Source organism: Peromyscus leucopus, chromosome 5 (genome assembly GCF_004664715.2).
Source record: "Peromyscus leucopus breed LL Stock chromosome 5, UCI_PerLeu_2.1, whole genome shotgun sequence".
NCBI lineage: Eukaryota > Metazoa > Chordata > Mammalia > Rodentia > Cricetidae > Peromyscus > Peromyscus leucopus.
In genome coordinates, this window is record NC_051067.1 from 113,694,462 (window position 1) to 113,814,140 (window position 119,679).

General features: G+C 45.5%; 2 protein-coding genes across 4 annotated transcripts; one reads left to right on the plus strand and one right to left on the minus strand.

Annotated features, from left to right (window-relative positions):
* The first annotated feature begins 4,752 nt into the window (after positions 1-4,752).
* Positions 4,753-103,603, plus strand: Znrf1 (zinc and ring finger 1). Of its 3 annotated transcripts, none has more exons than XM_037206285.1 (5): positions 4,753-5,496; positions 89,947-90,042; positions 98,799-98,904; positions 99,219-99,311; positions 101,227-101,312. In XM_037206285.1, exons 1-4 carry the CDS (start codon positions 5,073-5,075, stop codon positions 99,262-99,264), a joined length of 672 nt encoding a protein of 223 aa, XP_037062180.1. In that variant the 5' UTR covers positions 4,753-5,072; the 3' UTR covers positions 99,265-99,311; positions 101,227-101,312. The 3 variants fall into 3 exon arrangements, with proteins under 3 accessions (XP_037062180.1, XP_028748608.1, XP_028748609.1); XM_028892775.2 differs by lacking the exon at positions 99,219-99,311 and adding an exon at positions 102,216-103,603 and having other exon boundaries at positions 4,766-5,496; positions 101,227-101,318; XM_028892776.2 differs by lacking the exon at positions 99,219-99,311 and adding an exon at positions 102,552-103,603 and having other exon boundaries at positions 4,766-5,496; positions 101,227-101,318.
* A 1,810-nt stretch (positions 103,604-105,413) lies between these two features.
* Positions 105,414-110,325, minus strand: Ldhd (lactate dehydrogenase D). The gene is made up of 11 exons (XM_028892774.2): positions 110,212-110,325; positions 109,923-110,035; positions 109,568-109,709; positions 109,243-109,384; positions 108,958-109,117; positions 108,511-108,710; positions 108,282-108,410; positions 108,064-108,191; positions 107,379-107,469; positions 107,169-107,280; positions 105,414-107,081 (listed from the first exon to the last, which is right to left on the minus strand). Exons 1-11 carry the CDS (start codon positions 110,281-110,283, stop codon positions 106,916-106,918), a joined length of 1,455 nt encoding a protein of 484 aa, XP_028748607.1. The 5' UTR covers positions 110,284-110,325; the 3' UTR covers positions 105,414-106,915.
* Between the last annotated feature and the right edge of the window lie 9,354 nt (positions 110,326-119,679).

Below are 119,679 nucleotides of genomic sequence, written 5' to 3' on the forward strand. Positions count from 1 at the left end.
GCCCTTCTTCTGCTCACCTGTCTGTCTTTTAATCAATGCAATGCTTTCTCTCTCATGACACATAATCATTCATACAGCAAATATTTCTGAAAGTGCATGCCAAGTACTGTTCTAGATAGATCTATATTGTATCATCAATGATAAACTTGTAATCCCAGCACATGGGAAGTACAGGCAGGAAGATCAGAAGATCAAAGTCACCCTTGTTTCATCTTTCTTCTGGGATCCCCTTCAGGAGTGCTTGGGATTGAACCCAAGCCTTGCTTATGCATGGTAGGTGTGGTGGTTTAATAAGAATGGCCCCCATAGATGCATGTGTTTGAATGCTTGGCCCCCAGGGAGTGGCACTCTTAGGAGGTGTGGCCTTGTTGGAGGAAGTGTGCCACTGTGGAGGAGGGCTTTGAGGTCTCAGCTGCTTAAGTCCAGGCTCAGTGGCACACAGTGCTTTTCTTGCTGCCTGCAGATCAAGATGTAGAACTCTCAGCTCCTTCTCCAGCACCATGTCTACCTGCATGCTGCCATGCTTTCCACCATGATAACAACATACTAAACCTCTGAATCTGTAAGCCAGCTCCAATTACATGTTTTCTTTTATAAGAGTTGCTGTGGTCATGGTGTCTCTTCACAGCAATAGAAACCTTAACTAAGACACTAGGCAAGCACTCTACCACTGATCTAGATTCCCAATCCAGATACATAGTATTATAGCAAACTTTATGTAACATAAAATTGCTCTTCACAAATATGTGATTCAATGGATGTTTTTAGTATATTCACAAGAATGTGCAACGCTAATTCCAGAACATTTTCATCACTTCAAAAAGAAACCGATTAACAGTCACTCTTCATCCTTCCTTTTGGGTCCTAGTGACCCTAATCTATCTCAATGGATTAGTCTACTCTGGATATTTCATGTAAGTAGAATCCTACAACTATACAATAATGCAGTTATTAAATGAATGAGTTCTCTCTACCATTGTGTTTTCAAGTTTCATTCATATAACCTCTATCAGCACTTTATTCCTTTTTATGACTGTTAGTTCATGTACAGAAACCATTATTGCTTTAATCTGTTGATGAATATTTGAGTTGTTTCCAGGTTTTGGTTATTTCAAATAATGCTGCAGCCTGGTGTGGTCGTATACATCTGTAATCCTAGTACTTGGAAGGTAGAGGCATGAGCATCAGAAATTCAAGGTCATTCTTGTCTACACAGGGAATAAAGAGCTAACTTAGGCTATGTAATACTTGGTCTCCAAAATATAAAACTAGGCCTGGAAAGATAGCTTAGTTAACAAAAAAGCACTTGCATACCTAGTAGGATCCCTAGCACACACCTACAAATCCAGGCACAACTGTGTGCATCTGTAATCCCAGTGCTGGGGAGGTGGAAACAGGAGGACCCCTTGGGCTTGAGTCTAGCCAATCATTGAGCTTTAGGGTTGGTAAAGAGCCTATTTCAAAAGCACAAGGCAGAGAAATGATTGTGGCAGACACCCTATATCTACCTCTGATCTCCACATGCTTGTGTATCCCCACATTCAAACAGGTACACACACACACACACACACACACACACACACACACACACACACACACCAAGTGATGAGGCTATGCATATTCCTGTATAAGTTCTTTTGTGGATGTATGTTTCATTTCCTTAATAATACACCTAAAATTCAGGTGTAGTGGTGCATACCTTTGATCCCAGCACTCAGGAAGCAGAGGCAGATGAATCTCTGAGTTCGAGAGGCCAGCCTGGTTTACAGAACTAGTTTTGGGACAGCTAGGCCTACCCTGACAATCCCTGTCTTGAAAACCAAAAAAATAAAAAATAAAATAAAATAAAAAAAGAAAGAAATATATATATATACCTAAAAATGGAATGGCTAGGTCATATTGTAGTTTTTTATTTTTATTTTTTTTGAGACAGTGTCTTATTGGGTAGCCCTGGCTGGCCTTAAACTCAGTCTCCCGCCTCTGTCTCCCAGGTGCTGGGATTAAAAATGTGTGCCCACCATACCCACCTCTAATCTTTTTGAGGATCTGCCAGGCTATTTTCCAAAGCAATCAACCGTTTAATGTTTCCAGCAGGAAGATATGAGGTTCTGATCTCTCCACTTCTCAATAGCTGTTACCACCTTTCTCTGAGGATTGTCATTCAAGTGGGTGAAAAATGGCTGTTCTGAAGTTTATGAGAAGGGGACTCCATCTGTCTTGTTCATCCTATATCCTAGAATCTAGGAGAGTACCTGGAACTTCTCAGATACTAAATATTTTATTAGGGGATTGGGTATAGCTCACTGATAGAGTACATATCCAACATACATGGAGTCCCAGCTTCAATCTCCAGCACTTAAGTTGTGGGGGGATAACTCTTATGTACACACACACACACACACATACATATATATGTGTAGTAAATAAATAAGATCAAAAGCTACTTTGTTAAGATGGTTAATATATTTAACTTCAAAAACAGATGCGTCAAGAATCTAGGTTTTTTTTCCCATGTACAGTACTGAACCACCCCTTTTCTGATACCATAGTCTTTCTTCTGAAAAGAAAATGGATGAATGCCCCCTTTTTTATAATTTATGATTTTTATTTATGTGTGTTTACAAGAGTGAGTGCTACTTATGTGTGCATGCCAGTGGAAACCAAAAAAGGTCATCAGATTCCTTGGAATTAGAGTTAGAAACCAAGCTCAGGTCCTCTGCAAGAGCAGTATACTTCCTATTCAGCCATCTCTCCAGCCTCTGTAAGGTTCTTTTTCTATTTCTTCAGATCATTCTTTTTGGTTTTAGAAGTGCATATATCTCAATGTGTTATATATATATATATATATATATATATATATATATATATATAATCTTAGATTTACTTATTTTTTTTGTGTATGAACGCCTTGCCTGCATGCATATAGTGCATCATGTGCATGCTCGTTGGGTACCCTGGATCTTGGGTTATGGATGGTTGTGAATCACCACATATGTGCTGAGAATGAACCTGGGGCCTCTGCAAGAGCAACAAGTGCTCTTAACCCCTGAGCCATCTCTCCAGCTCTGATACACACACACACACACACACACACACACACACACACACACACACACACACACATATATATTTGGTTTTTCAAAACAGGGTTTCTCCGTGTAGCCCTGGCTCTCTTGGAACTTGCTTCATAGACCAGGTTGGCTTCGAACTCAGAGACCTCCTTTTGCCTCTGCCTGGGATTAAAAGCATGGTGCCACAGCCCTGATATTTCTTGTATTAAGTTTTCTTACAAAACTCTGAACTTTCTTGTTCAGGGCTTTTTGCTCACCCCCAGATACTCTATGCTTGCAAATAGCCATCTTCTTGTGGCCTTCCAGGTTAGCCACCCTGGAAGAGGCAAGTCTAGCCCTTTTTATATCTCTCCACTCTCCATACCCATTTTTGAAAGCACCTGGCACACTTGACAAAGTGACAGAGGAAGTCAGGCTAGAGACTGGGTGATGCTCACATCCAGCGCTGAGCACTTGAAAAATTATTTGTTCAGTGAACAATCGAACGTGAATAGATAAGAAAGACTGGGACTGAACTGGAAAGGTGATTCTCTGTTGCAAAATGCAATCTGGTCAACAAATATTTATTGAGTACTGACTGTGTCCTTGCCTTGTGGCTCTATGTCAAAATACATGGTAAACAAAAACAGGAGTCGGCCTTGGACAAGGAGTTTCCAAATCCACTTCTTAGCTGCATCGTTCTATTTCCATGCTTTTATCCACCTATTGATTTTTGAAGATTACATTCTAGCCTAAGAAATCGACTCGTTTCCTTAGATTCAAATAGTTGATTCTCATCTGTCAGCAAAACCCCGATTCCTTATGTGCCCCCAGGGCCCTGTTGTATCTCCTAACAGCTAACCCCAAATGTTTGGGTCCAACCTAACTCCCCCCCAGAATGTTAAACTTCCTAATGTTGGTTGGGGTCCTTGGACGGGAACCTCCAAACGAACCGACAGCACATCCACCAGGGGGTGCTGTGAGGGCAGGTTTGTGGCGGGAGGGGAGCTCGCCCAATGACCCTCCAACACAGGTAGGCGTATTAGTTGGTTTCCTTTCTTTCTAGTTTCCTTCCCACCCACTAGAACCGTCGCCGCCCCTCCCCCACGCAAGGCTTCTTCTTGCACACAGGGATTCGACTTTCGCGGCGACTCTAGCCGTGCTTGGTTCCGGAAGAAGTCTCGCCTCGGTCGCAGACGCCCCGCGGCTGGAGCTCTCCTGCCCCCGGGACCGCCAGGGGCGCAGGCGGCGGGTGGGTGGGGACCTCCAGGGCTGCAGCGGTCCGCCGCGCCGCAGGGGCCGCGAAAGGGTTAACCCGGCGGGGGGGGAGGGGGGGCGCGGGGCCGCGCGTGCGCTCTGCCGCCCTCCATTGTCTCCACGGCGGCGAGGAGCGCCGGCGAGCGCAGCCCGGGACCGAGCGGGGCGGTGCGGCTGGCTGGAGGAGCCGGCGGCGGCTGGAGCCGGAGCGCGACGCCACGCGACCGCGGCTTCCAGAGCTCCGCCTGGCTGCCCCACCGCCGCGAGCCCTCCCGAGGCCTGGAGGAGTCCCGGCCGTCGGCCCCGGTCGTCGAGTCCTGAGACCGGGGACGCGCGCGGCGCCCCGAGCCTCCGCCGCTTCCTGCTGCGGGCGGGCGGGCAGGCGGGCGGGCGGGCGGCCTCCTCCGGCGCCTCCCTCCCTTCGCTGCGGCTCCTCAGGCTCTCGAGCCCGGGGGCGGCCTGTGGCGCGCGGCGCCCGCTCCGGACCGCGCGTCTTCGGACCTTAAGGAGAACATGCATTCGTCTTGGACTGTTTGAAATTCTTAGTTTGGGGTCCCCGCTCGCTCGCTTTTTTCCGCCCCGCGGATTTTCTGAGGGTTCCCCCCCTCTCTATCTTTTTTTTTTTTTTTTCATTTTCTCCCCTCGAGGCTCTTTTGTAAACCTCCCCCCCCCTTTATGTTCGCCCAGCCCTCCACCCGCTTCTGAGTAGTGGGGGAGGAGGGTTTAGGCCTCCAGGTTCCCGCCCCACCGGGGCCCCGGGCGAACATGGGGGGCAAGCAGAGCACGGCGGCCCGCTCTCGGGGCCCCTTCCCGGGGGTCTCTACCGATGACAGCGCCGTGCCCCCGCCGGGAGGAGCGCCCCACTTTGGGCACTACCGGACGGGCGGCGGAGCTATGGGGCTGCGCAGCCGCTCGGTCAGCTCGGTGGCGGGCATGGGCATGGACCCCAGCACGGCCGGAGGGGTGCCCTTTGGCCTCTACACCCCCGCCTCCCGCGGGACCGGCGACTCGGAGAGGGCGCCGGGCGGCGGGGGGTCCACGTCGGACTCCACCTATGCTCACGGCAATGGTTACCAGGAGACAGGCGGCGGTCACCATAGAGACGGGATGCTGTACCTGGGCTCCCGAGCCTCGCTGGCGGATGCTCTACCTCTGCACATCGCACCCAGGTGGTTCAGCTCGCACAGTGGTGAGTCCGCGGGTGACAGAGGCCTTAAAGGGTGGAGTGTAAGGGAGGGCGCGCCGGGGCGCCCCAAACCTCTGCGTGTGCTAAGCTGTGGGTATGAAGCTAACTCCTGCCTTTCCCTTGGTCCCTCCTGTGCCAGAGGGTGAATAAGATCAAGTGGTTTAACTACTGCCTAGAGAAAAAGCTGTCTACCAGGCTGCGGGGCCGGGCGTTTTAGGACTACAGGCATGTGTTCACTTGTGGATGGCAGAGTGAAACCTGCCCATTGAAGTCCCATTTATTAGCATCGTGATCCTCAGAGAAGAGGTCTTCTTGTCTGGCTTACAGTTTGGACTCTTCATTTCTGCCACAGCAGCATGGTGTCTACCTGTCTGGTTAGGGAGGTAGTGTCTCCTAAACAAAGAGTGAGAAAAGAAATAAAACTAAGGGGCAAGTGGTTCTTAGATTAGGGTTCTTACCCTTGCTAGGAAAGGGAGGTGGCTAGTTTTCCCTGCCGGCTGGGTAGCTGTATAAATTGTTTAAAATGGAGCAGGAGGCTGGCTTAGACAGGTGTGGTCTGCTATATGGAAAGCCTTCCCTCTTTGGATTTACAGGACCAGGGTTCTGGTCTCCCATGCTGCATTCAGTAGACTTGGCTCAGTGACTCTCACGTCCCTCCATCTTTTTTTCTTCTGCTCCATGATAAGTGCCTGATCTTCTCGTGAATCTGCATCTTTTTTTTTTTTTTTTTAAACAAAGCACCAGCAAGGTGGAGTATTATTGCCCTGCAGTTGGCACATGACTGGGGAGGAGGAAGATTGAAAGAATCTGGATGAATTCATTCTGTGCTCCTCTGGTGACAAGCCAGGAGAAGGCTGGAGGGGGATTTCCCAGGCTCTGGCTTGTAGGGCAGAAAAGGCCTGGCAGTCGCTTCTAGAGGAAAACAGGTCTGTCTGCTTGGCTGTCCTGAGAAGGCAAGGCAGGCTTCTGGAAAACTGGTCCAAGGGGTGTGAGACTGCTGTTTGCTAATTAGCAGTTGAAGTGAAGAAGTAACATTCAGACTCCTTTGGGTGAGTTGGGAAATTTTAGATACCGTGTAGGAGAAAGCATTCTCCTCTCCTTAGGGTACATTATGAAAGATTTACCGGTGGGATTACTCTTGTAGCTATTTCAAAACAGTAGGTTTTAGGGGGTTATCTCCTTTTTTTCTTCCTTTTGGTCAAGTCCATAATCTTAAATTTTTGATATAACTTTGGTAGGGGAATAGTGGCTAGTTTAGAGTCTCTCTGACTGTAATTAAACTGTTGGAAATCAAATACAAGGCATGTCTGCCTTCGGTACCCTTTAGGCATTTGGTTTGCGTTAGGCATCTTGGAATTAATAATCTTCCTATTTAGTTTGAGTCCAGAAGGAGTCCACTGTATTTGTGAGACTATTGTGATTACATTTGTAAATAAACTGTCATTGATACGCTTTTAAAACTGAAAATAGTGTAAATAGGTTCTCTGAAGTCACAGTAATTTTTGAGTGTGGCAAACAACTAACTTTATAAAGTCTTGTATGGAGAAGTGAGAAAATCTTACCTTTTGGACAAGATTTCTTAAATCTCTTACTAGAAACTTCTTTATCCTTGTTCCACCGCCAGGTTCCCTGATAAAGTTAGGCACTTACAACTGAATTCCAAATTTTCACACTCTTCAGCTGTGAAGCCTTAGATTTCTCCCCCACCCTCACACCCCCATTCAGGCCTACTGAGCACTACTGAACAATAGGAATACAAGAAAAGCTGGAGATATTAATCTTTTCAGTGTCTCGAAAGTATGTGTGGCAGGCTCTCGTTAACATTATAGGTAATACATTTATTTATTTATTTGTTTATTTATTTTTAGTATATAGGATCATTCTGTCCTTTTGCAAGACTTTGAGCCCATTGAATGCCCCCCCAGGGCATCCTGCAGTTCATCTCAAACTGCCTCCACAAATTCCCAGATGCCTTTTGCTGGGGTGGGTGTACCAGCCTGACCGAGGACCACTGTTTAAAGAGATTGGCTCTTTTGTACAAATAAAGTAATTAGCTTTTCCTGTGCTGTTCACTTGAGGTGAGGGCTCATTTGCATCAGTGGTTCTGTCTCCTGGAACAGGCCATGGAATTTTCTGGGGCATCCTTTTCTCTCTTGTTCATGACTACAAGAAGAGAAGCCCTTTCTACTTTGGAGCCTTTGAGTTAGGTCTGAGCATCTTTTGCTCTTGAGTGGTAAGATTCCAGCAGTAGGGCTTTCGAGCTTGATTGACCAGATGCCTGGGAACTGATACAGTGTTGTTACTTGTGTTTTCAAGGTGCTTTGGGGACTCCTCAGAGCGCAGAAAGCCGTCATTAGTGAAACAAGTCAAGGCTGTGGGCTTATGCTGTGTCTGGAAGTAGACTACTGAAGGGTTCCAGTCTTAGGTCCTCTTCTGAGTAGCTTTGACCTTGGACAAGACACAGCACCTTACTCTAGGCTGATCTTTGTTATTTTAAAAATAGATGTGGTAATCCTCAGTGGTGGCAGCTTGTAATGGTTGTTCTCCAAAACCCTATGAGAGGATATACTGCAATCACATTTGTCTTCCATGTTACTGTGCCTTCCTCATGCTGTGACCCTTGAACATCTTGAGTTCTTTATGACAGAAATGTTTGTTCTTTCATTCTTCACATAGATAGCTCCTATGGACCCCTTAGGGCTCAACAGAAATTTCTCCTCAGAGGCCACTCTTAACATCTGGCCCTACCTGTGATTGTTTTCAATCATTTGTGCTAATCTTAATGGTTTTTGTTTTTATTTTTTTAGCATGTTTTATAAGCATTTATCGGCTTACTTATTTTTTCTTGTAGTTTGATTAAGTTCTCAGCTCTGTGAGACCAGAATGACCTTTGATTACTGCTGTAAGTCTTATACTGTGCCTGGCACAGGTATTTGTTGAATGAAAAAATGTGAATGGTTTATGTCCATCATCTCTGTTATCACTGTAACTCTACTCCCAGTTTGCAGTCGAGGTGAGGAACCTAGACAGCTGGCTGGTAGGTAGCAGAGGTAGGACTGGAATGCTAGCCTGACAGCACCAGAACCCTGGCTCTTTTTATGTAGTACTTTGTTTGATTATTGTTTGTTTTGAGACAAGGTCTTAATATATGACCCTGACCAGCCTCAAACTTATATAATACAGGTTTTTTGTTTTGTTTTGTTTTGTTTTGTTTTTCGAGACAGGGTTTCTCTGTGTAGCTTTGCGCCTTTCCTGGAACTCACTTGGTAGCCCAGGCTGGCCTCAAACTCAGAGATCCGCCTGCCTCTCTCTGCCTCCCGAGTGCTGGGATTAAAGGCGTGCGCCACCACTGCCCGGCTACAGGTTGGTTTTGAACTCTTTCCTTTTGCCTTCACCTGAATTGTTTCAGTTATAAGCATATGTTGCTTATGTCCAACTGTGCTGTAAGACATCACTCTGGCCTCTCTCATCTGTAACTTAAGGAAGTAGTACCCTGGAAACTTACTAGCCAGTAAGTAGGAAGGCTAGGCTCATGATAGTGCCTGACTTAGAACCTTGAGCAGGCCAGTCAAGTAGTCCCTGATTTATCATAAGTTCATCTGTAGATATCTGTCCTCCAGCAGAGTCCTTGTTGAGGGTCTTGTGTGACAGTATACACAAAAACAAAAGCCAAAGGAAATCCAAATGGAACATGGTGGTCTCTTAGAGACAATGGTGTTGTTCTGTGCCTGCTCTGTCTCCTTAGAACTTGATGGGCGGAGAGGTCTACATGTATGGGAACATAGGCCCCGGATGGAGGCTGGTGCTGTCTGGAGTCTGACCTACATCCAGTTCTCCCATAAATACTGCTGAGGAAAACCGCCTCGGAGAAGCAGTTACAGCCCTTTCCTTTCACTGTTCAGCTGCTGGTTTTGTTCTGAGGCGATTCTACAGCTTTTGGTTTTCTGATGCTACTTTAGAGGGCTTTCTTTTTTGTAGTAGTTCTGTTAACCTTGGAATAGGGGTTTCCAGATATGGAGAGAAAACATGAAATATCCATCATGTTAGGAGATGTTGTTATTTTCTGAGTTCTGCTGGAAAATGCTGGCTATTGAGGGATTTGGTCTGGCTTCTTAGTAATGTATGTGTATATTCAAAAAATCTGAATTTGTTCTGTATTTTCACTAAACCAACAGAGGCTGAGATGGAATGACTTTGCTAAGTGTCTGAATATGCTAGCAGGGTATCTTCTAAGTTCTATTTTGCTGTCACACTAGGATTTTCAAAAGGTTTAATTTTTTTCCTATTCTTAAATAATGAGGGACAGTTGCCAACTTGGAGTGGATCAGAAAACCTTTGTGTCTCTCTGTAGGTATGCTGGAGGTAATGGGCCTTTGTGAGCTTTCTGAAGAAGCAAAAGCATTCTGTGGTCCCTAAAGAGCTAGATCCATCCCCTGCCCAGCTTTGCAAGAACATTCTAACCTTAATGAAGACTTTGTTTTTAATGCAGGATTTTTGGCTTTTTATTACCATGAGGGGCTTATTTTCCACGCTTCCTTCAGGCAAAGATAATTTCCTAAGAGTCTTAGTTAACTATTCCTCACAAGATCTGAAAGGCATTGCAAGCAACAGTGGTTAAATTCTTAACATGGTTGCTTTATGGATGTGTATATTTTTATATTAAACAGACTCATCGCCAACTATGTCACAAGGAATACTGTGAGCCAGGGCATCCTTAACCAAAGAAAGTGTGCTAGCTCCATTCTTGAGAAAGAACATGCTGTGTATTCTACAAATGTGATGATATTCCATCTGAGCTCAAGTTTTAGAATACCCAGTTATAGGCAGTAAGGTGGCTTAGCAGATAAGGGCACCTTGCCACCAAGCTGATGATCCGAGTTCAATCCCCAGAATGCACAAGGTGGAAGGAGAGAACCAACTCTCCTAAATTGTCCTCTGACCTCCACATGTTCACATACAAATGTACACACATACATGCACACAAATAAAGTAAAAACTTGTGACACTTTAATTTGGCAGGAAAGACCTCATAGGGAACCAGTGTTGACTTAGATGGGTATTGGTCCTGCTCTTAAGCCTTAAGTTAGGTTAACCACAATAGGTCTCTGAAGTTGTGGTACTCGATCAAATCTTGAAGTTAGCCCCAAACCTGAATGCTAACTTTAGTTTCTAGAATGATAGGTTATGATTTTTATACATTTTCCCCCTAAAGTTTGCTGTGGCCCGGTAGAAATCAAATGGTTGGGTCTTAGCAGTCCCTTCCCCCACTTTTGGTTTTTTCAAAACAGGGTTTCTCTGTGTATCCCTGGCTGTCCCAGGATCTCATTCTGTAGACCAGGCTGGCCTTGAACTCAGACCCACCTGCCTCTGCCTCCCAAGTGCTAGGACTAAAAGTGTGTGCCACCACTGTCTGGCAGGTTCTTAGCATCTTAACATTATAGGCTTAAGTACTAGAAGAGGCTTATCAGAGACCTAGCAGTTTGTACTTTTTAAGTTCTCATAAGAACCAGGTTTAGTGCTGTGGTGGTGCATGTCTTTAATCCCAGCACTTGGGGGGCAGAGGCCGGTGATCTGTGAGTTCAAGGCCAGCCTGGTCTATAGAGTGAGTTTCATGACGGCCAGGGCTACACAGAGAAACCAAGGTGGGGTTGGGGGAGAGAGAACCAAGTTTATCTTTGTATCCAGAGTTGGGTTCCTTTCTCTGGTGTGCTGTTTGGATAAGTAGTAAAGACCAATGATCAAGTAGGAAGTTGATAAGGAACCAAATTTCATCTTAAATCAGCAGCGGGGACAGTTTCTGAACTGATAGCAAGTTTACTTTGAGATATCCCTGGCTTGGAAGGCAAGCGAAAGGGTGAAGTCACAATATCATGTGACTCAAGGTGAGGTGAAGCATGATAAGAATTTATAGTGTACTCTCGGACATATAACAAGAATTAAACTGGGTGGTGGTGGTACACGCCTTTAATCCCAGCACTGGGAGGCAGAGGCAGGCGCATCTTTGTGAGTTCAAGGCCAGCCTGGTCTACAGAGCAAGATCCAGGAAAGGCGCAAAGCTACACAGAGAAACCCTTTTTGGAACCCCTCCCCCCCAAAAAAAAAAATTGAACAGATACATACAGGAGCTCTCCTGATAACTGTGAATGACTCCAGAGTATTCCTAAATTTGACTGGGCCTGGTGTTCTCTGTGGAGCCTCAGGACAATGCAGATGACTGGCCCCCAATCCTAGAGTTTAGTGGAGCTGAGGGGAATTTGTAACATTCTGAGAATGTAGTTAGTGTAGCATCTACTCAGCTCTGTCATGGACCTCATTTTCCTTTCTGAAACAGAAAGAACTTGGTGCTTTTTTGGGTGTGTTCATTAGCATTGTTTTTTGATATTTCTAAACTAGTTAGATATTTTCTAGACAGGATCCATACAAGTATTTTTCACCAGCAAGAGCGTTCTTCATAATTTTTTTCCCCACATGGAGCTAAGCATTTGTCTCCTACATAAAGGCCTAAGCCAGTCTGCCATGGTCTTGAGAACAGACAGTAATTAGCAGCGTCCTCCTGTGTGTGCCTCCCCCTCCTTTTCCTGTAAGGCCCAGTCGCCTTGGACTGTGGGTACCACTGAAGGGCTGGCCTACTGAGTTGTGGCCTCTCACATGCAGGCCCAGCCCGGAGCTGCAGAGGTCAAGAGCTAGGACAAATCATGACACTAAAGTGGATACATTACCCGGTTTCCACATTCCCCTCACTGTCTCAAAGCAGGAGATGCTTGCCTGTGCAGAAACTGGTTGCACTAAGACATTCATTTAGTCAATTGGTAATTACTGAGTACCTGCCGTATACCAGGAAGGTAGGTGCCGGGAACATCTTTTTTTTTTTTTGGTTTTTCAGAGACAGGGTTTCTCTGTGTAGTTTTGCGCCTTTCCTGGAACTCACTTGGTAGCCCAGGCTGGCCTCGGACTTACAGAGATCCGCCTGTCTCTGCCTCCCGAGTGCTGGGATTAAAGGCGTGCGCCGCCGCCGCCCGGCTTGCTGGGAACATCTTAAAGATTAACATTCTTTTCAAGAATCTTTGCTTTTTTACTCCCCCGCCCCACCCCCACCCACCCCCCAGACAGGGTTTCTCTGTGTAGCCCTAGGCTGTCCTGGAAATCACGCGGTAGACCAGGCTGACCTCAAACTCAGAGATCCACCTGTCTCTACATCCCTAGCGCTGGGATTAAAGCCTTTCTTCCTTTTTAAGAGTCTCTTCTCCTCAGGCTTTAGGTTTTATCTTTTTGATCAGCTCTCTGGTGTGTAAACACACTCAGGTGTGTGTGTGAGGCTGCTGTACAGGTGTTTCTTTTGAACTCTTCAGTGACTGTCCATTTTCTACTAAACCCTATTTCTGGGCTAGGCAGGTGATCTTTGTGTGTCTAGCAGACTAAGAAATGTCTCAGGTGACCTAGTACCAGGGCTCTCTGTCTTCTCAAAGAGAACATCTAAAGAAGGGCTATTTTTCAGAATTGTCATTTTATCCTTGGACTTCAGTATCTTTGTTATGCCTTTGTTTTCTGGTTACTGAACACTAGAAGCATGGTTTACCACTTTTCTATGTCTGTCTTCGTTAAGGAAAGTTCCCCTTGGTCTGGTAAGTGTAGGTTTCTGAGCTCCATGGTATCGATACTCCAGTGCCCCCTACCCCCATTGCTTTATACTGAGGTAAAATACATATAATAACATTTGCCATCTTCACCTTTTTTGGTTTTTCAATACAGGGTTTCTCTGTGTAGCCCTGACTGTCCTAGAACTCACTCTGTAGAGCAGGCTGGCCTCGAACTCACAGAGAGCCTCCTGCCTCTGTCTCCCGGTGCTGAGGTTAAAGGTGTGTGCCCTACCGCCTGGCTCATCTTGGCCATTTTTAAGTGTGCAGCTGAGTGGAGCAGTAAGACTGCAGTAAGGGATTGTCAAGTGTTTGTCTGGTGACTGTGGTTTCACTTAGCTAATGCCCGTTACCTTCAGCCACGTTGTATCTGTCAGAGTTTCCTTCCATTTCAGGGTTGAACATTATCTACCACACGTGTGTTACAAAGTGTATAATACAGAATGTATACCACATTTTGCTTGTCTGTGCATTTGTCACTGACACATGGATTGCGTCCATGTTGTTGTGGCTGATACTGTTGGGAATGTACAAATTTAGACCCTAATTTTGCACCACCACCACCGCTCCAGTGACGGGGATGTTTCTAGGCTCTAAACCACTGAGCCATATCCCCAATTTTTCCCTATATACCCAGGAGTAAAATTGCTGGATTGTATTTTCTATTTTTTTGAGATAGTGCCTCATGTAGTTCAAACTGACAAACTCACTGTGTAGCTGAGGATAAATGTGAACATCTGACCCCCTGCCTCCAGCTCGAGTGCCAGGATTACCTGCCTGGTTTGTTTGGTGCTGGTGATTGAACTTGGCGTCATACATTGAAGGCAAACACGACCAAGTGGAGCCATGTCCCCAGCCCCTCTGTTTTGGAACCATTGTCCCCTTTCTCTCCGGTCTTGGCTGTATTGCTGGGGGATGTTCTGGAATTCACTGTGTAGACCCTTCTGGCTTAAACTCAGAGATCTGCTTGCCTCTGCCTCCTGAGTGCTGGGATTATAGGCATGGAATCACTTTTTTTTTTTTTTTTGATAATAGCTAACCTAATGAGTGTGATGTTGTAGTTTACATTTCTGTCATATGATTGAGTTTTTTTCCTAGTCATTCATGCATCTTTGTAGAAATATGTGTTCCTATCATTTGCCTATGTAATTTTTTTTTTTCATTTCATGTATATGGGGGTGTTCCTCCCCCCCCCAATATCTATGCACTACATTTGTGCTTGCTACCCTTGGATTCCAGTCTCCCAGAACTGGAGTTACAGAAGGTTGTCAGCTGCCAGGTGGGTTCTGGGAATTGAACCTGGGTCCTCTGGAAGAGCAGCCAGTGCTCTTAACCACTGAGCCATCTCTCCAGCCCCTCCTCTGTCTATTTTCGAATCAGGTTAGGTTTTTGTTTTGTTTTGTTTTTTTGGTTGATTTTTCGAGACGGGGTTTCTGTGTAACAGCCCTAGCTGTCCTGTAACTAGCTCTGTAGACCAGGCTGGCCTTGAACTTGCAGAGATCTGCCTGCCTCTGCCTCCCAAGAAGAGAATTAAAGGTGTGCGCCGCCGCCGCCGCCGCCGCCGCCGCCACCACCACCGCCACCGCCACCACCACCGCTTGACTGTTTTTTCTTTTATCCTCATTTTTAATGTTGTTTTCAGTAATTTACTAAAGCCTTGTATGATAGCCAACACCAGTGACTGTTATTCCCAAGAATAACTAATAAACCTTTATTACTTTTTGCTCAAAATGAAGAATTTAAAAGGTTCATGTTGAGATGATTTTTTTCTTTTTGTTTTATTGAGAAACTATGACAACTGGCTGTTAGATAATGCCTTAATTTCTGAGAGGCTACTTGGTGAAATAAATGATGCCGTGAGCGTGTGTGCTTGTGCGCTTTACCATCTTGATCTTGTTGAATTAGACTCATAATATGGCCCCAAACTTCTTGTTTGTAGTACCCTTCCCTCTATAAAATATGATTAAAACATACTTCACAAACAGCTGTTCTAAAATTACTCACTTCCATGTTGTGTTACTGTATATCTTCTAAGGTCAAAGGTGACTTCTTAGCATGTGGGAGAAGCAGAGCTACTCAGATGATTTGGGACAGAGCTAGAAAGTCCCACGACCCCAAGCCTGTGTGGTCAATTCGCCCACAGTTCTGCGCTCTTTGGAGACATTTTTGTTTGTTTCCATCTCCAGTAACTTTTTTCCTTTAGAGAAGAGCTAGTTAGGATTCGTTTATTCTGATACTCCCCTGAGGCCAGGAAATTCTACAGGAACTTAAAGGAACCCTTGGGATTCCACACTAACAAATTAGTTTTGTGAAATACTGTTTGTTCTGTTTATTTACACCCTCAAAGATATAATACCACTTATACTAGCTAGAAGGTTTTCTAAAACACCAGTCACTGCTGTAACAACCATCCCCAAATTCCCATGCAAACCATCGATTATTGGATTGACTCAAATCTGGTCAAATAGGGCTGAAACTTCTATACCATTGTAACCAGATGCCCTGGAGAGCTGTAGGTAAGTCTTAAGATCTGTGGTGAGGGCTGGCTTGCAAGCTAACTGCCTTCCATCTTAATATCTGACAGGCCCAGTTATATGAGCCGAGTTTAATCAGTTCTACCTGTTCTCTCAATGTGAAGGCCAAATGCAGCACAAAAAGCTAAGTGAATATAAACATCTCCTGTGTTTGGGTATAGGAATCTCCAGTGAAGTGGCAGACCTATGAAAAATACTATTATGAGCTGTTCTATTTTGCTGTGGCTTTGGAAAACCTTTGGATTTCTTTACTGAAATTTGTTTAGGGAAAAAAAATCTTTTTAATGAAACAGTGTGAGTCACAAAGCAGCCACCCCTTCTTATAATAGCATTTCTCACCAGAGGAATTTTTGGTAGCTGTTGGGGGGAGGGATGTGAGTAGGTTGTGGATGATACATCCCTTGGTAGAGCACAGCCAAAGGCTGCTACATGACAGCTCTGGTGCTTTCCTTGCTGACACCAAGCTCTGAATTCAAAATGCAGGACAGCAGAACAGAACAGAGAAACTTGGGTTAGTGAATGGATAACAGCAGCATGAACAATGAGATTGGAGCCTCGACATTGTAAATCAGTTCAAATCCCATTGCAGTGTAAAAGGATCATGAAACAGGCCTGCAGTCAGAGTCCCGATCCATACAGAGCAGAATATCGGCTTTCTGGGTTAGGAGATGGCAGTGGACCTAATGATGCCCATTTGAGGATCACAGGTAGTTTCTTTCCTTCACTCTCTGCCCATTTCCAGATTGAAATTACAAGGTGGAGGCACCTTCATTCTAAGGGTGGATTTGTAGAACTCGTCTTTGCCCTTAAAACTTTTGGTTCAAAATGGGGTCGTATTAAATTAAAATGCTTCTGCATAGTAAGGAAAGTGATTACCAGGCCAGCCTGCTCTATAGAGAGAGTTTCAGGACAGCCAGGACAATGCAGAGAAACCCTATGTTGAAAAAAAAAATAGTTTATAGAATGGTAGAAAATCTGCCAGCTATTGATCCAACAAGAGATTAATATCCAGAATATATAAAATCACAGAACAAACAACAAAAAAAAAAAAACCAAACACTTAGCTGGATTGTGGTGGCCCACACCTTTAATACCAGCACTTGGGGGGTGAGGGGCAGAGTCAGCAGGATCTCTGAGTTGGAGACCAGACTGGTCTACAGAGCGAGTTCTAGGACAGCCAGGACTACACTGAGAAAGCCTGTCTCGAAAAATCAACAAAACAAAACAAAATAGAATTTAGAATAGGGCTGGAGAGGTGTCTTAATGATCAGGAGGAGCGTTTTCTGCTCTTTTAGAGGACCCAGGTTCTGTTCCTATAGCATCCTCATGCTGTCTTACAACTGTGTAACTCCCAACTCCATGGTGTTCCAATGCCCTCTTCTGGCCTGTGAGTGCTGCATGCATATGCTGCACAGATGTACATAGAATCAAAACTCACATTAAGAAGAAAATTTAGAATAAGATACCAGTATTCAAAAGCACTTGCCCTACACCTGTCTCCAAACCCAAGATTAAGTTTGAAGGTTTTTGGGGGGTTGTGTTTGTTTGGAGCTAGGGCCTCATGTATTCCAGTCTAGCCTTCCCCTTATTATATAGCTACAGTTGACTTTCAACTTCTGATTCTCCTGCCTCTGCCTCCCGACTGCTGGGATAGCAGACATGAATAACTTCTTGGGTTATGTGGCCCTGGGGATTGAACTTAAGGCTTCATGCATGCTGGCAGGCATTCTGTTTATTGAGCTAACCCCCATTACTTTTTTTAGAGACAATAAAGTCTTGCTTATACTGGCCTATAATTTTGTAACCCGTGCTGGCCTCAAACTAGCAATCCTCCTGACTCAGCTTCCTCCTGTTGGGTTTATAGATAAGAACCACCACAGCTATCTCTTGAGTCTTAGTTCTAACTGTCATCTTCTTCATTGACTCACAGTTCCACAGGCCTCATTTCCGAACCACGGCTTTATGTAAGATGTAGACACAGGAAAATCTGACAAGTTTTACAGCTCTTAAGATTTGAAAAGTCATGGCTGACTCCTTTTTGTGTTTTCCTGACTTTGTACTTTTTTTTTCCCCAATAAGCCTCATACCAGTTCTAAGTCTCCAGGGCTCAAAAGGGGGAAACAGGAAATCCATACATATTTGATGCCTGAGAACCAGCAACAACTAATAGAGAAAGGGCACCAGTCCTTGGAGGGAGAGTTCTGGGCCTGGGGTGACCTGTATCCGTTCCTATACAACTTAGGTTGTGTAGTAGAAACTCAACTTTTCTGTGATGTCATCATTATAAAGTAGCTTTCTGTCTAAGGAGCAAAACACTCAAGGAAAGGGGTGTTTTATCTAGCAGTAGGAGTCACTCTCCTATTTCTCTTACTTGGAGACTTGCTGGATGCTTATCTTAGGATCCCAGCTGCAGCCTGAAGCCCTTCCTCTTTCCTCCCCTTTCCTCTTAGTAATGAACTCTCAAGATTTTAGTCTTATGGTTGGTGAATGGGTAAGTCAGATGGTCGGCGCTGTTTCGGTTCTTGTTTTACTTGTACATTTCAGGAAATCAGATAGTGCTGTGACTGAATAGGAGCTCTTCAGTGCCTAAATGTTTTCAAACTAGGAACCATTTCAGGAATTCAAAAGATAATATACTTAATAGGCAAATGATAATTAAAACATAGACATAATTGTGTATGTCCTTTCCATTCTCATTTTATCCATTCCTCCTCAACAATAATCATTGCCCTGACTGTGGTGTTTATCCTGATACATATGTGTAAGTGTATAATATATATCATATACATATATGTCATCTATGTATGCATGTATGTGTATATATGTTATTTTTGCTGCTTACATTTGTCCAGAACTGTATTTATTGTACTTGTTAATTTTTTATACTTTGCATAGACTGCATCCTAATGTCGAAATGTGTGTGTGTGTGTGTGTGTGTGTGTGTGTGTGTATAACAAAACAGATTTGCAGTGTGTAAATTGGTTTTACTTGCTACCACAGTAGTTCACTTCCATTTCCATACTATTGGATGACTTTACATTACCATCTGTTGTTGTTCCCTTCTTAATAAATATTAAAATTGTTTTCACTTGCTTCAAGAATGTTTTCATGTTTCCTTAGCTTTTTTTTTTTTTTTTTTTAACAGTTGTTATGTATCCTAGGTAGGTCTTGAACTCACTTTGTATAGCTGGAGATGGTCTTGAACCCCTGATCCTTCTGGCTACCCCTCCCAAATGCTAGGATTCAAACATGCCGCCACCACACCTGGCCTCCTTACACTCTAATGAGTTTTTCTAGGGCACAACCTTAGTCATGAATAGCTAGGTCATGGAGGTGTGTATATGTGTATCTTTAGCTCTGAATTAAATAGTACCCAATATATGTCTGGTGTGCTTGTACCAGTTTGTACTCTCCAGATAGCATGCTTTCCTTCCTTTTTGTGTTTTTGTCTAAAAGTTTAATAGGATTGGGCCTGTGGTGGGTGTAAATGGCATATCATTATTTGTTATTGTATTTGTTATTAATACATTTGATAAAAAGTATTTACATATATGTTAACATTGTATATTTAAGCATCATTTTTCAGTTGTGAAATACTTGCTCATGTCTTTTTGTAGCACAAATTCTAATTGGTCTTAATAATAAAAACCCAGAGTTAATATAGGGGTAAATGCTGAAAGATGAGAGAGACAAAGGAACAAGCCACAGCCACTTCTTACCTCCCCTGAATTTTTAGCCTGAAAGGGGGCAACCTCCTGTCTCCTCCCACCTTTATATTCCTCTCTCTGCCCAGCCATCACTTCCTGTCTCCACCTCCCTAGTGCTGGGATCAAAGGTGTGTGCCACCACTGCCTGGCTCTGTTTCTCTTTTACACTGGATCAATCTTGCATCTCTCACTCATGTTACTATTAGGTGGCTCACCCTTCCTTTAACAGCTCTCTCTCTTTTATTTATAGCATGTATATGCACATGTATTTTTGTTCCATAGTTTTTGTGTGGAGCTTAGAGGACAGCTAGGGTTCCTGGGATTGAACTCAGGTCGTCAGGCTTGGTACCAAGCACTGTTATCCACTGAGCCATCTCTTTGGATTGGTTCTTTCTTGTTTTTGCTTTGCTGTCACTTGTAATATAGAAGTATCCTCTATTTGGGTTTATTTCTTTATTCTCTGATTTAATGTGGTTAACTCAATTTTAATATGACTGACTAGTCATATTTTCTCTCATGGCATATGCATTTTGTGTGGTAAATATTTTCTTTCCCTGAAATTTTTGGCTTTCAGGGCTGGAGAGATGGCTCAGAGGTTAAGAGCACCGGCTGCTCTTCCAGAGGTCCTGAGTTCAATTCCCAGCCACCATGTCGTGGCTCACAACCGTCTGTAGTGAGATCTGGTTCCCCTCTTCTGGTGTGCAAGGATACATGCAGACAGAACACTGTATCTATAAAAAAAAATCTTTTTTTAAAAGTTGGCTTTCATATTTAAAAACTTAATATATGGAGAATTAATTTCTTGTTTGTTGTTTTCTCAGAATTTGATATAGCTCTGGCTATACTCAAACTTGCCACATAGCCAAGGTTGGCTCCTGTCTCCACCTCCCAAGGACTGGTATTATAGGGGTATGCTGCTACTTCCAAATGTTGAGAATTAATAGATTTTTCTCTTTTCATGTGAATAACCAGCTCTCTCAACGTCCTGTTAGCAGTATCAAGGCTTTCCTCTCTGGTTTGCAGAGCCACCTCTGTCCTTTCAAGTCTTTCCAGGCATGTTTCTTACTGGCTTGTTCTGTCCCATGGATCAATTTGTCTATCCCTGTGCTGACACTGTCTTGATTACTATAGTTTTTTGTTATTTTGTTTGTTTTTGAGACAAAGTCTCTATTATGTATCTCTGGCTGTCCTTGAACTCACTCTGTAGACCAGGATGGCCTTAGACAGAGACCCACCTGCCTTTGCCTTCTGGGTGCTGGGATTAAAGGTGTGTGCACCATACCTAGCTGTGTGGCAAGGGCAAATCCTTTCCCTTACTGAATTCTTTTTCAAGACTAAGTGAAACTTTACAGGGTTCCAATAAGGGATCAAGATGGGAGCAACAAAGTGAAGCCCGAAGTTCCAGGGATTACTGTTTATAGCTGGGATTCTTAGTGGCAGGATGTGTGGTGCACCTGCCCTAATGGGCAGTTTCACATTTTTCCTCTGCTATATTGCACAAACAACAGCATCTCCCTATGTCTATATCACAGAGAGCAGTTTTGAGTGTTTCAGACAACAATAAAAACAAAAACTGCCTGACTATTTTGGGTACCTTTTGATTCCAGACAAATTTTAGGATCTGTTTTATTAATATCAGTGAGCAAAAAGAACTGAACTGTTGAGATTTATATCCTCATCACAGACTCATTTGCCATGTTTTTGTTGTTAATTTTTCACTGGCTTGTTTTTCTGTTTTTTGAGTTCCAGGTTTCCTGGACGTGTGGCAATCCTTTTACCTTAGCCAAGATTACAAGGGTGTGTCCCATGCCCACTTCATTTGCTGTCTTTATAAACGGATGAGACTGGATTTACAGATATAAGAATTGATTTTTTTTTTTTAAGATTTACTTATTGTGTGTGTGGGGGTGTTGTACCACATATGTGCCTGGTGCCCATGTAGGCTAAAAGAGGATGTCATATCTCTCAGAACTGGAGCACACACAGTTGTTAGCCACCATGTGGATGCTGGGAATTGAACCTAGATCATCTGAAATGCAGACAGTGTTCTTAACTGCTGAGCCATCTCTCCAGCCCCAAGAATATAATTTAAAAAAAAATTTTTTTACATATTTTCAATTTATTAAATTATTTTCAGGCTGGGTGGTGGTGGCGCATGCCTTTAATCCCAGCACTCAGGAGGTAGAGGCAGGAAGATCTCTTATGAGTTTGAGGCCAGCCTGGTCTACAGAGTGAGATCCAGGAAAGGCGCAAAGCTACACAGAGAAACCCTGTCTCAAAAAACCAAAAAAGAAAAAAAATATTTTCAGAACTTTTACAAACAGATTCACACACCTACTGTTAATATTCTGATCCGCCCCCTGAAATCCCACCCTTGGCTCCGCCCTCCATCTTGATGTAAAAGCCTCATTGGAAGGGAAATCTCCCCCTCCTCTCTTTCTCTTTCACTTTTCTTCCCACAAGTTGCACACCTTCCCCCTCTCCCTCCCTCCCTTTCCTTCCTCTTTCTCTTTCTGTCTCTCTTTCCTATCTCTCTCTTCATCTCTCTATTATAATAAACTCTCCATGTGGGTACAGCAGCTGAGTTGTGAGTTACTGGCCGCCATGCCCGCATGGCATGCATCTGCCCAGCCCACCGGGGCATCTGCCGAGCATGTTTCCTGGCATGCCCCGAGATACCCTCAGGGGTGCCCCCTCGCAATAATTCATAATACCTACAGCTTTAAAACTCCTTGGATATTACCAGAAAAACAAATAATTGACAAGCATTACGTTCTTGGCTCTGTAAAGCAGCTTAAGATCTTAAACTAGAATTGGCAAGTCTGAAAAGTCCACATTGACCTGCTCCTGGGAAGATGAGTATCATGTGATCTTAAAAGTGACAAGGTCTGAAGGGGTGTTAGGCCTAACACTGAGACCTACTTTAATCAGAATTTTTTGTGTGAACCAAAATAGATATAGCCTCTGCTATGTCTTGGTACTTTGATGCAGTCTGTTGAAAGGCGGCTTTTAAAAAACCCTTTTAGGGGGATGGGGTGATGCTCAGCAGTGAGGAATGCTTGGCTGCACTTGCAGAAGACCTGGGTTCAACTCCCAGTACCCACATGGTGGCTCACAAGTCTGTAGCCCTAGTTGCAGAGAATCTAATGTTCCCTTCTGGCCACTGAGGGCACCATGCATGCATGTGGTGCATAGACACACACACAGGCAAAACACATAGACACATAAAATAATTTAAAAACTTTTAAAAAATGATTTATTTATTTTTTATTTTACATGCATTGGTGTTTTGTTTGTATGCATGTCTGAGAGTATCAGATCTCCTGGAGCTGGACTTATAGACAGTTGTGAGCTTCATGTGAGTGCTGGGAATTGAACCTGGGTCCTTTGGAAGAGCAGCTAGTGCTCTTAAACGCTGAGCCGTCTCTCCAGCCCCTTAAATATTTTTGTGTGTTTTTTTTTTAATATATAATTTATTTTATGTGCACTGGTGTTTTGCCTACATGCATGATTGTGTAAAGATGTCATATCTTAGAGTTATAGACAGTTGTGAGCTGTTATGTGGGTGCTGGGATTTGAACCTGGGTCCTCTGGAAGAATATTCAGTCCTCCTAACTGCTGAGCCATCTTTCCTTACAAACTTTTTCAAAGACACTTTTTTTTTTTAAAAAAAAAGAGACAGGGTTTCTTTGTATAGTTTTGGTGCCTGTCCTGGATCTTGCTCTGTAGACCAGGTTGGCCTCGAACTCATAGAGATCCACCTGGCTCTGCCCCAGGTGCTGGGATTAAAGGCGTGCATCACTACTGCCAGCTTTAAAGACAACTTTTTATTATTCCTTTTTTTTTTTTTTTTTTGAGACAGGATCTCACTTTGTAGCTCTCGCCTAGCATTTCCTGGCACTTGCTATATATCCCAGGCTGGCCTTGAACTCAGATCCACCTGCTTCTGCCTCCTAAGTGTAGGGATCAAAAGTACCTACCACACCTAATCCCAGCACTGGGGAGGCAGAGGCAGGCAGATCTCTGTGAGTTCGAGGCTAGCTTTGTTTACCAAGCAAGTTCCAGGGAAGGCGCAAAGCTGCACAGAGAAATCCTGTCTCGAAAAACCAAAACCAAAACAAAACAAGTACCTACCACCAACCCAACCTGGCCATGTGTTTTGTTTCCTGTCTTCCATCAGATAAGCTGGGTTGTCTTTATCCTATACTTCCATCTACACCTTTCTCCATTCCCTACCATCTGGAAGCTTTCAGTTGCTCCTCTTAAATTTTTGGCCTGCATACTTCAACGAAATCTAAAGTTAAATCATTATCTCTACTCTCTTCCTAAATAAGAACCCACAGTTTGTGTTACACATTGCTTTGGTTCCGTATTATAATCCACTTTGTTTTCATAAGCTAGAATTAGTTATTGCTATTCTTATTTGATAACGTCTGCTCACTTGGATTCACCCACCTGCTTACCCTTCCTCTGCCTCCTGTTCTTTTATCTTACTTCATCCTGAGCTATATTCCCTGTCACCAGAGGTGGCCTGTACAGGTATTTTGTCATTCTACTACTGCTAAACTTTTGGGGGTTTTTGTTGTTGTTGGGTTTTTTTTTTTTTTTTTTTTTTGCCAAATACATTTTTATTTGTCATGACATTGGATAATTTATCTGGGTTTAAAAAAAAGTCTGAGTTTGTAGGTTTTTCTTTTTTTTTTCTTCTCTCAATAGTTTTACTGCTGTGTTTTGTTTAGTTCCTAAATTGTAGTGGTGAGGTCTTTTTCTAAGCTCTTTGGACTAATCTTTTGTCTGCTGCTCAATTCCCTTTGTTCTTGGTTTCCTTCAAGCTTACTATAATGTGATCCTCACTTGATTTACCTTTATTTGTCCTGTTTGTTGTTTGTACTTGAATATAAGATTTCATAGTCTTCAAAGCACTTAAGAAAGTACCTTGCATTTATATCTACAATTTTTTTTTGTTTTTGCTTTTTGTTTTTTGAGACAGGGTTTCTCTGTGTAGCCCTGGCTGGCTTGAAACTCACTCTGTAGACCAGGCTGGCCTTGAACTCAGAGATCCACCTGTCTCTGCCTCCCTAGTACTGGGATTAAAGGTGTGGACCACCACTACCCAGCTCTTTAATTTTCTCATCTCTGCCTTCCCATGACATAGATTGTTTCTTCACCCACTTTTAATTTATAGCTTTATATTTCATTGAACTACATTTTAGGTTCCTTGCAGTAGTAAAGGTTATTTACTTCTTGCCTTCAGTTGTATAAAAACAAACAGAAATGAGCAAATCACTTTTTAATGCGTTTCTTGTTTTCCCTCTTTGAGAAAGTAAGTGGGGTTAGCTGGCTGCTTTCTTTTACCTTCTCTTCCTGCTCAAAAACTCCATGAAGCCTTATCACTCTGGCATCATGCTGTTAAGCAAACAAGCACCATGAACACAGGGCAGGCAGGAAGCTCGAGCCCAGCATGGCTTTGTGCTCCACTCCCAGAGGAAGAGCAGCTCCTGAGTCATGTGGGGAAACCTTACAGCATTGTACCTCTGGGGCCTCACAGCTGTGCAGGAATCTGTTTCTATAGCAACAGAAGGCTTAACTCTTCCTCTGTTCTCAGAATATGCAGAGAAGTGACATGATAAACTTAGAGAGCATTCTGTGCTCTAGGCAGGCTAGATTCATTTTCTCCCTTCTAGACCAATTGTCCAGTACAGTGGCCAGGAGCTACGGGTGGTTATTTAAATTACAATTAATTCAATCTAAAATTCTGTTTCATGGTTTTTAGTTTGTTTTTATTTTTGAGACAACATCTTAAGAAATTGCTTTATTAGCCGGGCGGTGGTGGCGCACGCCTTTAATCCCAGCACTCGGGAGGCAGAGGCAGGCGAATCTCTGTGAGTTCGAGGCCAGCCTGGGCTACCAAGTGAGTTCCAGGAAAGGCGCAAAGCTACACAGAGAAACCCTGTCTCGAAAAACCAAAAAAAAAAAAAAAAAAAAAAAGAAATTGCTTTATTAGCCTAGACTGGACCACATTAGATAGTCCAGCTTGGCCTTGAATACAAGGCCGTCCTCTTGCCATACCCTCCCAAGTGCTGGGAATATTGTACACCACTGTGCCAGCTTCAGATTCCATTGCTGAGTCACATGAGCTACATTTCCAGGATTTAGCACCTACAGATGGCTAGGGAGTGTCACAATTGGGTGACACACATAAAGAACAGTTCCACAATTGTACAGTTCTGTAGACGGTACTGTAATAAACTCCTCCACAGCATCCTCACAGTCAACTCCTTTGTTAAATGTGTGATTTCAGTTGCCCTCCCGGTGCCTAGAGTCTGGAAGGCTCTCTTTTGAGTTACCATCTTTCTGTACCAACTGTATATTAAAAGAATCCGGAGAGGATATTGAGTCTAAAAATGGCTTGTGGTTCATTGATGATCCCAAGCCTGCTCCTTTTACCTGTAGTTTGGTATGATGCAAAGAGGAGAAACCAGGTAAGCTTTGGGGAGAGTAAAGACTAACTTCTACATTGGCTTATTGGTCTTAATCAGCTGTGATTAAGCTGAGACGGAGAGGACAAGTTTGTGAGAAAGCTAACTCATCTTAATGAAAAGTGTGTGTGTGTGTGTGTGTGTGTGTGTGTGTGTGTGTGTGTGTGTGTATTCATGAAAATATAATGGAACAAATTGTTTTACATGCTGGCTTAAATACCCGCGGGGGGGGGGGGCGCCCCCTTTTTTGAGGCAGGGTCTTACTCTGTAGCCTGACTGACCTAGACTGTGCTATGTAAGTCAAGCCAGTCTTGAACTCACAGAAATCTGCCTGCTTTAAGGTGTCAGCCACCAGACTGCCTAAAACGCTGGAGGGAGGACAGCTTAGCAGTTAAGAGGCTGCATTGCTCTTGCACAGGACCAGAGGTGCTTCCCAGAACTGCAGCTACCTGAAACCCCAGCTCCAGGATCCCAGCACCCTCTTCTGTCTTTTCTAGGCGCGCGCGCACACACACACACACACACACACACACACACACACACAAAATAAAAAATAAAATGTTAAAATCTTTGGGCACTGGCTCAGTGTATGAGGAACTTGCTGCATGTCATAGTTTGCTTCAGCTGTCAGCTTGAAACATTTGGGAAGAGGGAACCTCAGTTGTTGAGTTGCTTCCATCTGCTTAGCCTGTGGACCTGCCTCTGGGTGTTTTCTTGATTAATTCTAGGCACACAAGGGGCAGTGCCATCCCATAGGTGGGTGGTGGTCCTGGGTTATATAAGAAAGCAAGCTGAGCAAGCCAAAGAAGAGAGAAAACCAGTAATAAGATCCTACTGAAATTTGACTCGGGTTGGAAGTTCCTTATAAGGAAACCATCTTCCTCTTCATCCTTTGGAGTTGCCATCTCAATTCTCCTTTGAGTTGTTATAGAATGGTTTAGAGGAGACACACTCACCCACTCTGAATCTCATTCCCATTCACATATAACAGCATTTTACTCCAGAGAGACCAAAGTTAAGAATAGTGTAGTAGGTCACACTAGAGCTAGCCCAGGGAACGGAAGGAAGAGCCACCCTAGTTTTGGCTCGTGACAGACAATGCCAAAATTTTCTTCGCTCAATTATGGAGCTCTAATGGAGACTCAGAGTCCTTCCTAACACAGTGTTCCAGGTGCCTACCATCCATACCAACCTGTGACATTGCCATGCCTTTTGTTGCTCTCCTTTGCTAGGAATTTGAGGCTTGGGGTTTGTGTTCAGAGAAAGATTGTGTATGCTGGTAATGTAAGGCAGATGCATTTTAAAGAATGAACCATCATGGCCCAAGGCACAGAATCGGTACCTAAGTGAAGATGAAGCTAAAAAGAGTGTGATTTGGAATGTGTTTAGTTCATGACGATGGTTTTGTAGGATTGGCAGAGGTGGCTTGGGGTTGACTTTGGAAAAAAAGAATCTGAAGACAAAAAGACAGTTTGTGAGCTGAAAGGGGAGAATTCAGAAAGAATTCAGAGGCAGCATTTGTAAAGAGAAGTCATAAACGAAAAACAAAATGTCCTTCAAATGATGAGTGCTCTGTGGAAACAAAAGTTAATCGAACTTGGTGCTTTCTAAATGAGGGATTTTTTAATTGGATAAATCAAGACCCAAAAGTTCCTCCATTTTTTTGTTATCACAAAAATCACCAGTTTTAAAACATTAGAATAGAAAGTGTAAGCCTCCCTTCCAAACTTCTGTATTTCTCCAGATGTTTGCCCCTGCAGATGCACGTTTGTGGATAAAACACATGATGCTTACTTCAATTCCTCTTCATCGTTCCATGGAATTCCATGCTGTGTGAATTATATTTTTTTATTCTTGTTTCTGTTATATAATTTTCTAGAAATTTTTCTTTTCTGGAAGTTACACTGTTTATAGGAACTCTCTCTTTGACTGTTCGGCCATCGTGACTGCCTTTCCTAGAGAGATCATATCTCCCATCTCTGGAAGTTGTCTGAAGAACCCATAGGGAAAGATCATATAGCATGTCCTCTGAGCTTAGTTTGTTCTTAGGGAGTATTGAGTTATAAGCTAGAAAGTATTCAGAGCTGGGACTGGAGCGATGGCTCAGTGGTTACTGCTCTTTCAAAAGACCTGAGTTCAGTCTCCAGTACCCACCTAAGGCAGCTCACAAGCTCCTGTACTTCCAGCTTAGGGGGTCTGAAGCCTCTGACCTTGGAGTGCACATGCTCTCAGCTGCACATACCTCCCACCCTTCTACACTCATACACAATTAAAAGTAAAATCATTTATTTGTTTGTTTGTTTATTTATTTATTTCCAGGCAGGAAATGTGTAGCTCTGCCTGTCCTGGATCTCACTCTGTAGAACTCACAGAGATCCACCTGCCTCTGCCTCCTGAGTGCTGGGATTAAAGGCCTGTGCCGCCTCTGCTGCTACCACTCAGTTTAGAGCTTTTTTTTTTTTTTTTAAGTCTAGAGCTGGGCACCAACTGCAGGGAATATGTGGTAATAAATGATGCCAGCTGCGGACTCAAAGAGCCTATCTTTTCCAGCCCTCGGTTCTGGGCCTGACTTGTACACAGCTGCTTTGCATTTTTCTATCTAGAGGGATGATTGCTTCTGCCAATGACTAGACTAGGGCATAAAGGTTTTGTTTGTTTGTTTTTAAGTCTTGGATTCACAATCTGGCCAGCTCTAAAAGAAAACACTTTGCACTGGGATGTGTTTCAGGTTAGGCTGTGAGAGGATGAGCTTAGCTGGGGACTTTTGCTTCCTTGGGGTACTGCACCCTGAAACTGTCAAATGAGCGACATTCTGGCAGGGCCTGCCCTGTAGTCATTGGTTGGGGCCAGGGCTGTGACCGAAACTGGTATTGGAGCACACGGGGGTGGGGGTGGGGTGGGTCTTAAGTGAGGTAGATCCACCAGCCCCAAGGTCTGAGCAGCTGTTAGGTATCAGGCTGGCAAGTGTCCTGAGGAGTTCCTGTCTCCTAGTAACCTTTGGGATAGTGAACCGACCACTAACTCAGCATTTTATTTGAATTATAAAAGACCTCTGATATGTGTCTAGGTAGACATCTGAAATATTCCCAAGTAAGAAAAAGCATCCTTTCTAAGTGTTAGTGTTTTTGTTTGGTGCTAGGGGTTGAACCCAGGGCCTTATACATTTTAGACAAATGTTCTACAAGAGTCTCCTTATGTTTAGCTTAAACTGGCTTCAACTCCCCATCCTTCTGCTTCAGTCTGCCAAGTGCTGGGATTATAGGCATGTACTACCACATATGGTAATATGTTGGGTTTATTTTTGTTGTTGTTTTTAATATTTAAAGAGAGAGAGAGAGAGAGAGAGAGAGAGAGAGAGAACATCACAAGTATGTGGAGGTTGGAGGATAACTTGCATGAGTTAAGTTCTCTCCACCATGTGGGTTCCCAGGAACAAACTCAGGTCGTTAGGTTTGGTGGCAAGAGCCCTTAGCCACTAAGCCATCTCACTGGCCTGGTGTTGGTATTTTAGAGATGTTGCTACTTACTACATGTGACTGAGGCCTAGAACCTGGAAATAGGGCTTAGGATGAAGCTGAGCCCATTGCCCAACAGCAGGGCTATTGTTTATTGAGTTCCAGTAGATGACATGTGTCATTTCCTCCTTTCCCAGAGAAAGTAGAGAAATGAGCAGATTAGGAAAGTACTTGGGGAAATTCTGTAATGATTTGCGCTTGAGCCAGGCTTAACACTTGAATACTTGAACTTTTCCCTGCTGTGGCTCTTGCTTTTCTATAGTCTGGGTTTTGTTAGGTAATGCATCTTTTTAAAGCAGACAAGTAGAATTGTAACAAATAGTAACACATGATAACAATATTTCTGACAGCAGACGTTTATTTAATTAATGCTTACTAAAAGCCTGCCACTGTTTAAATGTGTTCAGTATATTCACTCTTTGTCTTTGCCCTGTGACATATTTGGCAGATGCAGAAACTAAGCCCCAGTACTTAGGAACTTGCCTAAATGTCACATAGCAGGAAAGTGATGTGGCTTTAATGAATGGCACCTCATATTGTTAAGTGGCCATTCAGAAATGCAATTATTAGGATCTTTTTTAGCCCTGATGGTCTTTCCTTCAATTTACAAACCTTTGTAGTTCTGTAAAATGATGAAGAAATAGCAGACATTTTCTTACCTCTGTCTTCTCTAAGAATTGCACTCTTTTATTCCTCGTTATGACCAGTCCCCTTAACCACTTTTGACTCCAGCGGGATCTACAGTCCACAGACCCTGTGTCCTTCACCCTGTCCTGCCTGTCTTTCTCCCTTATAGCTTAAATTCCTCAGCCGATAATAGTAAGTCACTCTCAATACCCTTCCCCCCTTCTGCCTTGTTACAACTTGGCCGAGCCTCAACCTTGGTTAAATCAAGTCTGCCTGCTGTGTGGGTGGGTGTAGTCCTGGGAGGGAAGAAATGCAGAGCACCCCCCTTCTCCACTCTCCATTCCTGATCACCAAGTTTAAGTGAGTTTAAACATGACCTGGGAATTCTGACCTTTTTTATAGTGCATTCATTCCAACTTCCTAGAGAGTTGTTCCTTACCTTCTCCTCCTCCTCAGAACTAACTCCTTCTTAACTGACAGCACACACCTGCAGTCTCAGCACTTGAGAGGCAGAGGCAGGAGAATTACCAGTTCTGGGCCAATCTGGGATACATAATGAGATCCTTTGTTAGTCCCCCCTCACCCATCTTAGCCTTTGGTGAAGACCTTACTTTTACTTTCTTTTTCATTGAGAAAACAGTTAACTAGCCTATCTACCCATCACCTGCATACATCTCAGCTATTCTTGTCTTTCCTGTAACATTATGAACTATCCATATTCTTTGCAAAGGCTGACCCCTCTCCTTGTAAAGTAGATCTCAGCCATTTTCCATAAGTCATTATGGACTCTTCAGCATTCATCTCCAGGCCTTCTCTGTTCTCTCCTAAGTGTGGCTTCTCTGGCACATTCCTATCAGCACTGGTGCAAACTGATGGCATTTCTCCCACTTGAAAATAGCAATAACAGAGTATATCTTGCTTTCATTTCACTACTTCCCATGATAGCAAAGAATAGTAAGAATTCTCATTCCGGGACTGGGGAGATGGCTCAGCGTTAAGAGAATTTATTGCTCTTGGAGAGGATCGTGGTTTTCTAGTTCCTTCTTTTAGGACCCAGAGTATGTAGTAGATTAGTGAATGTTCCATACATGTTTGAAGAGAAAGTATTTTCTGCTATTGGAGGATTGTTCTGGCATTGTTGGTTGAGTCAGTTTGGTTGTTGGTCTTGTTTGTTTGTTCGTTTGGTTTTTTGTTTTTGGTTTTTCCAGAAAGGGTTTCTCTGTGTAGCCCTGGCTGTCCTGGATCTTGCTCTGTAGACCAGGCTGGCCTCTAACTCACAGAGATCCGCCTGCCTCTGCCTCCATGCACTGGGACTAAAGGCGTGTGCCACTGCCCTTGGTTGTTTTCAGTTCTTCCAGAACTATACTGATTTATGTTTACTTATTTAATTAATTGCACAGGGAAGTGTTAAAAGGCCACATCAGCTTCTATTGATGAGCATCTTTGCCCTCTGACTTTTGCCTTTCTTTGTTTTTTAAGGATCTCATTATGCATCCTTGATTGGCCTGGAACTCAGAGACCTATCTGCCTTTCTCTGCCCAGTAAGTGCTGGGATTAAAGGCATGCTCCATGCTCCACCACACCAGGCACTATCTGTATCTATTTATAGATATTTTCTGGTAGAAAACGTATGGTTTGGCATACTGCATTTTTTTTTTTAATCCAGACTAATAATTTTTTGCATCTTTAGTTAGTGTTTTGTTTTTGAAACATATAGACCAGGCTAGCCTCAAATTCACTTTGTAGCTAGGGATGACCTTGAACTTGTTCGTGTGTGTGTGTGTGTGTGTGTGCGCGCGCGCGCACGCGCGCACGCGCGCGCAGGGTATGCAGAAGCCAAATGAAGACACTGAATGCCCTGCTCTGTCACATTCTACCTTATTCCTTTGACAAAGGGTTTCATACTGAACCTGAAACCAGCAAATGCCATCAGTCCTCTGGTCTCCTCCCCTAGTGTTGGGGTTTCAGGCCCAGGTGCATATGCAGCCACAGCAAGCTTTTTAGGTAGTTGCTGGGCATTTGCTCTCAGGTTCTCATGTTTGTGCAGCAAAAACTCTTGCCCATTGAGCTATATCCACAACCCTGACCTTGAACTTCTCATCCTCCTCCCTGTACCTCCCCAGGACTCCCTGCAGGCTGAGGTAGTACTCCACCAGCTGAGCTACATCCCCAACCCTTTCAGTTAGTATTTATGCCACTGCAGTGTAAGAACAATATGAGTCTTAAGATAATATTCTTCCATTCATTTCCTCCGTGACCTCTGTGATTTTCATATATTTTATGTGCTCATGTGCACACGCACGCACACACACACACACACACACACACATACACATACACACACACACTCACCACCTTAGTACATTGGTTGGTGGTTATTATTTCTGCCTTAACTGTTTAATTATCTTTTGAAGAAATGTGATTTTAAATGTATTCATAAATATATACCCATCAGCCTTGAGCAGATCTCAAAATATTTACCCCAATCTCAGATTTGCCCGAGAGGAAAGTAAATGAATAGACACTAAAAGTAAAACCCGGAGTTTGCAGTTCACAAAACAGACATGTGATGTAAGTAGGTAGTAAAACTCAAGCCATAGGAAGAAGACACTTGAAAGGCACAAATAGCCTCATTTTTCTGGTTCTCTGCTTCAAGTGGCTTGAAGAGTGAGGGAAATTTTAACCTAACAGACAGATGAAGGCTGGGCTATAATTAGTAAGAGGCTGCCATTATCAGTTCAGTGCCGCACAGGTCCCACTTATGTAAGAATGCAGAGGGATCATAGGGAAGCTCAGTCTTGTAAATTCAGAATTCAGCTCCTTGCTGCTAGCACTCCTGAGTATGAAAACAAGATTCCCCATTTCACATAAGCCTTCCTCTTACCTGGGGGGAAATCCAAGGACCTGTTGCCTCAGGGTCACTTCACTAGCCAGATCTCTGTCAGGAAATGGATCTCTAAGATTTGCTTAGCTGCTATGGGCTCTTGGCTCATCTCAGGTTCTCCTTTTAAGAACCCAGCTCAGGCAGCCAAGTTATCTGCTCCCTTACCCTGAAAGGTTTGGACAGGTTACCAAAAATGGAGAATCAACTTAATTTCTTTGAACTATTGAAATCTTGAACATTTATAAAGGAATGCTGGTACTTTAATAGTACTTGGGCAAGTAAGATTTGTTCAGTGATGGTATATATTTGTATATGCCTACATTAATGAATAAAGCCATGTGTGATTCAGTTTCTTTAATGTGTTTAAAGAAAATCTTTGGGCTATGTAGCACTTTGTGAGCTCCAGCTCCATTGACCTAGGGTGGAAGAAAGCAACCATGTTCTTGAGTGCCTGACCGGTGCCAGGCACAGGTATGGAACTTGGCATATATTCTCTTTTCCTTTATAGCAATCCCAAGTATAGAAAGAAATTACTCCCATCATGTGATCGGAAATGACGGCGTCAGGATTTCTGCCTGACATCTGCATTGTATTTTGCAACCTTTAGGATGGGCAGCACTTAAATGCGGTTGTGTTTGTTCTCTTTGCTGTCGGCACGGTTGACAGAAAATGTCGCTGTGCAGGGGTAAGAGCAGTGGATAATTGCTGAGATCTCCAGCTTTGGGGTCTTCTATTTAAGAATGGAACTCCACTAATAGGTTAATGTGTATGATGTTAGTTTTACTTTTCTTTATGTTTTAATCCTTTTTTTTTCTTCCCTTGACAAGGTCTAACTGTAGCTTAGGTTGATCTGGAACTCATAATGCAGACAACCATGCTGGCCTTGAATTCAGAGACCCATATGCCTCTGCCTCCTGACTGCTGGGATCACTTGCTGACAGATGGAATGGTCTCTGATAAGGAAATTCACTGGAACCTGCTCATGAACCCTTCTTTCCTTCCACCTGGCAGTTGGGTGGCTCCAATTCCCTGGGATTTTAGAGCTGAATCAAAATCCATTTTTAAAAATATATAATTTATTTTTATTTTATGTTCATTGGTGTTTTGCCTATGTGTATGTCTGTGTGAGTGTGTCAGAATCCCTGGAACTAGAGTTATAGACAGGTGTGAGCTGTCATGTGGGCGCTGAGAGTTGAATCTGGGTCCTCTGGAAGAGAAACCAGTGCTCTCAACCACTGAGCCGTCTCTCCAGCCCCTCAAAACCTATTTTTGTTGTCTGTTGTTAGGCAATAAAATCTGCCTTAAAACTGAACGCCTTGCTGAGTTGAGTTGACGGCTAAAGTCCTTGCTGTGCAAACGTGAGGACCTGAGTTCAATTCCCCAGAACCTCTGGAACAATCGAGCATGGTGGTGTATGCTTGTAATCATAGTATTGGAGAGGTGGAGACGACAAGTGGGTTTTTTGGCCAGCCAGTCAGACTGGCTTGCTGGCCAGTCAGTCAACCTAGCGTACTTGACAAATTCCTGACCTCAAAAAGAAAAAAAAAAATATTGGACAGTGCGTGAGTCAGGATACCCGAGGTTGTCCTTAGCCTCTGCACACATGTACACATGCACCCACATACATACAAAACTTCACATACATGTACATATGGTGATATTTTATTTGTACTGAAATGTGATTTTAATTGTATGTTAATAAATAAAGTTCCCAAAGGGTCAGAGCTATTAGAGCCATAGGAAAGCTGGGCGGTGGTGCACGCCTTTAATCCCAGCACTTGGTAGGCAGAGCTAGGTAGATCTCTGTGTGTTCAAGGATACAGCCAGCATTGGAGACACACGCCTGTAATCTCAATACCAGCCATAGAAGACCTGGAGGTCTGTACAGACAGGCAGTGATGAGGCGGTCATGTGGTTGGGTTTACAACCAATGAGAAGGCAGAACAGAAAGTGTATATAAAGACAGACAGGAAGTACCTTTTTTTTTCAGAGAGGTCTCTTGACTGAAGAGGCTCGCTGCAGTAGGCAGGTAAGACTCTTAGCTCTGATCTCTTGGCTTTCTTCTTTGCATTGGTTCTGTTTCTTATTTAATAAGATGGTTGGTTACATCTACACGTACACATATGATTTAATGACTTACAGCCATAATAATTCTGTGACCCAGGAACTCGGGCTGGGTTCAGCTGGATTGTTGTTTGTGTAGCAGCAGCTGGGATGATTGTATTCAGACAGCCACTGGAGCTGGAATGTCTAAAATAACTGCTGGAGTCTTTGCCACCTTGACTGGCATGATTAGGAGGTAGAGCCCCTCCATGTGGCTCTGCCATTGTTTGACTGGCTTGGGTTTTTAATGGCAACTAGATTCCAGGGGGAAAGCATTCTAAGCCACTAGAGCAGAGATTTGCAATTCTTTTTTTATTTTTTAAAATTATTTTAATTATGTGTATGTGGCAGGAAGAGGTTTGTGCACATGAGTGCAAGTGCCCACAAGGGTCAGAGATCCCCCTGGAGCTGGAGTTACAAACTGTTTTAAGCCACCTGTAGTGGGTGCTGGAAACTGAACTCAGGTCCTCAGGAAGAGCAGTATCTGCTCTTAACCACGGAGCCATCTCTCTAACCCCAAGAAGTTATAATTACTGTAGGGCCTGACTGCAGAAGATTTCTCTCTGTAGTCTGGCCCATTGACAAGGGGATGTCAGGAGAGGGGACATTGTAGAAGAACCTCTGAGATAGAAGCATAATCTACCCTTCTGTGAAGAACTTGACCCCACTCCAGGTCGATTAAGTCAGAATCCCTAAAGAACCAGACACTCTTGGGAAAGTTGGCTGTGTACACTTGGAAGCATACTCTCCTGAGGCTGGCAGTCAGGCTCTGCATGCAACAATGAAAGCCCTCACTCCATTGATTATGCTGATAAAATAAATTGAACATAATTTAAGTGCTGCTAACATTTTTTCCTAGTCTTGATCCCATTTTTAACTTCTATGAAAACTCCCCAACTAGGACTGTTCAGTAGGAGGGCACTTAGTAGCTTATGAGGGCCGAGGTTTGATCCCCAGCATCAGAACAAAGTAGCAAAGCAGAGCACCTCCACTCTGCTCAGGGACACACTGGTGTGTACTGTGGTGCCCTTTCAGTGAGCTACAATTCCTGTCCTGGTCTTCTTAAGACAGTGTTACTTAGGAGTCGTTTGAGACAAGTGTCTCACTGTATAGCCCTGGCTGTCCTCAAACTTGGGGTCTTGCTGCCTGTGCCTCCCAGTGCCGGAAGTAGAGGCGTGTGCACCACACTCAGTGTTAGGACGTGCACTGCCACACCAGCAAACTTTAGAACATTCTTTAAAGTTTGCAGCAAAATTGAGAGGTAAGGATTTTTGTTTGTGTTTTTTTTTTTAAGCTCATACATAAATGTGTTGTATTATGCATTAATTTAAGGATTTAAAAAAATAGTTACAGATCCAGAACCATTTGTTAAAAGGGCTGTCTCTTTTCACCCATCTCTTCCTCGTTATACTTAGTACTCCTCATTCTCACTGGTGAGTTGGCCATCCATATGCTTGTATAGGAGTGGCAGAGTGTCTGCCATAAAGGATGAATGATGCCTTGTCCTCTTTCATCTTCTTGGGAAGCTGAGATGGGAAGATTGCGAATCCAAGGCTCCTGTCTCCTTTCTTTATCTTAAAGCCATCTTTGTACCAGTGAGTTTCCGAGATGCCTGGTCAAGTCTGGTTCCCTATGCCCTGAGTGATGGGCACTTTTTTTAAAAAAATGCCTAATGCCTTTTATTGAAGGAGGGAGGAGGTCTTAAATACAGGCTTACAGCACAATGGGAGAACCCTGGAGGGCAGAAGTTCGCTACTGATGTTTTACAATCTTGCATCTAAGCTATTAAGGCCCAATATGCATGATACACAGACAAGGAACTTCCCTTAAGCATTCAGGAGGGTGGAACCAGGCAGGGAATTAGCATATGGAGGATATCAAGGTCAACAAGCAAGGCAACGGTTACCCAAAACAGGGGGGGGAGGACCCTACAGGTCCCCCTTTTACTAAAAATGAGCTTCTGACTTAGGTTGCGTGGGATGTCAGCAGGTCACCTTACCCGTCATGGAGACGCCTGCCCAGGCCACACAGGCGCTCTGTCTTAGGTTGGTGAGCGCCTCCCAGGTATTACCCATCTCTGAATACTCATTATCATACAGGCTCAATCATGTGTGAGCTGCAGCGTTAACTGCTGTCAAAGATCTCAAAGTGGCACTGGGCTTGCAATCTGTGTGTTGGACACAGAAAAGACCAACAGAGGTCCTAACACACCCATAGCCAGTAGGCTAAAGGCAACTGAGACATTCCCTTCCTTAACGAGCCTTACTGCAAACTGGAGTCCTTGTAGGATGGTATCAATAGGCACTTTTGAGAGTGAGTGCTTTTATCAGATTTTTTTTGTCTGTTATTGCCTAAGTGTCTAACACATCATCACCCTGGCAGATGTGCCTTTATCTTTTCAGGAGGTTGTGAGAGGAAGTTCACATTGCACAGTGGTGCTTCTTCCTGCAATTTTACTTTGCAGAACATTTCATCTTAGTCTTAACAAAAGTTGGCAGTTGTCTTTTAACGCTTCAGATATGTATGTCTTTAAATAGTCTGCCTTCCAAAACTAAGGGTTTCGTTTTGTTTTGTTTTGGGGTGTTGTTTGTTTGTTTGTTTGAACTCACTCTGTAGACCAGACTGGCTTTGAATTCAGAGATTGGCCTGCCTCTGCCTCCTGAGTGCCGGGATTAACGGCATATACCACCACTGCTGAAAACTAAGTTTTCAATCTTTTTTCTTCACCAGGCCTTTTATATGTCCAATTTGCTTAACTAAAATTTATTGAGAATTTAAATAGACAGGGGCCATTTTAGGTTTTACTAAATGCGTAGGAATGATTAATTATGGCTCATGTTATGGGACTTTACAGTTTAGTAAAAGTTACTGAGTTTAATACACAAGTGTAAAAGGCAGCATGTGGGAGTTGGGTGGAGACCAGCTTTCAAAGCCTGCTGGGCTTTCAGGAGCTTCCCTTTGCACTTATAACCAGTAAAACCTTGACTCTCGGTATTTAACCCTGGGTATGTGGCAGTGGTTTGGCCATCACCCTCTTTCAGTTTTTGTGACTCACTTTCCTGCCACTTTTCTTAAGGCCGAGGCATAAAATGTGCCAGTCCTCCCATCTCAGCTTCTTGAGCGCTGTCGTTACAGGCATGGACAGCACCAAGTCTAACTCGCTGGGCTGCTGCTTCTTTTGGCTTTTCAAGGCAGGGTTTCTCTGTGTAGCCCTGGCTGTCCTGGAACTCCCCAATGTAGACCAGGCTGGCCTCAAACTCAGAGATCCGCCTGCCTCTGCCTCTCAAGTGCTGTACCAACATACCTGGACTCCTGGGCTTCTTAAAAATGGAATTTTTTTTTTTTATTGTTTGGACATGCCTTCCCTATATAGCCATGACTGTCCTGGAACTCATTATGTAGCCCAGGCTGGCACTCACTATCCTCCTGGTTCAAGAATTCTTTTCTCTAACATTGCCTAACACTTTGATCAGAAGATGGAGGTGGTAGAGTATTTAAAATAGTGATTATTTTAGTTGCTACCTCTTCCCTTCCGCCCTGTTAAATTAAAAAAAAAAAAAAAGCTTCGTTTTCACCGAAATCCCCTGGCAGGTGCCTTAGTTGGATTAATAGGGGTGCTTCTGGTGGCCTCCGGAATCTGGTTTTGGCACATGTTCTTTAAGCATAAGCATTCGGTGTGAGTGTTTTTTAATTTGCCCACACCCGTGCATTCCATGTTTCCTGTGCCAATACCAGAATAACCCTGGCCAGGGATCAAGATAAGCCTGGTAACTGACCTAAAATTAAATGCTTAAACTCTGTTTGCCCTTTGCCCTGTTATATTTTGTTGTTGTTAGGAAGTCCTGAGCCCTTTTTCACCACTTAGGACAAGGCTAGGAAAGAGACACTTGGAGTCATTATCCTAGACGTAGTAAGGGGCTGGGTAAGAAGGACAGTCATTGTTAATAAGCAGAGATAGAGCCAGTGTAAATTTTCTGGGTTAAAGATAGTTTTAACCCAACAATAGGATGCTGAGACATCATTAATCACTGACTTTCCCCAAGCAAACTATAGTAGTCTGGACTGTGAATGTGAGCAATACGGAACCAGTTCCGTGCCTCTGATGCTCCTCCAGCTCAGCTATCCTGTTCTTTAATAAGCTCACCAAGTAGCCCCCAGTGAGGATATGTTATGTGTATCCATGACACCTTTCAGATTATAGGAAATCATTCAAACTCTGAGAAAGAGGCTTTTGCCTAAGATTGGCTTATAGTCTGACTACAAAATAAATTGCTTTTATTGCAGGTTTTACCATCTCCCTGTATGTACATTTGCTGTTGATATAGTAAAAAGATGGTGGTGAGCTTTGTGTCCCTTGAAGAAGCCTTTGCAAATAGGTAGTGGGGAGAAGAGTGGACCATGTTTAAGCATAACCCTTTAGTTATTGTTTGAATGTATGTAGACATCAGAGTCACTTTTTAAAAAAATGTAACATTTCAGGCAGATGTGTTGGCTCACTGGATGAAGGTGCTTGCTACCAAGCCTGACAGCCTGAGTTCTAACCATGCACGACACACACACACACACACACACACACACACACACACACACACACACATACACACACACACACACAGAAAGAAAGAAAGAAGCATTTCAAATGTACTAATGTAATATAGCAAATATATATACTTATAACCAAGATTGTTTTATGAGTTCTGACAAAGCTTGTCTGGAGATCAGAGAAGCAGAGTAGCCAGCCACTTCTTACCTCTTCGAAATCTCAGACTGCATGTGTGGGGATTCTATCTCTATGAATCCTCAGAGTGAATGGTTGAGAGATCCTGTCTTCACCCACCTTATATTCTTGTCCCCAACTCCCGTGTGCTGGGATTAAAGGCACATGGGAGGCTGGGATCACAAGATGTCTGTATATTTTTTTATGGGACTTTCTCCTGTTTTGGATTTTATTTTGTGGGCTTTTTTTTGTTTTTGTTTTTTTGTTTTTTGTTTTTTCTGCTTTGTTTTGTTTGAGACAGGATCTCACTCTGAAGCCCAGGATAGCCTGGAATTCATATGTAGCTTATGATTACTTCAAACACAAGGCAATCCTCTGCCTCAGCTTCTCACATACTGAGATTATAGATATGAGCCAGTATAATTCAGCTGGATTTCTCTATAGTTATGCCGTCTCAGTGAGCCCCCATAGCTTTCTGTGTGTTAATATAAATAGGTCTAGGGATGTAGGTTCAATCCCTAGTACTGAAAAAAAAAAGGGTGGGGGGAAATGTTTGCTTCTTTGAGATTTCCTTTTAAAATTCAGTACTGTGTTGTGTTTTTTGAGATGTTCCGTGCATATCCAGCATGACACTCTTATTAGTCTATATGCATAGGGAACAGTTAATTGGAACACTTTTGTACCTGTTTGTAACCATTAGCATGGATGGTGCTGTGGGTTTTGCATGTGCAGATCTCTTGCCTTTCCCAATGCGGATAGATGGTCCTGTCATAGCTGTCCTATGATAGTTGAGTTCTTTATGTCATTTCTGTCATGCTTACGACTGCTGTAAGGATGCGCCACAGATTGAGTACCTTGTTCCAGATGCCTATAGTCTATCATCAAGGTGTCAGCATGATGCTGTCTTTGGAGGCCTCTGTCCTTGGCTGGCAGATGGCCACCTTCTCCATATGTCTCCACGCGGTCTTCATTTGTGTCTGTGTTCTAATCTCTTCCAAGGACATCAGTTATATTCTATTAGGGCCCACTCCCAAAACCCCATTTTAATATGCTGATTCGGCTTCTAATACATTATTGGATTAAAGCAAATAAAGTGGACCCCCTTTGCTTTACTCCTTTACAAAGAGAATGCTCTTGGAGCCTTGCACTTGGGATGACAGTGAGTCTGTGGATATTGTTCATTGGGTCAGAGAAGGTTCTTTGTGCCCTGTTTGCTCTCAAGAATGGAGAACATGAGGCCTGCCTCAAACTAGAGATCAGAAAACTTGGATGCCTTCCTCATAGAGGTTCAGAAAAATAGAATGGGCTGTCTCTAAGGCTTATTTGGAAGACAGGAGCTTCAGACAGAGCAAATAACAGCATAAAAAGGCGTGGGTGTTTGGCAGGCCAGTCACAGGCACAGACACATAGGTGTCCCTATGTTGCTCTGCTGCCCCTCAGTGTTTCTGTCAGCAACCCAGCATCTTTCAGTTGACTTCTTTCTATCACTACACTGGTTTTATTTGGTCACCGTTAGGAGTCGTCTTCTCTTTGGATGTACTCTGGGCCTCCTCCTCAGGCTTTGCATTGAGTGTTCTGATTCCCCATTGTTGTTGCTTCCTAGCATATGCATTTTCCTAACTTGAGTGAGATACAATTTCTGTAGACCCACCAAAAGTACACCCTCGTAGATTTTAGTATGTTCACAGGGCTGTGCAGCATCACCACAGTCAGTGTTAGAACATTGTCATTATCTCCCAATGAAAGTTTCCCATACTTTTAAAAAATACTTGGTTTTTAAAATTCTATATCCGTGCACTCATGTACGTGTGTCTGTGTGTGTGTGTCTGTGTGTGTGTGTGTGTGTGTGTGTGTGTGTGTGTGTGTGTGTGTGTGAGAGAGAGAGAGAGAGAGAGAGAGAGAGAGAATGCATGCCATGGTACAATGTGTCGGTTAGAGGACAGCTTGCAAGCATCATTTCTCTCTTTCCCCCATATTGGTCCCAGAATCAAACTCAAGTGGTTAGACTTGTCAGCGGGTGCCTTTACCTGTTGCGCCGTCTAGCTGGCCATCCCATACTGTTTAAAAAATTCTGTTAAGGGGCTGGAGAGATGGCTCAGCGGTTAAGAGCACTGGCTGCTCTTCAAGATGACCCAGGTTCAATTCCCAGTACCCACATGGCAGCTCACAACTATCTGTAACTCCTGTTCTGGGGGATCCTACACCCTCACTAAGACACACATGTAGGCAAAATACCAACGTACATAAAATGCAAATAAATAAATTTAAAAATTCTGTTCGGGAAGGGGTTGTTTGTTTGAGACGAGATCTTGTCCTTAGCCCAGGTTGCCCTGGAACTCACTGTGTAGCCCCTGCTGGCCTTGAACTCACAGTGTAGCCCAGGCCGAACTGGAACTTATTATGTAGACCAGGCTGATCTCAGATATAATCTCCCTGCCTCATCTTCCCCATTGCTGGAATTATAGGTATGATGCCTGGCTTGAGGAATAATTCTGTCCTGTTTGTATTGTTTCTTTCCAAGAATCACTTTGATATTAACATAAGAAGCCTTATGCTTCTTATTCATATTCATATTCAGGATTCATAGTTATAGAATATATAGTGAAATTATTCTTAGATTGTTTGATGAAGTTGGCAATTACATTTCCTTAGATGATCCAATACAAATGCATACTATTTGCTGTTTTAGGAATTATGGAATCCAGATTGCATGAATTAGACTAATTCTCAGATGATCTACCCGGGGCTTCTGTATATATCTATCTAAAGTTTCTTGGATAAAAACCACATTAAATAATTGATCCAGATATAGTGATATATACAGTAATCTCAGCTTAGTTCATGAAAGAAGAGCCTTGGCTACATAGTAAAGTAGAAGCCAGCCTGTGCTAAATGAACCTATCTCAAATGACAACAATAAACATAAAGCAAACAAAAATGAAGAAAAAGATTCAATCAAGGATTGATTATGTTTTATATGTAGTTGTCATGTATCCTTAGTTCTGTTTCTTTTGGAACACTTCTCTTGGGATTGACACTTCTGAAGAACAAAGACCAGAAATGGTTGATACTTTGTGTTTGTCAGATTGTTTCCTTTAGGTTTAAATTCAAGTTAAGTTTTCTTGGCAGAAAAAGAACTATGCAGATGAGTTGTGTTCTTCTGTATCAATGTCATTTTGTCCCATGAGTTCATTAAAGTAGTGTCTGCGTGTCTGCTAGGCAAAGGTGATCTGTGGTTTGGTAACTCTGAAATGGTATGAGTGCCTCATTTCCTAGTAATCTTGGTCCCAAGGGCTTTAGGAAGATTAATAATCACCTCTACTACTGAACTACGTTCCCATCTCTCCTCTCTTCGAGAGTATTTGTTTCATTTATTATTAGTCATTAATGTGGGTTTTTTTCAAGTAAAAGTAAAATACTACTATATACTTAAAATCATATTCTTTTTGGGGGGGTGGTGAGACAGGGTTTCTCTGTAGTTCTGGTGCCTGTCCTGTCCTGGATCTCGCTCTGTAGACCAGGCTGGCCTCGAACTCACAGAGATCCACTTGTGAGTACCTCCTGAGTGCTGGGATTAAATACATGTGCCACCAAACCTGGCTTTCAGTGGTATTTGTGTCTCTAGAATTTTGAGTCTGTCTTTTCTGCCATCATCCTTCAGTATATTTGGTTGGGTCTATCAGATCGCACCGTTTCCTGCTCCTTGCCCTTGCAGGATTGCTTTGTAATTTTTGACTGAGGTCTTCCTAAGCAGAATACATAGATCTGGCTAGTGGCTGCAGACTGTGGGCAGCCTTTCGCTTCTGTGTATAGCACAGGCAGAAATGTCCTTTCCTTTCCCCCTCGTTTCTGTTCTCTTGGTTTCTGGCACCTGGGGCTTTCTAGTTCTTTCCTTGTTCTCCATAGCAGAAGGTATTTGAAGCATGGGGCTTGCTGGTTGTCTAGGTGTTTGTTTGTATTACTGTAACTGGAAGTTCCCAGGATTTTCATTTTCAGAATGGAGACTAGATACTTGAAAGGGGTTTTGAGGCTTGAATTCATTCTCTTCTGTGGACTTTCAGAAGTACCTATAGTTTATATTTTGTATCATTTAGAAAGTCTGAGAATCTTGACTCTCAAATTATTATTAACCCTGATTACAGAGGTCTTACATCTTTGTTCTTAATGATTGGAGATTGGAGAAGGGATGGGGTGGTGACAAGTAGTAAGGAGGAGAGTGAAACTGTAAATTATAGCTTAGAGTATCTCTCCCTGCTTAATCCTTAGTTCTTAAGGGCATCGGCATATCACCATTTTAAATTGAAAAGCATGGTTTTCTTTTCAGTATGATTAAACCTGAGAAAATTATTCCATTTCAAAATGTAAGGCCTCATGTCTCACTCCTTCGAGGCTCTAGTTTCTAGGGTTTGCAATATATATATTTTAAAAGCCAGTGTCTTATTTACAGCAAACGGAAAGAGCTGTGTGTTGAGCATGCTCCCTTGTGCTAAGTGTGCTAACAAGTGATAGCTGAGAACCCAACATTGGTGTGTTTTCCCACTTTCTGTTACTTTAACAAAATAACTGGAATAATCTACCTAAAAGAAGAAAAGTGTGCTTTGGGCCTAAGTTTTAGAGGTTTTAAGGCCGTGATCATTTTACCTGGTTGCCTTTGGGCCTGTGGTAAGGCAGTGACTTAGGGGAGAGTGTGTAGTAGAGAAAGCCGCTCCTCTCATGGCAGCTGGGAAGAAAAGAAAGGGAAAAAGGATGGGTCAGGAAACCAGTGTCCCTTCCCTTAAAGAAAGACTTCTTATTATTGTATGTGTGTGTAGTGTGGGGAAGGAGAGCACATGTCCCAGTGTGCGCTTGGAGGTCAGAGGACAACTTTCAGTTGATTCTCTCCTCCCACCTTTATGTAAGGTCCTGGGATTAAACCTAGGTCTCCAGGCTTGCATAGCAAGCACCATTACCCCCTGAGGCATTTCTCTGCCCCCCAAATCCCTTTCAAGGGCATGCCCTCATATGATTGTAAAATTTGTAACCACATCCTGCCTCTACAGGCTCTACAACCTTCTCCTTAGTGCCCGGCTGGGGACCATGGTTTTTTTGTTTGTTTGTTTTTACAGCATATATACTTTTAGAGGACGTTTATCCAAGCCATAGCAACTGGATATAATAGGCGTGAAATATTCAGTTAAAAAACAAAACAACAAACTGGGGGTAGTGATGATTACCTATCATCCTGGCAATTGGGAAGCTAAAGGATTGTCCTTGAGGCCAGGATGGTCTACATAGCGAATTCCAAGCCAGTCTGGCTATGAAATGAGACCCTGTCTCATATGAAATGTTCATATGAAATGAACCTTTAGAGTTCAAATTGCAGCCTTCACACCATCACAAGTTTGGCTTGTTGAGTCCTGATGTTTGGAGGCAACAAAGTTTTTGCATTGCTCGTTTTACTATATGAAAGAAGGAAGAGATAATATTCCCAAATGGCTCAAAAGTAGTGATGGACATTTTTGGTAATTAACTCCTTTGGTTGGAGAATTAGAGTGGATAAGCTTTTGTGGTTGAGATCCCTTCTCTGCAGTAACTGATTAGGTGGGGGTAGGTGTGTGTGTGTGTGTGTGTGTGTGTGTGTGTGTGTGTGTGTGTGTGTGTGTTTTGAGACATATCTGTATAAACCAGGTTGACCTCATATTCACAGCCACCTGCCTCTACTTTTCAAATGCTGGGGTTAAAGGTGTGTGCCACTATGCCTGTCTACATTGGTAGTTTTTAACCCCAGGTGTTTCACAATCATTTGAGGAACATTTGTTTAATTTTTACTTTGAGATTATTATAGGGCCAGGCGGTGGTGGCGCATGCCTTTAGTCCCAGCACCTGGGAGGCAGAGGCAGGTGGATCTCTGTGAGTTTGAGGCCAATCTGTTCTATAGAGTGAGTTCCAGGTTAGCTAGGACTGTTTCACTGAGAAACCCTGTCTTGAAAAACCTAAAAAAAAAAAAAAAAAGTATGATGTGGGAAACCTAAGCTGAAAAACTTTGGGGTTGGGGATTTAGCTCAGTGGTAGAGCGCTTGCCTAGCAAGCACAAGGCCCTGGGTTCGGTCCTCAGCTCTAGGGAAAAAAAAAAAAGAAAGAAAGAAATTACCATAGATATATCCAGAGTTATGAAAAGAGTAGGTGGGCTCTTAAGTCTTCACTGTTTCCCACAAGGATTTATTTCATAAAACTATGGTTTCTCAAAATGAGAAAATGGAACTTGGAGCCATTGGTACAATTTACAAGCTTATTCAGATTCTCCAGTTTTTGGTGTTTTTGTTTGTTTGTTTGTTTTTTGTTTGCTTGTTTGTTGTTGTTTTTTGTTTTTCAAGACAAGGTTTCTCTGTGTAGTTTTGTTACCTATCCTGGATCTCACTCTGTAGACCAGGCTGACTCTGCTTCCCAAGTGCTGGGATTAAAGGCCTGCACCACCACTTCCTGACTCAGATTCTCCAGTTTTTCATGAATTCATTTGTGTATGTTTTTATGCTCGTGCACGTTATCATTTGTGTGGGTTCATGTATTCAACATCACAGAGCTACAAAGTTGGTCCATACCAGAGAGGGCTTTGACGCTGCCGCTCTCCTCTGCCTCTCCCCATCATTAGCCCTTATCAGAACTGATCTGTTCTCCATCTCTATAATTTTGTCATTTTTATAATTCTATATAATTAGAATCATGTGGAGTGTAACTCTTGGGATTGGTTTTTATTGTCAAGCTTTATTGTCTATAGTTAATTCTTTTTTATTGCTAAAAGTATACCATGGTGTGGATGGATAAACTATTTGTTTTACCTATCTGAGGAGCTTTCTTTAAAAAACAAAACAAAACAACAAAAACCAACTAATACAGAATTCCAATCATTGTGATGCACACATGTAATCACTTGGGAAGTAGAGGCAAGAGGATCATGAATTCCAGGTCAGCCTGAACTACAGTAAGATCTTTTTTTTGTTTGTTTTGTTTTGGTTTTCTGAGATAGGGTTTCTCTGTGTAGCCTTGGCTGTCCTGGAACTCCTGTAGACCAGGGTGGCCTCTGCCTCCCAAGTGCTGGGATTAAAGGCTTATGCCACTACTGCTCAGCAGTAAAATAGTATCTCAAACAAAACAAAAACTCAAGAGTTAGGCATGTAGCTCAGTGCTACAATGCTTGACCAGCAGACAGAAGCCCTCCCTTCAACCCCCAGCATCTAAAAAAACAATCACCTGTCTTGCAAGGCTCATCCACATTACTACTCCACAGCTACCCGCTACCCGTTCCCCACCCAGTTATCTTTTTCTATTATGCTTGTTATCACACATTTGTTTGTCTCTATTCTTCGACCCATCACCTATTTTGATACATTTATAAATAAACTGTATACCTGTCTCTGAATATTTTGATGCACTATTCAGTGTTGGCTTTGGTGTTTTTGTCTGTGTAAAGTTTATATATAATAAAATACACACCCTAAGTATACATTCACTGAGTTTTGCTCTCAGCCCAACCTGACTCCCTCTCTAGACAGAGAATTTCACACTCCCCACCCATCTTACAGACTACAGTGAACCCTAGCATGTATTATCTATCAAAGGTCTCAGATTTCAATGTCTGCCCTGTCAGGAATGCTTGATGCTTGTTTCTCTGATGTGAGTGCTGACCTTGCTCCTGCAGAGCGGCTTCCATTCTTGAGCAGACGGGCCTACTGAAGAGTAAAATTGAGAAGCAGCCACTCAATACCCCTCCACCCGCCTGTGTTTTCCCACACTTGCTTTATCACAAACTGCTCATCTGTGCCTCCCTTCCACCCTCCATCTTATTGTTACAATTTTGTCCAATGCAGACTTTATCTGAACATGCTGTCCTCGGTAATTCTGCTCCTGTGGAGCACAGACTTAGACTGAAAGCAGAACTGGTGGCCCTTGTCAAAAGGAGACTGAGCCTGCAGACAGGAGAAGCTTTCTCATTGGTTGTCATGTGGGTGACGTGTGTAGACATCCTCTGACTTAGCCCTGTGAGGTGCCTAGATTGGCCCTGAGGGAGGAACCTCCTGAGGAAATGGACTCTGAGCCTAAGGTGGGCTCATTGCCTTCCTGAGGCTCTATTTATAGTCCTCAGAGGGAATCTCAGGGATTTTATATCACCTCCCACCCTACCTTATAAAATTAGTTCAGGTGGGTGGCTAGAACCATGAAGTTAAACACCAATTATCTAAATATACATAGGAGGTGGGAACAGAGGGTCAGAAAAGAACCCGTGTTCTCTAACTTGAGGATTCCAAATGCAGGGATAAAAATGGCAGGTGCCTCCTCATGTCTGCAGCTGTCAGGGGCTGCTGGAGCCCACTAGCTCCCCTCTCTGCATCCACAAGTCTAGCTGGAAGTGCTTCGTGCTGGAAAACACGGCTATGAGTGTTACTTAGTGGGGTTTGTTGTTTGGGTTTGGTTTCGAGACAGTCTTTATTATGTAGTACAGGCTAGCTTCTAACTCAAGGTCCTCCTGCATCGGCATCCCCAGTGCTGGGATTACAGGTGTGTACCACCAAACCTGGCTATAATTTCATATATTAAAAAAGCAAATTTGGCTTTTAACTAGAGTTTTCCTCATAAGCTTCTATCATGTCTCAGTCTGTACTTTGGCACATCCTATCACATTTTAAAAGCAAATATTTGACTTTAGAGAGAAGCATTAGCCTATTTCAGGGTTGTTCCTGGGCTGCTGTTCAGGCTGTCCCTCTGTGTCATCTGTAGGCTTGTTCTGCCCATGCTGTCATGGCAACTCAAGGTCTTCCAGTGTATGCCCCTTTGCTGATCAGGCTTCCCAGGCCTGGTCAGAACTTTGCTTTTTGTTGACTCCATTATCTACTGTTTCAGCTAATGTGGTGTTCATTTTAAATGATTTGTTCCCTCATTGGTAGTTGGCTTTATGCTTTCACTTCCTCCAGCAAGGCCGCTTAGTTTCCCATGATTTTATAGTTCTCCTGGGAAAGACAGAGGTCCTTGTGGAAATAATTAAGCTAGTGGTTTTTCATATGCTTTGTCTTCAAGAGTGTGAAGGTCCTTCAACGTTTGATTCAGAAATGAAGTTTCTGACTTTAGCAGTTAGGTTTGAAGAAGAAAACTAGAGTCCAGTAACTGCTCTTGGGGCTGGGCTCTTCTCAGAGCTCTGGTCTAGAGATGGGGGTGAGGAGAGGGCTGACCTGATGGGGGAAATTGATGTGCCTTGGCTTTGCTAGAACTCTGTCTGTTCTGCTTCTTATCTCTGGCTCTAGGAGCAACCTAGGCCCCAGCCCATCCTTTTTTGTCTGAGATCCTGGGTATATTTCCCCATCAGTCTGTGGAGGATGAGGTGGACAAAAGGTAGAAATGGAGGAAATTGTGTAAGATTATTGGGCCTCTTGCTTGGTTTTCGGCATTGACTCTGATCTCTGAGTAAGATATCTCTAATTAAAAGTCAAGGGCGGTGGTGGCGCATGCCTTTAATCCCAGCACTTGGGCTGCAGAGCCAGGCGGATCTCTGTGAGTTCGAGGCCAGCCTGGGCTACCAAGTGAGCTCCAGGAAAGGCGCAAAGCTACACAGAGAAACCCTGTCTCAAAAAAACAAAAAAAAAAAAAAAACAAAAAAACAAAACAAAACAGCCGGGGCGGTGGTGGCACACACCTTTAATCCCAGCACTTGGGAGGCAGAGCCAGGCGGATCTCTGTGAGTTCGAGGCCAGCCTAGGCTACCAAGTGAGTTCCAGGAAAGGCGCAAAGCTACACAGAGGAAACCCTGTCTCGGAAAAAAACAAAACAAAACAAAACTAAACTAAAAGTCAAAGAAAGATTTAATCATTTAGCAATTGATAACAGTAGTTTCTCCTTGCCTACAAAGGGATAGTTTTTCTAAGATTCTCAGTGGGACCCTGGAATCACAAACTCTGAATTTAAAGTGTTTCTCTCTATACCCTGCAATTAATCAGTTAATCTGTCTGCCCGTGACCTTTGCTCTAGCGTTTCCTCCGCATGGCTGCATTGGAGATTCAAAGCCATTAAGTAAAGCCGTCATTTTCTTAACACTGTTGAGCTGACAACTGACACTTAAAAGGTGAAGAGTATATACAGCATGGCTGTACCGGACAGGTGATTTATATCTCAAGCAGGGTGGAGCATGGTGGAGCAAGATTTATTTCATCATACTACTCAGAAAAGTATGCAGATTAACGTTTCTGATTTGGGGGGCTGGAGAGGTGGCCTAGAGGTTGAAAGTAATTGCTGCTCTTGCAGAAGACAAGAGTTTAGTTCCCAGTGCCCACATTAAGCAGTTCATAACCACCTGTAACTCCAGCTTCAAGATTTCCAGCACTCTTTTCTGGCCTTTGCAGGCACATCATTTAGACTGTCCCCCTTTCTTCCCATATCAGTACTTTTTAACGAACTGTTCTCGTTGAAATAAACTTACATAACATAAATAAATCTTAAGTAAACTTACAGTGCTGGCCTAGTGGACTTTCGAGCCCTCCCTTAATGCATGTCTCCTGTCTTAGTTGGGGTTTCTGTTGCTGTCATAAAAACACCATGACCAAAAGCTGTTTGGGGAGAAGAGGAGCTGTAAATTCCACACCTCAGTCCTTCACTAAAGAAAGTCGGGCAAGACCCTGGAGGCAGGAGCTGCTGCAGAGACCATGGGGGGGTGCTGCTTGTGCCTCGTTCTTTGTGCAGCCTGCTTTCTTAAAGCACCCAGGGCCATCAGCCCCAGGGGTGGTGTCACTCAAAATGGACCCTCCTACGTCAGTCATTAATCAAGACAGTTCTCTAGACTTGCCTGGCTAATCTTATGGAGGCGTTTTCTCAATTGTGATTCCTTCTTCTCAGATAGCTCTAGCTTGCATCAAGTGGACATAGAACATATCCATTCTGTTTCCCTCCATTACTGTCACATATATGACTTAGGTGTTATCTTGAAGTAGAATTAGGATGCTGTCTTGAGGGCCAGGGTCACCCTTCTGAAGAACTTGATGTCCAGTAGTTTAGGCATCGGCCAAATTCTGTCCTCAGAGCATGAAATCTTCTCTGGTAGACTCTGGGCTTGATGGCACACACTGATTTTACCCTTGGGAGAGAGGCTTTTCTTTGTTCTGGAGGAACCCAGAAAACATAGTCTCAAGTACAGTGCTCCCCCACCCCTCCACCCACTCACATTTTGAGCTGGAAAGCTCAGAAAGAAACAAATTCAAGGAAGAACTTTGTCTGGAGTTGCCTGTCGGTCTAAAGGATGTTCGCCCAGTAGACCTGAGATTATCAAAGGCTCCCTCCTTGGAGTCTGAGTAAACAGAGATTAACTCACGGAAAGGGATCCCAGAGTCTAACCCCTTGCCCTAAGAGGCTTTACCACTGGCACTGGCTGTTCTTCTGAGGCTTTCTCAGAAAGACTGACTGCACAGCCTGACAGCCATTGTGCACAGTGCATTCTTTCCACCCGCCTTCCTGTGGCCTCCGCTCACTCCATGGCCTAGGCCTCTATTTCTCTTTTTTTTTTTTTTTAAGATTTATTTATTTATTATGTATACAGCATATGTGACTGCAAGCCAGAAGAGGGCACCAGATCTCATAACAGATGGTTGTGAGTCACCATGTGGTTGCTGGGAATTGAACTCAGGACCTCTGGAAGAGCAGTCAGTGCTCTTAACCTCTGAGCCATCTCTCCAGCCCGGCCTCTATTTCTCACCGGCATCACATCCCCCTAGCCACTCCAAACCCTTACTTTTTTCTGTACCCCAGAATGCTTCAGCAGCTCAGCCATGTGGCCCTTTTTAGTTCTGTACTCTGTGTAATTCAGTGTACTTTTATGTTAATAAACTGATCTTTTTCACCTGCTTGCCTGCTTGCAGTCCATTCCTCAGAACTGAATACCATCCTTCTCTAAAGAAAAGAGGTTCTTTGCCCTGGAGCTCACAAAACAGAGGCATTATGGGTACACCAGCTGCCCACCTAGATGAAGAAATTCCCTCCAGGCCTTCCCACTGGATTGTAAAAACTCAGTTCTGCTGTGAAGAATACTGTCTCTTCAGTTGTGAGGCTTGATCTGTTTGAGGGGCTCCTAGCAGGAGGACCAGGACTGATCCCAGGTGCATGAACTGGATTTTTGGAGCCCATTCCCTATGGCGGGAGACCGTGCTCAGCCTTGATGGGGGCGGGGGTGCAGCCTGGTCCTGCCTCAACTTGGTATGCTAGTCTTTGGTGACTACCCAAGGGAGGCCTTACCTCCTCTGAGGAGTGGATGGGGAATGAGATGGAGGAGGAAGGGAGGTGGGAGAAGGGGAGCGAAGGGGAACTGGAGATGGTATGTAAATTGAAAAAAAAATTAAAGAAGAAGAATGCTGTCTCTTGACCTCAGGTCCTAGGTAGCAGTTCTCCAAGTGAGCTTACTCATGAAATAACTTTGACTCGGTAGACTAAAATCAATGTGCATGCAGCCTTGTGAACTAATTATTGGTTTTCTGACTTAAAAAATAGCTAGCTATCTTTGAAAGAGTATGGGTCTTCCCTCAGACCATTAGCTTCAAAGAAAGTTAGCATGTTTTTGTTCTGTTAATTCCTGTCTGACTACCCAAAGGCATCCTGTGGTATTTAGTCAATTTCTTTGCTGAGCAGGCTGGTCATGTTTATACTTTCTGGAGTCAATTCTGGAGTTTGCTCTCATTTAGGCTGTGTATAGGCGAGGGTTGGTTCTTCAGGTCTCTCTTCCCATGTCTCCTTAGACCTCCTTTTTGTGTCTGTTTTGAAACTGAAGTACCCATGAAGATAAATTGAGAACCTCCTTTAGAAGCAAGGTCTTAAGGAAGTTGACCTTGGGAAAGAATTCACCTGCCCTAGAGCCCAACCTGCAAGCCAAGTGGCTTTATGTCTGTCACCCTTTCATGGGACATCTCTGTCCAGAGGCTCTGGAAGGGCTCAGGTTGGATCAAGATGCCATCATTTCTTATGGCAACCCACTCATAAAGCTCTAGGTTTGTGACTAGACCAAGTCTGTGAAAGCAAATATATCACTCTGTGTGTTAGTGTTACCATTCTTACCTTTTTTTTTTTTTTTTTTTTTTTTTTTGTTAAAGAATTAATCTGGCATCCTTACTCTTGACCAGAATGGAAAGACCTGCATTTATTTGCAGGTCACTTAGTGTGGGGAGACAAAACTGTCTTCTGTAGTCTGTGGCCTGGTCTCATGAGAAAGACTTCCAATTTCTCTGAGTTCCCTGGTACACTCAGTGTACTGAGTCCCAGTTCATGTAAGTATCTGGAGCTCCACATTTAGACTTCTAGTAACAGCTTTCTCCTCTTCCTTACTTTTCAAATTTTATTTATGGGTGCTTTGTCTGAATGTATGTCTGTGCACCGTGTCATGCCCAGTGCCCATGGAGACCAGAAGAGGGCATTGGATCCCCAGGAACTGGGGCGACAGACAGTTGTGAGCTACCATATAGGCACTGGGAATTGAACCTGGGTCCTCTGGAAAAGCAGCCAGTGCTCTTAACTACTGAATCATCTCCAGCCCCCGGCTTTTCTTATAGAGAAATGTTACTGCATTTTTTTTTTTTTTTTTTTTTTTAAAGAATCTCTTCTGGTTTCCTCATTCAGAGTCCAGTAGCTCCAAGGCTTCTTAGAATACTTCAGCCTGACTGCCTTCTTCTCCTCCTCCTTGCCCTCCCTTGCCTTGCTTTCATGATTCTAGCATAATTCAAATACATGTTTTGTGTTGTCTATGCCAAGCAGATTTGTGTCTCCTAAATAGCATTTAGTGAGGTTATTCCAATACAAACGGATGGCAGCAGAATTTTGTTCTCTTGTTTGCACTTTAAGAACTACAAGGAGGGCATTTTAATTGAATTAAAATGGTCCTGAGTTGAGAGGTGCATGATAAACTCCTTAAGTTCTGAGGTAAAGAGCCTTTCTTTAGTGGGACAGCAGATGGTCCAGTTCTTTCTGCTCTTTCCTGTCCTTTGTCTCCATCTCTTTCGCTTTCAAACCTAGTTCTAGTTCCAAAGATAGAGATAGAATGAAAACCAGCTTCACAAGTGGAATTGAAACCCCATGAGCAAATGAGGGATTCCTCCTCTCTGGCCTCAGAATTGTGACTGGCAGCTGCTTTGGAGGAAATGGTTCTGTTTGCCTTGGAAATGGCTATTTATACATGGTGGCTTGTGTAGAAAGAAGGCTATCAATGCCATTGTAAAGCCCTTCCACAAAACAGGGCCTAACAAAGAGCTTCTCTTCTCCCCCTTCGTGTCCTATAAATAGTCTACTGATATCTGTGGGTGTTCCCTTTACTCTTACATAGGAATGTATAGATCTGATGGTAGCCTAGGGCTGACCCCATTTGGCAGACTTATCACCCATTGCATGTATTGTGTTAGCTTTCAGTAGCCTTCCTTGCAGGAGTCACTCTGAGATAAACACTGACACTGAAGTCTAAGGATTATCAGCTGGGTCAGCACCACTGAGGGCAGTGGGACCCAAAGTGAGGAGGGATAAAGTGGTCAAGGCCTCGTAGAACAGTGAGAACAAATGGGCAGCCTTTTCAGACCAAAAATAACAGCCACAGCCTAACGGGAGAGAAATGGGAAGCTCCCTTTGAGTAGTTTGGTAGAAAGTGAAGAGCACATTGCTTTGGGCAGATAACTTGTGTTGAAGTTGAACCCGGTGGGAAGTAGGCGGTAGTACTTACACCTGCCCTGCTTGGTTGAATCCAGGAGAGTTATTCCACATTCGATGGTCACTTTCCTTGTCTCTTTTAAGTAAACCAGGTCTCATTGATCATACTGTGAGCTTACCTTCTTTGACTTAGTTGAAAGGGTTTGACCATGTTGTTTCTGAACTGTGTCAAGTTCTTCTGTTAGGAGGCTGCTGCACCTCCTAGGCTTTTCATGTGGAAAAGTGAAAGGCCAGATCCTGGCCTTGATCCTACCACTCTGAGCAGTAAAGGAAACTCAGAGTGTCCTAAGTCTGGGGCTAGAGAGCTGGCTCAGAGGTTAAGAGCACTGGCTACTCTTGTAGAGGACACATGTTCAAATCCCAACACCCACATGACAGCTAGCAACTGTTGTAATTCTAGTTCTAGAGGATCCAACACCCACTTCTAGCCTCGGTGAGCAGTGTGTGCACCTGGTGCACAGACATACATGCAGGCACAGTACCCATACACATGAAATAAAAATAAACAAACACTTCTGAAGTGTTAACAGATTTGCCTGTAACAGTAAGAGCCAGAGGAACGGCCAGCTGCCCGAGCAGCTGAGTAGGTACTGGGACTCCTTACAGCTACTCTCACCATTGAGCCTTGGCACCAAGTATCTGCGAGATTTCAAAAAGAACAGATAATAATCTCAGATACTGTGGTAGTATCAGAGAGGACTAGGGCCTTTTTATTTTTGTTTGTGGTAAAATGGCTCAGATCTCCTAGGAACCAGTTTTTCTGCCATCAAAAGACTCCATTCTCTTGAAGTTTGTTTTCGGATCTTATTTGATCCTTCCGTTTCTAGATGTGAGTAAAGAAATGTTTTGAGCCAGAAGTCTGAGGGTTTTCTTCTACCCAAAGTAGTGGTTGGAAATTGCATAAATCGATTTCAAAGTGGACATAGATTTTAAGCAGATAGATTTGGCTCCTCCCTGTTCTCTGGGCTGGCTTTGTTTCCTTCGATCGCTGGAAGTCGTTTCCTTTGTGTTTCTTCATGTCATGTCTCCTTTCACTCCTTCGTGCTTACAGTGTGGGTGGGATTATATGACCAGCCGTCCGGGTTTGATCATTGGCTTCAGCTGGCTCAGTCCAGCAATATGAGATGCCTTTCATCAATTAACGATCGATCGATCGATCAAACAAACAAACAAACAAAACAAAACAACAACAAACCCACAGAAGCACTTAGACTTTCCACAGTCAACCCAAGGTGAAATGGCAGTTCTCAGCACTGTATCAGGAGTGGGGAATTGTGTCTGTCTACACATAAGAGCACTGGGACCATGAAGTCCTCCCCCTGTACTGAGCGTAGGAAATTTGAAGTTAGAGTGAGAGTTCAAGGTTTAAAAACCTGGATTTTATTCTTGGCTGATAATAAAGACTCTAAGGTCTTCTCTTCTTTCCTTCTCTGTGCTATGAGGTTACTAGAATTCCTTCGCTGTATAAGGGGGAGGTTGCTAAGAAAAGAAGGGAAAATTACGGAAGACTGCCATGGTGATGTCATTCTCGGGATGCGGAAGAAGTCAGACCCTGCACTGGAGATCTGACATTCTTGGCAGCATTGTTGTGGGTGATATTTTCTATGTACAAGATGGCCTATCAGAAATCACCAAAGGAAGAAAACCTTCGATGTATGAGGTTCATCATGGAGATCTGTGTCCCAGTATAACTATCCGCCACTGTGTTTGTCTTTCCTCATAGAATAGTGTACTATATTAAAGAGTTAATCTAGCTGGGTGTGACGGCACACACTTTTAATCCCAGCACCTTGGAGGCAGAGACAGACAGGTGGGTCTCTTGGGAGTTTGAGGCCAGCCAGAGCTACATAGTGAAACCCTGTTTTGGGGTTTTTGTTGTTGTTGTTGTTTTCTTTTGTTTAAAGTTAATCCAGAAGCCTGACCCTGTATGTTAGTTTCTGACTTGGCTAAGCCTGCTGCTGAGATGTGAGGAGATGCTGGCTTCTGTTGTATTTCTCTCAAATTAATCTGTAAGAGAAACATAAAATTGGGTTACACTCTTGACAAAATGTAAGCAAGAAATGCCCTTGTTCTTGCTGTGACGATACATACAAGACACCTTGCATACATAGCTGTTCAGTGACTTCAAAAGACTTGAAACAGTTTAAAGAACTGGCTTTGACAGACTGTTCCAGCTCATTTGTAATAACAAGCTTAGAACCTTGTGTGTTTAAAGGCATTTTAGAAGGGCAATGCCTTGAAGTGTCTCACTGAAACAGCGCTGCGCCCAGCCCTGGGAGGTTAGGGTGTCAGGCTGACACCTTACACAGCACTGATCTCTCAAGGCATCTCTGAAGGCAGCTGAAGAGTTTCCACCATCAATGGCTCATGGTCAATACTCTGACCTTTTGCTGAAGTTGAAAGTTGCTGGAGGGAGATGAATTATTTATCAAAAAGAGTCAATTAAAAGGGATAAGTGAAACAGTGCAAACACAGATGTGTCTGTCTGTCTTTCCCTTTCCATGGCAGCCTTTTCCTCCTCGTGCGCTTGAATTCATTTTGTCGTGTGTTCGTGTAACGGTGGGCACACAGCCAGAGTCACCAGGAGAAGCTCTCGGTACCTATGGCAAGATGCTAGTAAGTCACTGTTGCCATCTTCAGAGCATCCCTGTGAGGATGGATGTCTGTGCCTCAGGAGACTGTAGGTGCTAGATCTGGAAGTCGGGGACAAGAATTTACTCCATAGAGCGCCCTGGGACAGAAGCCCCAGGGCCCTGGCTCTACCTAGTACAGGGGAGCAATGAGGAGCAATTTTTGAGGTTAATTGTCCCTGTGTCAATAAAAAGAAAAATTCTGTATTGTCCTAAATGTAATTACAAAGCCCAGAGAGGAATAGATAAGGGAAGTCAATAAGTTAAACAGTTAGTTACCTGCCAAACCAGTTGATCTAAATATATGTTGAAATCTTGCTTAATAAAAACCCTTGGTCAATGGTCCCAGGTACCACTGTATCCTTTTTACATAGAACTTTCCACACTGCTCACCTCAGCTGGCTCAAAAGCAACAAGTACTTCTGCCCTCCGTGCCCAGAACTTTTCGTGTCACCCTGCCCTCTTATCTATAGCTAGTCTAGTTGAATGTAAAAAACTGCTTTCTTTCCCCAAATTTACCATAGTATACTCTCGATTCTCTCTATGTCCAACTGTTTCTAGCCTTGCTGCTGGTAGTTACAAAACTTTGTGTCAAGACCCCAGTTCATGGGGCTGCAGAGTTGGAACAATGGTTAAAAGCACAGGCTGTTTTTCCAGAGGACCCAGGTTTGAATCCTAACACCCACATGAAGGTGAACAACTGTCTATAACTCCAGTTCAGAGGACCTGGTACTGTCTTCTGACCTCTGTAGGCACCAGGCACCTACATAGTGCACCATCATCAAATTGGAAGGGAATTTAGAGGGATAAACTAGTGTCCTCACCTCACTTTAGAGGTGAAAAGGTAGAGCTGGGCGGTGCTGGCACAGACCTTCAATCCCAGCACTCAGGAGGCAGAGGCTGGCAGATCTCTGTGTTCAAAGTAAGACTGGTCTACAGAGCGAATTCCAGACCACCAGTATAACATAGTAATAAAATTTGTCTCAAAAGGGGGGGGTATTGGGGGGCTGATAAAAGAGGGAGAGATAAGAAAAGACAGACACTCAGATTTGTCCACAATCATGAGAGTAGTTGGGGATATACTCTAGGTGAGAGTTTCAGGTGTTAGCGGTTCCCTGCCCAGTCTGTTTTTACCACACCATCCTGACTGCAAGCCAAGGCCTTTAGAGCCATACTGTGTGAAAGTATTGGCTCATATTCCTGCTCTATAGTCAGGAAGAGGGTGGAGGAAGTCTTGGCCTCTACCTCTAACCTCTTAGAGGGGGATGTGCACATTCTGGGTGAGCCAGTAGATTCCAGTTCCAGTATGGACACTGCCAGTTTTCCCTGTTGCCCTTCATTTCTGACCCCAGCCCTGCCATGGCATCCATAGTGTTTGCCTTATATGGATGTGATCTATGGAGCTTTAAAAAGTATATATAGTGGGACCGGAGAGGTGGCTCAGCAGTTATGAGTACTGGCTGCTCTTCCAGAGAACTCGGGTTCAGTTCCCAGCATCCATATGGCAACTCATATGGATGAGTTAACTCACTTAACTCTATTTTCAGGGAATCTGGTGCCCTCTTCTGAATTCTTCAGCACCAGGCATTCAGGCAGAGCATTCATACATATAAAATAAAAATAATAAATTTGTAAAAAGATGCCTTGTTAGAATATGATTTTTTTACCGGGCAGTGGTGGTGCATGCCTTTAATCCCAGCATTTGGGAAGTAGAGCCAGGTGGATCTCTGTGAGTTCAAGGCCAGCCTGGTCTACAGAGCGAGATCCAGGACAGGCACCAAAACTACACAGAGAAACCCTGTCTCGGGAAGGAAAAAAAATACGATTTTTTTTTAAAGTATATAGTATTATTTCACTTTTACATTTAAAACTTATAGTCCAACTGGCCAGTAATTCCAGATACTTAGAAGCCTGAGGCAAGAGAGTTAGAAGCTCAAAGACTGCTTTGGCTCACAGCATGAGTGCAAAGCCAGAATCATGTAAGCCTAATAACCTGGTGAAAAACTTGTCCATGAGTTTAGAAAGCAAAGAGAGTAAGGACTCTAACTCAGCAGTTGCAGCACATGTTCCTAGTCCGGGCAGGCCGTGCTGTGTCCAGCTCCTCCCGTGCACCCCAGTACTGTGCAAAATAGTAATGATAGATGAAGGGCGGGCGCACCGGCCCTTCTGAGAGTGGAGGATGCATTTTATGAAATCTCCATGAGTCTGTCTGGTGGCGCTTGGCACCTTGTGTGTCCACAGATGTCAGGAGAAATGAACGCTGTGGACACACTGTCAACCAGCCCTGCTCCCTGGGCCAGTGAAGGACTCACTTCTTTTAGCCTACTCCAGAGAAGGGAAGGAAGGTGAGGTGTTGTTTGTCAGCTAGTGATGTGTATGCCTCCTCCTTCTGAATGGGACAAAGGAAAGAAGGGAACAGATCTCTAGCTTGAGATTTTTTGTTCAAATATCAGCTCTGTTCTCTGTTTCTTTTAGTTCTTCTTATGTATTTCTCTATCACACAAATAATATGTATATTCCTTTAAAGTTCTTTTACCCAAGTCTCCAAATAGCTAATCTTTGAGATAAGAGCCTGATTTTTAAACAAAATTGTTTGGGGAAAAAAAAGTCTGAATTTTGTTTTGTTCTGTCCACCCACCCACCACCAGACCCAGGCATTTTCTTGCATGTTACTTGGGGGTCAGACTGTATACTGGGGTCCGGTCATTCATAGCTAGCCTGCTCTCACTTCCCTGTACCTTGGTTTCCTCAACTGTAAGAAAGCAGTAACAGTGAGTCAGAGCATGCCCAGAGGCTCAAGAGATGAAATGCCGTACTGAGGGCACTCGGAGCTGGGCCGACACGTGGGGATGGCACAGAGGTGTGGCTGCTGCCCGTGGTTTTCTGCCCACTACTTATTTCCCTCCTCCCACCGTCCTCCTGGGTGGATGGAAAGCTGAATGAGCAGCAGGCTCAGAGTGGCTGTGGGAAGAGAATGGAGACGTTTTCTGGCTGCTCTTGGCTATCCTTGAAGTACTAGTACTTGGCACCCAATGTGTCTGGTATCAGTGAGAGCCAACGGGGCTTTTCCAAAGGACTGACTGCCCAGCCTACCCCAGCTCAGTGTGTCCCTGGCTGTGTTCCTGACGGGGCCCTGCAAACATGGATGGGCACTAGATGGAAGATCAGGTTGTCAACCAGGCAGCATTCACATAGCTTAAGGTTGTTGAAGTATGGAACTGAGATGGGGAGGAGCCTCCTGTGGCTGCTGCTCTGAGGCCCTGTGCTTCCCCAAGGAAAGGGGGAATAAAGCTCAGTGGTAGAGCGCTTGCCTAGCAAGCACAAGGCCCTGGGTTCGGTCCTCAGCTCTGACAAAAAACAAACAAGTAAACAAACAAAAACCAAAACCAGAGATGTTAAGAGCCTAGGGGAAGCTGGTCAGTTCTCTTCCTAGTATAGTCTCTATAAGCTAAGGCACTGGGCTGTGTTTGCAGCTAGAGTGGATGTGTCAGCTTGCTTAGATATGGGAATGACCACTTTGCCACACTACCCCTGGGGTTCTTCTGCTAGAGCCATGGTCTGAGACTGTTTATATCTGAGTAGCAGTCTACACCAGTCTGGCTCAACTCAGACCTCAGTCATCCCATGGATAACTGAGGTGGGGAGATTTAATTTTTAAAAAATTTAATGATGTAATTGAGGTCGTTATCATAAAAATCAAATAGTACATCTAAAATAAAAGGTTCTGTCCCTTCCACACCTCTCCCTGCTCATGGGTGACCAGGTAGCCAGTTGTGTGCAACATGAATTCAGAAGCGTGTCCTTGCTCATGCCTGCTGGGTGGTACATGTCTGTAACCTCTGCATTGGGAAAGAAGAGGCAGAAGGAGCCTCAACTGAGAAAATGCTTCCATAAGATGAGCTATAGGCAAGCCTCTAGGGCATTTTCTTAGTTAGTGATGATGGGGGAGGGCCACGTCCATAGTGGGTGGTGTCATCCCTGGGCTGGTGGTCCTGGGTTCTATAATAAAGCAGGTTGAACAAATCATAGGGACCAAGCCAGTAAGCGCACCCCTCCAGGGCCTCTGCCTCAGCCCCTGTCTCCAGGCTCTGACCCTGTTTGAGTTCCTGTCCTGACCTCCTTCCGTGGTGAGCAGTGATATAGAAGTCCAATCAACCCTCTCCTCCCCAGCTTGCTTTTCTGTCATGGTGTCGCATCACAGCATCTTGTATTTGGGGAAAATGCACTTGCTGTAGTGTGTGTCCTCAACACTGCCATCAGTTACCTACTGTTTGTTTGCACTGGTGTACTAGAGGTGCCAGGAGCGCTGCCATTTGTGACTACACTATTGCCCACAAGTCTTTTCTCTGTAGTATCTAGCTTCAAAGAAAGATAATCCAAATTCTAGTCTCCACCCTGAGAAAGCAGAGAGGGGTGCTCATGTGGCCATTCTGTCTCTGCTTCTGCACTCTCCTCCTACCTTGCCCTCCTCTGTAGTCAGCCAAGTCTATAGAGTTGGTTCTCCTAAGATAAGGACCCCCATACGGGGCAAAGAACAATATCAGTTCTATAACAAAATACCCAAAACTGAATAGTTTAAGCCAATAACAATCATTGTCTCTCACGGCATTTATAAGCCAGAAAATTAGGAGCAGCTCAGTGAGGCATGGGGCTTTGCAGCTTTCATGAATCTGCAGTTGGGTGGTGACTGTCTTAAAGGCTTTTTCACTCACATGCCTGGCAGCCAAACCAGAGAGACTCAGGAATGACTAGGAGTCTTAGCATCTCTGTTTCTGTGTAAGTTTTTCATGTGACTTGTCCTGCCTCAAAACCCTCTCTGGGTGGCTGTATATATTGTATCTTAACTTGGCTAGGGCTGCCATTCTAAAAGAACCAGGTGGGAGTCAAATCATTTTTGATTAATTTATATATTTTGAGACAGAATCTCATGTATCTGTGGCTGACTTGGAACTCACTATAGACTACACAAGCCCAGAACCCAGTGATCTGCCTACCTCTGCCTTCTGAGTGCTGGGATTAAAAGCATGCATACTACACCTGGCCATATTTCCCTTTTAACCTTGCCTTGAAAGTTGTACAAAAGCATCTCTTGCCACATTCTGTTGGTTCAGGTGCAAGATGACTTAGGTAGAAAAGAACATAAAAAGCCTGTCTTTCATGAGTCCTAGTATCACATCTGTTTTGGAGAAATAGCAGCCTGCTACAAAGTACAACCCTATTCAAATTCTATTTTAAATTAAGCTTTGTGAGCTGCATGTGGTTGCTGGGAATCGGGAAGAACAGTCAGTGCTCTTAACTGTTGAGCCATCTCTCCAGCCCCTTAATTTAAGCTTTTATATTGTATATCTTAGGCTGACCTGGAGCTCACAATTCTCCTCCCTCAACTTATCTGGTTGTTGGAGTTACATCTATCTATCTATCTATCTATCTATCTATCTATCTATCTATCTATCTAGATATCACCACACCTGTCTAGTAGGAGTTACAGGTGTGTATCATCACACCTGTATAGTTGTTGGAGTTACATACACACACACACACACACACACACACACACACACATATGTGTGTATCAGCACACCTGTATAGTTGGAGTTACAGCTTCAGAATTCCAGTTGGACTATTTTTTTAATCAGGATAAGCTAACCTTTAGAGAGAAAGAGCTGTCTTATAGAGGTGTATGCCAGTAATTCCAGCTACATAGGAGGCTGAGGCAGGAGGATCACAAATTTGAGATGAGAATGAGAAATTTAACAAAACCCTATTTGAAGATAAAATTATGGCCACAGATGTGGTTCAGTGGCAGAGTATTCATCTGTCACATGTAAGACCTGAGGTTAATCTCCATCACTCTAAAAAAAAAAAATCAAAATTAAAAGGGGATAGGAAATAGATAACTCTAACATAAGAGCATTTTGCATAGCATGTATGAGGCCCCAGGTTCAATCCTCAACAGCACACAAAGGGGAGATTTTTGCATCAGTGTGTTGGAATTTATAAGCTATTAAGCCATAGTCAAAAAGCAGTGTCTTCAAGAACAGGTAATGTTGTGGGAGTGATATACTACTAAATCATCCTCTTTGTCCTAACCCTGTTTCTCACCGCCCCCCAGATAGACCTTAGGCAAGTGGTTCTCAACCTTCCTAATGCTTTGACCCATTAATACAGTTTCTCATGCTCTGATGATCTCCAACCATACAATTATTTTTGTCACTACTTCATAACTGTAATTTTGCTACTGTTATGAATCTATTTTTTTTTAAATTATATATAGTGTTCTGCCTGCATGTGTCCCTGCAGGCCAGAAGATGGCATTAGATCTCATTACAGATGGTTGTGAGTCACCATGTGGTTGCTGGGAATTGAACTCAGGACCTCTGGAAGAGCAATCAGTGCTCTTAACCACTGAGCCACCTCTCCAGCCCTATGAATTTTAATGTAAATATTTTTGGAGCTAGAGGTCTGCCAAAGGGGTCATGACCCATAGGTTGAGAACTACTGCCTTAGATTCTAGTCTAAGGGATATTTTGGGTTTTTTTTTTTTTTTTTTTTTTTTTTGGTCCAGAACATCCTCCCCTGTGTATGTGTATTCTGTGTGGTGTGGAAGGGGTATATATTGTGTATGTGGTGTGGTGTAATGTGTGCGGTGTGTGTGTGTGTGTGTGTGATTTATATTTTGTGTTTGTGGTGTATATTGTGTGAGGAGGGTGTGTGTGTGTGTGATGTGTATTGTGTGTGTGGAGGATGTGTGTGTGATGTATATTATGTGTCTGTGGTGTGTATTGTATGGTGTGTGTGATGTATATTATGTGTCTGGTGTGTATTGTGTGTGGGGGGTGTGTGTATGTGGTGTATTGTGTGTATGGTATGTGTGTGTGTGTGTGGAGGATGTGTATGTGTGATGTATATTATGTGTCTGGTGTGTATTGTATGGTGTGTGTGTGTATGATGTCTATTATGTGTCTGGTGTGTATTGTGTGTGGGGTGTGTGTGTACGGTGTGTGTGTATGTGGTGTATTGTGTGTATGGTATGTATGTGTGTGTGTATGTGGTGTATTGTGTGTATGGTATGTGTGTGTGTGTGGAGGATGTGTATGTGTGATGTATATTATGTGTCTGGTGTGTATTGTATGGTGTGTGTGTGTGTGATGTCTATTATGTGTCTGGTGTGTATTGTGTGTGTACGGTGTGTGTGTGTGTGTGTATGTGGTGTATTGTGTGTATGGTATGTGTGTGTGTATGTGGTGTATTGTGTGTATGGTATGTGTGTGTGTGTGTGGTGTATTGTGTGTATGGTATGTGTGTGTGTGTGGAGGATGTGTATGTGTGATGTATATTATGTGTCTGGTGTGTATTGTATGGTGTGTGTGTGTGTGTGATGTCTATTATGTGTCTGGTGTGTATTGTGTGTGGGGTGTGTGTGTACGGTGTGTGTGTGTGTGTGTGTGTATGTGGTGTATTGTGTGTATGGTATGTGTGTGTGATGTATATTATGTGTCTGGTGTGTATTGTGTGCGGGGTGTGTGTGTTAGCTAGTATTTGAAGCTAGGGCCTTGTGTGTAATGGAAACACTCTGCTGCTGAGCTACACCTCCACCCTGACATTGGCTTCCTGCAAAGCCAGAGTCAGTTGATTTCTAGAGTGACCTTCATTCTAGATTATCTTAGTTTCCTCAGTTGTTATTTAACCCATTCCTTTAGCCCTTTGATTTTTTTGGTAAACTAGAAATTAGTTTAGGTCTAAATATTTAGTTTCAGTTTAAGTACTTCGGTCAGAAATGAAAGTGCTGTTGCCATGCGCTTCATATGTATCATGGAAGGAAGCATATACCAAGCACCAGTTCTCCATCATTTGTTCTTGTAAATGGATCATTTGGTTAAGGGGATGACTGTGAGATCTCTCCCTTGTGAAGGAGCATTTATCCCACTGCAATGAGCCAGTCACTCTTCAAACTGTTAATTACAAACTGTTAGTTGGTGGCTTGCAGCTGTCCTGTTCTACCCCAGCTAAATGACTGATGATGATCTCATGATAAAGCTTCATGGTCCTCTGAGGCAGTGATTTCTTCAGTGATTCTCGTAAGCAGTAAATGTGGTGCTATCCTAGATGTTATATGAGTACTGTGTAATAGGATCTTTCTTAAGTCTGGGAAGATCTGAATCCCAAAACATCACTGGTCCCAGGTTTATGGATAAAAGACTATAAAGAAGAAGACAGTAGAAGGTCACTTTGTCAGATAAACGATGAAAGACTTGTAAAAGCACATGTAGGCAATAACACAGATGGTACTCAAAGCCTAGACCCTCAGGAGGGAGAGTGTGAAAAATAAAGTCAAGGAAGGACTGAACCTTGAAGTCCTGGCCAGTTGTAAGAGGCTAGAGGCTGTGAGTATATATAGTTCAGTGTTGGAATGCCCTAAAGTGTCAATTTCTTAACAGTTTTACTTTATGAAATTTACCTAAGGGATGAAACATAACAAGTACCCAAAGAGCCAAGTGAATATTGTTTCTTTTACTAAAAAACAGGGGACAGCCTCAGCATCTATGTGGAGGGAATTAACTAAATAACTTATATTTTCATAAAATAAAGTACTGTATAGCTGGTGGTTGTTTTTTTGTTGTTGGTTTTTGCTTTTGTTTTTGTTTTTATTTTTTTACTTTTTCCAAGACAAGGTTTCTCTGTGTAGCCCTGATAGTCCTGGAACTTGCAATGTAGACCAGGCTGGCCTAGAACTCAGAGAACTAGCCTGCCTCTGCCTCCTGAGTGCTGGGGTTAAAGATGTGCACCACCAGCGCCCAGCAATATACAGCTGTGTCTTATTATATATACAGTGAGTGTTCTGTCTGCAGGCCAGAAGAGGGAGCCAGATCTCATTACAGATGGTTGTGAGCCACCATGTGGTTGCTGGTAATTGAACTCAGGACCTCTGGAAGAACAGTGCTCTTAACCTCTGAGCCATATCTCCAGCCCCACAAACAGCTGTGTCTTAAGAGATGAGGGAGGGAGGTTTGGGATTGCAGTTCAGTTGGTAAGATGCTTGCCTACCATACACCAAGGCTCTGAGTTTGAGCCTCAGTACTGCTTAAACCACCTGTAGTGGTACAAAACTGTAGGGGTAGAGGAGGAGAATCCAAAGTTGAAGGTGATTCTTGGCTACTTACCTAGTTTGAGAGCAATCTGGGCTGTCTGAGATCCTGTCAGGAGGAAGAGCAGGAGAGGAAAGTCCTTTTCCAGGAGGCTAAGGTGGGTTCTGTTCTATACCAGTTTCCTATTCCTGTTGTCTACTTGATTAGTTTTACCCACTGAAGCCACACTCAAGGATTTGTTAACCCAAACACAGCCATGGGTGGTCCTGTTGTATTGTGATCTTTGGGTATGTTTGAAGTCCCTGCCGCCAGCTGCCATAGGGCTGGGATTGGGACTGGTGTCTGTGCAGTAGACTCCCCATTGCTTCTGTAGCTATTGCCTGCCTTGCCATCAGGGTACAAAATAAAATACTCAGTCCAGCATGAAGGCTTGGCCTCCTTCCTGGCCAAAGCCAGAGGATGAGTTTTCCTTTTCATGCTGTGATCTCTTCCCCTGTCTACTACGCCTTTTCCTCTTTGGGAAAGTGTGCCTAAAGCGGCTTCACCTACTGTGTGTGTGTGTGTGTGTGTGTGTGTGTGTGTGTGTGTGTGTGTGTGTGTGTGTGTGTACTGAGAAAGATGGGGCTCTCCTCGAGCCCTCTTCCTCCCTCTAGCTTCATTCAGCAAATGGGTGGGATCAAGCTGATACCTTGAAGAGAATCAGTGGGCTCTGAGACATTCAGAAAAAATGCTGTCTACTGTTCTCTTGACAGAGGTGTGAACAGTGTTCATTGAGTCACCCTCTTCAAGATTTAACATAAGTTGAACCAGTGCTGGGAAAGGACCACTCCCTGTACTGTGAACGGCTCCCCTAGCCGCTCAGACTAGAATTATTTCATCTGTCCTTTTCCTGCCCATCATGCTCCCACTCCACTCCAGCCCTCACACCTATTTTCTTCACTACTTAGCCTAATTCATAACTGCAGCCCATTTCTTCCCTCCCAACTTCTACCCCTTACAGCAAATAAACCAGTTTTATTTTTTCTTTTATCAGATCCCCCAAATTTGTATGTCTAATGTCATCTTCCTTTGCCGTCCTCTAGCAACCTGTTCTCTAGGAGTCCGTCTTCATGAAAACACCCCGATGGTTTTCTCCTGTCTTACCCTTGCACTGGAATACACCCGCCAGCTCCAAACTCCCATTCCTCTGACTTTCGTAGTTTGAGACACAGTCTGGCCATATTGCCCTGGCTAGCCTCAAACCTGTGATCCTCCTGCCTCAATCTGCCAAGTGAGTAGTGCCATTACAGGCCACCACACCTGGCCACGAGTAAGCTAACCTATGTACTTTGCTACTGCAACCTAACAAGTTATTTGTGGATGCCAAAAAGCTCAGTAATCAGGATAAATAATTATTCAGAGTCAAGTCAACCAGATGTCCCTTCTGGATTCTGAGTCCACCAGATGGCCCATTGGGCACCAGCCCAGGAGACCTTCATGTTTACCAGGGGTTGGCAGGGCAATGAGGCCTGGTTCTCTCCACCCACACCACCAACAGCCTAAATAGCAGGAACTCCCCTTAATTGCTCTATAAGCTTCCAGGGTCTCCCAGGCTGCGCTGTTGCCAGAGTTGGTCTATCGTCTGTCTGTCTGCCTGCCTGCCTGCCTGTCTTTCTCTCTCGGTATGTATGTGTGTGTGTGGGGGGGGCGGGTTAGTTTAGTGTTGGGGGTCTTTCTCAATTGCTCTTCACTTTAATTTTTGAGACCTGGCCTCTAACTGAACTTGGAGTTCAATGATTCTGCTAGGTTTACCAGACCAGCAAGCTCTTGATATGTGCTGTCCCCTCCCATGCTGAGGTTATAGATACATGCTCCCATATTTTTACATGAGTGCTGGGGATCCCAACTCAGGGTCATGCTTCTGCACCTTTAATGCCAGCAGAGGCAGGTGGGTCTCTGAGTTCAAGGTCAGCCTAATCTACACAGTAGGTTCTGGACCAGCCAGAGCTACAGAGTAAGTCTTTATCAAAACAGACCAACAAACTAAGTACTTACTAGTTTATTAATAGAATATCATAAATGTACATCTTTCTATGTATAGTGTGGGTGTGCACATGTATGTATATGGAGGGCAGATATACTCCCTACCTTATTAGTGAGACAAGGTCTCTCACTGAATCTGGAACTCACCAATTCTGCTGATGCAGGCTAGCTAGACAGAGTTCCAGGAATAATCCTGTCTCCAGCTCGGATTATAGGCATGCACTACTACACCAGCTTCTTAGATGGCTCTATAGACTGAGCCATCTCTCCAGCCTGTAATGTGTGTCTTGGTGACTTCACAAACTGAACCTTTCCGTATGACCCGTGTCCTAGGACACTGCCTCATGCCCTTTCTCTGTCATGGCCCGAGGGCTAATTGCCCTCCTGACTTAGAACAGATTTGCCTTCAAATAGATAAAAATCGAGCAGTATGTGCTGTAGGTCTGCCTCCTTCACTGAGCATTGTTTGAGAGTCAGCCAGCATATTGTAGTGTAGTGAGTGCTGAAGACCTTTAATTAGCCTGGCTGTAATAGTTTCCATTATGTGAATGAACTACACTTTACCCATTTGTTCTTATACTACAGCTGCATAACAAAATATCCTAAAACTTCATGGTATACAACAACTGTCTATTCTGTGGACATGGTAGGAGCAGCTTGCCTCTGCTTCATGATGAGTCTCAACTGAAAATGAGGCAGTATCTAATGTGTATGGGTATTTTGCCTGCATGTATGTCTTTGTATCATGTGAGTACTTGGTACTCGTAGAAGCCAGAAGAGGGTGTCGATACCTTGGAACTGGAGTTACAGATGGTTGTGAGCCTCCATGTAAGGGCTGGGAGTTGAATCTGGGTCCTCTGGAAAAGCAGCCAGTGTTCTTAACCACTGAGCCATCTCTCCAGCCCTGTGAGGCAGTATCTTTGGATAGTGTGTTGTTTTAAATGAGAATGCCCCACTTCCCATAGGTTCATATATTTGAATACTTGGTCCTCAGGCAGTGGAACTATTTGGAAGGATTAGGAGGTGTGGCCTTGTTGGAGGTGTGATACTGGAGGTGGGCTTTGAGGGTTCAAAACCCACACATTGCCATTTAGCTCCCTCTACCTCTTGCTTATGGATCAGGAAGTAAGCTCTCAGCTGCTGCTCCAGTGCCATGCCTACCTGCCTGCTGCCATGCTCCCTGCCATGATGCCATGGACTCTAACCCTCTGAAACTGTAAGCCCAAAATAAACTCTTTTCTAAGTTGTCTTGATCATGGTATCTTATTATAGCAGTAGAAAAGTAACTAAGGCAGATGGCTCATTCACTCACATGCCTGGCTCTCAGCAGAGACCTCTGCAAGGGTTGTCAGCCCAAGGTCTCTCTATGTGGTCCAGCTCCCTCCAAGCATGGTGGCTAGTTGTGAGGGCAGGGTCCTACAAATGCTAGGCAGCAGCCATATCGTTTGTGTGTCCCCACCTTGTACAGCCTGACATTCCTGCTCTACTCTTGGTCCGAATAGCTCAAAGTCCAATCCACAACTAAATGAGGGGTGTCAGGAGTTCTTGGGGGGCAGTGAGAGTAAAACAGTACTGATGGCTTTTTGGAAAAATTACACCTTCCAGCTGATGAAAGGTATAGTATTGTATGATGATGTGTCATTCCTTTTTGAGGCAGCCACATTAGAACTCATCTAGTTCCCCAGTCACCTCAAGGCCTGGCTGGCTTTCCTTATCCTTCAGTCACAGCTTGGACTTTCCTTCTTTTTAACAAGAAGCCTCTCCTGACATTATTGCCATCCTAGCCTCAAAGGTTTCAGTGTAGTTTCCACTCCTTATTCTGGTGCCTTCTCGTAGCCCGATCATAACGCAGACTACGAGGCATGGTTTTGCCTATTTGATTGTCCTTGTCCCTGTCAGGGTTGGAGCCCCGTAAAGTAGCTCTTTCCTTCCATGTGTGTTGTTCAGTGTCTTTCCCAGAGCCTGGCATGTAGTAGCTACAGTGAAATAGAGAAAATGGATCCAGCCTTTAGTGTTTGCTTGTTAGAGACAGTGGTGTATGTACCAAATACAATGTGACACACATAGGAATTTGTGGTGGTATTGTGTTCCCCAAAATATTGTGTACCCTAATAAACTTATCTGGGGTCAGAGACAGAACATCCACTAGATACAAAGGCTAGATGGCACTCCTTTAATCCTAGCACTCCAGAGGTAGAAATCCCTCTGGATCTCTGTGAGTTCAAGGCCACATTGGAAACGGCCAGGTGTGGTGGCACACGCCTTTAATCCCAGGGAGTGGTGGTAGAAAGCAGAAAGGTATCTAAGGTGTGAGGACCAGAAACTAGCAGCATTTGGCTGGTTAAGCTTTTAGGTTTTGAGCAGCCCAGTTGAGCTGAGAACCATTCAGATATGAGGACACAGAGGCTTCCAGTCTGAGGAAACAAGATCAGTTGAGAAGTTGGCCAGGTGAGGTTAGTTGTTGGTTGTTCTGTCTCTCTGATCATCCAGAGTTCACCCCAATAACTGGCCTCAGGTTTGATTTTATTAATAAGAACTTTTAAAATTCCTGCTACAGCAATTAATCATATTTTAGGATATTCAGACACATACTCTTCTGCAGCTAGTCAAGTGTTAGAACAGAAAGGAGTTTTAGATAGATTCATTTCTCCTTCTGTAGGTTAAAAATGTGTACAAGTAGATGGTCCAGTGAGCAGCAATTTTAGGTCCTCATTGTGATAAGAGCTGTTGCCATGAAGAGGTTGAGGGGGTTGAAGGAGCTCCATTTGAGCCCCTCTACCTTTACTCTGAGATGCAGAAACTATGTAAGTTCAGTGATAGACACGTAAGCCGCTAGTCATGCCATTTCCAGTATGAGCTCCAAGAAAGCCACTTTCTGTGACTTACAGGAAGAACTAAGGTGTTTTTCTTCAGTCCTGCTCCCCAGCCCCAGCCCTCAGGTCCTGGATCACTTTGCCAACCAAAAGAAAGCATTTTTAAAAGGGGAGGAAGCTGAGGAGCTGGCTCAGTGGCCCATGAAAGCCAGAAGAGGGTGTCAGGTCCCTGGAACTGGAGTTACTGATGGCTATGAGATACCATGTGGATGCTGGGAATCAAACCCGGGTCCTCTGGAACAGCAGCCAGTGCTCTTAGCCAGTGTGCCATCTTTCCAGTCCCCAAGGACTTTATAATTAGTTGTATTTGTTTTTAACTCAAACATATGTCATGGTGCTACCAGTTCCTTTTGTTTCCTTTGTGTGTGTGTCCCTAAGCCCTTCTTTGTTTTTAAGATCTGCCACTGTATGTGTATTTATTCCTGCTAGTGCCTGCTTGTTGATGAGTGTCTAATAGTGTACGTATTCTCTGCTAGACCCCTGCCCATCTCCCATGGGCCTGTTCTGGGCTGCCTGACACTATGATGTGACAGACATCCTCTGTGTCTGAGAAATAGCCCAGAAGTGGGGTTGCTAGGTCATAGAGCAGTGAATTTCCTGGAATCTCTTCTAAGGACTCAGATGTAACTGTAACCCATTTCCCCCTGTTAGCCTGAGTGGGCAAGGTAGTTTGCTTCAGATGTTCCAGCTTCACCTTAGATCTGGAATTTTGCCGTTGCTATCCTCCAGAGAGAAGAGAGAAAGAAAAATTGATTCTCTTGTAGGTTGAACTGCTTTGAATACTTTAACCTGTTCAAATGCCCGCCGTTCCTTCTGTTAATTGTAGAGACACATTCTCCTGTCTTGAGTCTGTCACCTGTTTCTGGACCCTGTCTAGAGGCAGTAAGGGACAGTGGCAGGAGACACAGTGGAGCGCACTGACCCGACCATACATTTGGCTTCTCTGTGTGTGCCAGGCCACCAGGCTGCAGGATGGGTGTCGGGAGTCCACTTGCCAGCATACATGGAGTCTGCCCATTTCTATCTTTCCTGCTGGGAGGCTAGAAAAGTCACAACACAGGTATTTAGAAGACAGAACACAATGTTCTAAGTTGTATGAAACATTTATGGTGAACTTATGTCTGGAATTTGCTTCAAAATAATCTGGAGCAGGGGAAGTAAGTACAGTAAAGATCAAATGCCTGTAAAATTTGTCATCCAAATGTAGACACATTTATGATTAAAGGAGAGAGCTATTAATTACGCTAGGATAACAAGCTAAAACCAGCTTGTCCTAGCAAACCAAGATGTGTACCCCAGGGAAAAATGAGCTGGGACTGACCCTGAGTTTACCATTGTTGTAGCTTGGCGACTGGTACCTGGAAGCTCATTTGTTTGTTTGTTTGTTTGAGAATTACCATAATGAAAAAGATTTTTAACAGGATGTGTATTAGACCACCAAAGCATTCAGAAGGCTCCCTTGTCAAAGCTGGCGATTTAGCCCAGTGGAAGAGTGTTTTTCATGCATGAGGCCCTGAGTTTGATACCCATCTCCTCCCCACCCTCCCAAAATAGTCCTTATTGCCCAGGAAGTGACTGTTAGGTCCCTTGCCAGCTGGTTAAGAGTAGTAAGCTTAGGTTGTCTTCTGGCTGCACTCAGGGCACACAGAGGTGAGGAGTTGAGAGCAGGGCCCCACCTGCTCTTGTTGACAGGAAGAATGAGAAGCTGTGCGTTGTTCTAGCAGTGAGACTTGGTTTGGGCTGCCCAGCGACCAACCACAACAGTTGCCTTCACACACACACCACAGCCTGGTAGTGGTCTCCACAAAGGCACATGCGATTGTTATCTGTGGCAGGAAGCAGCCTCCAGACGGGGTTCTTAACCGACATTCTGCAGCACACACACTTCCCTGTCCTACTTAACCTTCGCCCTGCTTCAGCAGTTGCTGGAACTGAGAGGTAGAAGGTAGAAGTTGACTCCTCTGCTGAGAGTGAACTCCAACAAGAGGCTCACATACCCATAACTGGTTCTCTTTCCAGTAGTACGTGGTCCTTCTTCACACAGTTCCATGAAGGGTAGTTCGTTCATCCAGTGGATATCTTCAAGAACTCTCATATGCCAGGCTTAGAGGCTATGGTAGTGAAAGAAAGACTACCTCCAAGGAACTTACTATCACGGGGGCCACTGACACCAGATGCAGCAGCAGTGACTGCTAAGAAGAAAGTAAAGTTGGTGGGTGACTGAGAGTGGAGGATGGGGGCTGTTCTAGATGAGTGTTTTAAGGGTGTCACAGAGGGACCAAAAAGCAGGTGCAGCAAGGTGGGGGTGGGCAGGTAGGAAAGGCGGTCTTTCTCTCACTTGCTGCTAAGTAGTCCAGAGTCTACTTTAGGATACTGTCATGGAGAAAGGTCATTGGTGACTTAGCAAGTTTGGGATAGGTACAAGAGATACACGAAGGAGAGAGGTGAAGCTACTCAGTGCAAACAGCTCTTTCTATGTGCTTGAAATCCACCTGCCGCTGCTGGGGTTAAAGGTGTGTACCACCACAGACTCCTCTTAAATTATCAGATATAAATGACCCTGATTTTGGAATGTAGAACACCAAGAGCCTAATTCAGTCTTCATCCTTTAGTTTCATCAAGTAAATCACAAATGGTTGGTCTATTCCTGAAATATCTATTATTACATGTTTCAGTCTTCCACCTATAATCTTTCATTATACAAATGTTCCGAACTTTTGAGCTTAGACCCTTTTAACAATCTAAATCTGTGAATCCATTTCTCAGAAAAGCACAGTTACCTGAGAACTTGATGTATTTTTTCTAGAGATAGATGGATCCTGAGTGGATCCCAAGAGCCCAAGAATCTGTCTATGAGGTATTTCACTAGCTATGCCTAGACTACTAAAGGCTGCACAGCCACAGAATAGGATCTCTGTGGCTCTTTCTCTTCTCCCTTACGGGCCAGCCATTGACTCACCAACCGTAGAAATTATATTTACTGTTTTGCTGTATGTGAATGGACAGACTGAATGAATTGCCTATCTTGAGTGTGGCCAACAGCTACATTTTCACTGGTATCTAGAAAACATGCTGTACTCTATGGGCTGAAAGTTTATGCTCTACCCCCAACTCATGTATGGAGTCCCATGATGCCTGGTGTGGTGGTGTTTGGAGGTAGGGTCTGTGGGAGGTGTAGAGTCTTTATGACTGGGGCTGTGCCCTCAGAAGAGATTGAGACACCAGCACTCCCTACCATGTGAGGACACAAGGCTGTGCCTGCAAGCCAGGAAACGCATTCTCACCAAACACCATATCTATTAGCACCTTGGATCTTGGACTTCTAAGTCAATAGGACTGTGAGAAATAAATATTTGCTGTTTAAGCCACCCAGTCCACAATATTTAGTTATAGCAACCCAAACTGACTAAGATATCCCACATAAATTGTAGCAGGACCAAGGAATCACAATTACTGTTTTGTTTTCTTTTCTGAGACAGAGTTTCCCTATGTAACCCTGTCTAGCTTGGAACACAATGGAGATCCCATCTGCCTCTGCCTCCAGAGTACTGGAATTATAGATGTGCACTGCCATGCCTAGTAAATTCTTTTTTAGACAGGCTCTCTCTAGCCCCTGGCTGTCAGGAACTCACCACTGTACAGACCAGGCTGGCCTTGAACTCACTGAGATCCTCTTGCCTATGCCTCCTGCGATTACAGGCGTGTGCCACCACTGAGGCTCTAACTCTACTCTTAAAATATGATGCTTTGGGCCAGGTTTGCTGTCACATGCCTCTAATTCCAGCACTTGCGAAGCAGAGGCAAGCAGATCTCTGTAAGTTCGAGGCCAGCCTGGTCTACATAATGAGTTCCAGGACAGCCAGGGTTGTGTAGAGAGATCCTATCTCAAACAAAACAAACAAACATGATTGGGTTCCCCCCAGACACGCCAGGAGAAAATTCATCCCCTACCTTTCTAGTTTGTGGTGGCCATCTGCTCTTCCTATTGTGACCCCCTTCTTCCATCTTTGAAGCTACAGTGTAACTAGTCTTCAGATCTTTTTCCAACTGCTTCCCATAGTTGTATTTCTTCCTCTGACATTCTCCTGCCCCCTTCTTTCTTCATAAGGATGCATGGGAATCTATAGGACCCACCAGGCAACCCCATCCCCTTGTAAGACTCGTAATTTATCACAGCTGTGTACGATGTAAGGTAACTTCACAGCAGGTTCTGAGATTGGGATGTGGATGTTTTTGTAGGGCCATTGTGAAGGGGCCCCAAAATACCTTGACCACACTGCAGCCATGACAGGCTTAGGGGCCTAGACACAGCTTCTGTGACAGGCTTGCTGGCCGGCAACACCCAGATCCAGGAAAAGCCTTAAGCTGATACCACCCAGGGATCTACCCAGGGGTGAGGAAGTACCTTGAGTCTAGCACACACCTATTTTTGTTTTACAGACACTACTAGACAATTGTCAGCCAATCAGGGTCCTGGACCCTGGAAATCCCCTCATCCCAACCTCTGCCCCACCTGAGTTCAGGGCTCTCTGCTTTCACCGCTGTGTCAGACAGACAGAGGGACCAAGCTCTGGAGCTTGAAATAAAGGCTCTTTGCTTTTAATTGTGGGATTCGGTCTTCATGGTGGTCTTTTGGGGGGTCCCTACGATCTGGGCATAACACCATTATTCTGCCTACCATATATTGTACAAGTGTGTGTGTGTGTGTGTGTGTGTGTGTGTGTGTTGTGATTTAATGGTTAGGTTTGTAAAGCACTCCTGATTTACAGCTGAGGTAGTTCAGTCAGTGAAGTACTGACTGGAGGACATGAGTTGGATCCCAAAACACACATAAAAAAGAGTGGGCTTGATGGTGCATATTTTTAATACCAAGCCTGGGGGACAGAAGCAGGCAGATCCCTGGGGCTCACTGGCTAGCCAGCCTAGCCTACTTGGCAAGCTTTAGGCCAGTGAGAGACACTGTCTCAAAAAAGAGGGTAGACAGTGCCTGAAAAATAATACCTGAGACTGCCCTCTGGCCCCCACGTGCACACATGGCGCATACACATATGCATCTGTACACAGTTTGGGAGGTGAAGTGCCCTGATGTTGGCTTCATTTCTCTTGAGTAGAAGAGAAAGCGTAAAAGTACTAGAGTGGAGGTTGGGGATTTAGCTCAGTTGTAGAGCACTTGCCTAGCAAGCGCAAGGCCCTGGGTGTTTGGTCCTCAGCTGGGGGGGTGGGGAGATACTAGAGTGCTGAATCTAGATCTGTATTTTTCTGTTTTGTTCTGTCTGGGTGCTTGCTTTTTAATTCTTTCCACACATTTCAATAAGCAGTATTTGTCAATATTTATGTTCCTGAAGCCAATCTTCTGGGGAATTGATGTGCTGACTGGAAATGAGGAAATACTAAAACCAATATAAAAATAGTCTTCAAGACAAAATGTCAGAGTGAAGAAGGAATTTGCAGTTCTGTGGTCCTCTAATTTTATAAGCATTTATGAGTGAAAGGTCCAGTACATAGGCAGCATACTGACATAGTATTTTGTCTACTGACTTGTGCTTGACTGTGATAGAACATTCTGTTACAGACCTTTTGCTTGCCAGACAGATTGCTTGTTATCGTTAGGAGGTCCTTGACTTTCTTAACCTTGGCTCTGTTGTCACAGTAAAGATTTATGAGGTGTCCTGTGTTCCTGCTACCGTATTGGAGTCTTTTCTTCCAGCCTCCTTGTTCCCACCCTGGACTTCCTCAGTTTTATCTACCAGAGTCAAGTAATCTGAACCAGAGGAGAAGAAAAACAATGGAATACTCTGCCTTGCATGACTTAGTAGAGCTCACATACGATTTTAGGGATCTTAGAATTGGAGGTCCTTTTTGTTTGTGCTGTACCTGGGGACTCTCTAGGAAATTCCTTTGACCCCCAGTACCTCCTAGTTCTCTAGGATCTTTCTTAATAGCTGTGGGTGACAGAAAAGCAGGAGGACTTTGGACTCCGACACTCCTTTGGTAGAGCTGAGTGCTGCCCACTGCCCCAGGAAAACGCCATTCTACTCTCCTGGCATCTTTCTCTACGTGTCATTTCAAAACACATGTGGCCTTTGGAACTATGTCCTGAGTGTCTGCCTCCATGTGCTCTAGTGTGTAAGTACAACTGAGCAGAGGATGTGCCAATGAGAAGGGCCAGAGCTAAGTCCAAGAAGAATCCAAATCTTCATTGTTACTGTGTGCCGGGGCCTAAGCTTGAGCTGATAGATTTTGAGATGTGGACATGACCAGCATATATTTTGTAATCTGAGATTTTAGTAAGTAACTCAGAAGAACCTTCTAGTGGACTTCCAGTGATGTGAAGGCCAGGACCACTGGCAGTAACAGATGTTAAGTTTAACAGTGCAAACAAATAGTTTTATTCTATATGAGCAATTAAGTATCATGGCCATTTGCCAGTAAGTCTAGTATTATACTAGTCATGATCTGGTAATATGTTCAAGCATTTTCTCTCTTGTCGTTGAAAAAATCCAGTCAGCTAACGGGGTGGACAGTGCCTTTAGAAACCCTTTTCCCCCTTTGTCCTTTTCTCTTTCTTTCTTTTTTTTTTTTTTTTTTAAATGTAGTTTTAACTATCTTTTTTTTTTTAATTTTTTATTTATTTATTTTTGTTTTTGTTTTTGTTTTTTGAGACAGGGTTTCTCTGCGTAGCTTTGCGCCTTTCCTGGAGCTCACTTGGTAGCCCAGGCTGGCCTCGAACTCACAGAGATCCGCCTGTCTCTGCCTCCCGAGTGCTGGGATTAAAGGCGTGCGCCACCACCGCCCGGCCCTTTTCTCTTTCTTAATTGACTTTTTCTTCTCCAAACACATTCCTGCTCGTTCTCTCCCGCCCTCCCCTCCCCTCTCTCCCTCTCCCTTCCTCCCTCACTCCCCTTTTTTCCTTTATTAAAAGAAGGAAAGCTGGAAGTGGGAGAGATGGCTTAGAGGTTAAGAGTACCAACTGCTCTTCCAGAGGACACGGGTTTGATTCCCAGCACCCACATGGCAGCTCTTAACTACTGTCCGTAGTGATGCTCAGACATATACGTAGGCAAAACACCAATACGCATAAATAAATAAAACAAACAAAATTGGCATCTCTAGAGGGAAGAACGGAAGCAAATTGAGTATTGGGATTTTTAACTATATCAATAAAGAGCCCCAGGACTTAGAAAACAATCTCTGTTCAGTGGAGAAGAAAGCCTGCCACAAGGCAGTTCCAAGACCAGTCCTGTTTTCTTTGGAAGTTTGTTGAAGATTGTTGCTACAATGAAACTCAGTTTATACCCCCAGTGCCTGGCTCCTGCTCTGTCCCTTGAGCTAGGAGATGTGATACTCCTTTTTGTTACAGTACAGAGACAACTCACAAGTCATTTGCCATTGATAATTGCCCTGTTTACTTAAAGACCAGCTTTTTTTTTTTCCTTATTTGGTTTTGGGTTTATTTGTTGACAGGGCATGGTGGTTTGAATGTAATTGGCCCCCATAAGCTCATAGAGAGTGGCACTATTAGGGGGTGTGGCTTTGTTGGAGTGAGTATGGCCTTGTTGGAGGAAGTGTGTCACTGTGGGGGTGGGCTTTGAGGTTTCCTATGCTCAGGATACCACCCCCACCCCCACCCCCGTGAGTCAGTGGACTTGCAGTTGCCTGCAAGACGTAGCACTCTCAGCTGGGCAGTGGTGGCGCACGCCTTTAATCCCAGCACTTGGGAGGCAGAGCCAGGCAGATCTCTGTGAGTTCGAGGCCAGCCTGGGCTATAGAGTGAGACCCAGGAAAGGCTCCAAAGCTACACAGAGAAACCCTGTCTCAAAAAACAAAAAACAACAACAACAAAAAAAGAATTATCGTGGTTATGGTGTGTCTTCACAGCAATAAAAACCCTAAGATACAAGGTCTCACTATATAGCCCTAAGTATTCTGAAACTCACTATGTAGACCAAGGCTGGTCTTGAACTCATAGAGATCCAGCTGCCTCTACCTCTTGAGTGCTAGAATTAAAGGCTACTATTGCTTCCGGCTCCAGTTTGGGAGGGAGGATCTAGGTAGAGATGGCTTAGAGTGGTCATTATACTTGCTTCCTGTAACTGATGTCATGAGGAACAAGTTAGGGAATCCGTCTGTTCTTGAAGAGTATTCTTTGGCATTGCCCAAACACTAAAAAGTCCACACTGGCAGTGATCAGGATTATTGGGCCCCAGGAACATAGGTATATGGCCTGTTGGAGGTTGAAATGGACACGGGAGAGTCGGATGAAAGTAGGAAGAACATGGTACTCAGCTAAATAAGCATGTTACAGCTGGATTTATCCATCTTAATTGCCTAGCTTTTAGGTAATCCCTGGTGTCTGGGCACTAGAAGAAATTCTGGCTTGATCCTTTGTATACTGGATAATCTTCCATTTTCAACAGAGGGTTGAAATCCATCCTTTAAATAAGACATCTCCAAAATGCAAGCCAATGCTCCCTTCTGGAGACCTTATACCCACATTTTTTGTGGGGTGGTTGGGATGCCCGTAAACTTGACCAAGCATGGTAGCTAAGTGACAAGAAATAATAAATCAGTGTTCATCTTGCCCAGTAATTTCACATTCAGGCTAAGGTTTCATTTTCTTGTACCAATCAGGCTTGATCGTCACATGGGTTGTCACATTCTTGTCCCCATATACCACCCTGTCCCTACTAAGTAGCCCTTCTTACAACTTAAAGAAATGGGTTCAAAGGGAAGAGATGTGGAACAGTGACTAGCCTGAGCTCCTGCTTCTGGCAGGTGCTGCTTTGGGGCAGCCTGGGCTTGTCATGGAGCAGGATGGGTTGGAGCCCCCAGGTGCCTCTGTGTACACTGTTCCCTTTGCTTCCCGCTGTAGATATCTTCGATGAACCTGTTCTGTTTTGCGGCAAGTGAACAAGACCAACTTTACTGATTGAGCCTATGATTTGTTTAAACGTCCATTTTTTTCATATATTCATTGCATATACTCAAATTTTAGCAACTCGAAAAATTGGTGTTCAGGAGGGTGGCGGTGGTACACGCCTTTAATCCCAGCACTTGGGAGGCAGAGGCAGGTAGATCTCCCTGAGTTTGAGGCCTTCCTGGTCTACAGAGTGAGTTCTAGGACAGTCAGAACTACAGAATAGAGAGACCTGATTTTAAAAAAAAAAAAAAAAAAAAAAAAAAAAAAAAAAGCTGGGCGGTGGTGACACACGCCTTTAATGTCAGCACTCAAGAGGCAGAGGCAGGTGGATCTCTGTGAGTTTGAAGCCATCCTGGTCTACAGAGCGAGCTCCAGGACAGCCAGGACTGTTACGCAGAGAAATTCTGTCTTGAAAATTTTTTGCATGCCACCTTGTCATACTAACAGCTTTCTCTGCTCTCTGTGGGAGACAGATAACACTGCCTCATACACGTGATGACATCTTGGAGTCCACAAACACATTATAAAAGTATAAGCTGTGACTCATTCTCCCTATGCATGGCACACACGTGCATGGCACATGTGTGGAGGTCAGGTGACAACTTCTGGGAGTCAGTTCTGTCTTTCCTCTGGGCTCTGGGACTGGAACTCAGCTCAACGGGTTTGCCCGGCAAGAACTTTTACCCCTGAACCGTCTCTCCAGCCTCAGTTCTCCTTTTTTGTTTGGTTGGTTGGTTTGGTTTGGTTTTTCGAGACAGGGTTTCTCTGTGTGTTTTGGTGCCTGTCCTGGAACTCGCTTTGTAGCCTAGGCTGGCCTGGAACTCAGAGATCTGCCTGCCTCTGCCTCCCGAATGCTGAGATTAAAGGTGTGCACCACCACCACCACCACCACCACCACCACCACCACCACCACCACCACCACCACCACCACCACCACCTAGCCTCAGATATATATATACACACAGTATCAGTCAGGGTAGCTAGGACTAGGTTGTAATACAGTAACAGACAGTCCTATGAGCTCAGGTGCTTAGTTCCGCACATTCATTGTCTCTTGGTGGAATATGCAATGCCAGTCAAGAGTAGGGACTCTGTCCACTCTGGGCAGTTGTTACTCAGGGACCAAAGCTGGCAGAAGCTATGTCTCCCCGTGAGTGTCACATTGCAAGTAGCTTGGTGACTCATACACCGACTTTAAGTCCGCTTGGATGAGAAAGTAGATTCACAGTTCCTTAGCTAAAGTGTATTTCAAACTCACCCTTAACTTCAAGGGAAACTTGTTTGTTTTATTTTGTTTTGTTTTGTTTGTTTTGTTTTTTTTTCAAGATAGGGTTTCTCTGTGTAGCACTGGCTGTCCTGGAACTCACTCTGTAGACCAGGCTGGCCTTGAACTCAGAGATCCGCCTGCCTCTGCCTAACTTCAAGGGGAATAAGCAAATTCAGTGTTACTCTATTCTGGAAAGCTAGAAATAATTGAACAGTAGCACTCAGGACTTACCACTAGAGAATAATGAAAGAAAAGATAGAAAATTACTAAAGAAGTACTTGAGTCTGCATATTGAAAGAAAGGGGGGAAATGCCTGGAAAGACACACCTAAGCACATCCTGATAACATTTTGGAAGCCTTATGGTGGAAAGAAAAACCTTTCAAGTTTCAGGCCAAATGAACAAATTATTTACAAAGGAAAAAGAATTAAATTGACCCCACATTGCCTGTTTGCAACACCTGGAAGCTAGAAGACGGTGAAATTTCTTCTGTAAACCACTAAGGATTCAAGGACTACAAACCTTTGGTACCCAGAGGAGAGAAGGCTTTGAGCTTGTGTAAGGATTCAGAGTGTGTGCTCTTCTCTTCTCCAATATCTTTGGCCTTAACGTGCTCGGATGCTTTGCTCTTGATATTGAGGTGTGTGTGTGTGTGTGTGTGTGTGTGTGTGTGTGTGTGTGTGTGCGCCTGTGTGTGTGTGCGCCTGTGTGTACGCACATGTGGATGGGTACCTAGGTTTGTGGGTGCATGTGGCAGCCAGAGGTTGTGCCAGATGTTTTTTTCACTCATTTCCCCACCTCATTTTAAGACAGGGTCTTTTTTTTTTTTCCCCCTCCTGAGACAGGGTTTTTCTGTGTAGTCCTGGCTATCTTTGAACTCACAAAGATCCACCTGCCTCTGCCTCCCAGGTGCTGGAATTAAAAGCATATGTCACTACCACCCGACCTTGAGACAGTGTCTCTTACTGACCTTGGAGCTCACCCATTGGCTTGACCAGATAACCAGGAAACCCCAAGAAATTTCCTGTCTCTGCTTCCCCAGTGATGAGATTACTGGTGTACACCGCCTTGCTGGGGTTTTTCCATGGGTGCTCGGGCCTTGTCAGGGCCTCATGCTTGCATGGCATGTGCTTTTCCGACTGAACCATTTCCCCAACCCCTCTTGTTCTTCTGAAACATCCACATTTCTGCTCACTTGTCACCTCTTTCCTGAAAGTCTACTGTATCTAAATTCACCATGCATCTTCCTTTTCACATCATGGCCTGACACTTTGTCTAGTGTCTCATTATGAACTTCCAGTAAATCTGAGTGATGTTTAACCCATGCACCTATCATTATGTACTTTATTTTAGCGTAGCCACCTAAACTTCCAAATGTCAGCTGCATGTCGTCTGCTGCAATTTAGCTTTTTCATTTATTTATTTTTTCCTTTTTTTGAGACAGAGTCTCAGATAGCCCAGGCTGGCCTCAAACTCACTATGTAACTGCGGATGACCTTAAATTTTTGATCCTCCTGCCTCCACTTCCTAAGTGCCAAGAACGCAGCATTCACCACCACACTTGGTACAGATTTTTGTAATTCAGGTAAAATTGTGAAACAATGAAATCTCAAACCTGAAGTTTATATTTGATAAATTTTAACAGATGCATACACATGTATAACTTAAACCCTCCTCTTAATGTGGAACATCATCATTACCCTGGAAAATCTCACATTACCTTCTCTGTCAACCTCTGTCCCAACTCCTGTCCCTAAGAGACAACCACTATTCTGATTCTTCTCACAACCTGTTAGTTTTGCCTGTTCTAAAATTTCCTCTAATTAGTCATACTGTGTGTCCTAATGACCTTCACTGAACATGTTTTTAATGTTCATTCATGTTGTTGCATGTATCAGTAGTCATTAGCTGCTACTGCTGAGTGATTTTTTCCCATTGTAATCTATGCATGTATCACAGCATTTTTATCCCTTCTGTTAATGGACAGTTAGGCTGTTTCCGGTTTTTGCTTGTTGTTAATAAAACTGTGATGTATATTTTTATAAATATCTACTTATAGACATATGCTTTCATCTGGTGGGGGTGGCGGCAGAGGAATTGCTTTGATCATAGTCTGGGAGTGTGTTTTATAAGAAACAAACCCACCTTTTTCCAAATGGCTGTCATTCCATCCTTTCATGTTACAGCTGTTCCATATCCTCACCGACATTTGGTGATGTCAGTTTTATTATTTGACATTTTACCAGACACATGTATTATGGTTCTCCAAAGAAACAGAAACAGTGTGCACACATACATGCATGTGTACATATGTGAAGAGATTTATTATAGGAATTGATTGACATGATTTGTGAGGCTGAGAAATCCCATAGTATGATGTCTGCAAACTGGAAATCAGGAAAGCCAGTGGTGTTTCTTTGTTAATTTTTTTCCCAATGGTGTAATAGTATCAACCTTAGTCCAAAGCAAAAGTCCAGTGTCCCATGGAGCAGTCAGGCAGACTGAGAATGGAGACCTCACTTTTTTATTGCATTCGGACCCTCAACTGATTGTATGAGACCTACCCACACTGGGGAGGGAAGTCTGCTCTGTGGTGTCTACTCAGTCTGATGGCAGTGTTTGGAAACACATTTCCAGAGACACCCAGGAATAATACTTAGCATCCCTTGGCTCTAGAAGAGCATTGCAGAGGCCAAGTCCCGAAAGAGAACTTCTGGGCCTTTCTGTGCCCAGAATTGTCTTCAGGAGGCATAACTCAAACTTCAGTTAATCCATTGATGTATTGTGCATTGGGTTTTTGAAGGGGAGAGGATGTGGAAAGAAAAATATATGTGTCTTTGTGCTTGAAGAATGTGGAACATATGGTATAGAAATGTTTGGAGTGTCCGGGAGGTGGTGGCGAACGCCTTTAATCCCAGCACTCAAGAGGCAGAGGTAGACAGATCTCTGAGTGAGTTCCAGGACAGCCTGGGCCACACAGAGAAACCCTGTCTCAAAAACGAAAAAAGAAGAAATGTTTGGAGTGTCCCTCGTGGTATCTTTGTCCCCTGTTTATATTAAATCCCACTTAGTCATCGTGTAGGCAAGTCCTATTTTATTGTCAATAAGCATCACAGGATGTAGCAAGAAAAACTGACGCAGGCATCCGGGGACTGCCTGGTAGAACAGAATTGGGGTGGTACCCTCGGAGCTCCCAGCTGAGAGGTGCCACATCATTCCTCTTTGTACAGACAGGAGGCCCCTCTAGGGTGTGCAGCTCTTTTCACCCTGGTTGCCTCTTTTGATTACTCCACCTTTAGGTGATCGCAAAGACAGGCAGAACTGGGGCAGCCATTAAAATAGCGCATCAGCATCGGGAGGGTGGGAGAGAAACTGGAGCAACAAGAGCCAGCTCTTGGTCCTGCCCAGGAAATCAGGTCTTAAAGGAGAAGGTTCCAGTTTGGGAAAATAAGAAGTCCATCTGTGTCCAGAGCGTGGAGATTCTTAACTTACATTGTAGAATATCTGGGAGGTGGCTAGGGAGCGCTCTGGACCAGTTATCCCATCTGCTGCTGTCCTCAGACCGAGAAGCCAGGTTAGCCTGCCCCAGGAAGAAGCTTTTTAATTGACATGACTGTGAGCTTCCTTGAGGTCACTCTTGATTCACCTACCAGTGGTCCTAACCTGACGTCGTGAGTGGGCTCGCTTGACCTGGCACAGGGCAGACTTACCTTCTCTTGGCTTGAGTCTCTAATAGGTAACCGAATGCCAAAGGATTCCCACTTAAACAGGGCACTTGTAAAAAGGAAACAGCTGGGCTCTGGCCTTTGCTTTTCTGCCTGAGAAAGGAGAGCAATTGGATCTTCATTATGTCCTCTGTTGGCTACTCTTGATTGAATCTTATAGGGAATTTGCATGATGGAGCCACCAAGCACAGAATCAGGCCAGCGCATATTAATGCACTCCTTCCTCATTTGAGATATTAGCGGAACAGGTCAGGGGACCAGCTGGGTAAGCCACCACCCCTCTCAGTGCACTGACGGGAGACAAGTTACTTAGCGAGCTTTAACCAGTGGCAGTGGCCAATGTGGCACCCACCTGTGTGGAGGACAGGGGCTGGGAGAAGCTCCAGGTGTGCCAGCTGAGTCCTTTAAGAGCACGTGGAGAGTGTCTTGAGCCCACCTGTGGTTTTCTCTGGAAGGAAAACAAAGCTTTTCGTCTCTCTGAAGCACTGCTGACACATCTCTGGAGGTCTGAGGAAGTCATGTGGTTTGGCTACCTCTGCACACCTTCAGTTTGTCTTGGTTTGCAGGGCTGATTTTCATTCAGTGCAGACTTCCTTCCAAAATGGGATAAAGATTTCCAAGAAATTTTAACCTTCAGATAGTTCATAAATATCAGTATTTGTCATTCCATAGGGCTGTTGGTGCTGAATCAAGACTGGACAGATACAAGAAAAGATTGGGGCGGTAAAGTGTAGAATCCGTCTTGATCATCGGATGACCTTTCAGGAAAGAAGGTGGGGACATTAGCTTTTCCCCCTTAGCTCTCCATTTTTTTTCTTCCCCTCTTACTTTTTGCCTTTTATTTTCATTTGAAAGGTAATATACAGGCAGGGCTGCAGACTCTGTGCCAAGTAGAATGCTGAATTCTGCAATGCTACACTGACAGAATTCCTAGAACAAAATCATCGCCCGTGTCTAAGGACTCTCTAGAAACATGGCTGTGGGGCATTGCAGAAGTGATTTGAAGACCTGTGTCTGTGTCCTGTTTGCTGCTGAACCCTTCCACTGTGCTGGTCAGCCAGTGGGACCAGGATGCTGGCTTGTGGCCAGATTTGCTGGCTGTCAGCTCTCTCTTTCTGGCTCTGTTAATGTTGAACAAGTTACTTGAGCTTTTGACCTTCCCTGTGTTTCTGTGAAATAGAGCTAATATAGCACCTGCCTATTGGTAGTACTTGCACTGTATGATAAATAAGAAGCTGTGAAAAGCACAGTGGCTGTCCTTAGAAATGACTCAGTAACTGCAAAATACTACTTACCTATTATAGTGCAAGAGAAGACTTGTTTCCACATTGGCAGGATGGAAAGTACCAGTGGAGGGACCCAGCAGTCTACGAGGCTATGCCCTTCTTGTCTGATGTAGGTATCCACTTAGTCGTGGTCTGACTAAGTCCTTCCCCTAGCCCTCGGTTCCTTTCTCGTCATTTATTGCTCTAGGCCTGATGATGATGTTATCTCCTTCAATCATTGCAAACATGAGGTGAATTTCTCCATTTTTTCCAGCAATAAAACTGAGGGCCGGCCAGGCGGTGCTGGCGCACACCTTTAATCCCAGCACTCGGGAGGCAGAGGCAGGCGGATCTCTGTGAGTTCAAGGCCAGCCTGGTCTACAGAGTGAGTTCCAGGATAGGCACCAAAACTACACAGAGAGACCCTGTCTCGAAAAACAAAACCTTGAGGGCCAAGGAGGGACATATTACTTGCCAAGGCCTTGAGTCTGGAAAACCCTGGTCTTCTTGACATTCTCTGACTGCATAAAAATAGTCCCTCGTTACTTCACAGGCCTTGTAAAATGAGTTAAAACAAAAGCACTGAGAGGTACGGGCTCTGCTGTAGTCAAAACACGGTTCTCCCAACACACTCTCTTCATCTACCAGAGGTAATATTTCCCAGCTCACCTCTTTCTCAAAATCCCGTGGCCAACGTTTTCTTCCCTTTGGAAAGAACTTTGGACTGAGACCTAAGAAGCCCAGTGTGGTTTCAGATGTACTGCCTCAGTGTGTGACCTCACTGCTCCAAGGCCTTCCTGGGGCCTGCTCCCTTTCAGAATAATGAAGAGACTGCTCTAAACCCAAGACCCTGCCTTTTATCCCCTAGGATATAAATGTCCGGTGACGTTAGACCTTGCTGAGTGGCCTGCTTGCCAGTATCTCAGCAAGACTCCACCCCTTCTCCTTCACACTGAAATAAATACCTCACACGTAAATACAGGGCTGCTGTGATGCTGTTTCAGGCATTACCCGAGTCTTCTCAGAAGTGCTGGGGAAATACGCAGCATGGGAAGTGTAAACTTTTTCTAGTAACGGATCACTCGAATAGCTCTGTGTCTGTGCCCAGGCTGGGGTCGGAGGGCCGGTCTGGAATGCCTCCTTCCATGCCGCTGTTGCCCAGCCCTCAGCCTGCACACAGTGCTAACAGGGAGTGCAACAGACAGGTATTCTCTAAGCCACTTAAATTCTTAAGAAACCTTGCTCTTTTGAGTTGGAGACATCAGAAAATCTCTTGTAAACATACAAGAACTTAAGTTGGAAATGAAGTGTCTTTATCCTAAAAGTCGGGTCTTTTCGTCATCTCTCCATTGCATATGTGACACTGGATCTGCACATACATTCCTAAGCTGGCTTACAGAGATAAGCAGCCTAGTTCTGCCAGAAAACTAGGGACAGCGTACCGCTATTCCAAGCTTCTAACTGTCTTCTGGTGGTGTTACTTGGGAACTTGTAACAACCATGCAGAGGTCAGATACTGGTACCATTTCTTTTTTCTTTTTTCTTTTTCTTTTTCTTTTTTTTTTTTTTTTCCGAGACAGGGTTTGTCTGTGTAGCTTTGTGCCTTTCCTAGAGCTCACTTGGTAGCCCAGGCTGGCCTCGAACTCACAGAGATCCGCCTGCCTCTGCCTCCCGAGTGCTTGGATTAAAGCCATGCGCCACCAACACCCGGCCCTGGTACTATTTCTAAGACCTTAGGTGAGGTGTTTGGATGCTGAGAATTTTTAAGGAAATAGGTGAAGGGAATAAGGGGCAAAGCCATGGAGTCCACTTCAGCTGTAGTTAGCTGAGTGCCAAGTCTTCTGTTTGGTCCTATAGCGTTATCACTACCGGCTATGGTGGCACATGCCGCCGCCTTTTTTTTTTTCCATTATCATTGAGGAGAAGACTTGAAGTAAGTACTCTGTGTGACTTGCTTCCTGTTTCTACGCCACTTTACCCCAATCACAGCTTTCCATACAGATTTGCAAGGCATCGTGTGAGGGACACTGGGGCAGGTGTGGGCTCCTCTAGCTTGGGACTCACAACTGTGTATTTGAATGCTTTTATCTGTTTCCTTAAAAGTGTTTCAGGGGAGGCAGTGGCAGAAGGATCTCTGTAAGTTCAAGGCCAGCCTGGTCCACAGAGTGAGTTCCAGGACAGCTAGGGTTACACAAAGAAACTCTGGCTCAAAACACACAAACAAACAAACAAACAAACAAACAAATAAAAGCATTTAGCTGCTCTTGTAGAGGACCCAGGTTTGGTTCCCAGGACCCACGTGGTAACTCACAACCATCTGTAACTCCAATTCCAGGGAATCTGATGCCCTCTTCTGACCTCCATGGCACCAAGCATACATGTGCTGCATATACATATATGCAAGCAAAACACACAAATTTTAAAAAATAAATAAATATTGTAGATGGTCATTACCAACATCAAACTATGAAAATGCTAACTGAAAACTAGTGGAACAGTGAAATCTCAGCAGCAGTAGCTAGATGCATTATGTTATGTTAGCCCGTCCAGCCCAGGTAAGAGTCATTGTTACAGCTGGGCAGTAGTGGTGTGTGCCTTTAATCCCAGTGCCACAGGAGGCAGAGGCAGGTGGATCTCTGTGAGTTCGAGGCCAGCCTGGTCTACAAAGTGAGTTCAGGACAGCCAGAGTTACACAGAGAAACCCTCCTAGCTTGAAAAACAGAAACAAAAAAGTCATTGTTACCAAAGAAAGAAGCTGTGATTTTCTGTGATATACACAAATAGATGCAGGCAAATCAATAACTTTTCAAAGTTGGTGATTCTGTGGTAGAATTTGCATGCAAAGAATTTATCTCTTTGAAACTATTCAATAATATAAAATAGAAAAGATTAAAATAATAACAATTCATCTGTCTTATTACTGGGCATGTTCGTCATTGCATTAGCCTGCTTGGGGGTGCGGAGGATCTAAACCGTGTGTGTGTGTATGTGTGTGTGTGTGTGTGTGAGAGAGAGAGAGAGAGAGAGAGAGAGAGAGAGAGAGAGAGAGAGAGAGAGAAGTTAGCTTTGCTTAATTGTAGTTCATCTCGGAAGATTCTCGACCAAATTTTACCAATACTGTTACAATGATGAGGAAACCCTTGGTGTATAACAGTCCAGATTGCCCTAGCAGTAAAATAGCAGATTACAATGTCCTGTGTTCTCCTCGAATTGAGAATGACTGCTTTACTTAGTAGTGTTTAGGAGCACTCTGAAGAGCTGCACCTCCTCTTCCCCTGCCCTGCTCACATACTTCTTAACTGATATAGCTCCCTTCAAGGGAGGCAAAGGATCTTGAGTGAAGGATGAATGAAGGTGCTACCCCAGGCAGGGTGGGTAAGTTGAGGGGTTGGAGGTGCAGGTGACGCAGTGACTCCTCCCTTGGCAGAGACAGAAGGGTGGTGAGCTGTTACTTAACGATTACTCAGCTGCCTTGGTTTGCTGCTTCCCTGGCCTTGCTGGCTACTAGGTCCCGCTGTAAAGAGTCTAAGAGAACATCAAACTCGAGTCAGCAAGCTCCGCCAAATGCTGTGTGGCAGAGCACCCTAGTGAAAGCTGAAGGCTATGGAGAAAGGGAGAAGCTCAATGACTTAATGAAGGAGAAATTGGCCTTGGCTTTGTCCACATTGTCTCTGTCCGGAGCGCTGACTCCACACCTTGTTGTGGTTGAGCATGTCCACACTGACTATGGATATCTGGATTTGGAGAAGGTATTTCATGCTGTTTTCCTCTCTTTCAGGTTTCAAGTGCCCCATTTGCTCCAAGTCTGTGGCTTCCGATGAGATGGAAATGCACTTTATAATGTGTCTGAGCAAACCTCGCCTCTCCTACAATGGTAAGGCTGTCTGTCTCATCTGCTTCCTGATGTCAAGATGAGTTGGACAGTTGGGGCATAGCCTCCAGGTTGGGGGGGCTCTGTGTAGTTTTCTTTTAGCAGCAGTATCTGTGTGGTAGTGAGGAACCTACTGTTCCAAAGAGCCTTGGTTATAAGTTGGGGTAGCTGAGGAGTGGCCAAGGAAGGCAGGTCCCTGCTCAGGGCTAGAGTGGTGAGAAGACTCAGCATTGTTTGAGTATTGTATCCCTACTCAAAAATTTCGAGGACCAGAGATGTAGCTCAGTGGTAAAATGCTTGCCTGACATGTACAAGGCCCTGGATGCCATTTTAGCAACGCCCCCCCCCCATCATATTTTGTAAATTTTAGGTTTTATCACAAGGTTATATCTCTTACTTGCTGGCCAGAGGATCCCAGTTGCAGGAGGACATGCTATCTGTCTTGGTACATAACAGCCCGAAGACCTCTGGACATGCCAGAAGGCCAGCTACAGGGCAGGCTGTGGCCCGGTCTTTCCTCCCAGTGAGCCAGGCCTCTTTCTCAAGCTGACAGCCTTTCCTTTTCTGTGACTGCCATGCTCCTGGGTCTACTGCTTTACCCATCCCCTGCTCAAGCTCGGCTTTGTCCGTTACCCATCTCTGCCTGGGACCATGGAAAGAGGGGTTTTCCCTGGATCGCTCTCATAGCTTGTCACAGTCATGGCCTCAAATACTGTATTCACTTTGTCTCACATGTGTCGGACCTTATGAAGACTGTTCTGTCCTGTGGGTTGCTGGCCAGAGCTCTCTCTAGACACTCACTGCCTTTGCTGTCAGAGCACAAAGACGCTTCACAGGGGGCGTGGCCTGAGAGAGCTTGGCTTTTAGAATCATTGGGGAGAACTTTGTAATAACTGTGTCTGTGGCAGACAAAGTGATGTCAGGACTATGCAAAACAAAGTCACCTCACCTGCTAATATGGGAAATGGGGAAGGTGAGTGTCTCCAGCTCCTTTCCCAGAGAACCCAGGTCTTCCTGTGGACCACCACTTGAGGGGCTGGTGCTGCTGGTCCTTCCTTCTCACCTCAACCCCTGAGAGCAGTGGTTCTCAACCTTCCTAGCGCTGTGACCCTTTAACACAGTTCCTCATGTCATAGTGACCCCAACCATAAAATTATTTCCTTGCTACTTCGTAACTGTAATTTTGCTACTGTTATGAATCATAATGTAAGTATCTGATATGCAGGGTATCTGATGTGACCCCTGTGAAAGGGTTGTTCATCCCCAAAGGGGTCACGCCCCCACATTAAATCATTGCCTTAGAGGAAGGGAAGGTTGGCCACCTGAGACAGAGCCACTGTAGTTCCCTCTGCTCCTTGGTTTTCTCTCATCCTTGACATGAGAAGCCACCTCTCCCTGTCTGTAAGCGCCAGACTTGCAGTTCAGAACTCTCTTTCAGAGCCAGTCCTTTCCCGCCAGAGGCAGGGAGGCCAGTCGCCTCTAGTCCTGTGAGTAGAGTTTATCCTAAGGTGATGGAGGAGCTTCAGAGCCCATGTCTGGCTCCTCTGTACACATGACTAATGCAGAAAGGAGGCTGTGGCCCCATGGACACCTCATACTCAGTCTGTTTTTTCTTTTCTCTGAAGACACTGGAGGTAAGAAGACAGTATTTGGGGCAGGGTGTGGTGCCTCTCACCTTTAATCCCAGCACTCTGGAGGCAGATGCAGGTGGATCTCAGTTCCAGAACAGCCAAAGATACACAGAGAAACCCTTGGGGGGGAGCAGTGTTTGTCACCTGGGTCCTTAGGCCAAAACTTCCAAGGCAAGGGCTCTGAGCTCACTTTGGTTTTACTGGTAACATATTCTACCTAGTTTCTCATCACCCCAATCTCACATACTTTACCTTATCTACTTAAAAAAAAAAAGGCGGATCCAAAAAAAATGACTCAGCAATTAAGAGTTTGGCTGCTCTTCCAGGGGACCTGAATTCAATTCCCAGCACCCATGTGCCAGCTCATAGACATCTATAACTCCAATTCCAAGAGATCTAATGCCTTCTCGCTTCCACAAGCACCAGCACAGACATACATAAAGTTAAAACACCTCTACACATGGATAAATCTTTAAAGTTTTCAAAGAAAAAAGTAAGAGGAAATCTCTGGCTAGAAGCCAGGCGCTCTTGGGACCGCCCTAGAAAGGGCCGGTGTGAAGCTGTCTTCAGTGGTGGTGACATTCTGTTTCCTCCTGCAGAGGAGGCTTCGTGGTTTAGAACCCTTGTTCTTGGCACTCAAATGAAGGTTCACCATCTCCTTGGACACCAGGCACACATGTGGTACATAGACATACATGCAGACAAAACATTTATACACACAAAATCGTAAAATCAATCTTTAAAAAAAGTTCGGTGACTGGAGGGCTGATACTGCGCCTCAGGAGTCGCGTGCATGGTGTGTGCGGCTCTGTATTTCATTCCCAGAAAGAGGGAAGGAGAGTGGGGAGAGAGAGTTAGCACCAGTGACCTGCCTGGAAAGCAAGCTCTGGAACCTCCTGGTCACAGCCCTGGAGACCTACACATGCACACACATTCACTCACACCTTCCACAGTTGCTGGCTCCAATGGAGGAAATTTCTATAAAATGTATGGTAGTTATATAAATGAAATTTAGTTACCACCAAAGAAACAAAGTAGGAGCCTCCTAAATGAGGCAGATAGAAAGTAGTATTTTTCTTATTAAGAGGGTTGGCCAAGTGGAAGGTTGGAAGGCCTCCAGTCGTTGCCTGCCAGATTATTTTTTAAAACTTAGGGAAAGCAAGACCAGTTTTACTAGTCCAGCAAGTGTTCGGAGAACTGGCACCTAGTGCTCCTGGGGCAAGGACTCAGGCAGGCAGGCCAGTGACCACCAGAGACCCGCTGGAGGGACGGGGGCGAGGGACAAGCCCCAGGCAGCAGCCGTTAGTATTCTCACTCTTCCGGGCCTTCCTATGGCAGCCCTGGAACCTAAGATTCCTAGAAGCTGAGGGAGTTACAGAGAAGAGAAGAAGGAGGTAAGGGGGCCTCTGGGTAAACTTGATTGCCCTCAGTACCTGTATCTTTTTCTTTCTAAACTCTGGCCATCTACTGCCCAGGTAGCAATACAGAAGCTCCTGCAATGGAGGTATGACTTTTTCTTAGCAGCATGTGACAGGGCGGTGGTGGCCCACACCTTTAATGCCAGCACTCAGGAGACAGAGGCAGGCAGATCCCTGAGTTTGAGAACAGTCGGGGCTACACAGAGAAACCCTGTCTTGACAAACCAAACAAACACAGAAGAGGAAGAGGAAGAAGGAACAAGAAAAGAAAGACAGAAGAAGGGATATTCTGGTGAGGCAGGTGTTTTGCTACAGCGTCAAGGACGTGGCAACCAGTATGCTGCCTCAGTAGATGCCGGGAGTTCTGTTCTGGGATACTGGCCCATGCTTGGCTTCTTGCTTTATGATGCTCTCCCTTCCCTGCCAAGAGGTATTGCCCTATCTTCAGAGCTCTGAAAATGCTCCTTTCCTTATCATTTATTGTGTGTTCCTGTGTGTCTATGCCCACCCGTGGGTGTGTACCATTGCCCCCAAGTGGAGGCCAGAAGACAACATGGTGGGGACTATGTGGATTCCAGGGATTGGACTCGGGTTGTCAGACTCTGCAGTAAGTTACCTACTGTGCTGTCTTGCCAGCCCAACATATTTTCTTGGGGGAGGTGGGACATGTATGTGCACATGTGGGTGCATGTAAAGGCCAGAGGTCAACATCAGATGTCTTCCTCACCTTTAAATTATTTTTTAGATTTACTTTTTTTATGTGTATGAATGTTTTACCTGCATGCATATGTGTGTACCACATGCATGCCTGGTGCCCTTGGAGGTCAGAATATGGTATCAGACCCCCTGGAACTAGAGTTACTGATGTTGTGAGCCTCTAGGTGGGCGCTGGTAACTGAACCCAGGTCTTCTGCAAAAGCAATAAGTGCACTGAACTACTGAGCCATCTCTCCAGTCACCTCTTCTTATTTTTTGAGATGGGGCCAGTCTCTCACTGAACCTACAGCTCACGGATTTGGCTAGGCTGGCTGGCTGGTGAACTCTAGGGATCCTCCTGTCTCTGCCTTTTCGGGGCTGGAATTAGAGATACGTACCGACATGCTGGGTTTCAGATAGGTGCTAGGAATGGGATCGCACATTGTGTCTGAGTGGCAGGCACTTTACCAACTGAGTCCCCGCGCCCTAGTCCACATAAGCTACGAGGCCAGAGGAGAGGACACTGCATGGAGAAGCTGGAAACAGCTTTGTGACTGTGAAACATCCCAGGCCTTTATTTAGTTGGCTTTACCCCCCTGGATATCCTCATTGCAGCCAAATTTGTCAGAACCTTGGATTACACCTCATAAAATCCAGGGGTTGCACACTATCAGAGAGACAGAGGAACAGCCACAGCCACTTCTCCCCTCACCACCTCCTCAGCCAATCTCCAGACTCCTCAGGCTGAATGCCTCGGAGTCCTCAGCCAAAAGGGCCTCTCCAGTTCCTCTGTCCTCCACCTTATGTGCCTTTCTCCGCCCAGCCATTTCACTTCCTATCTCAACCTTCCTAGTGCTGGGATTAATGGAGTGTGTGCTTCCCAAATTCTGGTAGCAAAGGCATGAAAGCTCAAGTGCTGGGATTAAAGACTGTGACTCCCAGTACTGGGGTTAAAGATGTGTGCCACCACTGCCTGACCTCTGTGGCTGGCTCTGACCTTTGATCTTCAGGCAGGTTTTATTAGAGTACCACAAAAATATTACCACCACAAGGTGTATTGGGTGGTACAATTCCTCTGCTGATAGGAGACACTCTGCTTAAGATCTCAAGAGAGGACACTCCAGCATTACTAAGAAAGGAATCAGAGAACCTTGTCCTGTCTGCCAACATATTGGGCCAGCGGCAGCTCTGTACTTGACAGAGATGGTGTAAGACCAAACCTGTGCCTTTCCTATACCTTCTGCTAGGAGTTTTCCCTTTTCTTCCATGTTCCTTATTGACATACTGCAGGGAGAATGTAGATGCATGCTCCTCCTGCTCTTAGCCAAGTCTGAGCTGGGCCTCAGCCTTCCCTCCCAAGCCCCATGCCACCAAGAGTTCTGGGGCCCTTGGTGAGTGCCTTGCCAGAGCACTCCACGGGTCAGCTAAGTCTTAGGAGGTCAGAGGCAACAATGCTGGCTCTCAGACTTCCCTACCCATTGTGAGCACCTGGAGACCCTAAAACGCCCTCAGAAATGGGAAGCTGCTGCTGCTGCTGCTGCTGCTGCTGCTGCTGCTTCTGCTGCTGCTTCTTCTTCTTCTTCTTCTTCTTCTTCTTCTTCTTCTTCTTCTTCTTCTTCTTCTTCTTCTTCTCCTCCTCCTCCTCCTCCTCCTCCTCCTCCTCCTCCTCCTCCTCCTCCTTCCTCCTCCTCCTCCTCCTCCTCCTCCTCCTCCTCCTCCTCCTCAGCATGTCAAGGAGCACTTGAGTCCATCTTCATTGTCATCTGCATGTGTGCCGGATCCAGGGTCCTTGGCTTTATGCCACAAAGTCCCTGTTTGATTAGTATGGAAGTCTCACAGAAATGCTTGATAGCCAAGCCTCTGCCTCTAATCCACTTTCTGATCCCAGGGACATCTGGTGGCTGCTCATTCTCAGAGCCCTGATGATTGAAACAGGAAGTTTTAAAGAGACCTCTTGAGGATCTTTGCTCTTCCTACTCTCTGCTCCCTGGGTTCTGGGCTAGGTATGGGCACTACTGGATTACCCACACTGTCATATCCTATGCCTCTCTCTCTCTCTTTTTTTTTTTTTCATTACATTTTGTGTGCGTGCGTGCGTGCGTGCGTGCGTGTGCGTGTGTACAACTTGACCAGTTCGCTCCTTTCACCATTGTGGATCTGGAGAGCAAACTCAAGTCTTCAGGCTTGTGGCAGGCACCTTTATGTACTAAGCCATCTCGCCACCCCGATTCCAAGCCTCTTATTCTTTTGGGCCACTCCAGAACTTCCAGATGGCCTTCCACGGCCTCAGTCCCAGTGTTCTCTGTTTCCTGCTCTGTGTCAGCCTAACATGGTGGGTTCAGTTCTCCATACCGTGCTACAGACACCCAGGCTGGCCAGTAAAGTCCATAAAATTGCTTTGTGAAGAGGCCATGAAAAGTGTGTATTTAATCAACAGGTGTTCCAGTCTGGGTCTGCTAGTCCTTCGTTGACAAGTGTTCAGCGTTCTACCTGTGGATACTAAATGAATCCCCCTTGTTCTCCCTGCTCTAGTGTGATGTACACTTTGAAGAAGGAAAAGTCAAGTCAGTCCTATTGAGGAAGAGAGCCTCTGAGCCAGACCTCCATATCTGCTCCCCACCCCACACTAGCACCTGGGGGCCACATGGGCTCAGGGGGTGCAGATGGAACAGTGAGCACAGACCATACAGGACGTCTGACTGGCTTCTTGGGTTCACTGCTGAGTTACCCATTGGTAGGGGGTTCCCAAGGGAAACTTTTGGAATCTAGGGGAGAGAGGGACAAAGGTTATGAAGGGCTATAGCCTGAAAGCCATGTCAGGGCTAAGATGCCCCAGAGAATGGGGAAGAAATGGCCAAGGATGTCTCCAGGATGACTCCACTGTCTCTAGACTAAGCGAGTTTTCCTCCATCTCTGTTGAGGGTTCTGTTCTCCAGTGTTCCCATGAAAAGCATCAGGCATAGCCAAGGTGGAAGCCTTTGCAGTAAACACCTGTCTCCTGGGCCTGCATTAGGCTCCTTTGTCTATTCACAATCCATCTTACCCTTTGACTGCGTTCTCAAGTAAAATGCAAATTCCAGGTGTCTTAGTCAGTGTTCTATTGCTGTGAAGAGACACCATGACCACAACAATTCTTTTTTGGTTTTTTGAGACAGGGTTTCTCTGTGTAGTTTTGGTTCCTGTCCTGGAACTCACTCTGTAGCCCAGGCTGGCCTCAGACTCAGAGATTGGCCCTGGCTCTGCCTCCCGAGCGCTGGAATTAAAGGCGTGCGCCACCACATCCAGCTTCGGTGCAGTTCTTTGTTGAGGATTTTAAGTGTAAAAGTAGTATGTTTTCAATCATTCAAGACAATGTAAAAGAACATCAGAGTACTTTACTTCTAATCCTACTTTGTGTCACTTTAAAGGTGTATTTTTCAGGATTTTTCTTTACTTGCACAGTTATATGTGGTATCTAGTGCTTTAAATGAATGAGACTGGCCACTTTCGGGTGTTCCTACCCTTGCCAGGTCTGGAGTGTGAGGTGACAGTGTTGTGGCAGACCATTGTCCATCTCCTTTCTTAGTTCATATTACACTTTCTGCTGTATCCAAGTGATTTCTCTCACAACTCCTAAGGATAGAAATGTCAATATCAGATTTTATCTATTTTATTCCTTTGCCCCAGGATTCTTAGGTAAGGGACTTTGAGCCTATGAATAATTGCCCCCCACCCCTCCTTTTTTTTTTTCCTGAGACAAGGTTTCTCTGTGTAACCCTGGCTGTCCTGGAACTTACTCTGTAGACCAGGCTGGCCTTGAACTCAGAGATCCGCCTGCCTGTGCCTCCCAAGAGCTGAGATTAAAGGCATGCGTCACCACCGCCCAGCTAAATAATCCATATTTTATGGGTCCTTAATAGTTTTCTTTCCACCAAACAACAGTGGAAAGAGAAGTCACCAGAACGAAGGACCCTAATCCTGGACCATCCTCAAGTCCCCTGACAATGGCAAGACGTGACTTCTCTGGTTTCCTCATTCACAGGATGAACATGACACTGAATGCCTTGCCTGGCTTGTAAGATCCTTCGACTCAAAGAGAAACATAGACACAGAATCTCATTTTAATCATTGCTACAGCTGGGGACCGATGGTCTGCTCAGTGGGAAGTGATCTAAGCTCTCCTTCCTGAACAGCCATAGCCTGCTCACTTGATGTTCTCTTGTGGTTTGGGTGATTTCCGGGTGATTCCATGTCACCTCTGCATTACCAGGCCTGTCTATGGCTTTACTGGAGTTTAGTCTAAACTTTCTCTTTGGACAGTCTCTTTAGTCTGTTCTCTGTACATGTTGCCCCGTATCTATTCTGAACCCCACATCTAGACTAAAGCAGATTTCTGGAAACCTCCACTGGTATGTGTCTATGGAGACACTCAGTAGACAGCTGGATTCATCACTCTGACCTTGCCTTTTCCTGTGGAGTCTCTTAATGACTTGCCATGTTCTCGCCCTACCCTTGTGAGCAGTGTGCTGTTGCTGCGTGCTCAGAGTGCCTCCAGAGTGAGCTCCCCTTCTCCACCTCTAGTGCCTCTTGGCTAAGCAAAGGAGACTGAGGTTCCACAGCACAGCACGAAGCTGCCCTAGGGACTTGGCTTCACCCCTGCTTATGACTCCTTAGGCTCTTTGCAACCTGCCTTAGCCCATTTCCTCAAGTTCCCAAGTGTCTGACACTGCTTCCTTTGCCTGGAACCTAATCCCTCCCACCCCAGCCTATGCCCTTGACTCATCACTGTGAACTTCTCCAAAGCTGTCCTTGAACAGTCTGAGTAAGCACTTTCCTTCCATACCCCTAATACCTGGTTCAAGCTTCTGGTTCAGAAGGCTCTTCTAGTTACTGCTTATTTCTCCCATTGCTGTTCCCCCCCACACAAAGCATACATAGTGCTTTGGATCATGTAAGTAGTTCCTAGACCTGTGTTTGCTCTGTGCCACGCACCTGCTGCTGATTAACCCCACTGGTCTCTCTGTCTCTCTTGCAGATGACGTGCTGACTAAAGATGCGGGGGAGTGTGTCATCTGCCTGGAGGAGCTGCTTCAGGGGGACACGATAGCCAGGCTGCCTTGCCTGTGCATCTATCACAAAAGGTACAAGGGCCTGCCTGGCAAGAACCACTGTAACAAATCCCACATCCACAGGGTAGATAGCCTTCGCCAGCCATTCAGTCCTCTTTGGCTGTGGGATGGCCTGTATACCCTTTGCTCTCTGAGAGAGGTCAGGCATCTACTGTACTGGCGGAAGACTCAGTCATAGCAAGGGCAGGGCAGAGGTGAATTGCTCAAGGTTCAACTCTGCTTTGGCAGTTCAGATGGTAGGAGCTGTGGGCAGACCTGGTTTGGAGTCCTACCGAATCCCACCTGAAGCTTGACTGCCTTCCTTCCCTCTGAACCCTGTCCTGCAGAGAGAGAGGTAGCAAGGGTAGAACAGCTGTCCTTGGCGGCCTGTGAGACACCCTCCTCCCCCAAGGGCCAGGAGGCAGGAAAAGCCACTACCTGTAAGTACTGAGAGCTGCTATAATTAGCCAGGCCAAGATTTGTCCTCTACCTTCAGCAGTATCCTTTTTTTTTTTCCTAACTGGAAAGAAGACACCACATTGCCCAGGACAGTACCCCTATGTTCCTGTGGCCACCACCTGCTCTCTGCTCCTCCAGCCGGCACTGGTTCCTGGCACTGGGGCTTTCCTAAGCCCAGCCCAGGACTGCTGGTCTGTGGTGTCACAGCTGTGCCTGGCTGGCATGTGACTGGCCTATGGGAGAACTGGTTCTTGGTCTGGTTTCCACCACAGATCCCTGCAGCAACCCAGGCAGGCACTAACCAGAGTCGGGAAAGAAACCCCCTGACCCTGAGGAAAGCTAAGCAAATGATCTTTTTGGTCACTCTCCTTGAAAATGCCCAGATGTGGGCTTACAAAACAGGACAGTGTCTTGGGGCCCTTGCTGTTTCTTCTGGGATGCAGACAGTCCTCTGTAAACACTGGAGAGTGAGGCCTTGCTACACCCCTTCCCAGGCTCACCTACTTAGCAGTGCCAAAGAGCCCAAGGGTCTAGCTCCCCTTCCTAGTGTTGTAGCCCGGCTAGGCAGACTTGGAGCTTCTGAGAGGGGTGCCCCCATCACCTCAGATCTGGCCACACTTGTCACTGGCCAGCCTCTCCTGGTCCCACTTGCTGCCCTCCTCAGAGACAGTTACCTGCTGCTGCTGCTCTACGTAGCCCACCTGCTCTCACCTTCTTAGTGTTAACTGCTGCCGTCCTGGGCTCCTGGGCTTGGGCTTTGGGCCTTACAAGGCCACTCTTGCCCTTCCTGCAAAGCCAGATCTACCAGAGTCTGTACCTACTGGCCTGCCTCCTGCTGAGCCACAATCATTCTTTTTTTATTTTTTTATTTTTTTAAATAATTTATTTAACTTTATTTTATGTGCATGAAGGAATCAGATCCCCTGGAACTGGAGTTGCAGACAGCTGTGAGCTGCCCTGTGGGTGCTGGGACTTGAACCTAGGTGCTCTGGAAGAGTAGCCAGTGCTCTTAACCACTAAACCATCTCTCTAGCCCCCCCCCCCAGGATCATTCTTTTTTTTAAAAAAAGACTTATTTTATTTGATTTATTGAGACAGGGTCTCACTATGTAGCTTCGGCTGTCCTAGAGCTTACTTTGTAGACTAGGCTGGCCTTGAACTTATAGAGATCTACCTGCTTTTGCTTCCCGAATGCTGGGGTTAAAGTTGTGCATCACCACCACACCTAGCTTATTTTTTTTTATTTGATGTGCATGGGTATTTTGTTTGCATGTATTTTTATGATGTGTGTGCCTGGTGCCCACTGAGACCAGAAGAGGGCATTGAATCCCCAGGAACTGGAGTTAAAGATGTTTGTGAGCCACTATGTGAGTGCTAGGAACTGAACCTGGCTCTTCTGAAAGGACAAGCAGTGCTCTTAACCACTGAGCCGTCTCCTCAGCCCCCAGGGTCATTCTTTTAAAAAAAAAAATACACATACATATATATTAGTTTTAAATTGTGTGTGTGTGTGTGTGCGCGCGCGCGCGCGCATCTGACTGCAGGAGCCTACCAAGGCCAGAAGAGTCAGATCCCCCTGGAGCTGCATTTACCGGTTGGCTGTGAATCAGCAGATGTGGGTGCTGTGAACCAAACTTGGGTCCTCTGGAAGAGCAGCATGTACTCTCAACCACTGACCCATCTCTCCAGCTCCCCCTCTGCCCCTGCGCCCTCAGATCATTCTTGATATTCTCCCCTTTCCTACTTCAAGGGGGTGGGGGACATAATAATTTTTCCCTGGGTCCTTTCAGGAGAGATTTGGAAAGCCCTCCCCCAGAGCCCAACCCTGACAGGCCCCCTTGCAGGAGCATTGACATTCATCAATAACTGATGTGTCTCCCTTGGTACCCGCTCCAGCTGCATAGACTCCTGGTTTGAAGTGAACAGATCTTGTCCAGAGCACCCTGCTGACTGACCCTGCTGGGCTGGCTTGCTGACTCCTCTCAAAGGTGAGCCCATAGTTGGTGGGGGCTCTGGGCTTACAGGGTCAGGTTTCTGGGAGTTGGGGGAGAGGGGGCAGGCTGCCTGATACACACCCCTCCAAGGAGAAAGCAGAAGCAGAGAGGAGGACAGGAACCGTGTCCTCAGTGAGCAGTTCCCAGGGTGTGGGGGTTTTCCTGGGGAACCTAAGGAGGGACAGTAGCATGCTCGTGAAGAACTCGGGGCAAAGGTAGAATCCCCTTCCTTTCCCTGAGAAAGGCGGGTCCCCTGCAGAGTGCATGGGCTGAAGCGGATGAGCCCCAGCTGCGCTCTGCACCTCCCGGCTCTGTAGGCTCCATTGCTCTGGAAATGGAGGACTCACTAAATAGAGACCTGTGAACTCAGTGTCCACTGCAGAGTGCTTGTCTGAGCTCTTTTCACTGCTGGTTCTCCCCTGCTGGCCACCTTACCCCACTTCTAGGGGACTCTGAGGGCTCCAGGCCATACTCAGCCCTCCGTCCTCAGCACACTGTCACAGTAGCGGCAGGCCAGCATTTCAACTCCCTCCCACACATGCATATGTATCTCCAGTGTGAGTGTTCCATTTCCTCCCAGGGTGCCTTGTTTAACTGCTAACCCCTCTCCTAGTCTACTGTCCCTACCCTACCTGTGCTTTCTGAGGCCTGTGCTGGCATCCTGTCTCTCTGTCTCTCTGTCTCTGTCTCTCTCTCTCTCTCTCTCTCCCTCCCCCCCTCTTCCTCTCCCTCCCCCTCCCCCCCTCCCTCTCTCATTCTCTCTCTTTCTGGCAAACAAAACCTAAGTCCCAGACAAACCAATAGCCCATTTCCACTTCGTCTCACATCCAAAGGTTTGGGGGGAATTTCTTTTCTTCTCTTTCTCTCTTTTGTTCTGTTTTCTTTTGCTAGGTTTATTTTATTTATTCCAAGTAAATGCCCAGACCAGCTGACGGTGTCAGGCAAATCAGGGACATTTGCTCTTTTTACCTTCACCTCAAACTCTGATGACAAGGGGAGAAGACAGAGCAAGGGTGAGAGTGAGGCAGGGGATTGGACCCTGGCTTCAGGATGCAGGTCCAAATTGCCGGCATGATGTTTGGCTTCCGGGGGCCTGCCTGGACTGAACCAGACACCCTGGCCGACCAGCCTGCCCTCGGGGACACGCTGCGCTGCTGCCACCACCGTGAGATGCAGCAGCAGTTCCCGGCCGGATGGAGCGCGACTGACTTCTTCCGACCCACACAGGGACGGACAGCCCTGGGCCTGGGAGGAGGCTCCTCGGACACTGGACAGAGCTGAGCTTGGGACACCAGAGGGACAGGGCACCCCTTCTGCACTGACTTCCAGAACATGGTCCTCCCTCCTCCCTGAGGACACCCAACTGATTGAGAGCGAGTCTGAGAGAAGAATGAATTGACCTCTATTCTCCCCCTCACCTTCAACCCAGGAGGGAAAGGGCATTTTCTTTTTCACCTTTGAAAGGCGTTGTGGGTCTGTCTTTAAAGTGTTTACAACAACAAAAAAATTATATAAAAAAAGTCTAGTGTCGACTGGTGTTTTCCCTCGTGATGTTTACAGATTGCTGTTTGCTGCCCAGCTGAAACCCACTCAGTGACAGAACCAGGCCTAGCCATGTCTTCCCGCTACACTCTGACAGCGGGCGGGCGGGCGGGCAGGCACACGGGCACTTCCTTTGCCCAGTGCCCCAGTTGGCTCTCTGTATCACCAACCTTTCTACTTTGGGGGGTTCGTTTTTTGTTTTCCTGTTTTCCTGTCCCATCTTTCTGGCTTGGTTTTGCACTTTTCTCCCTTAGTACCCTGATACCTTGATTTCCTTGCCAAAAACGAAAAAGGAAGGCGCAGAAGAGCCCATCGAGGACACTTCCCCCCCTCCATTCCCATGTCTTCCCTGCCTTTCTCCTGGATCTGGTCCAATCAGAGGATTTAACAATCACAAATACACTGAAAAAAATGCCTGGACAGTTTTCTTAGGCCCTTGTGGTTTGGTTGGGTTTTGTTTTTTTCTGAGAAAACTTAGACTAACTAAAGGAACATGTACTGCTACCCCTGTTTTCAGGCACACTGAGAACATTTTAGCCATTGATGTTCACACGTGGCATCAGCCCATGCAGGATAGGTTTCTGTATTTATATATTAAAATACAAAAAAACAAAAAAAAACTCACAAAATGTTTTAAAAATGTTCAAAGCTCGGGAGAAAAGCTTTTCTTCATCAGTCAAGGTGTTTTGATATGGTATTAAAATAATGTCTAATAAAAGATGCACCGTGTGATCTTATTTTAATGAAGTGCTGTTACACAGTCAGGAAGTGGAGGGCAAAGGCCAGTTCCCTCTGTCCGCCTCCCCAGCCCAGCGCTCCTTTAGTTCCTGTAGTGGCTCGGCCACGCCTGGGCAGAGGCTAGGCAATGGTGACTCAGGTGTGTCTCTCAAGTTTATGAATTCTTAAGCATCATGGAGTAATTGTCAGTCTGCTGTCATTGCTGGTTGTGATGGAATGTTTCTGGGAAGATATTCAGGGGCAAAGATCTTGCGGTCGTCAGGTGCTGCAAGGATGTGGGCACCTCCAGGTCCCAGCCCAGCCCCGTCTCTCACACAGCCTCTGTTCCCGTCCTGCATTCTGCTTGCCTGATGCTCCATCACAGCTCAGTGCTGACTCATGGGCCTGCTTCACTGAGGCCCAGAAAGAGGCCCTGGTTTGGAGCTGTGCCAACTCACAGTCCCTGAACCAGAACCAGTCACTTGGTCTCATAAAAGTTGGCAAATTGCAGGCTGGGCAGGAAACTCAGGGCAGCGGGGCGGCAGTGCATGCCTGCCCCATCTCCTAGCCAGGCTCCAGGAGTTGCATTTCAGAGCCTCCTGCCAAGCCAGCTAAGGAAAGCTCTGGAGGGAGATGGCTGCATATCTCTGCCATGACCGTTTCCAGGCCTGCCCCTTGTACTGCTGCCTTGGGGCCCAGTCCCAACAGGCCCTCAAGTTTGGACTGTGCTACCATTCTTGCTCTGAGGTCACCTTTCCTCAGATGCTTCCTGAAGCAACTACTCTGTGCACGGACATTTGTTGGAGGCCAGTGGACACGTGTGAGCCGAGGCAGGCAGGCAAGCTGAGAGAACTGAGTGCTTTAGAGCCCGAGTGTTGAGACCTCGGGACCTGAACTGGGAGCACTTAATACCAGGAACTGGAATGTTGTCTGTACTGGGGCACTGATTTCCTGGGAGACCGGTGAGGAAACAACTCCATCCGACCTTGACTCCTTGCATGTGAAGTGGGGACAGTCATGAAGCTCTGTCGAGTGAGGGTCAGGGGTCGGCCCCAAAGGCCTGGCACACGCCTAGCAGGCTTCCCCGTTGCTTTGTCACTGCAAAGGGCACTGTTCTATTCCCAGCACCTCCAGCTTCTGCCTGGCAACTGTGTCTCCCTGTTCTATATATAATCCTACCAGCAGAGCTGGCGGGGCCGGGCCCAGCCCCGAAAGACATCTCCTCGCCTGACCCCTGGGCCTGGAGACAGGCTTTGTGTGCCCACCTTGGCTGTGTGAGCCCGGCCGCTTTGGCAGCGCTGTGGCTGAGTCTGGCGGTTGAGTTGGTTGGGCCAACGCTGGGCCCCACACCGGGTGCTATTCTCGGCTCTCCAGGCGGTGCTCATCTCATCCCCAGTGACTTCCGCCCCCGCCCGGCACACCAAAGCCCTCTGTCGGCTGTCATGTCCTCCGAATTTGGACCCAGATTGCCGGTGCCTGGTGTGAGGGTGGAATAGGCTTGTCTGGGCTTCCCAGGTGGCACTTGGGTCTGTCACCTGCCATCCAGACAGCTCTCTAGAATCCTATGTTGCTCCTGCTCTGCCTTTCTGAGAGGGAAGAAGCTCTAGAAGAGCCAAGGGATGGGTTCTTCCCCTTTGCGCTTAGAGCTCAGAAAGTCTGAGCACTCCAGGAGCCCCCTTTGAAAACCCCGTCTTCTAGCCATTTAATAGTATTGACGCTCATAGGAGAATGTCCTTCTTAGGAGATAGATGCTGAATTACATAGTGGAGTGGTTTCAAGAAATGTATACTCTAACCCCATGTGGCTCCCCCAAAAAATACACAAAGCAAATAAGGCAAAATGTCCATTGTTGAATCTTCAACGACTGATATTTCAGTGACTAGTGTACTTGTTCTTTCAACTTTTCTGTATGTTTCGAAGTTTCTTTAATAAAAGAAATTGTGGGGAAATGGCTGTTTATTGAGTTCCTACTAGTCGCCTGTTATCGGAGGGTGTGTGGGAGCCCTGCCCAGCAGAACTCAATTGGAGGGATTGTGGGAGGGGCAAGCATCTGTCTGGGGGAGAGTTCACTAAAACTCTTTCCCTGGTGATTGAGTGATGTTTGGGTTTTTACATCCTGAAATGGTTTGGGAGAGAACCATGAGACAGACATCACAGAGAAGGGGTCCTCAGAACTGAATTTGGACTGACAAAGTAAAGTAACCGTGGCGGCCTCTGCCCGGGAGCATGGTGGGAGAAGTGGTTAGGAGCCAGGGGTACAAGAGGCTGCTGCTTCCTCTGCCCGTGGTGGCTCCTTCCCATTTTCTTTGTTTTGTTTTTGTTTTTTTTCAACCCAAAAACCTCTAAGTAGGAGAGATGGTGCTCTACAGTTGGCTGGGACCCACAAGGGGTAAAAAGGTCTAGAAACTGGCCACCTGGCCCTGGAAGGTGGGTGGCCCAAGGCTGGGAACTGCAGATACCAGTACAAGAGACTGCAGCTGTCCCTAAAATGCTGCTTTGGATTTGTGGTGTCACGCGCCCTCTTGTGGACTTTTGGGGAACAACTGCCACGTACCTCCAGACAAGCACTCTGGCCAAGGAATCTCAAAACTGTCAGGTCCCAAAGTGGGTAAGACCCTGACTTTGAAGGTAAAAGTTAGTGGATACTGCATTATACCATGGAGAGGGGTGGTACACAGGGTTATCTCATCTCCATTTCTAATGGCCTATGTAGCAGCAGCTTGAAGAGAGTGTTCCAGCCCAATCCTGATGGGGAAGCTGTCATAAGTGACCTCCACCACAGGTAGGTCTTCTGCCTCAAGTATGCAAAAGCAGAGAGGTTGGGCCTGGCTTTCTTCCAAAGCCTGAACTCCATCCACCTCCGTCCATAGCTGCAAATAGAGTTCATATTCATGGGTGGTGGGGGACAAGGAGAAAGCCTAACGATGTGGAGTGGAAGGCTCCTTCCCGGTGCAGAAAAGGGGTGTGCCTATCCCTATGTATAGGATGAATCGCAATGATGCTGGACACCAGCAGGAGAGGCCTCCACAGAGGGATCTGATCCTAGTCTTGGAGTAGACCCACACCATCTCTGCCAGCCAGGAAGAAACTCCACTGGGAAATACCCTGGGTTTTCTACTGGAGCAAAAAGCTAAGGACATCAAGGAAAGTCTTTCTCTCTCTCTCTGTAAGTCCATCTTCTTCACCCTCACCTTGAGCCCCAGCTACAGAGAGATACCTGGTACGCAGAGATAGCATCAATCATTCTGTCGTGCAAAGTCAGTGGCATGAAGGGAAGGTCCAGGACAGGGGCTCTGCATTCTGGGGACTGGGGGCCAAGTGTTTGAAGTTCCTCATAGCACTTTGCCTGGGTTCATGAGACCTCGGGGATCCAGTGTGTCTTTGAGCTGCCGCATAGTCTCCACACCCACGGAGCCCACTTCTTCTTGCAGCAGCTGCCGCTTGCCCATCCCGATGCCATGCTCTCCGGTGCATGTCCCGTGGAGAGCCAGGGCACGCCTAGGAGGTCAATTGAAGGAATTCCTCAGCGGCTCATCTCTGCCTCTGCCCTCCCCAACCCCCACCTTTCCCTGGCTCAGTCCTTACCTGCCCAGGTTTTCTGCAAAGGCCTTGACCTTTCTCTGCTCTTCCGCATCATCTGGGTTGACCAGCATGATGCAGTGGAAATTACCATCACCCACATGCCCAACAATGGCTCCTGGGAACCCAGAGAACAAAGCTGATCATCTCTGGCCTCTTTGCCCAGGCCATGGCCAATCCCAATGCCTCCCAGACAGCAAATACATAGAACAGAACCTGTGAGTTGTGAGGCCTTAAGCTCCTCCTTGGCCTCTACCAGGATCTCTGGCAACCGGGAGATTGGCACACACACGTCCGTAGAATAGGCCTGAATCAGAAGGCAAGCTTGTGTGGTTCTCCCTATCACCCATTACCTACCCAAAGGTAAGGGATCACTGTGGCTCAGGCTTAGGACCAGTCCAGGGGATCTTGATGCCATAGAATGAAACATCTGTCCTCTAGCCCACTAGCCTTGGTGTGTTCATTAGCCCAGGTCTCCACTACTCCCCTAGATCCAAGCCTGGACCACATGCAGGTTCCTAGTACCCCACACTACTGAGCTGCATAATCTGCCCAGAGCCCAGCCTTCCCTTCTGAGTAGACTACTGCCTTCCTTTCCATTTTCCTCCCAGGAGGCCTTTCCTTCGTGTTTAAAATTCCTCAGCGTTCAACACTGCACCTGGAGCTAGCTCACATGAAGAATTCCCAGGTTTTGGACCTAGAATTGTTCTCCCTCTAGACTGGTCGGAGTGCAGGGTTCAAGTGCGAGGTGCGATGGTCTATAGTCCTGGTCTTCACGCCTACTCAGCCAGCCCTTGGTGAGCCTCAGCCTCCTCCATGCAGTCAAGTAGTGGGGTGAGGAAAGGCATGATGTATGGGCTGAACTGCAGATCCCACCTCCCACCCCCAGCCCCCAGCTCACCTTCCGTCCAGGAGACAGGGCCAAGGCTGCGTACCAAGCATTGTGCCTCGCCGCCCACAGCTCGCTGCGCTTCTCAGCTTCCTTGGCCCAGGAGAAGTGAGAGCCCCCATTATCCTGAGTGATTGCCTCTGTAGTAGGAGCAGAAAGGCTGGTCCTTAGTCCTGTACCAGCACAGCCCAAGCCCTACCCTCCCTCTCCCCCCGCCCCCCCAAACACACCTGTGCGCTGCAGCTGTTCGGCTAATGCCTGCTGGGAACCATGGAACTCCAGGAAAAGGGTGGGTGCCACAGGGCAGTCCAGTTTGCTGTACCTGTTGCAGGCATCCATCATGACGTCATCCAGGAACTCTGGGACCAGGGAGAGGGCTGGTTAGGTGACGCCTTGGCGTTCTGTGCGGGCCTTTTCTGTAGAACCCACGCCCGACTGACCCAGTCGCTGCTAGCTCACCAATGCGGGCCACAGGCACTGCAGACTGGAGGATCTGAACTGTGCTGTCCACTGCAGCTTGAACACTGGGAAATGCACAGGTGGCTGCCACTGTGGCCTCAGGTGCAGGGTGCAGGCGCAGGGTGGCGGATGTAATAATGCCCAGAGTCCCCTCGGAACCCACAAAGAGTCCTGTGAGATTGTAGCCAGCCGAACTCTTCCTGGGCGCAGGGACACATAAGGTAGGTGAGTGCCCAAGACGTGGGTGATTTCTGTCTAGAAGCCTAAAGCTAGAAGACGGGCGTGATCTCCCACAGCCCATCGTTATCACGGTGTTTGGGATTTAATGGTCCAGATAGGTCTTGCACCGGGGAGTCACTCACTGGGCCTCCAGACAGAGTTCCAGGGCCTTCACGAGTATCCCTCACCCATCCAGGAGGCCCTGCCGCAAGGTCAGGCAGTGCTCACCTATAATGGCGACCGCGGCCTGCAGTATGAAGCAGCCTGCCGTCCGGCAGCACCACTTCCAGGTTGATGACGTTGTGGCGCATGGTCCCATAGCGCACAGCATTGGTGCCCGAGGCGCCAGTGGCCGCCATGCCACACAGAGAAGCATCGGCACCTGGGTCTAAAGGATAAAGTGCTGGAGAGGGCAACTTGGGGAACTTTCCCTGTGGGAAAGATGTGGTCCTCTGAAATCCCCCAGACAGCCCCTCAAAGCCCTCCGGACCCTGAGGTTAGTCCCAGGCCTACCAACAGGAAACCAAAGGCCACTGTCTCGCAGGTGGGTATTGAGGGCTTTTCGGGTGACGCCAGGCTCCACCACCACAGAGAAATCTTCTGTATTCAGCTCCATGATTCGGTCCATATGGGTCAGGTTGATGCACACGCCACCCTGGTAGCAGGGATGCCGAGAAGGCTGCCCAACCTAGGTCTCTCTAGGTCAGGAGCAGCCCCTGGAACCCCCTTCTGTGGCTGAGGCCCCTGGCAGTCATACCAGAGCCCTAGGATGACAGGTGGAGATAGCCATAAATGTGCTTTGTGTAATGGGACTGGACCCAGGACACCCCACTTATACCTGCACAGCACAGACTCCCCCTTCAACACCAGTGCCGGTGCCAAATGGGATGATGGGAACACCTTGGTTGTAGCACAGGGCTGCCAGTCGGCTGACCTGGTCCACATTCTGAGGCCACACCACAGCATCAGGAGGTTGACACCTGGAAGCAGGCAGGCCTCAGAAGTTTGGAAAGGTGTGGCATCCCCTCGCCCTCTCATTTCCAGGAACCTGGAGTTTTCCAAGGACCTGAGGACAGGGCCTCAGCAGATCGGGACAGAGAACATCTCTCTAAGGAGAATGCCACCGCATTCCAAACAGGTGGCAAGAGACAAAGACAGCCCAGGACCCTGGTCGCAGCAGCAGCTCCTGATACCTGTGCATCGACTCATCATGCCCGTGATGCTCTCTGACGGCAGGAGCAGTGGACACATGGGGGCTCCCTACAACTGCCTTCAGAGCCTCCACAAAGTCCTGGCTGAGTCCACCCTGCAGGGAAGAAACGGTGCAAGGGTCATAGGAACGATAACGGGAGCCACAGCCCTGCCCTGTGGCAGGAGGCAAGAATGGGAGCTAGTCGGAGTGCAAGATGATGTCACAGAGCCTCGAGAACTTCACACCAGGCTCCCCGCCCTCCAGGACCCCGTCCACACATAGACATATACCTGTGACCCCCTGGAGCAGTAGCCCCTCCAGGGAGACAGCCTCCGGGTGGCCGCCCGAAGGAGCGTGGCCATAGTCAGACCGCAGCTAAGGTGAGAGTACTAGGAAGGGGAGGAGGCAGTGCCAGCCAGCCTCTCGCTGAGCCCAATGGCCGCACGGGGTGGAGCCTGCTTAATTAAGGTGGAGCTAGCTTAAGGTGGCCCGTGCAGATCTGGAAAAAAAAACAACAACAACAAAAACCAGGACAGCAGCCGCTTTGGTGCCTTAAAAGTCCACCACTTCCTCTAGCCCTTCAAACGCAAACTCCTTGTGTGGAGGCTTTAAAAGTCCCGCTGACTCCTCAGACTTCTCCATCCACACTTCCAGCCTCCTCTTTGACCTCTAGGCTCTCTCTTGTTTCCCTTTTCATTCCAGAGCTCAGGCCGGGCTCATGACCTTGGCACATACACTGTACCCTGAGGTATAATGTGCCTGTGTCTGAAACAGGTATCACAAACAGGGATCAAGGTCCGAAGGCATTCAGTTAATATCAGACAACTGAGGATATGAGCCATTTCTCCATGTCTCTTGGCTTTGGTTACTTTAGAAGGGCTGGCATAGTGATTTTGTTTTTTGTTTTGTTTTGTTTTTCTAGACAGGGTTTCTCTGTCCTTGATCTCGCTCTGTAGACCAGGTGATTCCATTTTTTTGTAGGCTTTGACAGTCTTGCTACAAAGTCCAGGCTGGCCTTAAAGTCACAATCTTTCTACCTCAGGCTCCCAAGTGCTAGGGTTACAGGCAAGCACTTACATGTCCAATGTGACTTCATTTCAATTTTGACCTTTCTCCCATCCCTGAACAGTGTTTCCCTGAAGACATCACTGATTTTCTGATGGTTTGATCTCAACACAAGGATGAGATCTGTTCTGTTTGGTCTGACCGGATCCATGTTTTTGGGCAAAGGGAGCAAGGTGGCAGGTGTTGTGATTTGAATGACCCCATAGGCTCATGTATTTAAATACTTCATCCCCAGTTGGTGGAACTATTTGAGAAGAATTAGAAGGTGTGGCCTTTTTTGAGGAGGTGTGTCACACATTCCCAGTTAGTTCTCTCTACTTCTCCTTGCCTCGTGCTTGTGGATGAGATGTAAGCTCTCTGCTGCTGCACCAGTGACAAGGCTGCCTGGCGACTGCCACGCTCCCTGCCATTATGGTCTTAGCCTCAGAACTATAAACCCCCAATAAACTCGTTCTTCTATGAATTGCCTTGGTTGTGGCATCTCATCACAGCAATAGAAAAGTAACTAAGACAGATGCCAAGGAGTTAATGCCAATAAAAGCCTTGATGGTCAACTTCAAACAACTGATGGGTATGGAAGGAGTGCCTCTTAGGTCAGGCATGCCTGGAACCCACCCTGTGGTTTGTCCTGTGGTAAGATCTTGGAATTTCAAAAATTGAGCTCAGGTGAAATTTGGTGGCTTGCACCTTTAATCCCAGCACTCAGGAAGCAGAGGCAGGAGGGTCTCTGTGAGTTCAAGGCCAGTCTGGTCTACATAGTGAGTTCCTGGACAGTCAGGTCTATGGAGAGAGAGAGAGAGAGAGAGAGAGAGAGAGAGAGAGAGAGAGAGAGAGAGAGAGAGAGAGAGTGTTTCAGGCAAGCCAGGGTTACATAATGAGATCATGTCTTAAAAAAAGAGGTGGTGGGTGATGAGGGTATGGGGAAATAGCAGTTTTTTTAAAAATGCAGTCAACAAGAGCTGAAAATTAAGTACTTATTTAAACATGTACTCCATAGGTGACCAATGTCTGATGCTTTTTTTAAATGTTAAGAAGCACTGCTCAGCTGGGCGGTGGTGGCACACACCTTTAATCCCAGCATGTGGGAGGCGGAGGCAGGTGGATCTCTATGAGTTCGAGGCCAGCCTGGGCTACAGAGTGAGTTCCAGCACAGCCAGGACTACACAGATAAACCCTGTCTGGAAAAAAAAAAAGAAAGAAAAAGAAATGCGAGATGAAGGGGCAGGAGGTTTAAAACTCAGTGATTTTCAGTAAGTCTAGAAACAGATTAAGTTTTGACTCACATACCTTAAAACCATCATGAGGGAGCAGAGCATGGTGGCACACACCTTTGATACCAGCACTCCAGAGGCAGAGGCAGGCAGATGTTTGAGTTCAAGATCAGCCTGGTCTACAGAGTGGGTTCCAGGACAGCCAGGGCTACACAGAGAAACCTGGTCTCGAGAAAAACAAAAACAAACATCATGAGCATGCAAAAAGCTGATAAAAATTCCCCCGGGGGCACCAAGACAGTAAAAAACAACCTTCCGTATGGTTACCCAAGTCACAGTGAAGAGCTCCCCAACACTCTCATTGCTCGTCTCAAGTGGTTGAACAGAACCCCAATTAACTCAATAGAACCCACCCCCCCAAATTTCCCAATGGACAAGGCCTGTCATACAATGGTACAATCTCCCAAATGGTTCAACAGAACTCAAACAGTCCAGGGTTCTACAAGACAAAGCCAGTCACCAAATAGCAGTTACCAAAATGGTTCAAAACGAACCTAACTAGTTCGAAAGAGTCCCAAACCAAAAGGAAGGCAAAGCCTGGGGCTCACTGGCGGGGGAGAAACTCACTAAGGGTCAATTTTTTTAAAATCCAAAACAAGTCCAATACTCATATCTCTGCTTTATTCAACAGAAGCAAAAAGCAGCCGGGCGGTGGTGGCGCGCGCCTTTAATCCTGGCACTCTCGAGGCAGAGGCAGGCGGATCTCTGTGAGTTCAAGGCCAGCCTGGGCTACAGAGCTTGGCCAGGACAACCAGTGCTACATAGAGAAATCCTGTCTTGAAAAAACAAAAACACACAAACAAACAAAATAGAAGTAAGAAGCAACTAATGTCCCCTGAAATGGGAAGATAAGGAAAAGTCCCTGGAATAAAGTGACTCCAGCAGCTGTGTGGTAGCCTTTGATCTTTCTTATTTATCTGAGGTTGTTATAAGTGGCCAACACACACACACACACACACACACACACACACACACACACACACACACACACACAAAGTCTATCTTCCTGGTTATGTGACTTAGAGTTGTCAGGGCCAGCACCTGAACTCTGGCATCGCCTAGCCACCCATTCCCAAGTGGCCACTTAAGCAAACAAATGATACTGAAAAAGCAGAGTGAGACTTATAAAATGTGACCACATTAGGAAGAGGAACCAGGAGGTCCAATGACTCACCCACTTCCAGGACATCTTTGGGGTCCTAACATGAGGTTTAACTTTAAGTAGAGGGTAAGAGGTATAAATAAGCTAATCATTCCTAGTTGAGGTATGGTCCCACCATCACCATTGTCTCAGTTCCAGTCTCTCCTCAAGGGGCTCTGACAAGTTGTCAGTGTTGTATGACAAGCTGGGAGACAAGCTCTTCCTCTGGTTGGCACCAAAATCCCAGCCTTTTGCTCTATTCAACTTGAGGTCCATTGTCTCAATAGCCCGGTAGCCTAAGGGAAGAACACAGTGTCTGTTTATAATATCTTCATTCCTGTAAGGATGGTTACACAAATATGTCACTTTTAAATAATTAATTTCAGTCTTATGATCCCTAAAGGCTCCTGTTCATCTCATAATGCAAAGTTCATTTAGGCCATCTTTAAAGTTCCCAAAGTCTTAACAGTTCTAAAATTGTTCAAAAGTCCCAACATCTTCTCTGAAGTCAAAGCAATCTCTTGCTGTGAATCCATGTAAAATAAAACAAGCTACATACTTCCAATAAATAACGGCATGGAATAAACATTTCCAGTCCAGAATGAAAGGATGGAATGATAGCAAGGAAATGTTTGCTAAAGCAAGATCACAACCCAGCAGGACAAACACCAAACCTTGCAATTCCATATCTGGCATCTGGGACTCAAGACGGAACCATCTGGACTCTTAACAGCCTTGGACAGCTCTGCCCATCTAGCTCTACTGCCTGAAGTACATCTTCCCTCTGTCTTGGACAGGCTCCACTCCTGAGCCTGCAGATTTTCTCACCAGACATCCCAAGGTCCTGGCATCTCCAACACCCAGGGGCCTCCACTGCAGTGTTAGGCTTCACTGTTCGACCTTTACGGTGGTCTTTCAGGGCCTCCCTACGGAGAATCTGACTCCACCACACAGTGAATGGCTTGGGCAGCTTTCTGGAACTTTGACACAAGCCTCTATGACCCCGTTATTCTTGCATCTTTCTTATCTTCAAAACCAGTACCATATAGAAGACATGGCCAGGTTCTATTTCCAGCTTGAGAGGTGTCTTGTCCCCCGGGAACAGAGTTGTGTCAGCCCGTGTGCCTTCCGGGCTGACCCAGTGAAAACACTTTCCTAGGCAGCCACTTTGGAGCAGAGAATCCCTGTGTAGCATTCTCTGTTTAGGCTCTCCATTTTCACACAACTTGGAGCCTTAGATGGGTGGGACTTGCCCTCGGGGCACCTTCTTACTATCGCAGAGCAAGGGGCTCTCCTCTAATGGCACTAATGTCATCAATTTCAGACGCTTTGTCCTCATCCTCCTTGTTCGTGACTTTGAATTTGCTCACACCCCTTCCTCACCAGACCACTTTCCCTGTCTTTCTGTCCCTCGCTGCGTATCTGAGTAAGAGCAGGAGCAGTAACCATGTCACAGTCTGAATGTTGTCCTGCCTTGAATTCCCTCCACCAAACAAATTAGTCCATTACTTTAAAATTCAATTTCACTCAAGTTCTCAGTACACGGGCAGAATGCAGCCCGATTCTTTGCCAGAATGTAATACAAATGGCTTCAGCCTAGTTCTTGATGGAGTCCTCATTCCCTGTGAAAGCTTATGAGCCAAATCCACTAGACACATTTCCTCTGGCATTCTAGTCTTCTGAAATCCCATCAGCATGGCCTAAGCTGTGCTTACGGCATTCCAGAGCTTCTCTAGCCTGCAACTTCCATAGTCCTCCCAAAAACCAGTTCCAAAGGACCACATGGTCAGATTTATTACAGCGATAACCACTCCTGGGTACCAAGTTTCTGTATTACTTAATTTTCTTATTCTTAGGACAAAGACAACTTATGGAAGGAAAGGTTTCTTTTTGCTCACAGTTTGAGGGTACAGTCCATCATGGCAGGGAAGGTGTGAAGGCAGGAACATGAGACAGCTGATCACATTACATTCAGGTGCTCTACTTTTCCTTCCTTCCTTCCTTCCTTCCTTCCTTCCTTCCTTCCTTCCTTCCTTCCTTTCTTTTTTCTGTTTTTTTTTTTTTTTTTTTTTTTCCAGACAGGGTTTCTCTGTGTAGTTTTGGTGCCTGTTCTGGATCTCGCTCTGGCCTCAAACTCACAGAGATCTGCCTGCCTCTGCCTCCCGAGTGCTGGGATTAAAGGCATGCACCATCACCGTCCAGCCTCTACTTTTCTTATAGAACACATTCTGTGTGTGTGTGTGTGTGTGTGTGTGTGTGTGTGTGTGTGTGTGTTCACATGTGTATGTGTGTGTACATTCATGCGTTTGTGTGGGTACATTTACATCTGTATGTGCAGTCAAGTGTGTATGTATGTGAGTGTCTTAGTCACTGTTCTATTTCTGTGAAGAGACACCCAGACAACAATTGTAAGAGAAAGTAGTTAATTGGGGACTTGCTTACAGTTTCAGAGGTTTAGTCCATTATAGTCATGGCAAGAAGCATGTTGGCGTGCAGGCAGAAGCTGGAGCAGTAGCTGAGAACTACATCCTGATGCAGAGAGAGAGAGAGAGAGAGAGAGAGAGAGAGAGAGAGAGAGAGAGAGAGAGAGAGAGAGAGAGACTCACTCTGGGCTTGGCTTGGGCTTTTGAAACCTCAAAGCTCACCCCCAGTGACACACTTCCTCCAACAAGGCCAAATCTCCTAATCCTTCCAATCCTATCAAAGAATTCCACTGCCTGGTGACTAAGCGTTCAAATATATGAGCCTGTGGGAGCCATTTTTATTCAAACCACCACAGTGAGCATTCATGTGTTTGCATTCATGTGTGTAAGTGTGGGCGTTTACTTGCTCTAGCAAGCATATGGAGGTCAGAGGACAGTCTCGGGTGTCGGTCCTCAGCTCCCACCTGGTTGAGGCAGTCTGTCTGTATACCAGGCTGCCTAGCCCAGAAGTTTTGGGGGTTCTTGTTTCTCCACCCCCCACTTTACTGTGGGAACACTGGGATCACAGATATGCCCGACAGTGTCCAGGACTGCATGGGTTCTGGGGTTCAAACTCGCCTCCTCATGCTTACACAGTAAGAACTTTTGACCCATTGAGCCCTCTCCCTAACCGGGAACGCCGTTCTGACTTAAGAATGGCTGGTCAGGAAACAATGGCTAGGTTGGGGTTTGGGTGTCAGTCCTGGGGGGAGGCTTTGCCCTGGAGGAGGTGGGAATGGGGGGTGGCTGGGGGGGAAGAAAGGGGGGACAGGAAGGGGGAGAACAAGGGAATCCGTGGCTGATATGTAGAACTGAATGTTATTGTAAAATAAAATAAAAGGAAAAAAAAAAAAACTAAATGAAGGGAACTGTTACTTCCAGGAAAACAGCCCGTGATATCTGTTGCTCAATGATAAAATGAGCTTTCATGTTAAACAGAATTTGGGCAAAACCCTATCCTCTTTCCCCATGCTTAACCAGTGTTGATGAGAAAACTGGTGGAATTAATATGGTGTTTGGTACTGATAAAATGTATCAGCCTATCTGAGTGGTGGTGGCGCATGCCTTTAATCCCAGCACTCGGTAGGCAGAGGCAGGCGGATCTCTGTAAATTCGAGACTAGCCTGGTCTACAGAGGGAGTTCCAGGATAGCTGGGACTACACAGAGAAACCCTGTCTTGAAAAACAAAACAAAACAAAACAAAGCCAACGTATAGAAGTATGTGATTTGATGAGTCATTTTTCAAAAGATCAAGCTATGATGGTACAAATTCACAACCGGATAAAAGACTCAGTCAAAATGCAAGACCAAAGACTTTAAATAGATATTTAATTTTTAAAACATTTTATTAGGGGGCTGGAGAGATGGCTCAGAGGTTAAGAGCACTGGCTGTTCTTCCAGAGGTTCTGAGTTCAATTCCCAGCACCCACATGGTGGCTCACAACCATCTATAATGAGGTTCCCTCTTCTGGCCTGAAGGGATACATGTAAGCAGAACACTGTATACATAATAAATAAATAAATCTTTAAAAAAACCATTTTATTAGTGAATATTTATAATTTTTTTTATTTGACATGTATGAGTGCTTTGTCTTCATGTATGTCTGGGCACCATGTGCATGCAATGCCCAAATATGCCAGGAGAGTGTCAGATTCTCTGGAACGAGAGTTACAGAAAATTGTTAGCCACCATGTAGAAGCTGGGACCTAAACTCAAGTCCTTTGAATCCTCTGCAAAATCAGCAAGTGCTCTTAACTGTTAAGCCGTCTCTCTAGCCCCAAAAGATTTCATTTTAATCATTTCTATGTCTGTGTATCTGTGTGTATGTGCACATGAACGCAGATACCCATGGATGTCAGAAGTGGGCATCAAATATTCTGGAGCTGGAGTTACAGGGCAGTTGTGAGCCATCCAACATTAGTGCTAGATTCTCTGTAGGAGCAGCACATGAACTTAACTGATGAGCAGTCTATCTATTCCAAGACGAAGGAATTTAAGTACAGCAAAAAAGTTCATTACTGTGATGCTGTTTTTGTTTGGTTGTTTTGTTTTTGAGGCAAGGTCTCACTATGTAGCTCTGGATGGCTGGGAACTCACTCACAGAGATCTGCCTACCTCTGCCTTCTCAGTACTGAGGTTAAAGGTGTGCCCCACCACACCTGGGGCTAGGATAGTGTTTAGAGAGGTGATTGTGTCACAAGAGGATGGCACTTGAGCAATAGAAATTAAATTTTTGCCACTACCCCATGAACAACGCACAGGATTGTTGATGCCTTGGGACATTGGCTCCACTTTCATCTGTCACTGTTCTTACAATGAAAATGTCAGCGCATGCATTGCCCCATCACTATTTCCTCTAAGCACATTACAAAGTAGCAGAGGGGTGGATGCTTGGATTTAAGGGGCATATTGCAGCACACTGAGGAGGAGACCAAGCGACCGATAGTGTCCAGTGGAGGTTAACTGACTAGAGAGCCCTGAGAGCCTAACGGGAAGGAGATGAAACTCAAGTCACATTTCCGGCAGTGGATGGAGTTCAGTTGGTAGTGTGCTCACACAGCCCTGTGTTCTACCCCCGGCACCACAGGAAACACGTATGATGGTTTTTAATTCCAGCATTCAGGAGGTGGAGGCAGGATGCCCAAGGGTAGGTTTTCTTGGCTACATAGTGAGTACCCCACTCTGGGTACCAAGTTCAAGGCCTGTCTTCAATATTTGAGAGAGAATGAGGGAGAGAAAGGGAGGGAGGAGAAAGAAAGGAAAGGAAAGGAAAGGAAAGGAAAGGAAAGGAAAGGAAAGGAAAGGAAAGGAAAGGAAAGGAAAGGAAAGGAAAGGAAAGGAAAGGAAAGGAAAGGAAAGGAACAGGAAAAGCTCCTTGTCCTAAGGACTGCCATTTGGACTTCAAACTCCATTTTACCTGTAGGATGAAACAAAGTTCAGGTTCCCAAACCCTAGGGGATCTTTCCAGCGGCTGACCAACCTCCCTTTTTTTTTTTTTAGATTTTCTTTTTCAATTTTATTTTTTTCTTTTATTTTTCTTTATTAAGAAATTTTCTATTCACTCCACATACTATCCACAGATTCCCCCCTCCTCCTTCCTCCCACTCCCAGCCCTCTTTCCCAAGCCACCCCGCATCCCCACATCCCCCAAATCGAGGTCTCCCCTGGGGAGTCAGCAGAGCCCAGCACACTGAGCCTAGGCAGGTCCAAGCCCCTTCCCACTGCACCAAGGCTGTGCAAGGCGTCACACCACAGGCACCGGGTTTCAGAAGCCTGCCCATAGACCAGGGACAGATCCTGACCCCCCTGCTTGGGTGCCCCCCAAACAGTTCAAGCCAAACAACTGTCTTCCGTATCCAGGGCCTAGTCCAGTCCCATTATTTATTATGCATATAGTATTCTGCCTGCACGTATGCCTGCAGGCCGGAAGAGGGCACCAGATCTCATTACAGATGGTAGTGAGCCACCATGTGGTTGCTGGGAATTGAACTCAGGACCTCTGGATGAGCAGTCAGTGCTCTTAACCTCTGAGCCATCTCTCCAGCACCCAACCTGCTCCTTAAACAATGGAAATGGTCTGTTATGCCCCTTAGTTCTCTAAGACATTATGGTTGTCCCTAACAACAGAACAAACGACTCCGATGAACTGGACTGAAAAGTTTACAGGAACACACAAGGAAAAACCCTCATCTTTGACTCCTATGGGTGAAAAATATAACTGTAACTTGGTACAGGTGTGTTTATGGTTTTGGGGCTTATAAACCCACTTCTGCCCCAGCTGGGGGCTGTCAGGAAAAGCAAGGCTCCTGAGTCCTTG

Coding starts and splice junctions, on each gene's coding strand:
- Znrf1 (XM_028892775.2), top strand. CDS start 5,073: ATGGGGGGCAAGCAGAGCACGGCGGCCCGCTCTCGGGGCCCCTTCCCG. Junction 5,497..89,946: donor GTGGTTCAGCTCGCACAGTG/GTGAGTCCGCGG, acceptor CCTCTCTTTCAG/GTTTCAAGTGCCCCATTTGC. Junction 90,043..98,798: donor ACCTCGCCTCTCCTACAATG/GTAAGGCTGTCT, acceptor TCTCTCTTGCAG/ATGACGTGCTGACTAAAGAT.
- Ldhd (XM_028892774.2), bottom strand. CDS start 110,283: ATGGCCACGCTCCTTCGGGCGGCCACCCGGAGGCTGTCTCCCTGGAGG. Junction 109,385..109,567: donor GGGGAGTCTGTGCTGTGCAG/GTATAAGTGGGG, acceptor CCCTGCTACCAG/GGTGGCGTGTGCATCAACCT. Junction 109,118..109,242: donor TGGCCTTTGGTTTCCTGTTG/GTAGGCCTGGGA, acceptor TTTATCCTTTAG/ACCCAGGTGCCGATGCTTCT.